General features: G+C 37.3%; 3 protein-coding genes across 3 annotated transcripts; 2 read left to right on the top strand and 1 right to left on the bottom strand.

The window, feature by feature from the left end:
• The first annotated feature begins 43,858 nt into the window (after positions 1-43,858).
• Positions 43,859-106,709, top strand: ccny (cyclin Y). The gene is given in 12 exon segments (XM_051881971.1): positions 43,859-44,444; positions 81,158-81,232; positions 81,728-81,748; positions 87,458-87,492; positions 88,202-88,305; positions 92,200-92,235; positions 93,819-93,876; positions 93,962-94,057; positions 94,059-94,082; positions 97,380-97,546; positions 98,939-99,101; positions 101,843-106,709. Coding segments are annotated over 12 exon segments (1,050 nt in total). The 5' UTR covers positions 43,859-44,290; the 3' UTR covers positions 101,960-106,709.
• A 5,998-nt stretch (positions 106,710-112,707) lies between these two features.
• On the top strand, positions 112,708-115,680 carry LOC127506200 (gap junction delta-4 protein). Its single transcript, XM_051882415.1, has 2 exons — positions 112,708-112,771; positions 114,479-115,680. The coding sequence occupies exons 1-2, from the start codon at positions 112,708-112,710 to the stop codon at positions 115,678-115,680; spliced, it is 1,266 nt and encodes a 421-aa protein (XP_051738375.1).
• Positions 115,681-120,163: 4,483 nt separating this feature from the next.
• fzd8a (frizzled class receptor 8a) lies at positions 120,164-122,782 on the bottom strand. The gene has a single exon (XM_051882492.1). The coding sequence runs from the start codon at positions 122,428-122,430 to the stop codon at positions 120,691-120,693; it is 1,740 nt and encodes a 579-aa protein (XP_051738452.1). The 5' UTR covers positions 122,431-122,782; the 3' UTR covers positions 120,164-120,690.
• Positions 122,783-144,179: the final 21,397 nt, after the last annotated feature.

Genomic DNA, 144,179 nt, shown 5'->3' with positions numbered 1-144,179 from the left:
TTTTCAACTCTATTCCCATAGTGGCCGCAGGATGTGCCAAAACAGTTTAAAAAGGAAATCTTCGTTCCATTTTTATCCCATTTTTCAAATGTCAGCCAGAACCACACATTCCACAAATCAACAATGCACTTTCTGTTTCATGACTACTCGTGACAAACAAAAACACTTTCTATAGCTGCAATAAACACCACAAACAACAACTCCACAAATAACTTTTTTTTTTCTGTTTAGAGCTTAAATTGTTTAAACAGAATCTGCTGGAAACATCTACATTTTTTGTAGTTCCCCTGATTTGGCTTTGTATGTTAACACTTTTATATGTCAGCTTGGTCAATGTGCGAGAAAAGCGGAAGGAAAAACTCTCTTATGTTAACAGTTTAGTGATTTGCATGTAAACCCTTTCCTTTGCAATTTCCATGTTTGTGTGGTTATTTATTTGTTAACACATTAGTTTAGGGTCCAACTCTCACTATTAACTAGTTGTTTATTAGCATGCATATTACTACACACTAAAAAATGCTGGGTTAGTTGGGTTGAAAATGGACAAACCCAGAGATCGGGTTGTTTTAACCCAGCGGTTGGGTTAAATGTTTGATTTAACCATCCTCTATTGTTTAAAAATTACTATATGGCTGTCTTAAAATGAACCCAAAATAGGTTGGGAATTAGAAATCCGACACATAATTACTAGAGGCAACAATAATAATCAGAAGGTGAACATTTATTAATAAGTAATTTATTAAATGTTGTTTAATTATTATTCATTTTAATTTATTAAATATATTAATAAATGTTAATTTCCAACATACTTTGGGTTCATTTTAAGCAAGCAATACAGTCATTTTTAAACAATAGTTGAGTTAAAGGAACACTCCACTTATTTTGAAAATAGGCTCATTTTCCAACTCCCCTAGAGTTAAACAGTTGAGATTTACCGTTTTCGAATCCATTCAGCCGATCTCCGGGTCTGGCGGTACCACTTTTAGCATAGCTTAGCATAGTTCATTGAATCTGATTAGACAAATGTCTCCATGGTTGCAAGGCACGCTCCCTGTGCAAGCAGGGGGTCACAGGCGCTGCGTAATATCATTGCGCCTGCTGCAGCCATGGTACGGCAGCAAAGTTCCTTGATTATTACGCCGGAATGAGAGTATAGTTCCTAGCCATATCGGCCTAGAAAATCACAACTTTTCATTTTCCGTCGGTCTTAGTACACGATGTAACTACAGAAGAGTCAAGGTTTAAATAGGAAAAATATTGAAACTCTTTGGTCATTTTTTAACGAGATACTAACGGTCTAATCAGATTCAATGAACTATGCTAAGCTATGCTAAAAGTGGTACCGCCAGACCTGGAGATCGGCTGAATGGATTCGAAAACGGTAAAACTCAACTGTTTAACTCTAGGGGAGTTGGAAAATGAGCCTATTTTCAAAAAAAGTGGAGTGTTCCTTTAAATAAAAATATCCAGCAGGTTGGGCAAACATTTAACCCAACTGCTGGGTTAAAACAACCCAGTCACTGGGTTTATCCATTTTCAACCCAACTTGGGTTGTTTTTAGCCCAGCATTTTTTTAGTGTAGGATATTAGCTGCTTATTAGTACTTATAAAACACATATTAATGCCTTATTCTGCATGGCCATATTCTACATCCCTTAATCCTACCCAATACCTAAACTTAAAAAATTAGTTCACTTTCAAATAAAATTAGCCCAAGCTTTACTCTTTTTTTTTTTTTTTTTTTTATCTCTGCCAGAACCACACATTCTGTAAAACAATAATATAAAAAAAAGGTGATTTGCAAAAAGCTCAACTATCTGAAAACTCCACCAACAATAATCCTGCGCCAGGCTTTGCTTCTTCTTTTATTCAGAATTTTAGAAAAAGTGAATAATTCCACACTACCATTTTGCGCTGCATTATGAATGTGTTGTCTTAGCTGCGGTAATTTCAGGAAAGCAAAGCGAGTGGAAACCCCGGTGTTTCACTTTAAAGCACCGATCTGGTGCTCACAGCTGGAAACCACTACCATAACAAATAATACATGAGCGGCTAGCAAGAGGGAGTGCAGTCTACGCCATACAAACAGGAATAAATCATTACAGAGCTGATTCAGTGCGAATGGAGGGAACCTGCAAAACTCTCTCGTACATCTGCCTCTAGACTCGTCACCTCTGAACCTCCTGAAATGAAGCAGTTTTCCCTGCTCTGCCATCTAACCAGGCGCTAAACAAAAGCATAATTTTCCATCATCATAATTACACTCTGCCTAACGTGAACTATTTTCAGCGCTTATTTTTTTACCAACCAGTCTCTCCGTAGGTGCCGCCTCAGAGACAGTCTTCGCCTTTGCTGTCATTCAGATTTCCCTCATTGGCCAAATGCTGATTGCGGAGTCTCGTTTTTCAGAGCACATCAATCATTCTTTAGCATTAGCGTTCAAAGGGCCAATTAGCAAAGCTCTGAGGCACTTAGAGTCACCGAGTGCAAGTCTTCGATTAGAGCCTGACCTCGCTGCAATTTGCATGGACAGCTAAGCATCAAATAAAAGATACAGGATCTTTCACATAATTACATCTAAATGGATATTAGGGTGGAACCTTTGAGCCTTCATCTGTGGATATGAGCAGCAACGAATGGAAATATATCAGTCTATAACAGTGACTGAAAACAACAATGGAATGGAAAGTTAAAGTGTATCATTAGATCAATGGCACCTAAAATTCTGCCATAGTTGATAAATTAGTGAGTGTGTAAATTTTACGGTGTGTCAGAAAATTCTACAAATCCACTGATTTCGATCAATCACATCACAAGGACATGGATGAAAATGCAAGGGTTATCTCCTTAAAACTGACATTTAAAAAAAAAAGTTACAGTTTTAATCATTGGTGCAATCCACTGAAAAATGATCATTTCAGAGGTGGTTTATTACTCGTTTGGGAAATTCTATTCACTGAATTTCTGCTTGATTGCAAACTGATGTATTTGGGTCAATGACATGACATAGGTCATTTTTTTTTTTTTTTTTTTTTTTTGTCCAAAGGCCTTAATAATAATAAAAAATAAAGACATCCAAAGTATGTAACAACTAGATCTCTTCTATTGAATCCAAAAGGTTTTAATTATATTTTGCTACATATAAAAGTATTTTAAAGATTTTGAAGTGTCAAAAGGTCATTCGGTTTAACCGTCCAAAGGCCAATACAGCCATTTCATTTGTGATTAAAATATCTTAAAATGTAATAAATGTATATATATATTTATTCTGGCATGATTTTATAACATCATATATCAACATAGTGCAAAATGGTACTGAAATTATGTGTAGAAGTCGTTGCTTTGTTATGAGAAAGAATGTCCGGAAAAATGAATTTTATTGATGTCATTCGGGGTAACAAATTGGGAAAAGGGACCATTTTGGATCAAGTCATGCGGTCAATATCATGTGACAGGATGTGACATCATTCAGACACCTGCAAAGGACCACATGGTCGTGAAGCAAAGTAACTAATTATCTTTTAACTATTTAAAAAATTCATGTTTTCACGTGCTCATACGCATGACCCGAAACATCAGGTCATTCGGTACAACCACTATAAAACGGAAAATGTTATAATATTTAATATAGCTAGCTAGATATCAGCCTGTTAGCATTGTTTTAAAAAAGATCGTCATTTGGTATAACCAAAATTGTCATTTGGTAAAACCAAAATTTTGGTTAAACCAAATGACTTTTTTGGTGACAAATTTTGTCCGTCTTGTAAAAAATGATGAAAACAGTGTTAATTGATTATAAAAACCACATAATTCCATTGTTAACACTTAATAAAACTTCAAAATTAATTATATCTCCATTATGTTTTTTTTTTTTTTACAATTTTAAAAACCTTATTTGTTAATGATCCATTTTTACCCGTCAAATGCTACATCATTGATTTAACCACAGGTAAACTCTGTTGTTACTGCATTAAAATTGTTTAGCATAGTAAAATCACTGTCATTAATATTATTATTAATAATCAAAATACACAATTCTAGTAACAGTTGCTGTTTTTCGGGTTTCCTGTGGTCACAGGATTGTACATATTGGCGTTTTACAACTTTAAAAGCAGCTCACCCAATCAAAATTTAAAATGCTTTATAATGAGCTGATTTTTAAAATCCTTTTAAGTTACATTATAATACAGGATAAATTTGCAGTGTCTCTCAATATAAAAGTCCAGACATTTGACTCTTTTTATGGTCAAATGAGTCTGGTCCCTTTCTCACACATGGCCTGATTTCACCATAAGAAAGAGGGTTGTTTAATGAGGCAGTGCTAATCACGCAAGGTCACCTCGGCGGCTAACTGCCTCTCCACGTCTACAGGTGCGAACACCGGTGTCCAGTCCTTTCTATAATATAGCTTCTTTTTTTCTGGATAAACTCTATTAAGTTCCACATAATTGTGTGTGTTCTCCATGGTGAATATTTGATACCCTGTTTGCCCTCTGACGCTGAGCAGACCAAAGTAATCAGTGCTGGGCTTGTCCGTGGATAGACATTGGTGTGTACTCAACGGATGGCCACTCACTGGACCAATTACTTTATTAATTATTAATTTATCACAAAGGTCAACTTCCCTTGATTGTTCCCGCAGAGCTGGTCAGGACAATGTGACTTTTGTCTCTTTGAGTAGCGGTTAATACTCACATCGAGAATTAAGGTGTCTAATGAAGAAAAAAAAAATCACACGTGTATCAAAAACTAGCAAGCGGCCTATATAGACACTTTAAGGAATCATAGGCTAAGATGCCTCATTTTCACTAAATTTAAAGACAGCATTGCATTTGTCCTTCAAAGAGACATTAAAGGGTTAGTTCACTCAAAAATTCAAATTCTGTCATTAATTACCTCATGTCGTTCCACACCCATAACACAAATGAAGATATTTTTGATAAAATCCGATGGCCCAGTGAGGCCTTCATTGACAGCAAGATAATTAACACTTTCAAAAGTCCAGAAAGCTACTAAAGACATATTTAAAACATTTCATGTGAGTACAGTGGTTCAACCTTAATGTTATGAAGTGAAGAGAATACTTTTGTGCGCCAAAAAAACAAAATAATGACTTTATTCAACAATATCTAGTGGTGGGCGATTTCAAAACACTGCTTCATGAAGCTTCGAAGCTTTATGAATCTTTTGTTTCGAATCAGCAGTTCAGAGCATTAATCAAACTGCCAAAGTCACATGATTTCGGTAAACAAGGCTTTGTTACATCATAAGTGTTTTGAAACGTTTCGAAATTTCAATGGTTCACGTGACTTTGGCAGTTTGATACGCGCTCCGATTCAAAACAAAAGATTCGTAAAGCTTCGAAGCTTCATGAAGCAGTGTTTTGAAATCGCCCATCACTAGATATTGTTAAATGAAGTCGTTATTTTGTTTTTTTTGGCGCACAAAAAGTATTCTCGTCACTTCATAACATTAAGGTTGAACCACTGTAGTCACATTAACTGTTTTAAAAATGTCTTTAGTAGCTTTCTGGGCATCTGAAAGTGTTAATTATCTTGCTGTCAATTGAGGCCTCATCGGATTTTATTAAAAATATCTTAATTTGTGATCTGAAGATGAACGAAGGTCTTACAGGTGTAGAACGACATGAGGGTGAGTAATTAATGACAGAATTTTCATTTTTGGGTGAACTAACCCTTTAAGATGGACCATTTCACCCAACATTTGTTTTTGTTATGCATTTTTATTAGTGAAGCACCAAAATTTCGGCAACTGAAAATTATTCGGTTTCGGCAGAAATAATTTTGGAGGGCTAAAAACATTGACTGAAACAGTGACATTTAATTAGAGCTTCTCTGATGACACAATTTGACTGTGTCAGTATCTATTTCATAAGCTACAACAGGTAAACATGTAGGCGGTGTGGACGCATTTCACCATAACAGTTTGTTCGGCGTCTTGTTGCCGAAAAACTTTATTATGACTGGTTTAATGTACATTTTGAAGGAAGCTACCTATGTAGGCAGCAAGGCAGCTCTTTATTTTTCGGTACAGAGCCATAGTATCTGTCTAAAACATGAAGTTTCAAATGAACAAGATCATTGTACACATTCGTTCAGTGTTGATAATTAAGGCTTAATGTCTTGTACCTCCTAAGAAGGCCCAGCTGGTGTCTCGTGTGGTTCTGTTTAATTTGAAAGTCCGGTGGTTTGTAATGTTTAATGTGTCATTTATACTGACCTTTAGTTAATGGTTCTGCCATACCACTGAAAAGGTCATATCTCTATTTCCTATTTATTGCCAAAATGAGATGCAGAGTGACCCTCTGCCCTCGTTGGTGCGGCCAGCTCACAATTACAGTGGTGACTGATTAAATTACCACCTCTGCACACCATTCATTCTAAGAATACCTCATTCCTTTCAAATGATCACAGACCCTCCACAAAATCTGACCTGGTTTGTTCCACCGAGATAAAAGAGACCACCTACACTTGAAACACTTCCTAAAGTGTACTGCGTGAGATGGAAGAGGCGGGAGCTTCGTGACTCACATGGATTTAATTAATGTTAATTCGTTTTTTGTTATATTTAAACAAATGCATGTTAATCTGGCCCGGTAAATTATGAATTGTCAAGCTTGTCTTCATTTACATTATATTAATAGTCATATTAGCATTAAGTGCATAATTAAATTTGATTACGAATAATTATTCACATAAATTAGATTTAGGCTCAAATTATTGCTGTTAAACTCTGTGGAAAGCTATTTAGCAATAAGAAAAAGTATTCTGCAAATGCTTTTAGTATTCGCGTCATCTGCGCATACACAGACACACAAGATCCATTCCCTTAAAATAATTACAGCCGCATTGATATTGAAATTTGCATAATTTAATGCCTTAGTCCTCCAAACTTAGAGGATTTGTCCTTCTCAGTTTACGCAATAAGCTTTACTGCACTCTGTTAAACAGGAATACACCAGTCACAAATCTGTAGTGTTGTAGTCAAGACCGCCTAAACCAAGACCAAGTCGAGACCAAGACCAGTGTGTGTCGAGACCAAGAGAAGACCAAGACCAAGGCAAATCGAGACTGAGTCAAGACCAGACTAGCACTCCTCAATTTCATCTGAAAGATCCACATTTACTGCCTGAGAAATGTCTTATTTTTAATCAATAATAACAATTAGAATAATAAGACTCTATATAGAGCTGTTGCCAATCAATTGAATTTACTAACAAAGTTCATCTTTACACTGCAGAGGTGGAACAGAAGTTGCATCTGAATTGGTTACAATTACAAATGCATAAATAATGTTGAGATTAATGGTTTAAAAATAAAATTTTGTTTATTGAACATTTGTAAAAAAAAAAAAAAAAAAACTATCACGTTTACAATTGTGCTCATATTTGTGAAAACAGCCCTCTTTCTTGTGATATTACTTAATTGCTAATTATATCATATGTTATAATATAAATATCAGGATCTTATGCAATTACTTTTATGCAATCATATCTTGAATTTTGTGGGCATTTTTATTAATTTTGGTGACATTTCTGACACAATCCCTTGTTGATTTCTGACCCGACACAACAGTAACAAAATAAATTAAATTAGAAATAAGTTATTGATTGCATTTGAAGCAGGAAGTTTTACATCCAATCAAATGAATGATGTTAAAGAAATCAGACAATGCAATGGCAATTTAGCAATATCCCTGCAGTCTGAGACCAAGACAAGACCGAGACCAAATGCGGCCGAGACCAAGACAAGACCAAGACCTTCAAAAAATGGTCTTAAGACCGGTCTCGAGTATAAAACACTACAAATCTGGGCACTTGTATTCATGTTACTCATGTTAAGTTGTTTACATAGTCAAATATAAATTGTGCTTATCACAATTCATTTTAAGCATTGGTTTATGCATTTATTTTTACAAAATTAAAAGCTATTGAAAACCATTTTGGGGAAACTGACTTGCCCTATTTGTGAGGAAAAAGAATGTGGCATGAGGTTTTTGAGGCATTAGGCCCGAGCTAAAATATTCTGTCAAAGTACAGCAGAATCATCTCGGTTTCTGTTCTAACCTCTGTTCCCTGATGGAGGGAATGAGACATTGTGTTGAGACTGACACTAGGGGTCGCTCTTGGAAGCCCCAAACACCTCTGACGTATTCAGAAAAGGCCAATGAGAATTAGTGAGTTTATTTTGCATGCCAGCCACTTCCCCGGACATGCGGGTATAAAAGGAGGCTGGTGTGCTCCACTCATTCAGGTTGGTGCTGAGGAGCCAAGACAGCATCTTGACCACTTCAGCATCAGGGTTGTGGCATGAGGGACACAACGACTCGTTCCCTCCTTCAGGGAATGGAGGTCACAACAGTAACCAAGACATTTTCTATATGTCAGTCACTTTGACGTTGTCGAGACTGACACTAGGGGTCCCTATACTAAACGCCACAACCAGTTGAACTATGTTGAGTTTTTGTGGTGCAAGTATCAAGTGAGCTCACACCATCTCGCAACCTTCCAACGGCCAGGGGACTTATCCTTTTTTATCAGTTGTGAAGTACGTTCTTATTATAAAAACTTATTACCTTCTCAAGAAAGTATGCGATTTCGGACACAGCCTTTATTTCTTGATGGATGGATGGATGGATGGATGGATGGAAGAACAGATCAACCATTTGAAAACATGGTTTAGTGTGAGAATGCTGACTGTAAGATGCATCTGTCTGTAGTTTGGTCTACAGATGGTGTAACATGAAACATACTCTGTCTGAATCACTACAAAAGCACATGCAGAGTTTCCCAGATATGGATTAGCGCTATATAGATAAAGACCATTTTAGAAAAGATAAGCATTGCATTGGAATAAACTCACACAGTCTGACTGTTGACGACATTGATTCCGGTTATATCCGGGATAAAGATAAGGTTCTGAGATTTACGACAACATTGGAGTCCTTCCACCACGTTGATGCTTCAAAGAATTTATGGGAAAAAAAACATTCTACATTATAAGATCATATTTGTCTTATCATCTATCACCAGATTTGATTGGACCACACATGTAAATATGATGGATATAGACATCCACAGTTAGTCTTTGGCTCGACAACATATTGTCTTCCAAATGTGTTCTCAGCCCCCACAAAACCATATGGGCTCTGTATATCAGAAATCTGCAGTTTTCTCCTTGTTTAGACTGTTTATTTTTCCTTCTAAATGCAGCTTTCATGGTTTCACAAAAGGGATTTGTCAAAAATTAAATAAATATAAGGAAAAGTATTCACAGAACAGGGCAAATCGACAGAAACAACATAATAGACCCTCCAGAGCGTTTGTTATGTCCTCTATTACTGAACCTCAAACGACATTATAAAACAACTTTCTTCCTCTTTGTGCTTTATAGAACGTAATCATTCATAATAATGAACACACTCGAACTCAGAGTGTGTTAGTGAGATTTGACGCAAAAAAGGTATAATGGTAAGAAGCCAGAGGCATAAACAGATATCAGTCTGAAAACTCACAGCCGAAACAGTCACATTAGAGCTCTTATCGCTTGAGAAACTCTGTTGTATTAATTAAATTAGAGTGACTGTATTGATTGTGATATTTTTTTCTGGCTTCCCCGTATTCTAGTGTGGGTCCTGGAGGGCTGTAATCTTGCTGTTTTTTTTCACAGCATTCTGCAGATTTGCCCTGGGGTTGAAAGTTTACCGCTGACACACAAACACACCAGTGCGCCACTAAGGGCCCCTGGGAGATTAACTGAATGAAGGGGGAGTGGAAGCGTGTGGGGTGAACGAAAGGTTGCGTCAACTGAGGGCAACACTCACTGCCAAGGTGTAGCCAGACAAAAAGACTAGAAATTTACATTTTACATTCATGTGATTGCACTAAGGCATCGTATCGCCTGCAGCGATGTTCCATTGTAGTTTTTAGCTGCTGACATATTTTGTTTATTATTTATTTCGCTCTTTTATTGTGGAAAGTGTATAATTATAGCTGTCACAGGCCTGTGATTTGGGGGGCCGTGTTGTGAGACTGGCCCAGGTGTTGATATGGCTGCACATGCTGATAGTGCCAGTCGCCACCCTGACAATTACAGACAGGGTGATTGCTTGATTGGCAGGGTTATATCTGGGCAATTATTTTGATTTTTATGTCAGTCAATCCTACAGTCGGCAGACCTTGCTTTTTTTACCCTCTCTAGTTGTGTTTCTTAAAGGCTTTGTTAACCTGAAAATCTAAATTCTCACATAATTTCAAAAGAAGCTATTTAGCAGAATGTCAAAGCTGCTTTTGTTTACAATTAAAGTGAATGGGAGAGATAGCTCAAAACAGACAAAAATAAATACCAAATATAGCTGTAAGCAGCCATTATGGGGTCAAGCCAAATAAGGACATAAAAGGAAATATTTGTGAACATCTGTGATCATGAGGTTAGGATAAAGCTGTTTAAATTACATCAGTTAAAGCACTTATTAACATGGTTTAAAACTTTTGAGCAGTAGGTGGCGCTATGACGAAACTCTGCATGCAGAGTCACCCCTCAAGTCATGCCTGTGATAGCATGTACCAAGTTTTGTGTCAATACACAAAACTTTTGCAAATCCTTTTTGGCGTGCTCGCAGTCAAATATGTTGACGCAGTATAAAACAACGCTTGGGTCTATCAAAAAAATTTTAATAACTTTTTGTCATGAGTGTCTGTAGATGCTACACCAAATTTCGGACAAATTTTGTAGGAGGAGTTTGAAAAAGTAGGTTTTCAATAAAATTCAATATGGTGCAGAGTAAGTATGGTGGAATATGGCAAATTTGGTATCGTAGGACTCAGCAAATTTAATTATGTAAGTTAAATGACAATATGTTGAATTTTTCATATGTTATAAGCATTTTCATAAATTTCATTATATCTCTTGACCACTAGGGTGCACCTAAAACTTTACGGGTTATCTCAGAACATGGCCTTGATGAATCATACCACGTTTCGTAATATGTTCATGCATTCATAAAACACAGCATTTTATGACAAAATTCAAAATGGCTGATGCCCAAAATGGCCGACCAAAGAAAATTGGATGTTGTTTAACTCTAAGAAGATTCTTCATGATTTTAGGACAAGGCATTCAAAAGTTATAAGCAAAAATAGCCATTTTTCCTATCTCGGCACCAGTAGGTGGCGCTGTGACGATACTGTGCATGTATCCTCAAGTCATGCCTGTAATGACACATACCAAGTTTGGTGTCAATACACTAAATCATTGCAAAGATACAGCATCAAATCCATTTTTTTCGTGCTCGCCGTCAAATACGAGAACGGACTGGCTGATCAAAAATCTTTTAATAACTTTTTGCCTGAAGTGTGAGTAGATACCTACATACCAAATTTCATGCAAATTGGACAAATGCTCTAGGAGGAGTTTGAAAAAGTAGGTTTTTCATGACGGAATAGGCAGTGTTGCCAAGTCCGCGGTTTTCCTGCGGAATTGGGTTACTTTTACACTGTTGCCACGGGTTGTTTTTAATGTCCGCGGGTTGAAGTGACCCCAAATAACATGATATTTAGCCTCTGGAATGCAAATTTTACCAGGGGAACCCAGCCAAAAATGCAGATTTTACCCCAGGAACACGATTTTTACCCCCGAAACACGACTGGGCTAGTTTTGGGCTATTGAGTAGCAATTGGGCGGTTTTGTTGTGAAAACCTGGCAACCCTGGTCATAGGGTGCATTCGAATCAGCATGAGGAAAGAATTTTGTTTCTAGGACTTACGCGTCCAAAGTTATAAGCATAAACATGAGTGAATCTTTGAACTGTTGGTGGGTTTGCGGTAGAGACTCCAAATTTGCTATGGTAACAATTTAGACCGTCCTCTATCTGTGTGCCAAATTTCATAACTTTTTACCATACAGTTCTATGGGCTGCCATAAACTCAAAAGTGGAAGAAAAATAATAATAAGAAAACTAATGATTTCAATAGGGGTCCCCTAATAAAGTAGTTTGTATGACCATAAGTCTTCTGAATTCATATGATATCTTTTTGTGAGGAAAAAATCAATTTTAATTAGTTTAAAATCACTGAAAAGTTGTATACACTAAAATAACGTCTTGAATCCTAGAAGAACATATTCCGAATAATGTCTATTGTATGGCTTGAAAAACTTAAACTAAAATGAAATATAAAAATAACAGCTAATTCAAAATATGAATAAAAAATAGAACAGTCTATAAAATAACACTACTCCAAAAAAGCACCATAAAAATAACATTAAAGTAGTTCATACGACTCATGAAATATATATTCCGATTCTTGTGTAGCCATCTATTGTTTCTCGGAAAAAAGGGGAATTGAGCTTGTTGAAAATGTCATACATTGAAAATCTGTGTTATTTTATAAATAACACCTTAAATCCCAGTTTGTACTCCTCACAAACCTACATCTTCAGAAGACTTTTATTATAGCACATGATTCATATGCTTGACAGCAAGTTGAATTACAGGTTTGGAACAAGATGAGGGGGAATAAATTTTGAACATTTTTTCATTTTGGGTGAATGATTCTTTTAAGCTTCAATGGTCCTTGATTCATCTGTTTGTGTTAGTCATTCATGGAATCACAGCTGCAGCATCTCCTGTTATTACACTCTATAATCTTACAGTTTCTCCATCTCATGTTTTTGCACCTGAAGCAATCTCTACCTAGACCACCACAGCAGCCAAGACCATTATCACTAAAGCACTGTTCCTCCGGCTGCAAATGCTGTTGATAAGGAACAGAAACCTACTTTGTGCCTTAATGAAAATGTCAGAAGACAAAAGGTCATTAGTGAATGCTGTATGTATGTGTGTGTGGCCCCTTTGCACCTCGGTCTTTCTCATGGAACATTTCCCTCGGCTTTCCAAAAGCCGACCTTACTTTTCATGTTACTTCAAGGACAACACCGCACATGCTCTTTCAGACTAAATAGAATATCCATGGCAACTAGGATGTGTTGCTGCAAGGTGCTTTGTGTGTGTGTATTTAGTGATAATTCATTTAATGAAAATCAATGAAGGTATTGCACAGAACAGTGTAGGCCGCACTAATACGGGTCGCGTTCTCAGATTAGGAGCGGCAGCCTCTAAACAAACTATTAGTTCTAATGAAATCTCATCAGTACATCAAAAGACAAGGTTTTGCTCCACGTCGTCTCAAATGAGCTCAATTAAATCAGGGCTTTTAGGTCTATTACAAACAGTGTCAGCAGACGCTACCTAAATAGCTTTCGGGCTGCAGTAAAGAATTACGCTCAGCATAACAGATTTTATAGAAACGCTAAGGAGACTTACCGCTGTCTACAAATTGCCAGTAATCTGTCTTTTGGAACTGTGGGAACCAAAAATAGAGTCTAAGATCAGAGTATCGCAGCAAAAATGAATTGACGTTGACACATCAACCACAACTATGAAGAAACTGCATGAAAAAGCAGTTATTTGGCTTGGACGCCTGAGTAATGCATTTCCTTCTGATGATCAACGATTTTTCCCCTCGCTTCTTTCTTTTAATGTCTGGGTGGTAATCGTTCCTACTTGTGAGGGGGGCATCCATGTCAGATATAGGCTTTTGCTTCTTAAAAGCTTGCAGTGCTTTAAGTGCAAGGGCCGAAACGCCTGAGTCAGCATCCGTGCAGCCAGTTCAGCGAGTGCGACGAGAGGCTGGAAAACACATCAGCACCTCCCCCTGTTCGATGAGACACGCTATACACACACATTTCTCCCCTGTGTTCATGAATTTACATGAGGTCAGTCATCTCCCTGACAATTTTCAGGGGCAGCAAGGAAATCCGGTTGTGGGGCAGAAATTTGATGTGATGTAAATTGCTCTAAATGCACGGCTGAGACTGACTGAGTTGTTACCAGAGCCGAAATTTTTCACTCTTCTGTAATGACGTTTGGCTCCGTGAGATCTACGGTGGAGGATGCTGTAAATAATGTACTTAACATAATTCTGTGTAGCTCTGAGGGTTTTGGGGCGAATTCGCTCGCCGTGGGATAATTTCATGCAAACAAGCCAAAGAAGCCACTTACATGCCTCAGCGGCAGTTCATTGGCCATCTCCAAAGCAAACCAATTAGCCAGCGACTCAACATCTGTCAGGCTAGGAGAAAAGTCTGTAAAGAATGCCTGTGGATTGGTGGGTGGTATTGTACGAGACCTCTGTATGGACCGAAACGACGAAGGCGTGTGTTTAGAAACCGTATCGCTGACATGAAGGGCTTCCAAGAGCTGCTACGCATCAAGAATCCAATGCGCTAAGCTGCTTGAGCTTTCAAAGCCAATTCAATGTCAAATCTTCCAAAATAAGCTTCAAATTCACAAATGAGTTCCGATGTGAATTTCTACTGTGGGGTTACTTAGCAGGGGTTCACTAGAAAGACTTGGGTTGGTTGATCTGGAAAGGGCAGAGGGATTTGGCCTAAAAGTGTTTAGGTGTCAAACTCACTGCCCGCACCCTCCCCAGGGAGTCAACATTGTGCGGAATTACATTGGCCACACAAAAGGAATTCTTAATTGGATGCTAATTAGGGGCACTGAACTGATAAATACCTTAGTGAGGCAGCTTTTATCCAAAGATGAGAAGATGAGAGTCAGGCACCCCTCTTCCAATTCCATTAATGAAAAGGCAGTTTTTGGTGGGAAAAATGGCTCGGCACTGGTCCCTCGAACACGCTGGTCTTGAACAAGGAATTGCTAACGTCAGTCGCCAAGGAAAGGGATAATGTCCACTTCAAAGGATGCAGTACGTACATAAAAATTAGTTATCAAAAATACGAGGCCTAATCATTCTAATTCTATGAGAATAGTGAAGATCACACAACAACTATAATGATATTTTTTCAGTCAATCAGAATTTACTTATCTTTAAAGAGCATGAGCATTTAAAGTGGCAGACCTCATAACTGCAGCACACTCATAATACACAGAATGTTATCGTCCGATATATATATATATATATATATATATATATATATATATATATATATATATATATATATATATATATATATATATATATATATGAAGAGTTTGTTTCCAAACGCTATAACTCCATTTTGATTAATTTGAGTAAAAAGGTGTTTTCTTTACCAAGAAAGTGGCAAGATGAAAACCACTGTTTCAAACTTTCACATAGCATCTTTTGGTTATAAAAACACTAAAAATTCAAATCTACATTTTGATTTTAAAAGGTTTATTATAAAAACTGATTATTTTTTCCTCAAAATGCAATAAATCCATGACACGTATTTATTTATTTTTTTTTCAAAATGCAATTAATCCATCAATATAAAAGTTATTTTTCATATTGAAAATACACAACAAAGTAAGTTGATTCACATATATGACAGCCTCTGAACTTTGCCAATACTAATCCTTATATACAGGCATTTTCCTAAAAATAATTTCAGTCATCGCTCCCAAAATGAATTCAACGAGTCATCTTGTTAATGTTATAAATGAATTATGTCTCCATTTGTCATTACCGATTAAAGAGTATCTGGTGCCACTGCACGGTTAAAATAAACATATTTACAGATTGGTATTAAAAACGGCTATTAAAAACTGTCCATGATTCAGTTTTGGGGACCGTGACAGAACTTTGATGCTGTCGTGGAACAAGCAACAGCCGGCATTTTTCCTCCTCCCGAATTGAGTGCCTCATCTTCTTAATCTCCTCGCGTAAATGATTACATTTCGATGACTTGCGTTTCTTCCCCACCGCAGAAACCACCACAGGTTCATCAATGCCGTCAAAATTATTCACTTTTCTGTTTTTGTTGATCACAAAGTACAAAGCAGATAAAAAAATTAGGATGCCAGGTGTATTCAGAGCGCCGCCATTACTGTTTACAGTACGTGGAATGGTGCACTGTGATTGGTTGAGTGGATATATCGCATTCTGCAGAGAAGGGAGACTGGCTTTTGTCACGTTTTGGAAAGAAAGGGAGAAAACATGACAGAATAACACAAAGGAAATCACATTTTGTGCAAAATTAATAAATGACTTTTCAATACCGACCAGATACAATACTGTACTGACCAGATACTGACCAGATACAATACAATACTTTTTTGAAAATGGCATTTATCGCGTTTTGGAACCAAACTCTTCATATATATATATATATATATATATATATATATTTTAGGGGTGTAACGGTACATGTATTCATCCCGAACTGTACGGTATGGATGACATGCAGTTCATGCAGTTAGACAACGGATACAGTTATTCACAGGCGATCCACACTCCAATCCAGAAGGGGGCGCATGCGGTAATGCAACGCTGTTTTGTTAATCGTCACAACAGGAAAAAGCGCAGAAGAAGAGACAAGCAATCGATATGTTTGCGGAAAGACATCAATAAAACAGCTTGAGAATAATATCTCACGTAGCATTACATTTACCTCAGGCAAGTCATTTAGTGTCCACAGCATGTTAGTTCACTAGAGAAATGAACTCTAGAGGGAACATTTCTCTAAATATATGCATATATAAGGTTATATTCATTATATTCACCTGTTAGTAATGTCTTATTATTTAATGTTTTATAAATTTGTCATGGAAACAAGTTATGACAGTAACTATGTAAATGATTATATTTAAAAAATGAACTGGAGTAATAATTTTATAATTCAATTTAGAGGTTGATGCAAAACCTGCCTTATGTGCAATTCACGATTTTTATTTATTTATTTATTTTGTTGTTGTTTTATTATTATTATTATTTGAGTGTTGATTATTATATCTAAAAAATAAATAACTGAATTTAGTAGTTTGGACTTGTTGTTAATTGTAACCTTTAATATTATAGTAATGTGCAAGAAAGAGCACCTTGTATATAGTTTACAGCATCAGCTGAGATAGTTTTTTTTTTTTTTAAAGCACCTCAAGCCAGAATTGGAACTGAAGTCGTCAGAAGTCCATATATCTGAGCACTTGTCCACACAGCTATTGCTCCGACTAATATCTTTATAGTTATCATTCTTGGTGTGAAGACTAAGATATGGCTGTGATATGTCTTGTTGGTTTTGGGCAGATTATGTCCTTCGTCACTTATGTTGTTGTTTGGCTCTCAAGAAACTAGTAGGTAATCGGAAGGAATTAGATAATATCTGCATGATGTCATATAAACAATGAGTCAGTAACTACACTAATTTACACCAGCTTTGAGTACAACATAACAGTTCTTGGCTCATGGAGGCGGTCATGACAAAATTAATGTGAGTGAAATTAATTGTGAAAATGAACACTGAAAGTATTCTTGAAAATACTATGAGCTCAGTTATCAAACTCCACTGGTCACACTGTATGCTTCTGATTCACTAAAAAGAACCAGCCAGGAATCAATAGCTTGGGAATCAGGCTTCAGTGGTTGCACTGTGTGTTACTGAAACATAGAAAAGAACCAGCTAGGAAGAGTCATTAGCTTGAGAACTGCACTGATTGCAATGTTTCATGCTGAACAGTAATGCAGAGAACATTTAGGGTGCTCTTGCAAGTGCAAGAAAATCAGCTTCATTTTCAACCCAGGCTTATTGGGAAAAAACATGCCTGTGACGGAATTTTTGCAAAAATTATATAATGTTGCTTCTTGTACATTTTGCAACACTTTCAAAGAGAAATGTCCAGTTAGTGGCGCTAAAAGCACATTTAATTTTCACTGAAACTGTGAAAGTAATGTATCACTTACACTAAACTCTACCCTAAACCTGATAGTATTAAAGAACACCTATAATGCCCCTTTTCACGAGATGTAATATAAGTCTCTGGTGTCCCCAGAATGTGTCTGTGAAGTTTCAGCTCAAAATACCCCACAGGTCATTTATTATAGCTTGTCAAATTTGACCCTATTTGGGTGTGAGCAAAAACACGCTGTTTTTGTGTGTGTCACTTTAAATGGAAATGAGCTGCTGCTCCCGGCTCCTTTTCCAGAAGAGGGTGGAGCTTTAACAGCTCGCGCTTCGGATGCACAACAGCAACAACAAAGCTGGAGAATCTCACGCAGCCAAAATGAGGATTGTCAGTAACCGTGTTCAGCCTTACATTATTCAAACCGGAGTCGACACTGATGGAGAGACTCAGGAAGAAGTTAAAACATTTAGAATGAAACTGGATGTTTCTGAATGGTTAGTGGATAAATGCCTTTGCAAATAAACATTGCATTTTCAATGTCTTGTCTTTACAGAAAACGTACACAGTTTTTCAAGACAATCAACTTTTACACTATTCTACAAACGTGTGGTTATACAGTATATAAACAAGGTTTAAAATAGACGACAGACATCTGTTCTCTAAAACAACAATAGCTTTAGCCACATTTGTTGTGGAACTGGCTAACAGGCACATCGACTGAAATGGTGATTTGCTCAAAAATTATAAAAAATAAACAGCGTGACACTTACTTCTTCTGGAGGTGAAGCTGGATCACGAACACTCTGTACAGATCCATCCTTGAGTAACAACTTTTTAGCAAAGCCTGCCTTGTATTGCCCCTCATTCACAAAGCAGTCTGGAGTGAAATGATTTGTGCAGACATAAACGAATTTAGGTCGATTTTGGGGTGCATTGCCTTAAAAAAAAGAGTGGGTGGTTGTGTTCATACACTGCCAACACACATTTATGTCCAAACTTCATGTAAAAGTGGATTTTGCATAATAGGTGCCTTTTAAGAGAAGTAAACGTGAGATAAAACGCAAAGAAATGTAGGCCTAAGTATAGGTACTTTTTGGAGTTTTACAAAAAGCTAGGTACAGGCATGTTTCTCCAATGTTGTTTCCATTTTATTGGAAAACAGGTGATTGTAAGATACCTCATCCTGCACTGTAATACCACAAAACTGCAAGACCCTCCCCAAAAAACCCCTAGTACATGCATGCATCTCTGCTGCCTCATCGTCGCATTGTTGCCATGGAAACCTGAGGATGAAAAGAGTTACTTGTAGATTAAATGAGATATTTGAAGTACAGACATCCTTCAAAAACACATGGCTAAAAAAGTATAAGCTCTTTGGATAATATTCCTCAAATTCATGTAGATAGAAACATTTTCACCCAGTCAGCCTTTGATGGGCTTTAGGCACATTGATCAAACACTTCAATGTGTATCAGTGTACTAACAAAGTCGCTGAATGCAGCATTTTTCACCTCTGGTTATGATAAAGCTTTCAGTAACATATTTATGAAACTGTGAAATAAGAACATGAAATATGATTTTCCTCAGCGACGACTCTGAGTAATGGAAGAGATCCAGTCGAGTCATCTGTCACATCTGCGTGTGCGTGTTTGTGTCTTCGCCAGACTACTTTGAAACATTTCTAAAGACTGCTACATTTCCTCAGGCTTCAACAGATGAGTACACCGATGACGGGATGACATCCGAAAACGGTTGAGCCTATCACATGCTTGCTGCCGGTCGGTGCGTTTGTGTGTGTATGTGTGTGCGGGCTCATGTTTGTGTGAATGTCTCCTTTACAGATGGCCGCTCTCTGAAGGAGATTAGACTGGCTAGCCTTCCCTATGACGGACACGGACAGAACATCCCAATTCCCTGAAGGAACGAGCAACTAAGATAACAGGCATCCAAACCGAGGAGGCAGCAGACACATAAACTGTTTCCCAGTCTGTCTCAATCAGAGTCCACTGAGCAGCCAATATAGAGTGTAATTTATTGTGCACCTTGTCCACTGAATGAGGCCTAATGAATCAAGGAATTAGAGTGTTTATGGGTGGCAACAATCTCTGTCCCACTGCTTCATTATAGCGCACTGAATTGCATGTTCTGGTAATGGACAGGCTTGGGGAACGGCAGTGCGGAATAAAGTAGCCTTCCAAACTACAGGCTACTTGGAAATTTAATACAGTTAAGCTAAAAATACATTGTAAGCTACCATCAAAAAAGCTTTACATGCACTGTTCAATTGAACCAATTAACCAAAGTGAATCGGTCTTCCTACAGACATTTAAGAAGAGCATGTTTGGTTTCTGCCTCAGTTTGCCTTAGCTGAAAAGCTAACACGGTGTCCTAACCAAACGCCAGGGTTGCCAGGTTCAAAACCTGCCCAATTGCTACTCAAAACTAGCCCAAAACCAGCCCAATTGCGTTTCGGGGTGGGGTACCCCGGTAAAAAACGCTTCCAGGGGGTAAAATCCACATTTTTGGCAGAGTTCCCCTGGTAAAATTCGCATTCCATGGGCTAAATATCATGTTATTTGAAGTCGCTTCAACCCGCAAACATTAAAAACAACCCACGGCAACACTGTTAATATAGCCCAATTCCGTGGGAAAACCGTGGACTTGGTAACACTGCCAAAATTCTAGCAACAAGCAGTTTGTCTGTCCACACCAGAAAGGACGCGACTATGAGACGCGACAAAATCGATCAAAAACCACAGCCAATCAGAAGAGCGTGAGGGTGGGCTCTCTTGGGAAGCGCACAGCAGTCACACTGAAATGGATGAGTAGGCCTACATAATCAAATAAATATTACACAATTTAAGCATTATTTAAAGTACATCCTGAGTGCCTGAAACAATCTTTGTTTGTTCACAATGAGTTGACAGTTTGAACGTTCTTGTGCCCATCTATTTATTTTCATGATCTGAGGTGAATTATCCACGGTTACTTTAAGGACAGCAGAAAGAACAGAAAATGATATTCAAACAGGACATTAGACGCTTTTAACAATAAATAAAGCTAATAAACAGTACTTATGATTATCATTGCCATACTCTGTGTTCTTGTTCCAGCTGCGGCGTCGCAGAAAAATAGAAACCGTTTCTAAAATAGAATCGTTGCGTATCGCCGTCGCAACTAGTTAGGACAAAAACTCTGATTAATATGGAAAAGATACCTTTTATTGCACGTCACTTCTGGTTAGGACACGGTGTAAGAGTGCAATAAGACACAAAAACCAGGAAAATGTAGCTTGTAACTGGAAAAGCTACATTATTATGATAACAGCGGCTACCAAGAAATGTCCAGTCATTATTACTACATATTCTACCTACAGCTACTTTCAGTTAGTTATTCCTTATAGAATACTTGGAACAGCATTTCATAACCCGAATATAAAATGTTTCCTGGTACAGCTGTAAAAATGGATCACATCTTGTAAAAAAGGGAATTACTACACAATTTCTAATGTTACTAGCAGCCACTCACACAGAACACATTTTTGCACTTAAGAAAGAAATAAACTATATTTTTATGTTGTTAGCTTACAAACATGTTAACAAGAAACATTTGAAAATATGCCTGTCATGTCTCCTGTGTGCTTCTTGTGAGGAATGCTATTTGTCATTGAATTAGTTTTTATTAAGTGATTAAATCATTTGTGAAGGAATATATTTTTTAGGTAACCCTCCAATTCTGTTAATGGATAACTCAACGGGGGTAAAGAGAAGAAAATGCTTGTCATATTTCAAGATTTATCAGCTGATCTCCCACCGGACTAAAGATTAACCAGAGCTCCATTGTGTTGGTCTGTATACCTATTAACCTTCTTTTCTCAAGATCCCATGGGTAAACACACAACCACACATGCACAACACGCTTCATGGTATCAACCCTTGTGGTGATTAGACATAATTCAGCCAACAGGCCCAAACTACGGAGCTGTCGGGATGGAGGTCAACGTGTGTAAATATCTCCACACTTATTAATGTGTCAACGTTCTAATGTGGCCACAAACAGCCCACCGGGGACCTGTGGTGAAATAAAAATGGGTGGCTGAAACAAGGTTCGCCGCGCCATTATTTTTACACGTCTTTACGACTCAATTTAGACCGTGAGGAAGTAAAAGAAGCCCATGTCAAAGACAAGGGTGCAGATGATTTACCGGGCCTGGATGTGTGTGCGTGACTGCAATAGCTCTCTCGGCTGGCGTGGGTGTCAGCGAGGGAAGTCTGCTAATGAATAGGGCTTATTTTGATGAGTCTCTTTAACCTTGGTTAAGAGGCCTGGATGCACAGGTTCCGCCGGGGATCAGGTACGCTGTCATGGAACACTCAGTTTCCTGGCAGAAGCTTCTGTCTCACATGAGCGCAAAAAATGCCATTTTTCCCTTCCTAATTACCCAAACAGTCTCAATTAAAACTCGCATTTTAAATGCAAATGAATGAGCTTTTATCAAAATAAGTCTCTTTTTTTCCCACTACCCAGACTTCATATTCCAGATGGACGCCATGGTTAGGAATTGATTAGTTTTTTTTATACCTCAGTTGTTGTTGTTTTTTACCAAGGTGGTATAATGGTAGCTTGGCTGCCGGGTTTTAATTGTGTTGCAGCTTTTAGAAGAGAGCCGGTAGTGTCTGTAATGACGGTGACTTGCCTCGCATCGGGTTATTTTGCAGTTGTTTCGGAGCTGCTGGGGCGTACTAACACTGGAGGAGAGCGACAGTCAGTAATTAAAATTCTGTTCAGCATGACAACGCTGTTTCATGCCTCATTTTTCACACACAGGAGGAATACACAATCCACACCATGAACACAATAAGTAAATAACAGACGAACACTTACTGTCATAAGAGACATGCAAATGAGCAGAGGGAAATGAAATCACAGCCTGCCATGTTTATGGTTTACATAAACGTATAGTTTTACATGTAACACTGTGCAGTTTACACTGTTGCAGTTTGGTGTACCTGACATAAGTTGATATGTTGTATTAATGGTGATATATGGAATATTCATGATAAGTTTGTGATGATTTGCTGGTGATTAAAAAATATCAACATTGTCCTTATCATAATGGCTTTAATGCACGTTTTACTCTGCCATTAAGATTCCTGAAGAGTCTGTCATTAGACTAGTTTCATGGTGCTTCCTTGCAAATTGCGAATGTAAGAGTTAAAGTCATCACAAAACATTATTCACAACACAATTAATTTCCATAATCTGATGTATTTCCAATTAAACAATATATTTTGACAAACTTTTTTTTTGGAATAATGTACACTGATGAATCATAACTCTTATTTTGATATTCTGTTTTGTTTCCTTTAGTTCTTATTTCCCTGCTGTTTAGTTTCAGTTTTCATGGGTTACTGATTATGTCCTTGTTTGATTCTATGGTTACTTAGGATTTGCAATTGTGTGTGTGCATTATGTTTACCTCGTATTTCAAATCTCTGTTATGTTCAGACCCTTGTCGGTTCTCCTTTATTATTTACATAGGTAGCATTTCTCTTATGTTGTTACTGTGATCCCCCGAGTATTTTGCAATATTAATAAAGACTGTCTATTTGTATCTTCTTCGCCTTCGAGCGTGTTCACTATGCGTTAGAGAAGAACCGGCCCCCTCAAACTAAATAAAAGAAAAGTGATGGACTTATCAGCAGTATACCTCCTCCAAGAGGTATCCAAGAGGAGCATTCCCTCGAGGACCACAGGAGAGATTTTCTCAACCTGGCGTGCCTGACATACTATCCGGACTACTCCCTCTGTGTGTTTTATAATACCAGCCTCAACGAGCTGTCGAAGGCATGGTCCTTGAGGGACTTTTGTGGATTATTCGTAGACAGTGCTCCTGCACTGCGGTTCCCGACACTGTGAGGCAAAGGAGAAGCCCTGCACCTGCCACGTACCTAGAAACAGAGCCCAAGTCCGCCACTGACCAAGCGTTAGAGCCGAGTCTGACCACGGAATAAAAGGCAGCCACCGCGTCCATCCATCCTGGAGTCAGAGTTAGCCACCATGTCAGCTTCGGAGTGAGAGCCTGACTCCTAGATCATCTCGGAGTTTATGCTGCCCAGTCCATCCTAGAGCCAGGAGCGAATCATTGCCTGATAGACCTGTGGTCTGTGGATTGAGTTCCCTCCCTACTCCCCACCCTTGAAACCCACTACTTATCTGCCAATCCCGTCTTGGCTGTTTCAATGCTCCAGGCCCGTCCGGAGACCTTCCTCCTCTAGTGTTCCTGCCCAGTTCCCTGGTCCCATCCCATGGATCTACTGTCTTTGCTGGTGTCGTTCAGCCTCTCGGATCTGCCCCTAACGCTAGCTCTATGCAACTCTCCGGCTCCATCACAGGCCTCCTGATCCTCAGATCGTCATGGTATTATGGATTCCCCAGCTTCACCTCAGGCCTCCAGGCCCATGTCTCCGTCTCGGCCTGTCAGCCCATCGGCTTCACCCAAGCTCAGCGCTTCCCATGGCTCCACCATGGCCTAGGACTCCTCCGGCTCCCTCGTCCATCCAGCTCTGCCTTGGTCAGTCATCGCTCTGCCTCTGCCACGGACTCCTCCAACTGCTCCTCGATCCTTCACTGCTTGGGCTTCACCTGGCTCCTCCTTTCTTCCGGCTTCCCCATCGTCTCCCCTGTCTGCTGAGCCCCCATGAGCCAGTGGCTCCACCTTGGTCTTCCAGGCCATGAATGTCACCCTGGTCCGTTGGCTTCTCAGCTCCGCCTGGGTCTCTCAATCACTTTTGGCTCTGTCAGTCAGGCCCAGCTTCCACCCGGACCTTCAGCCAAAGGTCCACCCTGGCTCCTCCTGCAGTCGGCTCCGCCGTGGTGTCTTCCTCTACAGACTCCTCCTGTCCCCTGTCCATCACCAGCTCTGTGCCCTCCACCAAAGCACCTCCCTCCCTCCCTCCACAGTTGGAATGTAGTCTGGGAGGGGGGACTACTGTAACAGTTATGGACTCTTATTTTGATAGTATGTTTTGTTTCCTTTCCTGTTTCCCTGCTCTGTTTAGTTTAAATTTCCTGGGATACTGATTATGTCCTCGTTTGTTTCTATAGTTACTTAGGATTTGCATCTGTCTTTCATTATGTTCACCATGTTATTTTTAGCTGTCCAAAATCACTTGTTACGCTGCTTGATACTGCAAACTTGTATTTTTTACTTTTAATCTATTGTCTTAATTATAAACACGCTGGTTTGTAGAGCAAACAGTTTTACAGTTTACTGCACTTTGATATTCTTCTTGTTATTTTCCTATAGAGGCTAATAAATTTGAAGTCTCACACATTCATGGAAAACACCTTACTTCTGCGTTAAAAAATAAGGTGGATACTCCCTGTTATGTTTATTCGCTTGTTGGTTGTCATTTATTATTTACGTAGTTAGCATTTCTCCTACTGTATGTTGTTCCTGCGATCCCCTGAGTATTTTGAATCGTTAATAAAGACAGTGTATTTGTATCTTCTTCACCTTCGTGTTTGCTGAATGTGTGTTACATCATGCACAATAAGACTAGAAACATGTGTTAATAAAGAAAATAGCAAATGGTTAATTCTGATTTCATGATTCATTTTTGTCTTCACTTGAAAATGTTCATAAAAGTCCCAGCATCACATTTTTTTATGTATTACAAATTAAAAATATATGTAGGCAAATATTTATTGTTATATTTAAATGAAAATAAATATTTTTTACTGTTTTATTTAATTTTACACAAATAAATTTTGAGATTGAAATTATATACTGAATGTCACTGAAAGGCTTAAACATTTTTGCTGTATCACCTAGTACTGAGACGTATCTACAAACTCAAATACCCCTAATCAGATCAGATCTCTAGGTGTGATTTGTAATAACGGACACGTTTGGGCATTTATCACAAGCACACGGCTGTGAATTCAGTGACTAGTTAGTATGACTGAAGGCAGACGCGTGTGGGTCTCCAGGGATGGTGTCCATGGGGCTCGTCAATTATTGCCAGTCAGTTATCAGCGTTTCTCCCGGTATGTGAAGGTCTCCACGGCTCCTCAGCATTTAACCTGGGCCTCCACACTCTTGGCTCTTTCATCAAAAGCATCCAGCCTATTTTGTTTCCCAGCACCGCTGAGAGTTATTGCTCATGACAACAACTGCAGTTTTCTTTTTTCTGTTGCTCACTCTCTCTCCACTTGCTGGGATTGTATTACCCTGTGATATTCTAGCACTCTCTATTAAATATGCATGAACCCTAGAGATGAAATTAATTTTGGGAATGCTCACTTTTGAATGTTCAAATATGCCTTCATCTGCCTTTGTATCAAACCTTGAATGTGTAATTTCATTTAGGATAGAGGCAGTAGATTAAAGCAGCACCATTTTGGCCAGTGATCAATGCAACGCTGAAAACGAAACGCACCAAAAAAAAATGATATCAGGGGGTAATTTGGATGAAAACTGGGGTTCAGTTGAAAGATATTTCAGTAAAGACATGTCTGGAATAAATAAATTAAAGTAAATGTTCACCAAAAAAAAATGAAAATTATGTTAACATTTAATCACCCTCATGCCATACCAAAACTCTTTTAAATCTGCATACATTCAAATGTTGGAACATTAAGATATCAATTGCCCTGTCTTGTGATGGTGTGATGGTGTTATTTTAGTAATATTAAGATACTATTATATTTTGCATTAATATTTTATTTTATATTTTCTGTTTTCATTTTAATTTTATAGTAATTTAGTTGTGTGTTTTTGCCATTTTTATTTAGAGTTTAGGCTGCTGACTTATTGCCTTGCTGCCCTGGCAGCATTTATGCACAAATATTCTTCATGAAACTGATTTCAGACAGACATCTGAGGCAGCATAATGGTTTAGGATACGTCTACGCTGCCTTCAAAAATCAATTAGATGAAGGTAATCTCGGGAGACAGGAAGTAAAACTAAACATTGGATTCGGGCATGTCCTGATGCCTTCCTACCTTAAAAAATGCATCCTCTGTAAGCAGCATTTTTAAGATTCGGATACAGCCAATGTTTTAAATGGGATGACTATGAACACAGTGTTTTAGGCCAAACAGAGGGGTAAAAACTGAAAGAAACTGCCATTCAGTCAGTTCCGCACAACCCCCCGAAGCAAAACGCCGTTTTTATAGTTTTACCATGATGCTGTTTAAAAAGTAGACAAAGTACAATACAATTTTCAGTGATAAACCTACTCTTACAATAACTGTTCTTTTAATAACCTTCTGTCGATCCGACTGTCCGTAGACGGGGATGCAAAAATACGGAAGTATAATCTGTAGTTTTCACGAAAGTCCTGGAGCTGTCAAAAGTCGGACTTTTGCCGATAAATAAATGGGAATTTCCTGGTCCAGGTAAGATGAAGAATGAGTAAACATTGTTTATTTACATATACTACCGACATTGTAACCAGGGTTTTGAGTTTTTTTGCTCACCAGCCACTGTGGCCAGTGGTTTTCCAAAGTTACTAGTCACTCAACATTTCCACTGGCAACAATTTTGACATCGATACCATGGGGGAAAACTGTTGTATAGATATTTTTAATATTATCTCATAATTTGGCAGCAGGTGTATTAGGCTGCTGTCACTTTAAGACCTGACGCACAGATCCATTATACTGTTACATATGCGTTTTCTTTCTCAACTGTTTACGTTCACTTAAAACATAACTGACTGTGTTTACATGAACACTCGCCAAGACCGACATTTTGACATTATTGTGTGTATTTGACTGTTTATATGCAAATAACACTTTATGTCTGCACACTTAAGCACAAAATCTGTGCAATCCCACGCCAAAATGCAAGCCCTGTAACACCAACAATATTCATCCACAGCAAATGAAACAAATGAGTGAGGGAAGGCGAGTTTGTGTGTTTTTATACTTTTCTAATTTTAGAGCTCATCCACATTCATGGCTTTTCACTTCCACTGTATGGAAAAGAGCAGCTTGAGCATTCATCAAAATATTTCCTATTGTGTTCCACAGAGAAAAAGTCATACAGGCTTGGAAAAACATGAAGGTGAGTCAATGATGACAGAACTTTAAATTCTGGGTAAACCAAGCCTTAGATCATCCCCACAATCTGTCATCACCGTGTCGTTGTTGTCATAGGCTCCAGCTGTGAAGCTTCCCGTAAGTCCCACACTCACCAGAGTTGAGTTCCAGCATAAAAGCAAAGTGTGTGATTGGTTCCACACACACATTCACTCTAACTACATCTGCATAATTACATTCTGCAGCAGGGAAGTCTCTCTGGAGCCATATTGTTTGGAGACCAGTCAAATCCCCTCTCAGGCAGATAACCCAAAGGCTAACCACAGCTGATTCGAGAAAGGCATTTTTACTCTTTTCCCCTCAGAGTTATAATTGGAAATCCAGTTTACCATCTTTTTATCGATGGCGAGACTATGAGCCTAACTGCTACCTTGATTGGGGTGCGTCAATAACAGTTGGGGTTAGATGTGGTGGGTCGCTAGTAGGCGACCCCTCGGTTCTTATCAAGTAAAGTGGTTTTTGATTAGTGTTAATGGGGATTGGTAATGGCCTTTGGCTGTTACATGGACGGTCATGCTTCAAGTCATGGCGCACTGTGGGAGTTGTTTGTTGTTGTGAATGCACACGCATAATTGCTTTTCTCAAGGGCACATAAGCCATGCGTCGCTCTCCTATATTGTGTGTGCGCAGAGAAAATCATAAATCCATTCGCAGTGTTTTGCAGCCAAGTTTTTCAAGTAATGCTTTAATGTTTTGTGCTCGCATGCACCTGGGTGGTACAAACAAGACAGGTTAAACTGCATCGGTGCATGCGCTTTCTTTTCGCCTGCCACACTGAATGCCTGCCATTTGTGTCGAGCTTCGCCCTTGCATGATAATGCATGCTTAATATTATTCTTATGAACTGCCAGTGACTTCATATGTTAGCCAGCACTCTGTCAAATTAATGTCAATTCCATTAATGGCGCTGTCCATTTTCTCGCTCTCTCCCTTTCGCCGCTCGAAGTTTCTTTCCCCGGTGTGGTCGCAGTGGGCCGCCGCCGCTCTGCAAAGATGAAAGACGGAGAGGAGAGAATTAACGTCCAGGGTCATTTATCAAGAACGGGACCCAAAAGTACAGATAAAACTCTGCCGATGAAAATCTGTCCTGAGAAATGTCACTGAGATATTAGGTTTAATATATCAAATCATGGGTCTTCCCAACAGTGCTGAGCCAACACCAGTTCACCGCCTCATGCTGTGCATAAACACAGTGCTGTACGATCAGCTTTATAATCTACAGGAAACGGTCAGCATGCGGGAAACGGCGAAGGCAGCAAAGTGTCGCTAAAGGTGTCGTGATTGATGTCTGGTTTTGCGAGCTATCATTTGTCCTACAATAAAATTTGAGAATCTAAGCAAACTATCAGTTTGCTATCTGCCACATGAGGGATGAGCTCTTTTCTAACTCTGCGTCTCTGTAGTCGTGATCGATGTTTCGTTTTAGAAACCAATGTGGAGAACAGCAGCTGTGATTGTTCAGAAGACAACGCAAGTTTTGATGAATGCTGCTCACCTGCATTCTGTGCAAACTCAAAGTTCTTAATGAATTTGAAACTAAACCTGATAAACAAAGTGTGAGAGAGTTAGCCACCACTTACCAAACTGGGCCCAAGAGATCAAAGTTTGGCTGGTTAGCACGGTCCAGTTAATCATCTTCGGTTATTTTTTCTACCCAAGTCCTGGGTTGAGCCTTTTGGGTCATTTTATGGGGTTATTTTTCCAGTATTTAGGTAGTTTTTTCGTTACCCAGCTCCTGGGTCAGACGTAACAACCCAGTGTTTGGGTAGTTTTTGTTTTACCCAGATCCTGGGTCAGACGTAACAACCCAGTGTTTGGGTAGTTTTTGTGTGACCCAGCTCCTGGGTCAGACATAACAATTCAGGTGTTGAGTTATTTATCGCGGGGTTTTTGCGCCCACTTCAGGAAAGAACACTGCAGCTCCGTCAAACTGGTGCATGTCTTCAGTAAAATACAGGTTTGTGTACATTTTATTTTATCTAAAAATTCATTATTGTTCTGTATATCATTTAATTTTATGCAAAGCAACATACAGGGGTGTGATGTGAGTCACCTAAACAAGTGTCGCGACGGTCTTTTCGCATGATGAAAACGCCTGATGCCTTGCATAAAATCTTACGATTTTATTCGAAAAGATACAGAATATAAATACTTAGGATGTTAAAATATGTTCTCAGAATTGTACACTGATTATTTATGGACAGGTTATGGAGTCAGCATTTGAAACGCTTTTTTCGGCTACGAGTGAAACGCAGGGCAGCGATCTAAAGTTAGCAGTTCCCCCACCGAACGCGAGCCATCTCCGGCACGAGATCCAGCGCCGTTACGGTGGAAACAGAACAACAAAGACTGGTCCATTACACTTGAATTACTTCTAAATGTTTATTTTTTACGTCCAATATTTGTTAAATGAGCTTAAATGTAGGCAAAATGTATTAAAACTATATAAAATATGCTATACTATAAAATATGATCAAAAATAAAGGAATTATCATGCAAGCCAGTGGTTCTGTGAAGAAAAAAAAAAAAAAAAAAGATTGTACTGGTAGTTTTTTTTTTGTTTGTTTGTTTTAGTTTTAATAAAAATCAACCTTTGGAAGTGCTTGTAATTAAAGAAATATCTATAAAGGATAAGGGCCAGGAGTTAATTTCTTTCTTCTGCTGAACATAAAAGAAGATATTTTGAAGAATGTCGGTAACCAAACAGTTAAATGGCCCCATTGACTTCCATAGTTTTTTTTTAGTTTTTTTTTTTTTTTTTTTTCATACTATGGAAGTCAATAAGTGCCCATCAACTGTTTGGTTACCGACATTCTTCAAAATATCTTCTTTTATGTTCACCAGAAGAAATAAATTCATGCAGGTTTGGAACAACTTGAGGGTGAGTAAATGAATTTTCATTTTTGGGTGAACTATCCATTTAACTGATTTTATATTTGTTGCCATTTAAAGAAATCTTGCTACTATCTAATCTAATTCTTGCTTAGTAAAATAGCAAAATATTTCATTTTGGCCAGTAAAAATGATGCCAAGGTGCATAAAAGTCTGAACTACTGGCTCTCCTTAGCCAGCAGAAAAAAATAAAAAAATAAAAAATCTTTAAAGTTGAGACCAGTTGATGAATATGAAAAGCATTGTTCCTTTTCTTCTCTGTTTAAGCAAGTGCTGAAAAGCAAATCAGTAATAAGGCTCTTGATACCATCTCCAATAACAGACGAGAAAGCAGTGAAGCGTACAGCCCTTAATCAATGTAACATCCAGCGTCAGATACTGTACAATGTACAGTACAGCACAACAGAGATTTGTTCAATCTGCCTGCAAAAAAAAGCATCAAAAGTCGCACATTCATCATTCACATTTTATCGAGCCGCAAAAGCTGGAACATTACGCCAGTTTATTTCTTCATGGATTTATTCATTCATAAATATTCATCCTCCACATATGTCACACACACACACACATGATTTATCTGAAAGAGAAATATTGCTTTTCTAATATTACACACCGAGATTTATTGTCTCTCATTACCATTGTTATCGCAGTAGCTTTCAAGTAATCTATTTTTACCACTATGGGCGTTCACTATTTACTGCACAGGAATATCATTCGGAATCATACATCTTTCTCCAGAAATCCATATAAGTGTGAAATCAAAGGCAGAAATCTGCAGCACAAAGCATTCTGGGACCCCACAGTGCCTGAATTAAGTGTCTCTTTAATGGAAATGGTCTATTTTCCAGGGCATTAGAATGATCCAGGCCTGGAGTTTAATTGGAGCGCTGTGTTTAAGAGGAGTGATGTATGAAAAGAAGTTAAAGTCAGGCAAGTCTACACATCTGGGCTTGATACGGACCCTGAAACGGGCCAAGGCTTAATCAGTCAGATGAGATCAGATTGTGATTTAAGACGGAAGGAAATAACAAGGGAGAAATGAAATGGTAATTACTATTGATTACCTATGTGCATATGACCCCACAGGCCTTGCTTTGCATACTTAAATCAACTTAAATAATTGGATTTGCTAATTTTTGTATGTGTAAGCGAGAGTGTGTATGGCTAGGACTATGAAATACGTCCATGCTCACTGATAGAATAAAAAAATGAATGAAGAAATTATGCAACTTGACTCTTGTGATGAATTACCTCACCTTTACCTTGTGTTTTGAACGTGCACTGGATTTATTGGTGAAGTTTGGTACATCGGTCACTGCATTGCACTCGATTTAACTTCAGCAGACAGTAGATTATGATGTCAGGGGAATCATTTATTATGTGATCCTTCTTTACAAATAAATACTGCATATATACCACGAGCACACAGTATGATCGCGATCAGGAGGTAAGAAGTAGTTGTGGTGTGCGTCTGACAGAAGCATGAGTGACCATGCTGCAGAACACGTGCTCAAGGCTCTGTTAGTGTGATGATGCACTGCTGCCCCCTACTGGATCACTAGAGCATTAGTACTAGCAAACGATAATTATCATACAGACTTTACCTACGTTCTGCACGAAGTTAAGAGCTTTCCTAGGTCAACATATTTTGTTGACCCTGGAACAACATGCCTGTCCGAAATTGTAATCCTAACCATATCCCAACCCTTAAATCTAACCCTACCCATAACTTATCCACAAAATCAGAGGGAAATGATAGGTGAATAACACTGATGTAGAAGCATTTAACCCTGGATGTAAGCCTAAACTTATCTCTCAAATCTGATTGGTTGATTGGAATGTTGTTCCAGGATCAACAAAGATGTTGATCCAGGAACATGTTGCACTTGGTGAAATCAGGTTCTGCAATATGTTCTACATAATCTAAACACACTCATTACTATACATACTGTAAACATTACATGTTACAATAGCGTTTCAAATTTCTCAGTAAAAATAAAGGGTATATTAGAAGTTGCCACACAGTCATTTGGGCACAGAACTAGCGTTGAGGAAACTACAGCAACAAACCTTCGCTGGCTCGAACTGGGCTGTGTTTTCCAAAAGCAAGTTGATCATAGAGATCATTGGTGGCAATAGTTCTACAATCAAACTAGGCTCAGGCTACGATTCTTTTGGGAAACGCAGCCCTGGTCAGTTCTGCTGTGCTGTAGGCTAGCTATATTTTATGTTGCATTCATGTGTTAATAAAATTGATAAAATAATTGCTGCAGGTTTGATTCTTATAGGCTGTATTTGCACATAATTGTTCACTTAAACAGATCATCCCGATATCTTAAAACAGTCTTATTATTGATGCATGAGTCATTCCACGAAACCGGTACGATTTGGACTTACGCATTTTTAGATTTTTTACCAAAATATAATACTTTTCTGAATACCCCACAACATGAATGACATATTTAACTTCCAGAAAAACATATTTTCCCATCTCAGGCATCAAATCCCGATTATTATTGGTCATTATTTTAAGTTATGGACACTATGGGATCTCTCGGAATAAAATTATAAAATGTATTTGTGATAAAATCAACATTTTCCTATTAATCAGATGTCCATCACACTAATTCAGTAATTGCAAATATAAAAGTTACATAAAATCTCACACTTTTGCTATACTAAAGCCTGAAATGGGCACTTTTTGTGACAGCAACCTCATCATTTTTGATCAAAGGCTTAACTTCAGAATTTAAACTAAAATCAATATTCTTGCTCTGAACATTTCAGACAGAGTTCAACAAACCTTAAATTAGTTTTTCATAAAGTTAAAAAATAAATAAATAAAAATGTAGGTGTGACGGGGTTGTGATTTTTTGCCCAAATTGGCCACTGCTCTAAATCTAGTGAATAAATGGAGAGCACATGGCATGCATGAAATCATGAATAATGTTGAAATAACAAAGATAATTTTCACAAGTAATAGTTTTCTATCATTAATTGATGTAATGGGGTTGAGTCATTAAGCTTGACAAACACAATTTCACAACATTTTTTTAGTTATAATTATTAAAGAAGGTGGTAACTTGCCTGTGTCTGCTCACAATGTTGTTCAGAAGATTTCTATGATATCACTTCCTGTTAATGGTGTCACATAAGTATCGGTTCATTATTTTTATAGGGGGAGAATGGTTTGTGTAACGGGGTTGAGGGGTTACTGAGGTACGGAACTAAATAATGTGATTTTAATGAATAATCATGAATTTACTTAGAAAAAAAAAAACATTACCAGCAAAAAAGCACAGATGGATATTTATGGGAATGGCAAAATGTATGGACTTTTTTCTCATTTTATTATTCATATCCCAAGTACACTTTCATAGAAGGCCTTGAGGGACATGACAAAATAGGTGGTGTCAACTGAAAAAAACAAAATAATTGCTAATATAAAGATAAAATGTATGTCATATTTTTAAACAATATTAAAGGAGACATTTCAATTAATACAAAAAGCTTTTAAAATATATATTTTGGTGACCCAATAGATAAAATACACTGAAAAAGGTCAGAGGGACTCAAATCGTACCGGTTTCGTGGAATGACTCGCATAATGTATTCAATCACAATAAACATTACATACATTTCTAATGAGCCCCGTTCCATCTAACATGTACTGACCTGTGCGCAGATTAACTCCATCCTCCACTCCTTTAAGACAAATGTATGGCCTTGTCATTTGAAACTTCAATAATTTGGATTTAATCTACATTTTAGCTAAATGTAGTTTCTCTTCACTTTTTGTCCACAAGCAAGTTTAATGAAGCTTTTAAGTTATACTGAATGCGGATTGGTTTGAATGGTAACCTCTAACAATGATTGAAATCCACAGACTTGGCAACACTTTAGCCTCTGTTGTGCCACAAGCCACCTGGATGCAAATATTAATGTTGCATCATTTGAATATAAATTGTGATTGGTCAGTTTGGTAAGCAGAGAGGAAAGTTTATTGTTTGTTTGTTTGTATCAGCCAGTGTCAGAAATTAACAGATTTGATTTAGGCTTTTATGCACATTTACAGTAAATGCTGATCTGCGAACATAAACATAAGCTCAACCGTATATGTGCTTTGATGTGCGAGAACAAACCTCATTGGTTCTTGCGGAAGCTCAAATGTGATGCATAACACACAGAATGGACCTCATTGGTTCTCACATGTCAAGCAAACATGCTTGAGCTTCTGTTTACCATAACTAATGTGTGCTTGATAGATGTTTATATGTGAATAAAAGCTTTAAATCTGTTCACCATATAAAGCGACCGGGCCTCTTCAGAAAATTTGGACTAAACCGCTCGATTCATATGGATTAGTTTTATGATCTCTTTATGAACTTTTTGAAATGTCAAAGTGGTAGTTGCTTAGACTGTCAGTGGAGAGACAGAAATCGCTCAGATTTCATTAAAAAGATCTTCATTTGTGTTTCGAAGATGAATGAAAGTCTTGCGGGTGTGGAACAACATGAGGGTGAGGAATTAATGACAGAATTTGAATTTTTGGGTGAGCTAACCCTTTAATCATCTGTATATTGTAATTTGTGAACAGTGTTATCATCTGAATCTGTAAGAAAGTGATAATCATTTGTCCTGTAAAGATATTAAATGTGTTAAAAAGTGGAAGTGAAGACACTTCTACTGCTAGAGGAAAGAAATAATATAATAAAACATAAATCAAAATGAGTAAATTATCAGCCTTTGAGTACAAATGCATTGTCTTCACATGATGTCATGATTATTAAGGGAGGGTTTTGTCTGTCAAAACATCATAATGACCCTTTTACTGCTAATGAAAGGGAAACGTTATCTGATATTAATCCGCTAATTAAAGGTTCATTTTAAATGACTTGGTCCAAAGCCATGAGCACAACCCAGCATGTCTGGACTGTTAAAAAGCTCGTGGACTGTGATAGGGACATTATTTCAGTTAGAAAACATTAATCATTTTTTATTATTCACATATGAGGTTGACAGCATTAATTTTTAGCATCCATTAATAAACTGGAGTATCTCTGGCATTGTGATAGAAACTATGATGAGTATTTGATGTTTATTTTTTAAGAATTAAAGGTTTTACATTTTTAAATGTTTTAAATTAATATTGATAATATTAAGAAATGTTTCTTGGGCAGAAAATCATCATATTAGAATGATTTCTGAAGGATCATGTGACACTGAAGACTGGAGTAATGATGCTGAAAATTCAGCTTTGATCACAGGGATAAATTACATTTTAAAATATATTTAAAATAGAAAACAGCTATTTTAAATTGTAATAATATTTCACAGTATTACTGTTTTTACTGTATTTTGATCAAATAAATGCATAAGAGACATAGCATAAGAGACTTTCAAAAACCTATGCAACAAGTCCGTTCGTGAAATTTCCTCACTACTAAATATTCACGGTCAACTGTTAGTGGTATCATAACAAAGATGAAGCAATTGGGAACAACAGCGACTCAGCCACAAAGTGGTAGGCCACGTAAAATCACAGAGCGGGGTCAGCACATGCTGAGGTGCACAGTGCACAGAAGTCGCCAACTTTCTGCAGAGTCAATAGCTACAGACCTCCAAACTTCGTGTGGCCTTCAGATTAGCTCAAGAACAGTGTGTAGAGAGCTTCATGGAATGGGTTTCCATGGCCGAGCAGCTGCATCCAAGCCTTACATCACCAAGTGCAATGCAAAGCGTCGGATGCAGTGGTGTAAAGCACGCCGTCACTGGACTCTAGAGCAGTGGAGACGTGTTCTCTGGAGTGACGAATCACGCTTCTCTGTCTGGCAATCCGATGGACGAGTCTGGGTTTGGTGGTTGCCAGGAGAACGGTACTTGCCTGACTGCATTGTTCCAAGTGTAAAGTTTGGTGGAGGGGGGATTATGGTGTGGGGTTGTTTTTCAGGGGTTGGGCTTGGCCCCTTAGTTCCAGTGAAAGGAACTCTTAATGCTTCAGCATGCCAAGACATTTTGGACAATTTCATGCTCCCAAATTTATGGGAACAGTTTGGGGATGGCCCCTTCCTGTTCCAACATGACTGCGCACCAGTGCACAAAGCAAGGTCCATAAAGACATGATGAGTGAGTTTGGTGTGGAGGAACTTGACTGGCCTGCACAGAGTCCTGACCTCAACCCAATAGAACACCTTTGGGATGAATTAGAGCGGAGACTGTGAGCCAGGCCTTCTCGCCAACATCACTGCCTGACCTCACAAATACACTTCTAGAAGAATGGTCAAACATTCCAATAAACACACTCCTAAACCTTGTGGAAAGCCTTCCCAGAAGAGTTGAGGCTGTTATAGCTGCAAAGGGTGGGCCAACTCCATATTAAACCCTACGGATTAAGAATGGGATGTCATTAAAGTTCATGTGCACGTAAAGGCGGGCGTCCCAAAACTTTTGGCAATATAGTGTATTTCTACCAGAAAGACTCGGGAGGCAAGATAACGAAACAATGATATTTATTACATATAAACAAAATATAAAAGATAACGTTCTTTGGCGTAGGCCCCGTCCGTAGCTCACGTCCTGAGGGTTGCGGACTTTGCGTTTCCTGCCTGAAGCTGAAGGCAGGGGCGTAGCCGACCCCCCGGGAGGTATGGACAGGGATCATCCTGGTGGTGGTGGGGAGGATGGAGGTGGAGGTTGGCGTCAGCATCTGCGAACTCAGACATGTGTAAGTACCGATCTTTTATACTCTAAGTGTTAGATAATGATTGGTTAGATCTGAAGTAATGGGTGACGTAACATTTGAGTCTTCCCGCAGGACTTTCATTTTAAGTATAAAACAATTAAGAGATAAGAAAGTATTTCTTATATTCTATGAAAGTGTATATCTCTTATTTCTTTTTATTTCATTCCTGTGAAAAAAACAAAAACAAAACTGAACAGTAGCAACAGAAAGTAATCAAATGTAAAACCACTGCTTAGTTTGTCTTTTGTTGTTTGATTAAAGTTGAAACAGACAGCAGCAGGTTTATTAGGCTGCTGTCCCTTTAAGACTGAATGCACAGATCCAATATACTGTTACACATGTGACTTATTTCCCAACTGGGGGGTGTGGCCTGATTCGCAACCAACTTTTGTCCAAAAAATCCTCAACTGTGTAGCGTCATTACGATTATTTTACTGCTCCTGATCTCAAGTAACGTTTGATCTCGCAAGTCTCTGTGAGATCTTGTCTCACTGTGAAAATAGTCTTGTTTGAGATCTCCGCAGAACCGATCAGCGGTGATCACTGAGAGATGCATGCCGGTTAGAAATGTGTCCGAGTGTGGTTCGACTTGCTTTGATGTCAGGCTGACGTATGTCAAAAACTCTTGTGACAGCGAGGCGGCCGTGTCGGACTCTGCAGTCAGGCGCAGTGTCTCCACCGACTGCACTGATCAAAAACACGCTGGGAAACAACTTGCTCACGACACAGCAGTTAGTTCACCCAAAAATAAAATTTCTGTTATTAATTACTCACCCTCATGTCATCCCTCATCTGTAAGACCTTCATTCATCTTCGGAACAAATATTTTTGATGAAATCCAAGAGGTTTTTTTATCCCCCCATAGAAAGCAACGTAATTACCACATTCAAGGTCCAGAAAAGTAGTAAAAATATCATTATAATAGTCCATGTGACTACAGTCTAATAATGAGCTGGTGTTCTGACGTAGAACACGGAAGCGCTGCACTGTGTTTACAACGTAGAGTGTAGCAGAATTGACAGGGGAGAGAAGAAATTGATGAATAAAGTCGTTATTTTTGTTTTGTTTTGTGTTTGCCCACAAAAAGTATTCTCGTTGCTTCATAACATTAAGGTTGAACCACTATAGTCACGTTGACTATTTTAACGATGTCTTTACTACTTTTTGGACCTTGAATGTGGTAATTACGTTGCTTTCTATGGGGGATAAAAAACCTCTTGGATTTCATTAAAAATATCTTTATTTGTGTTCTGAAGATGAACGAAGGTGTGGAACGACTTGAGGGTGAGTAATTAATGACAGAATTTTAATTTTTGGGTGGACTAACCCTTAAATGCTTAAACAACCATTATGTATTGTTCTCTTTTGATTTTGATCTTGAAATGTTTGATTTTAAAACTCTGATATCATGTTTTTATGTGTATAAATTATAGGCTATTCACAAACTCTCTGACTTATGTGATTGTTGTCATATTTCTATATTTCTTTCGAATGGAATTAAATAACGAGTACTTTGGTTGTCTTGTTCATCATATTTATTTTCATATAAAAGCAACAGAACTTAAATTACATCCAGTTTATAGCAACACAGTGCATGAGTGTGAATCCTGCGAGGAAAAAAATGTGCCAAAATTAAAACATCTTTGGAAGATATCACTGAACATTTATTTAACCATAGCAAAAGTACATTTCTTACTTAAGGTAATTTTCCATCTCTGTTTTTTGTGTTTATTTAAAATTAGACAATTATGATATTATCCTTATCTTATATCTGTTATTTAACAGTTGATGTAGTTCTTTAATGCTGATCTAACCAGCAGAAGACACGAGCCGGGTTTAAATCCCAGTTGCGCAGGTACAATGTGGCCCTATTAGAACTATTGTATTCTATTCTATTCTATTCTATTCTATTCTTTTATAAATTCTATTGAGATATGAGAAGAAGATGACTAAAGACTGAGAGTCAATGTTCAGAAATTATTAATTATAATTATGTTTTGATCTATGCTGTATAGTTGTTTTGTGGTGTGTTTGTTGTCAAACTCAAAAAATAGTTTATTTTTAATTATTTAAAAATGCCATTATTTTATATGAAAAAGTTAATAATTGTATTTTATTGACAAAATATTTTAGTCTGTCTTGTGTGTGTGTGTGTATATATATATATATATATATGTATATATATATGTATATATGTGTATATATATATATATATATATACATTTGTTTTGATTACATCAGATCACATTTTAAGCTGTCATATGATCATGTTACAATGTATGGGGCATGTTGTCACATTTCACTTCCAAAAAGTATACACTGTATTAGTGAAACAAAACCACATCATTGTACTAGACTTGTGTGAAATTAATGTGGGAAAACATAAATACTCTTAATAACATAAATATATATTTTTTTTTTTTACATTTTTTTTTTTTTTTTTTTTTAATTAACATTCATTCATCTGGTGTAAACGTTTTGTTTTAATAACATATATTTCCACCAGGTGGAAGCAGCATGCAATGAATGAAGTATATGGCTTCTTTTTCATTATATTGACTTTATTATTATGTTATTACTTGTCTTATTATGTTATTACTAATGTCATTAACCTAATTTAATTTGATGGGTTTTTTTATTAAATAAGTAAATTTATTTGGTTGATAATATTATTTAGCTTCTCACTTTATTGCAAACATATTGAAATAAAGTGGTCTGATTGCTCAATAGCGCCTCCTATCAGTGAAGGCGGAACAGCGTCATCGCAGCGTGCTGAATGTTTGATCTTCTGAGGTTGGACAGGAGCCGCGGCACATCATTTGCACATGCAAATTACTCGTGTTCTCTGACCTTCCTGATGTTACATGGAAACCATTCTTTGACTCTATCTATCTATCTATCTATCTATCTATCTATCTATCTATCTATCTATCTATCTATCTATCTAGTGAAAAAAATCACGTTGCACCACTAGAGGGCGCTGCTGTATTGTATTGACTAATAATGTGCTGCGCTTCTCACTTTTCACGGCGTTTATACAGCTGTATTGAGACTTTGTTCATTCCTGGTTCACTGTTATTTCTTTCCTCATTCATTTCTCATGTATTGTTATTCCATTCTAAATATAGAATACGGGACTGTATATGTCTGTTTACTATTTTATCATGCTCATGTAAATCAGCCTATGAGTTACTGGTAACACTTTACAATAGGGTTCATTAGTTATCATTAGTTAATGTATTAAATAACATGAACTAACCATGAACAATACATTTGTTACTGTATTTGTTAATCTTTGTTAATGTTAGTTAATACAAATCCAACTGTTTATAGTTTGTTTATGTTCACAGTGCATTAACTAATGTTAACAAATACAACTCTTGATTTTAATAATGTATTGGAAAATGTGGAAATTAACATTAACAAAGATGCTGTAGAAGTGCAGTTCATTATTAGTTTATGTTAACTAATGTTGTTAATTATTACCATTAGGTATTAATTTGCATTACCTTACAGTACAATAAACTTTATATTAAACTTGCCTTTCTTTACAGTCTTGAAAGATATAAGTACTTAATAATGGTTGACTAGACAATAAAGCTCCATTACAGATTATCCGGAAGATTAAATCTGTCAATCATTTATGATGCAGTCTTGTTAAATTTGATGACTTGCATTCATGAAAGCACAGCAGATTCTTCTTTTTATTACTATATTGTTTTTTACACAGTATAGACCACATTTTCTCAGACCATATATATATATATATATATATATATATAGTTTTGAATTTTTAACTGGAACACAATGATTTGAATCTGTGATGTGTTGATGTGTCTGTGACGTCAGTGACATTAAATCACACCAGTCTCTGATAACAGTGCAGCCACATGAACCTATTATTAGTGAGGCCTTTTGTGTGAAGCTTCAATAAAGCCTGTTTTAGCCGATAAATGTCACAAAACCTGTAATCTTAATTATATTTTAAATGGACACATCTCGTTTACAGAGATATGTTGGTGTAGATTTTTTAAAGATTTTTTATCAGTGCCATTTTTGCCACTCATACTCACTTTTATATTGTTAGTAATATTTCAAAATGAACATTTATTGGACAGAAGCAATTTAGATTTACTTGATTATCCATGCATCATTTTTTAAAAAATCATGTTAAAATGTGAGTATCGAATATGATCCATCAGGCTAATTTGTTCATCTCTCAGTCATCACTGTATTGCATTATATGTTTTGCCCTCACAATAAAAACTATCATAACTATCATAAAACGAAGCATTTAATATCATCTTACTTTTTAAGAAACCAAGAATGATAACTATATTTGTGTCCACACCAACGAACAATAACGGTCTGTTTATTCTAAGATCACATGCTGCGGTTTCAAAGTGTGTACGACTTTTTTTTTTCTTTTGCTCTTCTTGTTGCATTTACACAGCTTTAACCCAGTAGCCCCTCACTGCAGAACACACGAGATCCAGGGGGCGGAGACAGTAGGTTTAGATCCAGGGGGGTGGAGACGGGTAGGTTTAGGGGCGGAGACAGGTAGGTTTAAATCCAGGGGGCGGAGACGGGTAGGTTTAGATCCAGGGGGCGGAGACGGGTAGGTTTAGATCCAGGGGGTGGAGATTGGGTAGGTTTAGATCCAGGGGGTGGAGACGGGTAGGTTTAGGGGCGGAGACGGTAGGTTTAGATCCAGGGGGTGGAGATGGGTAGGTTTAGATCCAGGGGCGGAGACGGGTAGGTTTAGATCCAGGGAGCGGAGATGGGTAGGTTTAGATCCAGGGGGCGGAGATTGTATGTTTAGGGGCAGAGACGGGTAGGTTTAAATCCAGGGGGCGGAGACAGGTAGGTTTAGATCCAGGGGGTGGAGACAGTAGGTTTAGATCCAGGGGGTGGAGATGGGTAGGTTTAGATCCAGGGAGCGGAGATGGGTAGGTTTAGATCCAGGGGGCAGAGATGGTATGTTTAGGGGCGGATACGGGTAGGTTTAGATCCAGGGGGCGGAGATGGTATGTTTAGGGGCGGATACGGGTAGGTTTAGATCCAGGGGGTGGAGACGGATAGGTTTAGATCCAGGGGGCGGACACAGTAGGTTTGGATCCAGGGGGTGAAGACAGGTAGGTTTAGATCCATTGGGCGGAGACGGGTAGGTTTAGATCCAGGGGGCGGAGATGGCGGAGACGGGTAGGTTTAGATCCAGGGGGCGAAGACGGGTAGGTTTAGGGATATGTAAAGTGGGAGGAGTTGGATGGTGTTCTGCAGTGTGGACCATCTCCTTTAACCAGCATGTTATGTCCTCAGCATGCTATGTTTTGAGTGAATAGGTAGGCTGCATCCGAAAACCTAGGCAGCTGACTTGTTGCCTCGATGCCTTATCAGGCGACTTGTACTTCTTAACATTTATTCCGAGGGTATGACAGATTGTTTTCCATATATTCATTTTTTTTAAGTATCCTTGAAAAGGGGGTTTGATTTGTCAAGCAGTGATGGCTTTTTCTGGACCTCTGCGATTAACTTGTCTGCAATGTCGTCCGCCATTTTAGAATGGATTCTGATCGGCAGTCAGTGTTTATCGTTAAACAGCTGGGAAAAAAATAAAAAATCATTCTGAATGTGATTGTTCCTCTATATCGTTATCGTTATAGCTGTGGTTTGGACAGTGCTATACTTTTATATTTAGAGGATTTAGAAGATTTTTATAACTATATCTTTATTGTTATCTTTATAGTTAAAGTTCTTGGTGTGAACGGGCCTAAGACATAATATTGGCAGATAGCGAGTACTAATATGCATTTTATGTAATTCTGTTATAGTGTTGATCTCATTGATTTACATTACAAACATCAGAATTTTATCTTTTTGTTCATATAATATCAGCAACTGCATGAAATTGAGTCTTTTTGCTCAGTTTGAATAAAACTGAGCTGTTTTTTTCTCCTCGAGTGTGAGCTCCACATTCTCACTATATAATTCTATATCAGCCTGATGTATCAAATATGATACAAAACATGAAAGTATTTTGTCTAAAGGTTTAATAACTGTTTTTTTTTTTTTACTAGGCTATTATTTAATAGGTTTTACAGGGTAAAGCAAATATATTGTAGATTGCAAATATATATATATATAGAGCAAATATATTGTATATTTCTATAAAAGTATATAAACCTACAAAAATATAAACATAATTTATAATATGTAAATATTCAACCCCAAATGATGCTCTTTTTACATAATACCGCATATATTATTGTACATTAAAAACAGTTTTTTGTTTTGTTTTAAGTAAAATGTGAATGATTAACAGCACAAACAGAAATATATTTCATCCATTGAGGAGTGTGTAACCAGATTAACATGGTTTAATGCAACCGATAAAAAAAGACAAACATTCCAGAGATCAATCAATATCGTCTTTACATTACAATCTCTTGCAAGCAGATACAAAATGTATCGTCCTGAGTGACGTCAGGCGCTGAACCGGAAGCTGTTCCGTGTGCTCTCTGTGTGTGTATATGTGTGTGTGATCGTGGGCACGGCGAAACACTGACAGCTGAACGATGCGATGTAACTGCGACGGGTGAGAATGGAATAACCCACCGATACCGGCGCATACGCACACATAAACCTCCTCTAGAGCAGCTCGCGTGGATTATGTGTTGATTTAATGAGGACAGTCGTGATTGTAATACGCTGATGTCTTTACACGACCGTTTGGCACGGGAGTGATCTCGAAGATCGCAGAGCCCGTGTTTCATCCCGTCATCCGCAGCTGTTACGCCCATCATCTGCGGCGGGGCTCCGTCGATCCGTGGCTGTTTGTTTACCTGCACGCATCGGGACTCATGGGGAACAGCACATCATGCTGCGTGTCGTCCAGCCCGAAGCTCCGGCGGAACGCGCACTCGAGGCTGGAGCCGTACCGGCCCGAACCGGAGCTGAGCCGAGAGGACACGGGCTGCAACCTGCAGCACATCAGCGACAGAGAGAACATAGACGGTAGGTGTCATCCAGCATCATCCACACGCTCAACTAACGTCTGATTTATGGCCGTTGGCCAGAATAACGGCTCACTGAAGAGAAACTCCCTCGTGTGAGGGTTCTGTATTCAAAAAGTACGGTGCTATTTGGACACTTTACCATGGTAAATACCACGGTGTATGCTTTTGACAGTCATTCGGTAGCATCAGTTATATAGTAGGTAGAAGTACCATAGTTTTACCTCACTGTACCATGGTAACGCCCTTACTTTATTGTAAAATAATCACACATCGTATGTTAATAGCACTTTAGTGTTTTGTTGTCAGTAGTCTTGTCACTATATTACAAAAAAAAAACATATTTTTTTAAACAAAACAGCATAGTTACGGCAGTAAAACAAAATATGATATAGAAAATACTGTATATACATATAAAAGTAAGGACTTTACCATAGTATTTTTTTTTATGATGCACCATGGTATAACCACTATGTATATAATATTGGAAATGTACTTTATAATAATATTGCTATTCATATACTTCAGAATTTATGTTGGACTCCAAGGTACTTTGAAGAATACTCATATTTCCATACTGCGGTATTACCATAGTAGAATACTGTAGTGCTTTTTTGTAGTTAGTTTTACTCGCTAACAAAATGTGACCCTGCACCACAAAACCGGTCAATTTTTTGAAATTGAGATTTATACATCATCTGGAAGCTTAATAATAAGCTTTTCATTGATAAATGGTTTGTTAGGATAGGACTAAATTTCCCGAGATACAACTATTTGAAAATCTGGAATCTGAGGGTGCAAAAAAAATCAAAATATTGAGAAAATCGCCTTTAAAGTTGTCCAAATGAAGTCCTTAGCAATGCATATCCACTCACAAAAATAATTTTTTGATATATTTACGGTAGGAAATTTACAAAATATCTTCATGGAACATGATCTTTATTTAATATCCTAATGATTTTTGGCATAAAAGAAAAATCGATAATTTTGACCAATACAGTGTATTGTTGGCTATTGCTACAAATATACCCGTGCGACTTATGACTGGTTTTGTGGTCCAGGGTCACGAATAGTACCATAATAATTACATTTTTGGACATGCGTTGTTGATAAAATACCATAGTGCTTGTACCATGTTATTGTCATGTCACTTGAATATGGTAATCATTCTGTTTCATGGTGTTACCATGGTATAATGGTACCATCGTAGTTATAATTTGCAAGGATGTCATATGGTTTTTGTGCGTGATCAGAGGTATCTTGCATCAGCTTAAGTTCACAGTGTTTGTAGATGTGATCAGTTACTGCAGCCGGTGCGCTGGGCATCTGTTGAAGTGGAGATGAGATCCAGATATGTTCTAATGTAATTTAACATCTAAAAGGAGATGAAGGCTGATGAGAGTGTCATGTGACAGCAGGCAGAGCTCAAATATATGAGATATAGCTGATCCAGGACAGAGTTACTGATTCACATGATCATATTTATGTAGTTCTGCAGCATGAAAAATCAATATCATTATACTGTAGGTTAGCGCTGCGAAATGTTGGTTCATTTAAATTGTTTGATAAAGGGCTTATTAATGCTTAATTCATGCAATTTGATGGATCTGCTGCTGTTATTATCTTTTGACTTAGAAATTGGTCTTTATGAGGACAATCAAAATAAAACTTTAAGTTCTTGACCAATGCTTATAAATGACTGGAAATGGCATGGAAAATAATAAGGTTAATTTTCTATAATGAATATTATTATTTTTTTTCTACTTTTGTTTATTGTAGTATTATTGAGATACTATTTTATTAATATTTTGAATTAGTTTTTATTTTTATGTCTTAGTAATTTTGTGTTTTTATTAGTTTTTTTTTTTTTTATATTTTATACATTTTTATTTCAGTTTTACATTATTATTTTAGTATAAGTTAAACTAAATGAAAATAATGAATGTTATTTATAACTGAAATAAATTAAGTTTAAGCTTTTTTTTAATATTTTATTTCAGTTAATGTTTATTTAATGTCAAGTAACAAAGCCTAGTTTTTATGGTTTAATTTCGGTTAACTGTAAATAACCCTGTTTAGCTCTAAAATATCTTTTTTTGTGAGTGATTATATAACATAATTAAAAAAAAGCTTTACAGTAATTACAAATGTTGGCATATTTATATTATTTATTAAATAAGCTGTATGCCAAAGGTCACACAAACAGGAAAACAGGTCTCATTGCATCGACTTGTGTAATGATGGTGATATCTATGGACTCAGCTAACATACCTAGTTATTTTTATTGTTGCCATTTTATTCGATTTAAATATTTAAATGTTAGTGACAAAAAACAAACAAACAAAACTTTTAGATATCAATCTGCATATGCGATGGACACTGGTTATGCTCATCTTTGCTTGCTCCTTTGAAGGTATCTTGAGTAAAATGGCTCTATATTTAACGAATCACATACAAAAGACCTGAACCGGAAGCGATGCGACCTGTTTTGTTTTTGCGCATAACCACACTTCTGAGGATGGCAATTTTAAGTGTATTGAAAGAATCCTATCAATCCCAAAGTGCATTTACACACACATACATTTTATCGCACACTCCTATGATGCACTGCAAATTGAGGAAGTCCCGTATTTCATCATATCTAGCCCACCCATGGCAGAGATGAGAACTGTGTTGGGTGAAGATACTCTTCCGCGGTCGGGGTCAGTCTGTGCCAGTCTCCTGTGATGGGAGAGGAGCTGTACTGTGATTAACACTGTCCACTGTGATTCAGACAGCTGCTGTGTGAATCAGCCTTATCCCACAGAATAAACCAGTGTCAGAGCTCTAGTTATCATTTTTTTCATTCATGAAAAGCTTCTTCATGTTATTGTAACTGCAAGATAATGTAATGATTTTACAACGTTATCACGTTGCTTGTATATCTTTGCATCAAACATTAAAGGGCTCATGACATAGATTTTATTATTTTAATATGTTCCTTGAGGTTCACTTATAATGTTAATAAAGTTTTTTTTTTTTTTTTTTGCACAAAACAAACATAGATGCGAAAAAAAAAAAAAAAAAAAAAAAAAAAAAAAAATTCAACCTGCATTCTGAGCCTCTGTCTGAAATGACCCGTTTTTAAGGGGCGGCTCTTTTAAGGCTTGTCAGTAAACGCCCACTGTTATGATTGGCTAACGTCATTGCGTAAACAGTATCAACAGCCACTCGCTACTGTATGTAAGTGTTTTGAAAACATTATCCATTTAAAAAATGTAATTTACGGACAGAGCATTATGAAATCACTTATGGTTTGTGATGCAGCTGCTGTCATATCCAGTACAGTTTGCTGCTTCATCTGTCAGCAAAAGTTTCTTTGCGATCTCTCCATTACACTGTGCCTTGATTATGAAGCAAAATGCTCCGAACAAACATATAGTCCTCCAACGCAATCCGGGATGCCATTAAAATAAACAATTCACTTGTTTTCGACGCTGGGTTCCTTCTAGGGGTGCAACGGTTCAAATTGCTCAAGGTTCGGTTTGTATCACGGTTTTAGGCTCACAGTTTCGGTACGGTTCGGTATGTGCTATGTTCAGGGAAAAAAGGACTACTGTCAAATTAAAATAAGAACAAATAATCAAACTACAAGCAACAGCACAAATCAATACAATAGAGCAAAGAATCAAATAAAATAGTGCTTTTCAGGTATCTAACAGTAGTTTTCAGGTACAGAAAATGAATAAAATAATCAAATATAAAATAACACTGCATGTTATCTTTACTGTATAAATTAAATAAAGATTAATCATTATTTAGTTACAAAAGCTATTCAGTCAAGAGCAGTGAGTGATTTCTTTGTCATTTGTTGTTTAATTAACATTAAAAACACAGGCAGCAGGAATAGGCTTCTTTCCCTTTAAGACATAATGCACGATTTTTTCGACTGTTATACGTTCACTCAAGACATAACCGACTATGTTTGTTAGGATACTTGCCAAGACGGGCATATTGACATAATTTTTGTGTGAATTCGTCCGTTCAAACGCATGACTTGAAAGAGAACTCCATATTTGCGCGCTGTCTGAGATAAAGGGCGTGCGCGCTTCGGATGAGCGCATACACAAATCTTCTCACAGTGCGCGCAAGTTCTCTTTCGCGTCTTCCTCTTGAATGTTTAAATTAGCAAGGCTTAAATGAGTTTAGTTTAAACGGATAGCAACGTGCGCTATTCAGGTCTCACCTGCGCTCGTGCGCCATCAACACCCGGGGGATGACGCCGTAAATGACTGCTCATATTCGAGCATACGGCACTCGCAGTGAAGCAAGTTTACAGAGAGTGACAGTTTTGTCCACACTTTTTCACCATCGCTGTTGTAACGTTTCGGGAAGCCAGAATGCGTATTCATAGACTGAAACATACATTATCCAAACTTTGTCTGTTTTACACGTTGCTATTGTCAACAAACCTTATAGATGTGTCGTCATTCGAAATGAACCGCGGGGCAAGTGCGTGCCGAACCGTAAGTGGAGAACGGTACGGTTCGATTTTTTTTGTTTTTACCGAGAACCGTTGCACCCCTAGTTCCTTCTGAAGTCTGTACAGACGCAAACCAGCTGTTTAAACTGGACGTGTCAAAGCAAATGTTCTTTCACTCTTCCATTTGTCCTGTTGTTGACAGACGCAAGTGCGTGGAGTACATCAGAAACTGAACGCGCATCTGTGTACTGTGTCAGTGTAGACAGCGTCAGTGATTATAATGGCTTCTATTTGCTTTTGATGCGACACTCACATCCAGTGTAGGCAAATGTCAGCCATTAAGTGACTGAATGCCAGTGGGCGGAGCCTGAGGTGCAATGATGTATAACTATTCGTCGACGTCTTGCTCTGGAGGCAGTCATATGCAAATGTAAATTTGCATATGCAAATTTAACTAGTTGCCTATAAGCTTGCATAGGATAATGGCTGTTTATTAGTTACTTATAAAGCACATTTTAATGCCTTATTCTGCTTGACCTTATTCTACATCCCATAATCCTACAATACTTAAACTTAAATGCTACAAAAACTACCTTACTAACTATTAATAAGGAGACAAATTAGGAGTTTGAGGCAAAAGTTGTAGTTAATAGTGAATATGTGTTCCCCATACTGAAGTGTTAAAACCTGTCCACTCTATCTCCCTAAAACTGAGTGGCAGCTCGCCATCAGATTAGAGCTTGCAATTTTGAGATTTTACCATGTTTTTGTGCAACAGACAGTCTGTGAGGTCTAAACCACTGAATATTTCTTCTTAAAGAATAGACAGCTTGTAACAGGAGAGTGTAAAGAGCGAGAAACTAAGGCACGCGTCTTAAGAGCTAACAGGATTATGTGTTGTTTGCCATATGGTCTGCTAGTTTGTTTCTTAGCTATTCTTGATATTGTTTGAATTTTGACTGGAACAATAAAATCCCCCCAGTAAGAGTTCCAGACACTTGGTTTGATTTATGTTCTTAACTGCTAGATATCTGTTTATACCAGGGATACTCGAAGTCTGGCCTATGGGCCAAATCATTGCCCCACCATGTCTATGCAGTATATGCAGATTTATGAATATGCTAATTAGCCACGCCTCCACTCACTCGCACGAGCTCAGAGAGCCGCTCGGTCAACTTACAGAGGTAAACGCAGCACAATGGTATCACTTTTTACAATTTTTTTTTTAACATCTTTGACATACAAGTGCCAAAATAATCTCTTTTTCACGGTTTATTAATGGTGAAATACACTCAGAAACAATGTCACAATGCCCATATTGGTGAGTATTAACGTAAAACAGTTCAGGAAGAATGTGCCCGTGCGTTCATCATGTCTTAAAGGGACAGTAGCCGAATAAACGTGCCGCTCTCTGTGATGTTAATGTTAATCAAACAACAAAAAACAAAGAAAAAAAATCACTTATTGCTCTTGACTGATAAACTTCTGTAACTTTAATTGATTAATCTGTATTTAATTTTTACAATGAAGATTATCTAATGTTATTTTACATTTGATTACTTTGTTTCTTTATTCAGTTTCTTACCTGTTCACTACTGTTAGACCTACCTGAAAAAAAGAAAGCAGTCTATTTAATTTCTATCTTTATCCTAATTGTATTTATTTGTGCTATTGTTAGTAATTTTGTTCATTTGTTCTTATTTTATTACGGTTTACTTGTCTTTTTTAAATTCAATTTACCATTTGAAATGAAGCTTCCTTGTGCTGTGTGTAAGATATTGCAACAAAATTACCCCATTGTAAAAACAAATACATTGAGTTAGCAAATATTTGTGAGATAATTCTAATGGTAACTGATCAACGTTTATATATGAAAAAAGCTTAAAAGCTTTATCATATAAAGTGATCTCTTCAGAAGAAATTTTTGATTGCCTAGACTTTTAATTGACGGACAAAAAAAGAAAAAATATTAAAAATATCTATATGACAGTATATACATTGTCCCCCCCCCCCCATGGTATCAAATGGTATCGAATATCGGTACTTTTCAAGGTATTGTATCGAAGTTAGAAATTCCGGTAACACTTTATTTTAGGGTCTTTTAACTAGTTGCTTATTAGCATGCATATAACTAAAATATTGGCTATTTATAAGTACTTATTATGCACATATTGGTGCCTTATTCTGCATGAGCTTATTCTACCTTCATAATCCTACCCAATACCTAAACTTAACAACTACCTTACTAACTATTAATAAGCAGTAAATTAGAAGTTTATTGAGGGAAAAGTCATAGTTAATAGTTAATAGTTCCCTATACTGAAGTGTTACCGAAATTCCAGTATCGTGACAACACCACAGCCTATATATTTACTCCACGAACTAACTCTACAAACATGGAAAAGAGTGATAGATGGACCTCTCAACCTTACGCTAAGGAGAAAATCCAGCGCGACTTTGAGCAGACCAAGCAAAAAATGATTATTGCTTCAAACAATTATGATTTTTGTCATAATCGTGCAGCCCTAACACAGTAATTAATATGATTAGACTTTTGCTTGACTGTTATCAAACAGCTAATAATGTGTTGCTAATGTTACACAAACCATGTTCCCGAGTAAGACAGCTGTTTTCTAAAAATCGGTATCCTTAAAAATGCTTTGAACACCTTAGAACATCAGTGGAGAAAGGCATATTCATCATAACATCGTAATATATATATCATACACCCGCTACATTGCTAAATCTACCCGATTTTTCATATCAGCAGAAAAATATACCGGGATAACCTTTTCTTGAGACTCCACTGCTTCATTGCGGTCATAGTTAATGATATGCTAAAGCCCGCCCCCATGTTGACGTGATTGGTTACAAGGTAGTTTGACACGTAAGAAACACCAGCGATTTCAAACCGCGTTTTTGAAACTGTCTTTAGATCACTGCAGTTTTAAAGAGAAAATACTCAGCAGTGGTGCTGACTTTTGAATTTGCACATGGTTTGTCTTAAATTATATTAAAAACCCCACATAGACATATAGCTAAACAACATTAAAAACTTGATTTCCTCAGGGGGACTTTAAATTCAAATTTGAATTGCAATTCTGCATCCTGTTTGTGTCCTCAGTTGAAATTCGGAAAAGAAACAGCTTCTTTAGCTGGCAGATTGCTTGAACTGATTTGCCGACATTTCAACATCAGGTTCTGTTCGCACAAGGCCTTTACATAAATAAAATGGCATTAAATTTACAAAAAAAGTTGTATGTGTGAAAGCACCTATTAACTACTGGGAAATGAAAGTCCTTTTGTAGACTTGAGACTGTTTTGATAAATGAGTTGATAAAAATGTGAGGCGACAACACAGCCGTCGTTGTTAGATGTGGATGTGGAAATGAAAGTATTATTACTATTACCAGGTCATTTAATTCATTGGCCCCTGATCGCCCCGCATGGTTCATGAGCTGCACAGTTTAAGCGTCCCTGGTTTACACCTTTCCACGTTCATATGATTCCCTACAACATCTATTCTGTTGACACGCCAGTCCTGCAATGCAATGTGACTCTAGCATGATGGAGAGTGCAGTACAGTAGGGCATTTGTTTGCGAGTGCACTGCCTTAGGCTTGTGTTTAGAGCTGTGACCCTCCAAAAGTGTGACTCGAAGTCAGACATTAGAACTGCTGACTTTCAACCCCGAAGCGTCTATCCAGAAAATTCCACGTTTCACTTTCCCCAAGTCACCCCCGATGTGAAACATTACTCTTGTTGCCTGCCTCACATTTTTCTCTTCATTAGTCTTGTTCTCTTGAAGCAGTGTCTAAATACTCCAGGCGTTCTCCTCTGTTCAGTAGCTGTGGCACATACTCCTAAGTAGGGCTGGGCGATATTGGGCTGGCCAAAAACATTATCACAATAAATTGTCATATCAGTCGATATCTATAATTATTTCTTTCAAGTTTTAAGGCAGATTTTTGCTCCTGAGCTCAGAATCGCTTTGAGAGAGAATTGTGATGTATTTGGAAAATCTCAGAATCAATCCACAATCATTTCTCGATTTATTGCAATGATTTATTGTCCCAGGCCTACTCACTACCATGCAGATCTGCACAATTAATCATTAAAAGCGATTGACAAATGACACCTGTTACTATTAAACTTTTAACAAAATCACACCAGAATGTTCAGTAGCTGTGTCGGCGCTGCTGCTGAGCCAGAGAGAGCTGTTGTCATGTTTAGGTATGAACAGTCTTTTCAACCACAGAGTATCATTATTTCTGTTACAAATATTCATATTATCAAAGAAGAACTGGGATAAAAGTTTATAGCTTGGATATAAACACTGATGTCCACCGAAGCGAGTAAATCACCTTTTGAAAGTATCTTGACTCTTCAAATAAAGATTGTCAATTAAATAATTACACTAGTAGGTGGCGACAAGTGACAAGTGAGTATTTGTCATTGAATCATTCGAGATTCGTCCAAAAAACACTGATTCGCCCAGTAATGAAGTATTTATAAGTCCCTGAATCATTCATTCAAACTGATTTTTTTTTTTTTAAATAATTAATTCAGATTCATTGAACATTTTAATTAAATAATCTGCAGCAATTAACATTTGTCAGAACCTCTAGTTATTTTGTGATATAGTTGTCTGTTCAGAATCATTGGAGAATTGTGATCTCTGTTTGAAACCAAAAAATTGTGCAGCTCTATGATAAAGTATGTTTACAAGCTGTTTAATTCATTGAATATAATTAGCTTAAAATGAATTAAATAAAATTAATTAACTTACTAAATCCATAAAACGATCTCATGAAGGGAACCCCCAAAAGTTGTATATGTGAAGCGCCTGACCGAACCCTTTAAGGCTCTATATAAGAACCTTTTCTTCTCAGAGTTCGTCTTATACTGCTACTGATGGAAAAAATCACTGAAAAGAAACCAACACAAAGAAATCTGGAAGGTGAAAATAAAGAAATGACAAACATATTCTATTTGAAGATTCCGTTCTAAATCATCTGATGTCACATGAGGGGGAGTGAGCTCAAACAAGGCTAATTTTAGCCAACATTCAGGGCTCATATTTTCTCTGGCAGAAATGATAGGGAGATTTGTGTTAATTCCTGCTATTGCAGCAGAGCACAGGTCGGGAGATTAGCAGTGTTTTAAAATCCCTCTGGATTAGCACAGAGACACAGACAGTACGGGATGCACCGTACAGGAAGTGAATGGACACATGAGAAGTTTTAAACCCAAAGAATACAGCTTTAAGAACTCTTAGCATATGCGTCACATGGCCATTCAAAGTATAGTTCATTTGACCTTTGAACACAGGTGCTCGACACATGCACACTACAGAGTTTCATCCTTGCCCAATGTCTGTGCTATTTCTCTCCAGATGTTATGAGTAATAGAAATGTTTTTGTATCCTTTGTAACTAGAGTTGCATGTATCTCTTAACCCTTTCACACAAGCATTCATCTGTTGTTGTTGCATCCTGTAATAAAATAAATAAATAAAAATAAATTGTAAATAAAACAAAGGTCACTGCAGTAGGTTTTACAAGAAAATAGTATTTCAGTTTTTCTACTTCAAAACTTCATGCTTAATTGTGTTACATGCTATTTCTTTGTAATTGTCTGTTAAGTTTACTAGCATTTGTGCCACTAATGAGATCAAGGAAATGTTTTATATTATATTATAAATAATATTGTATTATAAAATGCTACGCATGCATGTTTCTGAGTGATAGCGGAAACGTATCTAGTTCATTGAAAATTGACTATTTAAAGTGGCTGATTCAGAATCTTGTCAGCATTTTTACTACTGAGGTTTGAATCAGAGAATGTCTCTGAAGCAATAGTGTTGAATTGAGTGGAGGAAAGTGTGAGTATGCCAAAGCTAGATAAGAGAGTAAATATGAGACGGGCTGTGAATGTGGAAAGACTGCTGACCTGCACTGCTGACTGCGTTAGCTGATGACGAATCTCAGCAGAAATTAAAGTGCTTCAACAAAAAAACGCTCTCTAATCGTTCTTAATCACTTTCACTCTTAGTCATGGACCCGACTCCCGTTTGACATTTTGCGGGGTCCTGTGGTGGTTTACTCATTGTGATTTTTGTCCTCTGAAGGAAATGACATACAGGAAGTGCATTGTTTTTCCTCCCTCAGCCGTGTCCGTGTGTTGTGTTGTGTTGTGTGGTGGATTTTTTCATTTTGCTGCAGAAATGTGCGGGTTTGATGGGTTTTTGTGAAATAGTACTCAAAAGTCTTCCATGGGACTGGGTGATATAGCTAATAAAATATTGCTTTTATATGTTAGCAATTTTATGACATTCAGAATCTCAATATTTGTTCAGAAGTTGCTTAAGTTTTTTTTTTTTTTTTTTCCTTCTTCTTTTTTTTTTATCAAAATAATGTGATTTTAGTAAATTGTAAAATACAATAGAAATCTAGTATAAATAAATAATGAAGATAGGTTTTTATGTTTAATTATATTTTTTTTATTTGTATCATTAATTCGATATTTACTTACACACTACTATTAAAATGTTTGGGAAATATATATATATATATATATATATATATATATATATATATATATATATATATATATATATATATATATATATATATAAATTTTAATTTTTTTTAATAGTCTCTTATTCTCACCATGGCTGCATTTATTTGATCAAAACTACACTGTAAAAATGATTTTCCAAAGTTATAAATAAAACAAATATTATGTTTTACAATAATGTTATATTTTACAAAATTTCATGATTAATTCAATGTGTTACTTGCTATTTATTTGTAATTTGTAAATCTGTGAAATTTACTAGCAATTTCTGAGTAAAAATAGTTTTAAAGTATACCAATTTACTAGTGTACAAGTGTAGTGTACAAAAATAAAATATATTGTGAAATATTATACAATTTCTATTTGAATATATTTTAAAATGTTATTCATACCTGTAATGGCAAAGCTGAATTTTCAAGCAGCCATTATTTTAAACTTTTTTCACAATATGAGTTCAAGGAATAATGTTATTGTCACATGATTCTTCAGAAATCATTCCAATATGCTGATATGCTGCTCAAGAAACATTTCATACTATTATCAATGTCAAAAATAGGAAACCATAATAAAAAAGGTCACTTTAGATTAGGGTACAATTCTCACTATTAACTACGACTTTTACCTCAATAAACTCCTAATTACTAAATATTAATATTTATTCAGGTAGTTGTTAAGTTTAGGTATTGGGTAGGATTAAGGGATGTAGAATATGACCATGCAGAATAAGGCATTAATATGTGCTTTATAAGTACTAATAAACAGCCAATATTCTACTATGCATGCTAATAAGTAACTAGTTAATAGTGAGAATTGGACCCTAAACGAAAGTGTTACCTTAAAAAAAAATGTCAGAATTATTTGATGTATTGAAAGTTTGTTTGAAGTAGAAATCTTTTGTAACATCATAAAAAGTGTCTTTACTGTCACTTTTAATCAATTTAATGCATCCTATTAATAAAACCGTACTCGCCTCAAACTTCTGAACAGTAATGCATATTTTATTAAATCTTTTTAATAATATAACATACCACACCGTGACTATCATTAACATTTTCAAGTAAAGATGCTACTGAATCATTGAATTTATGTTTTGCACTCTTTAACCAAATCAAATCCGTATACATTTTGGCTACTGAGAGGTGTTTCTGATTCTGAGACATTAAAATATGTTTGTCTTGGTGTTCATCATATTTATGAGTGACCGGAGGAGTGAGTGCAATCTTTAAATTTTAAAATTGGAATTTTAATAGCCAAATAAAAAGCAAATTAAAATGATTGCTGTATTCATGATGTAGGTTAATGTTGTAATAATTAAATAATATTGTGTGTCATAAATATTCAGTTTATCACCCAGCACTACTTCCCCCAGTAGCTTCGTAGCTTTGTATCTCTTTGCTGGTTGATGCTTTTTAATAATTCAGTGTTCTTGTGTTTCATTTGTTTCAAAAGCGGTTCTGTCCACATCTATGGTTATATCTCTTTCCCTACTTTTCTAAGTAGGTCTGTAGACGGTCTGGGCTGAACTTATCTGCATACACATGGACAGCTGACCTCTTTGTAAAACACTTTTCACAGATTCACTCTTGTAGGTCAGCGGATGCCCCTCTTTCTTCAGGGGTGGGTGATATGACCAAAATCTTACATCACAATATGAGAAATTTTATTTTATTTCATGATAACAATATATATCACAATATAGTTTTTTTGTTTGTTTGTTTGTTATAAATAAGGTTATGTCATCAATTTTTGATACCATTAAAGTTTCATAATTCTTGTCAATAATTTCAATATCACACAAAAAAAAAAAATACTAATAAAAAATCTCTCAAGCTTACTGAAGACAAGTAAACAGTCAGTGATAAAATAAGAACAAACAAGCTAATTACAAGCAAATACGACAACAAACTACAATTAAACAAAGAAATATACCTACCTGAAAAACTTCAAGCACTAGAAATAAGAAATACTAGCCTACATAAATAGTATAATCAAATGTGTATGTGTGTGTGTATATATATATATATATATAACACTGCATATCATCACTGTGTAAATCAAATATACATTTAGTCTCATTAAAGTGAGACAAAAGTAAATCCGTGAAGAGATTTTATTTATTTATTTATTATTGCCGTTTGATTAATATTAATGACAGACAGCAGCAGGTTTATTAGGCTGCTGTCACTTTAAGACCGAATGCACAGATCCAATATACTGTTACACATGCGTTTTCTTTCTCAACTTAAGACAAAAATGACTGTGTTTATGAGGATACTTGCAAAGACAGACACATGCGTATGTGTATTTAACTGTTGAAGTCCAAATAGGTGGCAAAAAGAACTCCGTTCAGTACTCACACGCTCTATGAGCAGCAGCTTCATGTGCGCACATCTCTCAGACAGTGCGCGTATATAGCGAAATAAGTTCTCTTTTGCTGCTTATTACGTTTTAAAGGGGTGGTTGATTATAGTTAGTGTGTAATGTTGCTGTTTGAGCATAAACAATGTCTGCAAAGTTACAAAGTTACATTTTGCTGCAGGAAAGCATCTTAAAACTGATTTACTACTCTTGGAATATCAAAGATGATCATAACTGATTCTTCAATGGAGATGTGTGACAGATTATTGACATTATAAATGTCTTTACTGTCACTTTTGATCAGTTTAATTAATTACTTGATTAAGATAAGTATTACTTTCTTAAAAAATACTAACAGACCCCAAACTTTTATATATGTTTGTGTTTATGTGGGTAAATTACATTCACAATAAATGTCGTATTCATATTTAACCATGATCTGCTTACACATGTGGAACTCAGTGACTAGGTTTCAGAGGGTGAATGTTGGGAAAAGATTAAAAGTGTGCCCTTTACAGGAAACACATAAAAGTTGGGCTTTTGAAAAGGATTGTGGGAATGGATATGACTCGTAAAAGCAGCAGCAGCAGGAGGAGGAGGAGGGAACCCTGGGGCGCTGGGTGGCTCTGCTTAAAGTCTCGTCATTGCACTGCATTTTCAAAGGATGGGTTTTGTGAGATCCTCCTGTAAAGCAGTCGTGGGAAGATCAGTGAATGTGGGAGAGGGTGCCTGTTCTTTCAGCATCAGTCTGTACACGTGATATATTTTTCACACATAAGACAAGGCCTTCAGGCTAAACTGCAGCCTTATTTGAGGAATTTGACTTTTGACATACTAACAAATAATCAAACCATTTGAAATTTGAGACAGTGTGTTTGATCTTTTGTGGGAAGCCTTTTGGTCAGAGCAGAGGGATTAATAATATCAGTTGTTAGAAAGCTGCAGCACTTTTTTTTTTTTTTTGTAATGCTATAAATACACCATACATCATTTAGAAAGTTAAATTAAACAATAACCCACAAAAGTGTAGTTGTGATTTTGCCATGCTTAAAGATCTCATTAAATGATTTAATAATTTGATATAAAACATAAATATATACACCACTGTTCAAAAGTTTGGGGTCAGTGTTTGTTTTTTTTTTTCAGTAAATTAATACTTTTATTCAGCAAGAATGCATTAAATTGATCAAAAGTGACAGTAAAGACTTGTACATTGTTACAAAAAGTCTGTTTCAAAGAAATGCTGTTCTTTTGAACTTTCTATTCATCAAAGAATCCTGAAAAAAATGTTTCCACAAAAATATTAATCAGCAAAAACATCAACATGATAATTTTCAGCATGACAATAATAATGCGTCTTGAGCAGCAAATCATCATTATAGAATGATTTCTGAAGGATCATGTGACACTGAAGACTGGAGTAATGATGTAATGAAGTCAGCTTTATCATCATAGGAATAAATTATATTTTAAAATATATTACAATAGAAAATAGTTATTTTAAATTGTAATAATAGTTCACAATATAATGTTTTTATTGTATTTTTAATGAAACAGTCACAGCCTTTGTGAGCAGAAGAGATATATTATATTGTATTATATTATATTTTATATTAGTAATATCAAAAAGAGCAACATAAAATGTGTTAATAATAATCACAATATTTCACAAAGTAATATAGTTCATTAGCCCAACTGCAGTGATTTTGTAGATATTTAGACTAGGTGCACTAATATATAGCAATTATGTTTACACATATTTGTTAAAATATGTTTCAGAGTTGAAATTATCTGTTTTATTTCAGCACATCAACCGCTGCATCTTTTTATTATGTTTTCTCCCCAGAGAGAGAGACTCATTTATTTCATTAGGCAAAAGGCCCAGCATTGAGGGCCAAATGAATCAGAAATGAATCAGAATCAGGCTGTTTGTATGCATAGTCATTATGCTAATGGTATCCACTTCCAAAGGTCCATGTGCTATAACCAAATAAACCCTCTCAAACCTCTCTCTTGTTTTTGTGAAGCCAAATGACCGTGAGCTGAATGTTCAGAGACAGCTCTTCTGATCTCCACAGTAAACATTAGGCATATAGGTTATTTGCACTGGTCTGCAAAATTCTTTAGTAGTTAAAGGGATAGTTGGCCCAAAATGAAAAATATGTCATTAATTACTCAAACCTGTATGATAATAAAAATATTCGGCCGTTCTTCACACTAAGCTATTGTATTAGTGGTCGACCGATATTGCAAGACTGATATAACAGCCGATATTTGACTTTTTTCAATCATCGGCATCAGCCGATAGGTTTCACTCTTTGGCCGATGTGTCGGGAGCGAGACTTTATTTTGAAAGTGCTGAGAACGCCAACGCATGAGCATCTGAGCACCCATCCTAATACAGAGCTGATAAAGAAAGTGAATGGCATATGAAATGTTCACACTTGGCAGGTTTGGTTCAAATAAAATGAGCCCTGGTGCGATTGCTCTGTTAGTGCGGTTCATTTGAATAAGTGTGAACGCTGCCATCCGAACCATGGTGCGCACCAAACAAGCTGATTGAGACCCACCTTTTCAAGGGGATTTGGTCCGCTTTCAAATGAACTTTGGCATGGTTCGACTGAAATATGATCGCAACACAGACCAAAGACATCTAAACAAATCAAAAACAGGATGTGATGTCACAAGATGCGACCCTAAAGCCCAAAGTATACTTCACTTTTTACGACCATTGCAAGGGTCAGCGTACAGTGCGCGTGACGTGAATTTCATCATCAGAAGAGGATGCACACCGCCGGATTTTTGTGATTTTGTTTGTCTGTTTGTTTTGTCTTTAGGCTCAGTGTTAAAAATGACCGTGTGAATGCTAAGCGAACCAGGACAAAATGTATAATTTTCTTCTTTGGTCCGGATCAAAAGAACAAAGAGAACTGATCTACAAGTGTGAACACACCCTCAGATATCGCCATCGGCCATCAAACGATCAATATCGGTCGCCCACTAATGCATGAGTTCTCTGCACTTTTATTTTGAAACTTGGAGTTTGAATAAATGATGTTGATTTGAACTACTCCTTTAAAGGGGACCTTGATTATGATTTCACTTTTTAAACTTTAGTTAGTGTGTAATGTTGCTATTTGAGCTTAAACAACATCTGCAAAGTTACAACGCTCAAAGTTCAACTACAACAAACCGGGTTGGTGACATCACAAAACCCAAAATTTACATAAACCCCGCCCCCGAGAACATGCAACAAAGGGGGTGAGGCCATGTTGGGCTGCTTTAGAGAAGAGGAAGAGTTGTAGTAGAGTGTTGTTGACATGCTGTAATTTTACGCCGGACTGCTTCACAAACGAGGGTCAATTCAACGCTGGATTTACACAAAAGATGAACATGACGACACATTCCACACTCCACAGCAACTACATAAATTTATCCACTAACCATTCAGAAAAGTCCAGTTTCATTCTAATAGTTGTAACTTCTTCCTGAGTCTCTCCATCAGTGTCGACTCCGGTTCGAACAATGTAAGGCTGAACACCGTTACTGACAATCTTCATTTTGGCTGCGTGAGATTCTCCAGCTTTGTTGTTGTTGAGCAACCGAAGCGTGAGCTGTTAAAGCTCTGCCCTCTTCTGGAAAGGGGGCCGGGAGCAGCAGCTCATTTGCATTTAAAGGGACACACACAAAAACGCCGTGTTTTTGCTCACACCCAAATATGGGCAAATTTGACAAGCTATAATAAATGATTTGTGGGGTATTTTGAGCTGAAACTTCACAGACACATTCTGGGGACACCAGAGACTTATTTTACATTTTGAAAAGGAGTATAATAGGTCCTCTTTAACACAGAGTTTGTATGTTTTGTTTGTGCGATGAAAAGCAGGCGGCTGCATCAAATGCGCAGCGGGCGAATCCACGGGGGCCATTGTTCAGTGGGTGTAGGAGTCATAGACCAGCTTCAGAGACGTGCATAAATATCACACAGCCCTTTCATTAAATCACACAGACAACAGCCAGCTGGTAAAATCCCCCCTGCTTCAGAGCTCAGCTATTTTCTTCCTGTCTAGCCTCTCTTCCCTTGAGTATCCTCTTTCTCTCTGTAACATCGCTACAGTAAGGCGTCTCCCCTCCTCCATTTACAGCGCTATGGAAACACATCCCGTCTCTCAAGCATCTCATGGGGAGGCGGAGCTTGCATTCTAGTAATTATGCATGGCACTTTGGGCTGACGCTAATCAGTGTAGGATATGTGCCCAGAATTTCCTCCCTCAGAGCGTTTTTTGCGTCAATATTTGCTCTTATTGTTTGCATATGTTTTCTGACTCTAAACTCTGCAGCCTGTTTAGCTGAAGTCTAATATTCTCAAGTGACTCACAAAGGTTATCCGTCAAGTGTTTAAATTCACTTAAATATCAAGAGTGAAGAGGTTCAGAAGTGAGACATTAAAGAAATGGAATACATTTTTCTGAGTCTGTGCCACACAGGAGCGAAAACGGTATTCTCAAATGATTATTGTTTTTAGGAGAGCAGGATTTATTCCCATGACATCAGTGCAGCTGCTTGGTGTTGTTGGGTGAGGAGATGGCACATGAAAGGGAAGCCCTCATTAATATGCATAAAGGGGGTGTGGCTACTAAACATGTTTGGAGCACCTCTGATGACCTGAATTGAGATCAGCATTAAATATAATTATATTTAATTAGAAAAAGAATAATTGGTTCAAATAAACAGGAAAGAGCAATTTGAAAAGATAAAACTAAGCATAATATGAGCAACAATAAGTATGCTAGAAAGGTTTTATATTAATACACTTCTGCTCATAAGTTTGTGGTCAGTAAGATGTATATTTAAGAAATTGGTTTATTTTATTCAACAATGATGCATTAAATGGATTAAAAGAGACCGTAAAGACATTTATAAGGTTTCAAAAGATTTCTATTTGAAATAAATGCTGTCTACTAACTTTCGTTTCCACAAAAATGTGAAGCAACACAACTGTTTTCAACATTGATAATAGTAATAAATGTTTAATGAGCAGCAAATCATCATATTAGAATGATTTCTGAAGGATCATGTGACACTGAAGACTGGAGTAATGATGCTGAAAATTCAGCTTTGATCACAGGAATAAATTGGATTAGATTAAATATTCAAAGAGAAAACAATTCTTTTAAATTGCAATAATATTTCACAATATTGCTATTTTTCTTGCATTTATGATCAAATAGCTCCAGTCTTGGTGATCATAAAAAAAAAAAAAAAAAAAATCTTAACCAATTTTTGAATGGTACACACACAGTGTTGGGAATAATGCATTAAGTAGTGCGAGTTAGGTAATCAGATTTTATATATATATATATATATATATATATATATATATATAATATAGATAGATAGATAGATGGATAGAGATAGATATAGATATAATTTATTAATTACATTGCAGCTATTTTGTCACTTTGTCATATGTCATCTTCCACTGTGGCAATTGTAATTCTGATTTTGTTCATTCTGTTGACATATCGTGCTATTAACACAGCTCTACTCTTGAATGTGTTAGTGTGTAATGTGTATAGTGTGCGTATTGTGTTGCCGAGTTTAAATGTCAGGAAGACAGGGTGGCGCTGGCACAGATGGCATCACAGTAAGAACTGCTTCCTTAACAGCATGACACGCACGCACACACGCACGCACACACACACACACACACACACACACACACATACACACACACACACACACTGCAATAGGAAAACAATTCCTCAAGTTACTGAAAATAAAGCCTCCAGGATTCAGTCAAGATCTCACAGATTACACATGGTTACTGTCAGCTGATACTTCACTAAAATTACATAGTAACCTTATCAGTACAATCAGTGCAAGTTTCTTAACGCCTGATTGCATAATGCAACGTGTTTTTTACTGTCTAGTCAGCCATTAGGAAATGTGCTATATTCTAGTTATCTAATTTTCAGTCAGATCACTTGGATGTAAAACTGTTTTTAGTGTTGAAGATGTGGTGCAGCTGTTAGCGAACACAATGTAGACAATGGTGGTCAAGTGGGAATAAGCCGTAGAGACTTGAAACTTTGAGGGCTGGTAGTACTCACACCGTCTACAACGTCTCCAAGGCTTGCCCCTGATCAGCCTGGCGAAATTTTCGGGTATTTTGATTTTTTTGAAAGAACCTACTTTTGCGAACTAGTCCTAGGTTTTTGGTCCGATCGGAACCAAACCAGTGCAGCAAGATTCTGAACAAAAAAATTCAAATTTCGATTCACGGTCCCTAAGGGCCTGCCAAAACATTCGAAGTGGGTTGAGCCACTTTTACTAAAATGGCTATAACTCGTGAATGGAATGAGATATTTTCATCAAACTCAGCACAGCTACGTAAGAGCTCATTTTGTGGTTGAGTAAAAAAGGACACAGCAACTGGCCACTTGGTGGTGCTATAGCATTAAAAAAAACCTGAAAACGGCTATAACTACTTTATCGTTAGTCCGATTGACTTGAAAATTGGCGTGCAGTGTCATTGTCCGAGGTGCCATGACTGTCTATGAGGATATTGATGTTCAAAAAACATGAATTTGAGCAGCTATCAGACAAGGTTAACGGAGGCTGATCGGAACGAAACTCGCTGGGCCTGTGAGAAATTCAAAAGAAATTGTGCCTTTGCGTTTTTCATGTGCGTAAAGGATCATGTATCACTCAATTTTTGGCACACGCCCACGACATTCATACCACATGGTAGAGCTCCTCATTCTGAGCGACTTTGCCTCTAGGACCACCTCTATCCATCGAATTGTTTGTTAAATATTGGAGATTATTTCAAAAACTAGTCCTAGGTTTTTGGCTCAACCTCGATAACTGTTAAAAGGCTTTAAAAACCATATATTTCTTATGGACATTTGCCTGTATTTGCTGTAAATGGTCTTTTCCATCTATGATCGAGTTACAGGCTTGCTAAATAAAACATAATACCTTTTTTACGCATGTGCTTAAATGCCTTAAAAGCGCTTGAACCATGATAATTGCTGCGAGTATAATATTTTATTTCAAATGATTCATTTGTTGATATTAATTATACTTTATTATGCTGAGCTTTCTACTGCTTATTTAATATTTCAAAATGGTCTTATTACAGTTATGAAATGTGTCCTACTCTCCCTTTTTCATTGACGCACACACACACACACACACACACACACACACACACACACACACACACACAGACAGACACACACACACAGACAGACACACACACACAGACAGACACACACACACAGACAGACACACACACAGACATTCACACACACACTCAGCATATGTGTGAAGCTCGATTGAGCTTGTGTTGTGATCAGGCACCTGTTAACACTTCAGCACTGCACAGATTCTGATCTGGGCTCTAATGCCCTCAGCAGGTGCCGCTGGCCTGTTTTCTGCCCACACATTAACACGACTCACAGCTGCCTCACTGCACTGGCACACGCGGACAGTGTTTGGACAGCTTACTTACATCACGCACAGGAAGCTCTCTGATATGAGCTGTGCTTTTTTATGAGTGCCTTTTTCATAGTGTTAGTTGGAAGTCTGTGAGACTGTATTGATTTCTGTTCTTTGACGGCTAAGTTACTCTGATCTTCAGCTAATTTTAGCTGAGAATGGTCGTTGAGCTTGTAGAGCAGCTAGCATAGATTTTCAGAATCTGTTTAAACAACCCTTAGGCCTACATTTCCAAGCACATGAGTAGTATTGATATTTCAGAGAGGTAAATTATGCTTTTAAGGGTGAACTGATTAGGTTTAGTCATTTCTTGTGGATTTGTTTATTTATTTAAAGAATTGTTGTCATGTTTAGGAGTCCATTTCAAATACTTTTATTTATCTATTTAGGTGCAGTTTGAATTAAAAGCATTGTCCTATCTCTCATTCATTCATTCATTCATTCATTCATTCATTCAATGATTTTTTTTCAGTAATATTTTATAAAAAGGAAACTACTTTCTGCATCTGAAGTGACTTTTCTGCTCATATAATCATATTACAATACAATACCTAATAATTTTGCTCCCCGCCTATTTGTATTTCATGATAAAATCAAATCTCCCCTGATAATGGTAGCCGATTATTTAGAATGATATGCTGATACAGATAGTTTGATTTTCTTAAGGGAAAAAAAATCTCCCGCAGCTAATGCTATTAACTATACAGGGAACCCTCTCATTTGGTACATTACTATAATATTAGAGGTTAATCTTAACAACAGAGCTATTCAGCTGCTGTTTATTTTCAGATATAATAATTACACTCAAATAAAAACTGAAATGCGTACACAACTCATAAGGTAACAAACACTTCATGTCTTCATTGACAACGCTGACAATGAAATATTGACAGCAAATATTTTTGTTTTCAAATAGTCGTTGGCCTGCAATACTGTGGTTTGACCAGTGGGAGCGCTGTATCACAACTAATGCAGCCCTCCCGGATGCAATACAATAGAAGAAGACACTGCGCTTCGGAGTGCAAACGAAGGTGAACCAGTAGAGTTGGAAAGTTTAACATAACTACAAAAAAAAAAAAAAAAAAAAAATCTGTCATATTTAGGGCTGCTAACTCTCACGCATTTAGACTCACACAATTGACATTGTTCTCACATCACACTTTCTCCATCTCCATTTTCTCACACAGTGAAAAATACATCACAGTGCAAAGAGAACGGCCGACAGAAAAGTCGGTCAGTTTTACTAAAAAATCCAAGCAATAAATGTGGTTTTGCCGCTCTTTAATGTGGCGTGACCAATCCCTGTAGCGCCTCAGTCCAAGCCACATGTGAACCGATCATCTTTCTCTTTACTGCTAGTTACAGCATGAAATAAACATGAATGAACATCAGAAGGTATGTTGAAAGATACAGTACAACTTACTGAAATGAATTATGTCTCATGTAATCGCTCAATCAGTGTTTCAACCGTGGAAAGACGTCAATAAAACAGCTTGCAAACAGTTACATAACATCACATTTATCACAGGAAAGCCATTTAATGTCCATAAACTTGAATGTTAGCTACAAAAATCAGCTCTAGAGAGGAGCATTTTTCCAGTCAAACAAACAAAAGTAATGTACTAGCTGACTGGGTTCCTAGTATAGTTTATATCATTAACTAGGAGATTTTTTTCCTTGATACAAAATGTATATGTACTGTACCTGATATATATCCAAATGAATCAATATTGAATCTATATTGGAATCGAATCGTGAAATTTGTTAATTCCCAGGCCAGCCTTAATAAAAACACAGGATCAGTCATTGTAGCAGTTGGACTATTGATGACAGTTGGCTAAAATGTATTAGACATTTTCAAAAACTTGATATTTGAACTAATTGCAAAAGCTGAATAATTGATCATAGCCTACTTTAATTGACAAAATAATCAACGATTAGCCAAATATTCGCTCTAACAATCATTAGAATAATCGCTTATCAAAATAATCATTTGTTGCAGCCCTATCTTCATGACAAATTTATTCAAACATATATAATTGTAGTTAACAAACAAATGATGAACATTGGATAACTTTCCTGAGGCAAATGCAATGTTAAGTGACCATATTGTTCACAAGATTTTTTTTTTTTATTGAATAGAGACACTACAGCGATCTGTCACATCACATTTAAGAGTGTAAAACCGCCATTTATTGATTGAATTTTGTGATAAAATGGACAGATCCGAAACCTGAGACTCTGTTTATTATCAGAAGCAACAAAGCACAAAGCTCTTTGCGATTATTGGATGGGATGCACGCTACAAATAATGTTTGATGTAGGGGGAAAAATGTGAACCTGACAACCCTGGCTTGAAATATGGGTGATACATAGGGTCAAATATTTCTATTATAATGACTTAGAAATAGTGTAGAATCTTAAATGTTGTACACATTTATGTGGTCAAGCGTAAATCGAATGTTAATGGGATCAGACGGCAATCCAATCAGTCAAGATGCACAAAATGACCAAGTACAGTACGTGTGTTCTCATAGAGATGTACATAGAGGCAGTGCTGCTGGCTGATCCATAGAGAAAGAGTCCACTGTCCTTTATCCGCCGTTTCCATGGTGCTGCTGCCCCGGCGACGAGCGAGGATGCAATGACAAGACAGAACAAAGTATTAACACAGGCTAATTACTGCTCTCCACCCTGCCAAACACTCAAAACACACACACTGCTATTTCATCATCCATATGCCTACTGTCAGGATGCACCACATATTTACTTGATGAGGTTGTTATCCATGTTATGTTATAGCTCATGAAAATCTCATTTCAAAAGAATGGTGATAACTTCAGATTTCCAATAAATGTTTCAATGGACTGTTTGTGAGAGAATCTTGTGAATTATAGACTATAAAGTATGTAGAAGAGTCATTTGAATGAAGCAGAGTCTCTCTCTCTCTCTGGTGTTGGAAACACAATTGACTTTCCTTCCTCGCTAATGACTGCGGTGCGTCAGCACGTTCACAGTGTGATCCTTTGATGTATTTAACCCTTTTTGAAAAGCATACAGGAGATGAAGAGGGTGTTGGCCATTCTGCAGGGAACTGAGAATGTGTGTGCGGTTTGTATCCTGATGCAACCACATGCTCCCCTGCTCTCTTCTTTATTTTTATTCAAGGAGTCGTTGACCAGAACGGCAATTCTGTCATCATTTTCTTTCCCTCAGGTTCCAAACCTGTATGATTGTTCTTTCTTCTGTGGAACACAAAATATGTTCATCAGAATGTCCAAGCTGCTCTTTTCCATACAATGAAAACATACAATTAATTTTAGAATTATTTATATATTATTATAGTATTTAGGGCTTGACATTAACTCACCAGCCACTTGTGGTTTTCCAAAGTTACTAGTCACTCAGTATTTTCACTGGCCACAATTTTGACATCGATACCACTGCGAGAAACTGCCATATAGATATTTTTAATATTATCTCATAATTTGGCAGCATGTTTATTAGGCTGCTGTCACTTTAAGACCTGACGCACAGATCAATTATACTGTTACACATGCATTTTCTTTCTCAACTGTTTACATTCACTTAAAACATAACTGACTGTTTACGCGAATACTCACCAAGATCTGCATTTTGATAGAATTTTGTGTGTATTTGACTTTTTATGTGCAATAAGCAGTGAAAAAGAACTCAATTTAGTACTAAGAGGTGGATTTATGTGTGCACACTTTGGGTCTGTGTGAATTAGTAAAACATTTACTGTTGTTCTGCGAATTTTCACAGGCGAAATCCAGTACTTTTAATAGGAATCCATGTGAATGGTAATTTCATGTGAGGGCGAAAGATTTCCCACACAGATTTCGCAGCTGGTTCAAATTTGAATGTGAATTTGCCATGTTGAACTACAGAAAACGGCATGGTTACTTAGAAAGTAACTTCTGTTTTAGCTGTGCTTCACTACACTATTGCTAATCTGACAACCATAAGTCATTTGGACTATTTTGGTTATGGTGAACAAAACTTCTCCTTTTGTGTTACGAGAACAAAGACTGTCATTCAGTTTGCAACAACATAAGGGTAAAAAAAAAAAAAATGACAGAACTTCTTTTTGGGATGAAATAACTTTTTAATGATAATCTGACTATTAAATCCCTCTTTCCTTGCCATCTGCAAAGCTAGAATGGATGGATTTTGGTCCCAGTCTGTTGTACTGCCTTCCTTCAATTTAAGAGTTCCCAAATAATCCATTGTGCACACAATTGAGCCATGTTTTTTTTTTTTTTTTTTTTTTTTATAATTGTTTACACAACAACAGCTTTCAGCGACCACTGAAACATTATGTCCAAAGAGAGGATATGATGTCGTCTCCTGACAGGAATTGGGTTCACAGGAAGCGTGATTGGGGCATGTGGCAGGTCGCAGATGGCTCATTTGCACCAGATAATGACTCAAACAGAAATACCATCACCATCCAACTGTCTGTCCCATTAGACTTAGGGCACATGGGTTGATTGATGATACAGACACAATCTAACATATTTGTTATCGCTTTTGATTTATTGATGTTTGCGGTCCTTGCAGACATACACTGAAAGAACTGTTTGTGTTGAGGTTCAGTGCAGGGTTACAGTGGGAAACAGCAGTCGGTCTCGGCTCTTATGTCACTTCCTGTCATCTGAGGATGTTGTTGCTCTGTTGTGCTGAGTGACCACCCTGTGTGTTTGTGTGTGTCCATTTCAGCCTGTTGAGGACCATTGTTGTTAACTAAAACATATTAAAAAGGAATGTCTCTCTCCAAATCCATGCCATTTGTGCCAGTGTTGTCAATTTCAAGCTCAATCAGGCCATTCAAATGAACAGATTGCAATTTTCATTCTGTGCCTCTAGTGGTGTAGAAATACACACTTCACCTTGAACTGTGATGATGGAGATGATTCGGTTTGTTGATATTATGATGGGCTTCATTTAGTCTATGCTGTGTTTCAGGCACATCTCATTTAGTTTCATTAACTGCCCTCGTCGTTTCAGGGGCTGGGAAGCAAATCACATTTTTTTTTTTTTTTTTTTTCTCTGAGTTTCAGCCAGGAGAAAAAGAGGGCAAGAAAAAAAGTTAAATTTGAAGTTGTGGAGTGCAACAGTCGGGTTCCAGAAGTAAAAACTCCATAGGGAAATAGATTTTTAACAATAACTTATAAACCTTCAAAGCAGCCTTACTGTGAGCTATGAGGTTGTTAATCAACAGTATTTGCTTCTATTGAAGCCGTCAGCCTGCATTATTTCAACTTAGTTTTAAAATAATAGTGTTTAACAGCGGAATTTGTGGTGGAAACTACATTACCAATGATGCTGTACAGAAAATTCCACCAATCAGAGAGTCATAACAAGCAAAATGCTCTCGTTAGCTCCGCCCACTCCCATGAAGCACTGTGAATGTAATGGAGTCGGTCTCCCTACACTAGGTAATGAAAAAGTACTGCTTGCAAATAATAAATATAATAATAAATGTATTAAGCAGTAGTATTCTACATGACCTAATTCAATGAGTGGAGTCCAGTTATCATATTTCATGCGGTATAATACATCAGCTATTTATTTTTTTACCATTTTATCATGTGCCAGCTGCAAGTTATTGCAAAGTCTGTTTAGAAAAATAAGTCTCTAGTGTCCTCAGAATGTGTCTGTGAAGTTTCAGCTTAAAATACCCCACAAACCATTTATTATAGCTTGTCAAATTTGACCCTATTTGGGCATGAGCAAAAACACACCGTTTTTGTGTGTGTCCCATTAAATGCAAATGAGCTGCTGCTCCCGGCCCCCTTTCCAGAAGAGGGCGGAGCTTTAACAGCTCGTGCTTCGGTTGCTCAACAATTAAAAATGAAGCCTCGGCAATTAACTGAAATAAGTTGAAGTACATTAAAGTGACTAAAACTACAATTGAAGTAAATATATATTAAAGCTAAATGGACATATTAAAAAAGAAAAGTAAATAAAAATCACAAAAGCATGTAAGAAAATTACTTTTCTTAAACTGAAAATATAAAAAAGCTTATTCAAAATATTAATAAATACTATAATAGAAGCCTACATAAATAATACTAAAATAACATTGGCACAAATGATGAGCATAGTAATAGTGATGCTTGCCTTAGCAATCCCACTAAAATGGAGTTCATCATCTCTGTTTATGTTGAGCTGAGAGAGGAATAGTCTGGCTGGCACAGCTCTTTCAGGCTCTATTAGTGAACATCAAGATTTGCATCCTCCCAGTGTGATGAAAGAAAAGCAGGCTGGTGTCTTGTGAGAGTTCAGTGAGTTCAGTGTTCAGTCTCTCAGCATCAGCACAGAGCTCACTGAAGCCTGAACACCTCCATTATGCTGCATGTGCTCTCAGATGCTGTCTGCTCAGAAATCTCACACCCTTGAGACTTTAAAGTGCAGCTAACTGGATGTCAAAAAAGGACTCAATTTTAAAAACAAATCAAAATTGTTTGCAAAAATGTACATACTGTGCATTTTGTGTTTTAAAGTACTAATATTAATTAATAATGTATGTTAATATTAAATATTTGCATTTATTAAATAATATTATTTAAAATAGGATTATTAATATGTAAGGAATAATTAATTACAGGCTGTTGAATTATTAGTAAAGAACGCACACCATACATGGTAATGCGGTCGCGATTATTTCAATGCACCAGAGTCAGTTATTCGCTTAAACTGTTACCACACCTCAAGACACTGTTCAGATGTTGTATTTTAAGACATTTGTCAGGTTTTTGTCCTTAAAACACTCTTGTGTGTAGGACTAATTTCTTACACTTCTTATCCCACGCCTAATTCTTCATGAAAAAAGGAAGTACATGTTTCAAAACTTCCTTGAGTAGCTCGTGACTAATGGACTTTTTTAGTCTTGTCATGTGGCTCTGGGTCAGTGTTTGGTAATTGCATATGATACCCAGGTGGCACTTTCCACTGAGGGGCTTTGTGTGTGTATATGTTTGTATGTTTTTGTGTGTGTTTGTGTTTACGTACTGTAGGCATGATGCCCAGAAACTGTCCTGTTATCTCGCCTCTGACACCAGCTGTACACACTCACACACTCACTCACTCACTCACTCACTCACTCACTCACTCACTCACACTAGAGGATTCATTGTCCCATCGTCTTGATCTTTTATTACTATATTTTCCTCTTGTTGTTGTATTGATTGTGGAAGTATATCCACATTTTAAATGCCTTTTGATTGTATATTGCCTTTGAAAATTAATTGATTTGTCTCAATACTTTGATAAATGTTGAGTTAAAATTATTGCCTCTTTACATTTTAAAATGAGATGCCCCTTTTCAAAGTCTTGATATTTTTTTTTGGGCTCTACTAGAATAGGTAGTGCCTTCCCACTCTGTCAGTAACGCTCTGTTTAGTTCCTGTCTCTATGAAGCCCCTTTTTCGGAAAAGCACAGTGTGCTCTGATTGGTCGGCTGGAACAGTGTGTTGTGATTCGTCAACTGCTTCAAGCGTGTTTGAGAAATGTCACTGCCAGTTTTAACACACTACTAACTAACTCAACCAGGCCCCGTCCCTTTATTTTGTGTGCGTCTTGGCCGGGAATTATTTAAATGAGGAATATTGTGACGTGTTCGTTCCTGAAAAAAAACTCAAGACTACAATGGAGGCGTCTCAGGGAGTCTAGAAACAGTCACACTGATATAGAGAATAGCTTCCTTTGGAGTGACTTTGTGCTTTGTAACAAGAACTTTTAGAGTTGTTTAAATTATTCCATTTCCCTCCTGGTGAAAATGCCCCCCCTTCCCCCCCAAATGAGAGAAAAGACAGTCAGTCGACTTGTACAGATCAGATAGGATTTGTAGAGCTGATCCTTTTGTTTCATTGTGTTGTAATGCACTGCATAAATCTGGATTAACTCCATGTCATTCATACATCCGCATGGATTTCTTTCACAGTGCAGCACCAGGAGAAGATCCTGATATCAGTTCCTTAGGATGTGAGAAATGAAGCTGACTTAGATTCACCATAACTGCAGCATGCCAGTTAAAGTGGATTTTAATTGGCTGTCAATGTTTTTATCGTTCATCGGCTGAAAATAGCTCTGAAAGTGTTTCCAATCTTATCATTACTCTGTTGTTATCATTGTATGGTGTGGCTATTCTCTTAGAATTAGAGTCTGTCTCTTTCTTTTAAACTTTATGGTTATCATTCTTGCTGTGAATGAGCCTTTAAGCTTTGGTTTTGGCCATGATTTTGCTGTCTGAGACCAATTTTGGAAAGATTTCAATCATTAATATAGCTGCGAGCAGCAATTATCGGGGTTCAAGTGCTTTAAGCACATGCGTTAAAAGTTATCTCTATCATAGATGGAAAAGACCATTTACAGCCAATACAGGAAGTTAACCATAGGAAATATATGTTTTTTAAAGCTTTGGTGGTGTTGTAGGCGATGTGAGTACCAGCCCTCAAAGTTTCAAGTCTCTACAACTTTTAGCGCTACGCCCTTCAACCCCTAATAATGCAAAATCATCAGTCTTGGTTTGCATGATTGCATCAATAATGAATCAATAACCTTTGCAATGAATCTTAGAAAGTTCTAGGCATTGAGCAAAAGCATTTTAAAAGGGTTGTAACAAACAATCATTCTTTTATGATTCAGTTTCCATTAAAATGGATGAATTCCTTTTTTCGTTACTTAAAGTGGATTTTGGGCATGAACAGGTGAAATCTCCACCGCAACGCTATTGCTCACACTGAGCTGAACAGATTTGGCTTCTACATGCTCTGCAGAGGTTCTGAATTAATTCAGAAAACTTTTTCTCATCTTTTGAGCTTCACATCAGCCATGAAAGCCCAGGTCTTCCCATCCAGGGATTTAAAGCGGCCTTTCGACCTGTCTGGGTGACAGGAATGAACTTGGCAAGGCTAATGAGATTGAGAGCTGACAGCAGGCCTAAAGCATGAGTGGAGGAGAAAAAGAGCATTTCTAACTTCTATATTAAATGTCTGTTAAGTAATATATAATTTATAAGTGCATCAAAATAAAGTCATTTATATATCCATACATCCAGTATATCAAGCAACATCCAAAATGTAAAATTTGTGATGGAGTGGTGGGAAATGCTTAGGAAAAAAATATATACATTTATTTAAAGGGTTAGTTTACCCAAAAAATGAAATTTTCTGTCATTAATTACTCACCCTCATGTCCTTCCACACCTGTAAGACCTTTGTTCATCTTCAGAACACAAAGTAGGATATTTTTGATGAAATCCGAGAGCTTTCTGACTCCTCCAAAGACAGCAATTTAATTACCACTTTCAGGGTCCAGAAAGGTATTAAAAACTATGTTAAAATAGTCCATGTGACTGCAGTGACTTCAACTTTAATGTTATGAAGTGACGATAATAATTTGTGCCCAAAAACAAAACAAAAAATAATGACTGCACATTGTTTCCAAAAAGCTTGTTTTGGCATCAGGTTCTCATTTAGTTTGGAGTTCAGGAAGCTCTTTTACAAGGAAACCAAAGCAGCTTGCTTGATTCTGCAACAAATCATCTTAGTAGAACAGTAGAATGATTAAAAAATATGTGGAAAAAGTGAGTGGCCATTGGCATCCTCTTCATGTGGCTTTGTTTTTCTTGAGTGTGTACATGCACATTTGTCAGTCACTACAGGGGAAATGTTGACAGCTGTGGGCATTGATGCCAGGCAGACCGCAGGGCATCATGCCAGCCTGTGCTGGGGTCTGACTGGCCAATGAGCCGTGCCCAAGACAGGCCACAGCTGGTACTGTTAACTGGGGTAGAGCCGTAATTCAGGTCAGAAACATTCATTGACCTAATTGATAAATAATTTACAGTACTGACTAAGAATAATTATGAGTAATGGGCTCAGATCCTTTATATCCTAAATGTCTTAGATAAAACATTTACAGAATGTAAAATACCACATAGGGCCTCTGTAAACATTGTTACATTGAATCACTATTTTGAACCAATTAATTGAAAATGACAGTTTGAAAAAAAACTGAAATTGACTTTTTGAGATTTAAAGGCACAATATGTAATTTTTGCCGCTAGAGGGCACTTATTCAAAACAAAGGCATAGCTTGATGATGCTGTGAATGCGTGTGGAATCATGGGAGTTGTCGTCTTCACCTCCACAGCCGATGGAAAGCAATCCCATGGACCCCAGAAATCATGCTATTATTAACAGTAAATGCTTTGTAAAAACAGAAAACAGCAGCAGCTTTCAGCCTGTCACCATCATGCAAACATGAAATATCAAACAGGTTTACAGGTTTTTGTATTCCATTGCGCTATTTGTCTTATTGTTTATATGTTTGGCGGACACGTTTAGGTGCGTCTTTTGCAGCGTCTCACCCATGAAACGGCATTCTAAAAACACGGCGGTCAAGTTAAAAAAAAACTCGCGTTTAATAACTTAGCCTTTATTTTCTCATTCCACTGCCTGTGTCTCATTTTTATAATGCAATAACGCATTTCTGAATGAACAGCCGCTTAAGAATAGTGATGTGTTCTACGTTCATAGAGCGCCATGTGAGAGCGGTTAATCAGGCGCGCCAGCGCCATCATGTGGTCGGATCATTTTCTTCTCCTTATACGGTTATCATTGATGTATTGTCAACATGTCTAATTGTAACGCTTGCTAACATATTTATTCAAAATCGCTATTTCTAGATTTAAAAAAATAATAAAATCGAGGCAAATCATTAAATTCGAATTAATCGAAAAAATCTGAAAAATCGGCCAGTCCTATTTGAGTGTGCTGAAAGTTATGTTATAATGTTATTCTGTGCGTTCGCTTGGTGGCTGGTATAAGAGACTTGTTGCACTTGCAGTAATATAGATTGATATTAGAATGTCATATTAATAAAAACTGGCTTGACCTGTAATGCTAAATGACATGCAATTAAAGGGGACCTATAATGCCCCTTTTACAAGATGTAATATAAGTCTCTGGTGTCCCCAGAATGTGTCTGTGAAGTTTCAGCTCAAAATACCCCACAGATCATTTATTATAGCTTGTCAAATTTGCCCCTATTTGGGTGTGAGCAAAAACACGCTGTTTTTGTGTGTGTCCCTTTAAATGCAAATGAGCTGCTGCTCCCGGCCCCCTTTCCAGAAGAGGGCGGAGCTTTAACAGCTCACGCTTCGGTTGCTCAACAAAAACAAAGCTGGAGAATCTCACGCAGCCAAAATGAGGATCGTCAGTAACGGTGTTCAGCCTTACATTGTTCAAACCGGAGTTGAACACTGATTCAGGAAGTAGTTACGTTTAGAATGAAACTGGACATTTCTGGATGGTTAGTAGATAAATTTATGTAGTTGCTGTGGAGTTGATTCAACTCATCGACTAGCATGTGCCGTCATGTTAATCTTTTGTGCAAATCCAGTGTTGAATTGACCCTCGTTTGTAAAGCAGTCCGACGTAAAATGACGGCATGTCAACAACACTCTACTACAACAACTCTTCCTCTTCTCTAAAGCAGCCCAACATGGCCTCACCCCCTTTGTTGTGTGTTCTCAGGGGCGGGGTTTATGTAAATTTTGGGGTTTGTGATGTCACCAATCCGGGAAGAAGCTCGTTGTAGTCCCTACCAGCCGTTCGTTTCGATTTCTGTAAAAAAAAGATATCTCCCTTTGCATTGAACTTTGAGCGTCGTAACTTTGCAGATGTTGTTTATGCTCAAACAGCAACATTACACACTAACTAAAGTTAAAAAAGTGAAATCATAATCAAGGATCCCTTTAATTTAAAAATATATTGTATGATGGAAAAAGCTCTCTCTGATTAAACAGCTGCTCACCTGTCTAATAAAACAAAATGGAAATTGGAAAAATAAATAAATAAAACCCATTTTATAGGGCCCTAAACATGTAATTGTGCACATGCTTGAAAGATGTTCTACATACAGATTTGTAAATGTTCTAGTGTGCTTCGTAAGTGTGTGTTAGAAGCTCTTTCCTGAGTGTGAGGAAGTCATGGGGTGTTCAGACCAGACCCCCTCCGAATGCTCCAGCCCCTCTTCACAATATACAGAGGGTGGGTCACAGGAAAAGAGGAAATGACTCAATCCCATTGAAAAATGTTCTGTTACCACACGTTCTGCCATAAGTATGCACATTTTTGTTTCAATAAAACACTTTAATATGAGGGTGTTTGTGTCCAGCTACCCATAAACCTCTCTGAGACCGGCAACGCATTCACAGTTCTCTGGTCTCCTCTCCTCTTTTTCATTCATATCCATCTTTCTCTCCCATCTTTTATTAATCAGTCTTTCCTCTGCACCACAGAGTGCTTCATACGTCTCGCGGTCGAGGCTCCTTTGAGATTCAAGTGGCTCTTCCGCATAAAAAAACACTGCTTCAAAAGACTTAAAACACAAAACAGCGGACCGCTCACGTGGCTATCGCTGAAATGGGTTATTTCACTCTCACGATTTTGTTCAGTTTCACAAATCTCAGCACGCATGTTGCAACTGTAACGCAAACGCTGCTGTAGGTGATGATGGTGATGTCTTTATTGTCAGCTGGTTTGGTTTTAGGCTATGAACTCTGATTTCCTTGTTTCCTGGTCGGGGTGTGCCACAGCACTTTCCTCTGATGACATCATGTGTGTGTTAGTCGCTGCTGAACAGTGTGTGTGTGTGTCTGTGTGTGTGTGTGTGTGTGTGTGTGTGCATCCTTCTGAAAGTCAGGGTGGGAATCTGTGAGGGGGAAAAAAAAAGAGCAGAAAGGAAGGTTCTTAAAATTATTCACATAATTAAAAACAAAATTAAATGCATTATAATTAATATAATTAAATAAAAAGAAAATTAAATTATAGTATTAATATAAAGTATAATAAAAAATAAAAATAAATGTTATAATAGTTTCATGTCTCGGTGATGCCTTGAATTGATGGCAGACAACATTAAAATGAAATATAACAAAATATATTTTATAATACATTTCATAAATATTATTATAATATTTATGTAAAAATAAATATAGTATGTATATTGTAGTATATGTTATAGTAAAATTAAATAAAAATGATTAAAGGTTGTAGTCCCTCATTCACTTATGGTGCACAAATGGTCCATGGTTCCCATAATCAAAGGTCTGCCCCCTAGTGTTGGCATAATGGCATAGCAGTGTGAAGACATACATACTGCTGTACATTGTTGACATTTTTGTCAAGAAATTACCTATTAAAATTGCCAAAATATGCAGTTTACAAGCAGAGCATATAGAGGATATTGTATCCCATAATTCCGTGCACTCAACTTTCCATTTCAAACTTGACAAATGAACAAGATGTGTCAAACATAATATCCTTTTCCTACAAAGTACATAGTGGTATTATGGTACAGTGACAGTATCAAGTTTCACTATATATTATATATTATTTGTATAGTAATTGTATAATATTGTATTTCATGGTACTGAATGATAACCATATTCATAAACCATGTTTATATACAGTGGGTACGGAAAGTATTCAGACCCCCTTACATTTTTCACTCTTTGTTATATTGCAGCCATTTGCTAAAATCATTTAAGTTCATTTTTTTTCCTCATTAATGTACACACAGCACCCCATATTGACAGAAAAACACAGAATTGTTGACATTTTTGCAGATTTATTAAAAAAGAAAAACTGAAATATCACATGGTCCTAAGTATTCAGACCCTTTGCTCAGTATTCAGTAGAAGCACCCTTTTGATCTAATACAGCCATGAGTCTTTTTGGAAAAGATGCAACAAGTTTTTCACACCTGGATTTGGGGATCCTCTGCCATTCCTCCTTGCAGATCCTCTCCAGTTCTGTCAGGTTGGATGGTAAACGTTGGTGGACAGCCATTTTTAGGTCTCTCCAGAGATGCTCAATTGGGTTTAAGTCAGGGCTCTGGCTGGGCCATTCAAGAACAGTCACGGAGTTGTTGTGAAGCCACTCCTTCGTTATTTTAGCTGTGTGCTTAGGGTCATTGTCTTGTTGGAAGGTAAACCTTCGGCCCAGTCTGAGGTCCTGAGCACTCTGGAGAAGGTTTTCGTCCAGGATATCCCTGTACTTGGCCCCATTCATCTTTCCCTCGATTGCAACCAGTCGTCCTGTCCCTGCAGCTGAAAAACACCCCCACAGCATGATGCTGCCACCACCATGCTTCACTGTTGGGACTGTATTGGACAGGTGATGAGCAGTGCCTGGTTTTCTCCACACATACTGCTGAGAATTAAGGCCAAAAAGTTCTATCTTGGTCTCATCAGACCAGAGAATCTTATTTCTCACCATCTTGGAGTCCTCCATGTGAGCTTTCATGTGTCTTGCACTGAGGAGAGGCTTCCGTCGGGCCACTCTGCCATAAAGCCCCGACTGGTGTAGGGCTGCAGTGATGGTTGACTTTCTACAACCTTCTCCCATCTCCCGACAGCATCTCTGGAGCTCAGCCACAGTGATCTTTGGGTTCTTCTTTACCTCTCTCACCAAGGCTCTTCTCCCCCGATAGCTCAGTTTGGCCAGACGGCCAGCTCTAGGAAGGGTTCTGGTCGTCCCAAATGTCTTCCATTTAAGGATTATGGAGGCCACTGTGCTCTTAGGAACCTTAAGTGCAGTAGAAATTTTTTTGTAACCTTGGCCAGATCTGTGCCTTGCCACAATTCTGTCTCTGAGCTCTTCAGGCAGTTCCTTTGACCTCATGATTCTCATTTGCTCTGACATGCACTGTGAGCTGTAAGGTCTTATATAGACAGGTGTGTGGCTTTCCTAATCAAGTCCAATCAGTATAATCAAACACAGCTGGACTCAAATGAAGGTGTAGAACCATCTCAAGGATGATCAGAAGAAATGGACAGCACCTGAGTTAAATATATGAGTGTCACAGCAAAGGGTCTGAATACTTAGGACCATGTGATATTTCAGTGTTTCTTTTTTAATAAATCTGCAAAAATGTCAACAATTCTGTGTTTTTCTGTCAATATGGGATGCTGTGTGTACATTAATGAGGAAAAAAAATGAACTTATATTGCAGCCATTTGCTAAAATCATTTAACAAAGAGTGAAAAATTTAAGGGGGTCTGAATACTTTCCGTACCCACTGTATATATATATATATATATACTTTGAAGCAGTTTGAGGCTATATAACATGATATTGTCTTGAAATATGCATTAAAAAATCATTTTGTTCCTGTTTTTTGTTAAATATTCTGAAATAACTGATTTAAAAATATAAGCAAATTGGGTGTCAGGCCAACACATAGTATATAATGTATACCATTACATAATAAAAGTCTGTAGAATGCTAGTATTCCATTCTGAACAAGTGTGGTTATTGTTGTTAAGTAAAACTATTAAAATCGTCTTGGTTAATTGAAAAAAGTTGTGAAGTATAATATAAATATTAGATGAAAAACTAACGAAAGTTAGAAACATTGCCTTGGCTACTAACTGAAATAAAATAAGTTGGAAGTACTAAAATTACTAAAATTTAAAACTGAAATAAAAATATTTACAAAAATAAAGCAAAAAATCGCTACAAATGAAAACTGAAAAAAAAATAAGATAACTCAGATTATTAATAAATACTATAATAGTATATAAATAAGTATTTTGCTACATCTCTAATTCTTTTATATCTCGACATTTTCAAGACTGTGTGTACACGTAATATTGTGGCTTGCTTGACTATATGTTTTTTTTTTTTTTTTTTTGAGTTATTCTAGTAATACTCAAACAATAACTCAAGCCTCACTCTTGAATGACAATCATCTTTCTCTTTTCTCTCTTCAGAGCTCAACATGGAGTACAATCCTTCGGACCACCCGCGCGCCAGCACCATCTTCCTCAGCAAGTCTCAAACAGACGGTAAGAGAGACTCCACGTTTTCTGACTCACAGGATGAGTGGGACAGTCTCCCCTTAAGACTGGATGCTGGAAGGGAACATTAATTAAAACGAAACTACGGTCAGGATTGCTTCAGTCTGATCCAAACGAATCAGGAGGCGAGCGCACAGATGGCCCTGACTTAGTCAGACCAAACATTCCCTCCTCAGAGAAAACTTTCAATAATAGTTTGATTTAACACAGTACCCCTGGGTGATGATGCTTTGTTAACTGTCAGCTCTTCCCAGTGGGCGATATTTCTACCCAGGCTAATGTTATGATATTCTCCTTGTTTCTCAGGGAATTGTTAGTGAGATGTTTTGTGACTCCGGTCTATCAGACATCTCGTGGTTCCAGTGACATTATAAAGGGAAACAAACACAATTAGTGGCGTATGGACTGTAAAGTCAAGGACAAGTAAATGCCAGCCTTGTTATCCATGCTCAGATTTAATTTAGAAACCTTCTTGTTTTTCAGTTCTTTTACCCAACAAGAAAGGTACGTTTGATCTCAGCGTGTTTGTTAGTCTGCTGCTGTGTTGTGCTGAAGCTTTATAGATTCCGAATGTCTGTAGTTTTATGCTGTAAGCTGTTTTTTGTTCAGGAATCTACTTTGATAAGCTACAAGCTACTCGATTTAACTGCAGTGAAGCTACGCTTTGTAGTTAGCTACACTACAAGCTAACAAAACGTAGCTAACTACATTGAAGCTGCTGAATAGAGCAACAGTTTTTTCAGAGTAATGTCATTTTAAAAGTATTTTCTGACAGCATTAAACTTGAACGCTTTCATGTACACACAATTTTGTGCCATTAAGGGGTTATGCATGTTAACAGTGTCGCTGAATCTGTCCCATTTGTCTGGCTGTGCAGCTGTCTGTGTAGATTTGTGTATGCTGTGCTGTCACTAGGTCTCTAGTGCTGTTGTTAAGTCATAATATGGATGAAAATATAGTCAAACTGCTAATGTGAGTCATTAGTCATACGGTAGCTTTAATATTTGAGTTTGTGTGCGTGAGGGATCTCTAGGGATTTCTAAAGTCAGTTTATCTCACATTAACACACACATTTCGTTAAAAACTGGCTCTTTATTTTCACCTGCAGTCTCACTAAAACATATGGGTCAGGCTTTTAACACATTGCCTTTCAGTCAAAATAACTGGCCTCGCCCACAAATACAATAGTGGTCGTTAAATATGAAATCATTACGATTTCACAGTGTCAAGTTATCTTGAAGAGAATCATCTGGGTGCTAAAGGAAAATCTTATGGTTAATGTCTTTCGTTATTGCATTTAAAGGGGTCATGAACTGCATTATTTTGTTTTATAATGTTTCATGGCGTGCACTTATAATATTAGAATAATTTTTACATCAAAAATGGTCATAATTTAGAAATAAAAGGCATTTTCCTACCCTGATTTTAGCCCTCTGATTTGAACGCTCTGTTTTAAGTGCCGTGTCTGCTGTGAGACTTCAGTGTAAACGCCCACTGCTGTGATTGGCTGACATCTTTGCAAATGAAATAGCAAAGTATTATTTGAAAACTTTTAGCACATTTTTACTATTACAGCTCTCAAGGTTAACTAATAGTGAAAAGTGTTGATTATAGCATTACATTTAAATCTATGGCATTATATTTAGATTGTGTCATGAAAGGTTGCCGTGATGAACATTGTAGCCGATCATAGACATGTTGAGCGCATGAAATCAGTGATCTCGTCATTGCAACTCGATTTCTACACACTAACGAATGCTTTTATCATAACTAACAGTGCAAACACAATGTAAATAAGAGATTCATTAATTTTTAACAGTTTTGGCGCGAGTCGAGAGCTCAGTCACTGATAAACTCATGCTGTTTGATTGACAGATCCAGCGATTGTAAAGGGAGCGTTCTTTGATTGCTTTCTATATATAATTTAAGCACATGTTATTAACTTATTAGAAATAACATATTATTTTCATCCTACTAAGAGAAACAGTGTGATGTTGACCGTTTAGTCGCTGGTTTGATTTACTGACACATAGACAAAGAACATCTGACTGTATATGAATCAATATCCAAAATCACTGGTCACAGATCAGGCATTAGAATTAACAGTTACTCACATTAGGGCTGCACAATTAATCGCAATTAAATTGCACACGATTTGGCAAAGGCTGTGATTATTTCATGTAAAGCATGTCAGAGCTGTACGGCTCTGTGATCAGTAGTAAATGCATCTCCATCTGAAAGCCAGAGGGCGCTCTCGCGCAGAAACTGCAAACACGCGTCTTTCCAGGAAATCCCTATGGGCATCATACTATCGCTGTAGCTGAATAAACAGAAGATTGAAACACTTTGATTGATTAAACATGACTAATAAACACACAACTGCCTTGTCTGTGTAAGAAGCCACATCATCTTACAGAAAGACGCTAAACTGTCGTTATGAAGTGAGTTTGTAGTAAAAACGTTATTAAATGTTGTGTTTTGTTGGACAAGATGTTAATAAATGCTTCTCATGTCTGGAAAGATGTTTGACGCGTGTTGCTTTTTTTCAAATGTACATTATAAGTGACTCAAACTCGCAGTGCTTTCAGATTTAGAGCCATACTTCATTGACAAGCCGCACATAAAAAAATAATCGTAGCCTTTGCGATTTCATAATCGCACTAAGCCGTATTGTTCAAGCGCGATTTCAATGTTATTTTTCTAATCGTCCGATTAGTCGTGCAGCCCTAACTCACGTTGTCGCATTACTGACAAGTCCATATCGTAAAAGTCTGTTTGCAAATTGACCAAATAATCCACAGTGAAATGTACCGAAATACAAATAAATAATGCTCAACTTAGACATTCACATCTTGCCTTCCCTGAAACAATCTTTATTGCTTGCTAGCTCTAGTAACCTAATGTTAGCGTCTCTCTATTACCTACTACATGGTATGCGTGATTCGGAGGGCGGGGCTAAACAGGCAGTGATGTAGAAGCGGGCGTTGATCTTCTTCTGTGGAGGTGGTGTTTAGCCACACTATTACATAATAAAGTGGCACATTCCACAACCTGTCGTTTTGGCAGATTGGCTTCAATATAAGCCGTTTATAGACTAACAAGTAAATTTTGAGTTCTAAAACTTACTGGATGTTTTTATAGTAAAATGACCTCAAACGATCAAGAGAATCTTGATTTCTCAGTTCATGACCCCCTTTAAGCAATTAAACAAACTACTCTACCAGACACACCAAACCGACATCAAAGAACTAGCAGTGATTGTGATGAATGTGGTGTTGCCTCATGTCACCTGTGTCTGGGCTAAAATGTTGAGCTTGAACACACAGCAAAGACTACAGCCAATGACCAACTATCATGTACAGGGGTTGGACAATAAAACTGAAACACCTGGTTTTAGACCACAGTAATTTATTAGTATGGTGCAGGGCCTCCTTTTGCGGCCAATACAGCATCAATTTGTCTTGAGAATGACAGATACAAGTCCTTCACTCTGGCCAAAGGGATTTTGAGCCATTCCTCTTCCAGAACAGTGGTCAGGTCACTACGTGATGCTGGTGGACGAAAACATTGTCTGACTTGCTCCTCCAAAATACCCCTAAAAAATATTTAGATATGGTGACTGACTGTGCAGGCCATGGGAGATGTTCAACTTCACTTTCATGTTCATCAAACCATTCTGTCACAAGTCTTGCTGTATTGGTGCATTATCGTGCTGATACATGGCACCCCCTTCAGGGTACAATGTTTGAACTATTTAGGTGCATATGGTCCTCCAGAATGGTTTGGTATTCCTTGGCAGTGACACACCCATCAAGTACAGTAGAGAATGCCATGATATTACAGCCCAAACCATTACTGATCCACCCCTGTTCTTCAGTCTTGGCAGCAACAGTCCAGGTGTTGAGCCTCTTTGGGGCTTCTCCACACCGTAACTCAGTGAAGGTGGACTATTGGAGAACAATACATGTTTCACATTGTCAACAGCCCAAGATTTGCACTGATGGCACCAATGAAACCAACATTTGGCATTGGCACAAGTGTTCAAGGTTTGGCTATAGCAGCCCGACCATGAATATTGACCATGTGGAGCTCCCGGTGAACAGTTTTGGTGGAAACAGGAGTTGAGGTGCACATTTATTTCATGCAGTGAGTTGGGCAGCTGTTGTTTTATGTTTGTTGGATACAATCTGGGTTAGGACCCCGACACCCCTTTCAGACAGCGCTGATGTTGGATGTGGTTCATCCTACGTGGTGGTATGTCGACATTACCCTGGATAACACAGCGTTCAATACTACTCTCATACCAGCAGGTGGCAGTAGTCTGTATTCATCATTCAGAAAAGGAAAACAAAAGAGCTAGGACCAAAGCTGCGCTTACCATTTTCACTCATCACTTGCTTTCATCACTTCTGTTTTTCTTCTCATGCTCTGGTTGGCTAATCTGTACAGCCAATCAAAGTGATCTCTCTCACTGAGGGGCTCAGTTACAAATTCAACATGCTCAAGCATCCAAAATTCCATTGACGGTAGTCCAACTAGGGTCAGTGGTGCAAAACATGCTGCATAAAGCCTGACATTGTCCGACCATCGTCTTGTGTCCCGGCCTTTTACATGTAAATGCTCTTTGTTATGATTGGTTAACCTCTGTTCATCATCATAGCTCCGTCAAGGCATACATTGGTCTGTAAATGTAGGTGATTGTAAGTGTGTTAACATTAATACTGTAACAATTTCTAAACAACACTTTTTAAATAAGCTTTGTATGAATGTTAGAATATATTTACATAGTAGTACATATGTCTAAACCAAACTTCATTCAACACAAACCAACAATGGCAAATAAATAGAGGTTTATGAAGCTTTGACTGTGAGGAAACAACATTTGAAGGTCTAAACCCTCAGCAAATATCACAGCACTGCTTAATAGGTTGTGTAACTGCTGCATGATAATTTGTATGCGCTTTTGTGATGTCATCAATAGATTTTCTCATTCCTAAATGGCACAATGAAACAAAAAGCATTGGTTGCTTTACGGTCAGTGTACTTCAGTTTTTACGCGTACGCTAGGGTATGTGTACAGTGTGCGTGATGTAAATGTCATTATCAGAATAGTACATTACATACTGTACACGCACAGCTCAGCTCACACATGTGCCTGGAATTTTTTTCACACTAATTAGTTTGTCCACAAGGTGGAGTTTACTTTCAAATAGGGTTGTCAAAAGAACCTACTTCAGTACCAAGTCGGCATTGAAATTTTATAAATGTGACGATATCAGCATTTCCCCCTCGCATTTTGAGCGCTGTTCAGTGGATTCTTAAACACCTCTGATTGGCCATTGTGTTCACGCGCTCAATAGATATGTCTGTGATTGGCTACGATGATCAACACTTCAAAAACATGTTGTAAATAGACATCTTTGACGCTCTTCACCGAGCCCTTACAGACATACACACGGGAATGTTTGAAAGCAAGCATTGGATCCCTAATACATCCGCTGATAGACGGATCCGCTGATAGACGCCGGCTTTCAAACGTTCCCGTGTATATATGTGTAAGAGCTTGGTGAAGAGCATCAAAGATGTCTATTTACAACATGTTCGCTTTCAAATGCCTGCTTTTAAACGTTCCCGTGCGTTGATCATTGTAGCCAATCACAGACATATCTGTTGAGCGCATGAACACAGTGGCCAATCAGAGGTGTTAAAGAATCCGCTCAACAGCGCTCAAAATGCAATGAGGAAATGCTGGTATAATCACATTTTTAAAATTTCAATGCCAACTTGGTACCGAAGTCAGTTCTTTTTGCAACCCTACTTTCAAAGGCTACGTGTTCAGCTGTACACACATACTAAGCGTTCACGTCAAAACTGAAGTGTACTTAGAGCTTAATTTGGCAGTTCTTGGCTAGAATAAGCTCCAAAGTGGACCAGACTTCATGCTGATAGTCAAAAGTAAGTCTATGCAAAACTAACCAGCTTTTCTGAAAGACCTTTTTCAGAGAAGTTTAATTACAACACATTTCATCTCTCTGCCCCTTGAACTGTTGATAATGAAATACCGACCAACAGTTCAAGACCTCAGATTGTTAGATACATCCTTCTTGATGTTACTGACATCACTGTAATTGTGGCCCTTGTCTTTTTGTCTGTCTCTAATTAACTGTATCGACTGTTGTGCTAGTGTTGCTAATTATGCGTTTCTCTTTACAGTTCGGGAAAAACGGAAAAGCCTGTACGTCAACCATGTAAGTAGCAGCAGCAGCAGTGATGGTGACATCAGTGGTTATGTGTCTTTGGTAGTGCGATTCTCATAATGCTTGTGTCTGCTATGAAAACATCTCCCCAAGTGTCACAACACTCACAAAACTAATCAAACCCAACTGTCATCCACCACATGAGAATGCACAAACCAGTACTGCATGAGTCTCTGGGCTTGTGTTGCATCAGTAACTGCATGTCTTTTCTGTTCAACACTTTAATTCTATATAAATGATTTAATATGCATGGCTTGATTTTCTTCATTTCATCACCGCATGCTCTTAATACTAAATTTGCAATTAATCGCTTCTGCTTTGTTCCTATTTTAATGTCTTTTATTACTTTGCAAGTTAACACACATTGCGGAGTCAAAGGTAAATATTTGCTCATTGCTCTATTTATTTTTCTTAAACTGTTTGTATTACATTGTACTGATTTATTTGCATTATTAATGTTGCTTATCCTGTTATACATTTTCTAGTAAGTTGCATAAAACATTACTGTTTGTCTTGTATTGGAGTGGGATTCTTACCCACACTAATGCACATATTAAGCGAGAATCACGCAGGTAAAAATGAGATGATAATGGCTTCTTTGGGGCTGCAGGTGGCATAATTTGCAGCCTGTTTGCTGAAAGTGTGTGTGTGTGAGAATAACTGATGTTTAGTTTGCGCTCTGTGTGTCCTTGTCTTTCAGCAACATCCGTCTGGTCCAATAAGACGCAAGTACAGCTCCTGTTCGACGATCTTCCTGGATGATAGCACCGTCAGCCAACCCAACCTCAAATACACCATCAAATGGTACTCGAATCCTCTGTGTAACACCGTTATTGAGCTGTGTATGATTGGTATATCTAAGGCCCCGTTTACACCTGGTATTAAGATGCGTTTTGGTCGATAGGATTACAAGTAGATGAGGGAGACATTCCCGTTTACACCTGGTGTTTTAATCCATCTCTTTTGTCCACTTTCCACTAGAGATCGACCGATATGGGTTTTTCTATAACCGATGCCGATGTTTAGAGGTCAGGGTCAGCCGATGGCCGATATGTGCTGCCGATTTTTAGGGACGATATCTTGAAGTTTTCCCCTTCATTTGCATGCTAAAATGTCACACTAATAATAAGTGGATACACAACATTTCTAAACTTAACATCAATTATTGAACACTGACTTGATTTACATAAGTTTTAGAGCATTTATCAAGCTGAATTTTTCAAGTTTGTTGGAACATAAATGTAAACTTAAATATACATTTAAATAAAATAAATACAACTTTATAAATAAAAATCAATTAAAAACTTTGTCATGTTGCACAGCCTTGTATGAAAGGACAGTGCTAAACTCTTAGTGATTTCTGACATTCTTGACGGTTAACGTTAGACAGGTTTAATGAGGATAATAACTGTGCGACATTTTATATATTTTATATCAAACCATGCTTCTGAACAAATGTCATACACTTCTGCGCAGTGGCGTAGCGCAAATCCGCGGGGCCCCCCCGCGAGCCGAAAGTCCGAGGCCCCCCGAATTAAGGTTCAACCAAGAAGAGGAGCCAATGGATATCACACAAGAAACAACGCGCAAACTTAGCGGAAAAGTTATGCCGGTAAAAGCTTAACCTCGCTCAGTGTTCAAAGTGAAAGTAAAAGTGACGGAGCTGCCTGACGCTGCATTAACAGAGCATTTTTTTACAGGGAAAATAAAACAGAACTTATAACATTGGGGCTAATATGTTAGCAAGCAAGCTGCTGGTAGTTTTGGACTACAGTCCTTAAAGTTAACTACAAGTAAGTGAACCTTCAACCAGCTGTAGCATTATGCCAGTTCCCAACGGTTCTATGCTATCCGTTGTTTCTTTCACTAAGTGAAGCAACACTTCATAGTTTACTAGTAATATATAGTACATATATGGCCATAGGACTTTGAAATATCAGAATTTAAGCCTTAGGCTACCTTTATCTCCCAGGACTGTTGTTGAATCTTCCAAAAGTTTCAATTCACATGCGGTGGCAGCAGCACATTCCACTGCACCAATAACACAGGGCTGCCCGCGGACGTGCCTGGCTTTAAATCGGCGCTACTAAACACGGATATCGGCCGATGCCGATATATTAAAAAAAGACAAATATCGGCCCGATATATCGGCCAACCGATATATCAGTCGACCTCTACTTTCCACCACTTCTGTCCTGATTTCTTCGAGGAGAGGGTCTATAGGCGGGTAAATGTATGTTTTTTTTTTTTTTCCAGATCTTTTGATCTAATCTACGAAATAAGCTCGCACAATTTGCATATGAACACCACCAGAGACGACGGAAAAACATACGGAGAGCATCAGTGGTCAAGAGGCTATTCGTTTCTGCCCTGATAGCCTCTTGACCACGCCAAACGTCAAAGTTAACTAAACTTGGATCTTCAGCCGACTAAGTGTAAATCCCATCTGGCTAGCACGCTTCCCATAATGTTTACGTGTTAGGTCAGTAGGCGGAGAGTAGGCGGTCTTTAGTGGCTGTTCGAACACATTCGACCACAGAAGTGTTTACACTATAAAAGCAATCCAGTCAAATGTGTTTTCGACTACCTCTGGAAGTGGTCGAAAGTGGATAAGCTCAAAATGTTTTACACCCCGTTTACACCTGTATTTAGTAGGGCTGGGTATTGACACACGTTTCAAAATTCAATTCGATTTCAATTCACAAGCTTGCAATTCGATTCGATTTCGATTAAATTCAATTCGAATCAATATCGATTATTTTGGATGTATTTAAGGAACAGTACATGGCAAATTTTCTCAAGGAAAAAAAAAATCTCTCAACTAATGCTGTAAACAATACATCAGGTCTACATTACTGTAATATTGAAGGTTAAAATTAACTGATTTGTATACAAACACTTAAATTAGTGGAAGTTAAGGAAGTTTTTATAATAATAAAGTTAAATACTAACTTTACAATTATGTAATTATATTTCTACTCCAATTCGTTTTTTGAAATACATTATTTAAATGGTGGCTGTTATAAGAAAAACTTAACGGATTTATTCAAACATGCATTAAATATTGAAGAACATTATAAATTATAACGAATGTGTAATATGGTGCATATTTAGCAAAATGCTATTTTCTAGAGTTCAGTTTTATAGCTGACTAATGAGTTATGGTCACTAAATATGGTTTCTGAGGTAAATGTGACGTTACGTGACATTGCTTAAGCTGTTTTATTGACGTCTTTCGCGTTTGAAACACTGATTGAGCTATTCCATGAGACAGGATACGGATTTCGGTAAGATGTACTGTATCTTTGAACATACCTTTGGGTATTCATTAATGTTTATTTCGCGCTGTAACTGGTATTAAAGTGGAGGAGATGATCAGGTTCACGTGCGCTTCGTGTTGCCGCCTCTCTTGATCTGAGGCTACAGCCATCTGTCACGCCACATCAAACAGCGCCAAAACGGTTATTTTTTTGAATTTCGTAATAAAATGGACAGAATTTGAAATCTGAGACTTTGTTTCATATCAGAAGTAACAAAGCACAAAGCTTATTGCCATTTATTAGATGGGAGGCGCGCTACAATGTTCTATTCATTCATCAACTGAAAACAGACTAGACTAATTGATTCTTGGGATTTAAGAATCGATATCGGTTCGTAAAAATCGATTAAAATCGAGAAATCGATATATATATATTTTTTTTTTACCCAGCCCTAGTGTTTAGCGTCATCCACTTGTGATCCGATCGACCAAAACGCATCTTAATTCCAGGTGTAAATGAGGCCTAAATGAGTGAATTAATTGAAGCTGAAACGCTTTGAAAATTCCTTTTGAGGATGTGGAAAGAGAATTGGATTTCCATAAGAAAAACCTTTGGAAATTAACTTCTTAGGTTGTATTTTTGTTAAATAATAACCATTGGAATAATGAGTTCAACATCTGAGCTGATTCAATGAGAAAGTGAGCTTTCTGACTGATTAAATCCATGATTCAAACCTCTTTATATAATTTACCAGTCAGTTCTACCGATCACATTCAATATGTCTCTTTATGGATTTAATAGGATTAGGTATGCACCACTATTAAAGTTCTGATCAATAATAAGCCAATAATTAATTAAATACGTGTATATTAATAAAACAAAAATCTATCAATGAACATTATAATGTACAGTATCAAAAAATTGCTAAAGATTACATTTAACAGTGTTATTAAATTAGTGCTTTTAAAGATTAACTAAGTGAGCGATGGATGGCAGCAAAGTTCATTTTTAATTTAAATGTAAAAATAGCAGAAATGAACATGCACAATTACATATCCAATATCAGACAATCTATATACGAAATTAACAAAAAATAGTGTGATAATTGATATGGGATGATATATGAATTCACTAAGAAATTTGTTCTTCATATATGAGGCATTAAATTCAAGAATAGTTTTATGAGCGATTTACACAAATCATACATACTGTAGAGTTTTCGATCATGTATAATTCACCAGTCAGTTCTGCTGAATATCATATTCTTTTATGTGCACATTGTGCAGCTAGCGAGGGCCACGTAATAGCAGCACAATTCACAGCTAACGCTAAATAGAGCTTCACATAAATGCCGCAGGTCCCCTTTAGATTGAATTTAATGTTGCATCATCATTACTACATTATATCAACTTCTCTCTATTGTTTCTTCTGTTTGCAGTGTCTCCCTCGCAATATACTACCATATAAAGAACAGGTATGTTTTTCATTGCTCTCATCAGATCATGTGCTGTTACTACGAGAGCTCAGGGAAATATGTGTGTGTTTGAGTGACTTCACATGACAGTATGAATGGCACTGCAGGAAAACTGTTTTTCATAAATGGAGTGGTGAAGTCCAGCAGTGTGTGTCGTGCTTCACAAAGACAGGCTGAAGTGTCTTAAATGAGTCTGGACTCAGGGATCCAAATGCACTCAACCACATGTGTTGCAGTGCACTGTGGGTGAGGGAAAGATTGATTGCCCTCCCTTCTGGAAGTTCACAGATAGAGACCTATTAATGACAATGTGACTTTTTTTTAATGGACCATTTGAATGACTTTTATTTGATTGGCTCACATCAGCAATGTTCAGGCTACTGAATATAATATAATATAATATAATATAATTAATATAATATAATATAATATAATATCAATCCATCCGTCTGTCGTCTATCTATCTATCTATCTATCTATTGTCTTTTTATCTGTCTGTCTGTCATCTTTTTATCCATCCATCCATCCATCATCCATCAATCATCATCTTTTTATCTATCTGTCTGTCTGTCTGTCATCTTTTTATCTATCTATCTATCTATCTATCTATCTATCTATCTATCGTCTTTTTATCTGTCTGTCTGTCATCTTTTTATCCATCATCCATCCATCAATCATCTATCTATCTATCTATCTATCTATCTATCTATCTATCTATCTATCTATCTATCTATCTATCGTCTTTTTATCTGTCTTTTTATCCATCCATCATCCATCAATCATCATCTTTTTATCTATCTATCTATCTATCTATCTATCTATCTATCTATTGTCTTTTTATCTGTCTGTCTGTCATCTTTTTATCCATCCATCCATCCATCATCCATCAATCATCATCTTTTTATCTATCTGTCTGTCTGTCTGTCATCTTTTTATCTATCTATCTATCTATCTATCTATCTATCTATCTATCTATCTATCGTCTTTTTATCTGTCTGTCTGTCATCTTTTTATCCATCATCCATCCATCAATCATCTATCTATCTATCTATCTATCTATCTATCTATCTATCTATCTATCGTCTTTTTATCTGTCTATTTATCCATCCATCATCATCTTTTTATCTATCTATCTATCTATCTATCTATCTATCTATCTATCTATCTATCTATGTCTGTGTCTGTCTGTCATATTTTTATCCATCCATCCATCTATCCATCTGTCTGTCTGTCTGTCTATCTATCTATCTATCTGTCTGTCTGTCTGTCTGTCTGATCTTTTTATCCATCCATCCATCTATACCTGACAATATACTTTAAATCTGTCTTTTCTCATTTCTCTGACTTTGTGCCTATCTTTCTCTCAAATCCTTAATACCATATAAACCCTTAATGCTTTATAACCTTCAAACTTCAAGGCTTCAGAGCTGTTATATTATAACTTTCAGACAAGGTTTTGGTAACATTGACAATTTACCATGACATACTTTCCTTTCGAGTTCTTTAATGCATTATATGAATACATCTTAGACAATAAGGACCAGTCTTCCCTAATCTAATTCCATTAACCCTTCTCGTTTCAGGAATGTGGACGGGCGAATGCTGTTAGACATTTTCGATGAAAAACTTCATCCACTTTCAGTAAGTGTTTCACTTCTGCAGCTCATTTATAAGCTGAATAAATGACATCCTGCACAGAATGTCCTAAAACTTTCTCTTCCCACAGAAATCGGAGTTGCCGTCAGACTATGACAAGCACGACCCGGAACAGAAACAGATCTACCGATTTGTCCGTACGCTCTTCAGTGCCGCCCAGCTCACAGGCTGAGTGTGCCATAGTTACTCTGGTGAGTGACAGGTCATGTGACTTGATGCTGGCCCAATGAAAGTTCCGCTTTGTCATTTTTGGATTGGCTGGTAGCACAAGTTAAAATAGGGTTTACCATCAGTGAAGTGGATTTACCATCACTCAGATGAAAATGGTTGTCATATTTACTGCTCTATTAGCTGGTGCTAAGCCCAGCAGCTGTCTGTGTGTGACTGTTCCTCCTCTATGATGAAATCCTTCTTTTGAAGGCTCATCCCTTCTCACTTTCCCAACCAAATACCGTTGAGGTGTCATTAAACAAGTTCTAGACATACAAGAGGCTGTGAATGGTTGCGATGGGCTTAAGAGGATGTATAGAGGCTGTAGTGTGTTTAATAGGGTTATAATCTATGCTGATGGTCCAATGGAAGTGTAGTCTCAGATGGTTCCCATCGACTGTTCCTAGACTGTCTGATATATATTACACACAAAAATGGCAAGCGTGTTCTTAAACTTGTAAGCTGCAATCTGAGTTGCTAGCTTGATGCGATTTAATCAGTTTTTTACCTCCTAGATGGCTGAAAAAAAAAAAAAAAAAAAAAAATTGAATACATGTCCCTGTGCTTATTTCGGTATTATTCTCATAGACTGTTTTCATTATTATTGTAGTACCAATGATTTCAGATACTCGCCCCTAAACATCTCATTAAAAAGCTAACTGTGGTTAATCACTTTCCATATCACTCAGACAGTCTCTTCCTAGTTAGAATCAAAAGTCTGAGACTAATAAAAGTGCTGTTTTTATGAGTGTAGCTTCAGCGTAGCTATTTTGTGTAAGATTGGGATTTGCGTCTGAGTTAGACTCAGTATCTGTGAAATGATAGGCTTCTCAGATGGACAGATTGTGTGCGACTTTGTTGCTAAATGTAGATTGAGACAGATTGAGCCTGTTCCTTGACCTGTAGGGGCCAACAGGTGCAGAGATGCTGGTGAAATCTGATTGGTTGTTGCTGGTGCTTCAGTTATTGAAAGGAAATTATGAGTCACTGCATTCAGTGATCTTCATGGGAGGCTGGACTTGAAATATGCACTATCAAAGCATTTTCATTCATATGCCAAATAATAATTTAGTTTGTCAAAAATTGTTATCTAAGACAGATCTCATTGTTCCAAAATCCAGTTTCACGCTCAGTGTGAACAAACACATGACCTGTTCAGTATATATATGTATATAGGAATATATAGGAATATATGTAGTTATATGTATCCCTATTAATTATGACAACAAAACAAAAATAATACTTGCAAAAAACCCTTTAGCTTTATGGTAATTTTATAGTAATTGCCAGCTTTATGGTAATTCACCTTCTTAATGTTTATGACTCAACTGAATAAAAACTGAGTTATGTTTTAATAGCTGTACCCAGGTTAGTGTTTTCTGGAAGGTGCTGACCATCTCCAGAGTGATGTTGATGATTATGAATTAATCAATTATGAATGAAGTTGTTGATTTATGAATGGTATTTGGTGTGTATTTTGTGCATTTGCTGGCACTCTTTAAAGTTCCTCTTGAGTTGCTATATGCACAAACATGTTCTCATCAGCACATATTTAACACACAACTGCCCACGGGTGAGCTGGAGCCCCGCAATGCAGTGGAACTAATTAAATGTGCAATTTCTGTCTGACACTTTCTACAAACAAAACTGGCCTCTTATTAGATTTCTTTCCCACTGTGGGCAAACTAATATTATTTGACGTTGTTGTGCCCCATTGAGTGCGCATGTGTGCGTTTGCGCTGCTTCTACGTCTCTTTTTCTAATTGCATACATCATGCGCTTTTCATTTCATAAGAACGTCTTTGTTCGCCTACATCCGTCAGCAGTGTTTATGAATGCTAAAGACGCCCATGGCTACAGCATACTGTCATACCCCACGTCAACAAAACACAGACTTACAGTTCAACCACTCAATAAGCAATGTTTATAACTTTCTTTTAGAAGTACATAAAGAAAAAAATATTGATGTTAATAAGGCAACCATCACTATTGCTAGTGCTTTTATTTGCCCCCTAAACATAGCAGTAGACTTTGACGTGTAACTTATCCTACAGACATGAACACATACCTCAAATCATGTGACATGTAAAGAATAGGTGTGCTTTTTTTTTTTTTTTTTTTTTTAAGTGGTCAGACCTTTTAGCATAGCAACATGTTTAAAATGACCCAAAATATGCTAGCATTGTGGCTGTGACTTCTGCACTCACATTTGTATTTATAAGTAAATAAAAAAAAAATTGTTTTATACTTTAGATTGATCTATTTTCATAATGTCTAGTTGCTTTCAATAGCCTACCAGGCTCAGTATAATCCACTTGTCTAGTTCTTTTCACAGTACATATTTACAAAAAAAAAAAAAATAATAAAATACATGTTTCAATGATACAGTGTCATTTGGCCTTCTGATCCCCCGTGAGCAGTCACAGGTGACCATGTCAAGGAAAAAACTTCATCAGTGGTGAGGTGTTGGAGGAAAAAAAAAAAAAAAAAAAGCATGTTTTCTAACAATATTTAAGAGGGGCAGGATGTATAATTAAAACAGCAGGGGGCCTGACACAGAACCTTGTGGCACTCCATACTTTACCAGTGTCAGAACTGCTAGTAAACAAACAATTTGGTAATGCTCAGATAAGAAGGATCTAAACCAGTTTAATGCCTGTCCTTGAATACCAATGTAATTTTCTAATCTATATAAGAATATCCCATGATCTATAGTGTCAAAAGCAGCACTAAGATCTACAACTACTAGGAGTGAAATGCAGCCTTAGTCATATGCTAGAAGCAAGTCATTTTTAATTCTAAATGCGGTATCTGTGCTATGATGGGGCCTGAGACATGACTGAAGTTCTTCATAATCATTATATTTACATGGTACATGCTAGTGCCATTAAAACTGAATGGTATTCGGTTTGCAGCTTGCTACCAGTGAGGCATCAGGTGTTTGTGTTGGTCGGCTGAGATATATGTTTTTGTTTGTCTTTCGATATGCGTGCTCCCTGACCTGCGTGTCAGTCTTGCAGTAATCGCATATTTGCAGTGACACTGCAATAACCTTGCTCCAAAAACAGAAACGCGAGGGTCAGACACCAGAATCTAAAAACAAACATTGGTTTCTTTACAGCTGACTTGATTGCCAAGCTGCTTTATTTTGATATTGAATAATGCCCATTAAATAATGAATAATGCCCATTAATGTCTAATCAACTTAATCATGATAATGTTGTTGAAATAAACTTTATGAAGCACTTCCTCTCTCATTTTTTTTTTTTTTTTCTCAGGTTTATCTGGAGAGATTATTAACATATGCAGAGATCGACATCTGTCCTGCTAACTGGAAGAGGATCGTTTTGGGTGCCATCCTGTTGGCGTCAAAGGTGTGGGATGATCAGGCCGTATGGAATGTCGACTACTGCCAGATCCTCAAAGACATCACCGTGGAAGACATGTGAGTGTGTGGGTTTTTTTTCTTTCAAAATAGCAGACTTTCAGTACCAGAATAAATCAAATGTTATGTTAATATTCAATTATTGTGGAACAACAATTACATACTACATTAGCAATGTGTCCATCCACTTATTTGTATGCAAAATTTGGCATATCGCATAACAACTCTGAATGAAATGGTGAGATGTGCATAAAATCTTAAAATTTCACATAAAGTATGCACTGAATTGAGGTGGATCCTTTTTTATCTGGTAAGAAGATGTGCATAAACCATGATAGGAACACATTTACTGAATAAATTCCTATATGGGCAACAAAAACTCATGTGACTTTGTCTTAACGGATCATATGATTGGATAACCAAACTCAAATTTCACACCATCTCAAATGTTGTTTTAGTTATTCTGAAATGGTTGAGCCAAAGTCTGTCATCAAAATGATTTAGTATGATTTAGTATGATTTGGCTCCCAGAACAGTCAAACATGATTGCATTCACACACATCAGGCATCCGCTTACAAATGCAAGATAACACAATAGAGTTTGTCATTTTTACCTGCATGCTCTGAGGTGCAAGTAGTTTATTATGTAGGAAACAAAGCTCCAATGGCTTCCCCGGTTGCAGCAACTTCTATTTTCATCATTGATAATTTTTAGCAGTTTCCCAGGAAGCAATGATTTTGTTCTCTTGAACACGAGATGGTAACAGTGCTTTATTCACAAATGTTTTTTTGTGATATTCCAATTTTTCAAGTTAAATTTGCATCTTTTGATGAAAACATAGCTACTGGTGCTTAGTCTTACAAAGTTATGACTTTGTAGCATCTGTAGAAATTAAGGTACCATATATAATATACCTGAAAGCAAAGTAACAAGAAACTGACCTGACAAATAAAAATAAATGCTTGACATTTTCAGCATGTTGTCACATCTGTCCTTTCAACTCCTGCTGAGTACATAGTTATGTGGCGGTGGCTGTCATATTGTCCTCAAAGCATACCACACACAGCAGAGGACCAGAGAGTGTGGGTTTGTGGGTGTTTGTTGTCTTTTTTTTTTTTTTTTTGTCAGAAGCTTCACTTTTGGCTATATTTAGCTGGTCGGTTGGAATAATTGTGTGGTTGGTAGAAAGAAGTTTTGTTAGTGCTGAGAAATTTGGGGATGTATAAAGGAAGATTTTTAATATGAATGCATGATCACGACTTGTCGTTTCTTGACAGAATTGTGTTTTTTAAAATGAAAAGACATTGATTTCCATTGAAAGATGCTAAATCGGAATTTTCTTCAATAGCTAAACTGTCAAGATTTTTTTTCCGCTTTTTTCCGCCCACTGAAAAATGTCAAAAGGAACATGCACAAAGCTAATTATCTTTGCTTTCTTTCTCTCCCACCAGGAATGAGTTGGAGCGGCAGTTCCTGGAGCTGCTGCAGTTCAATATTAACGTTCCATCAAGCGTCTACGCCAAGTACTATTTTGACTTGCGTTCACTCTCCGAGGCGAACAACCTCAGCTTTCCCCTGGAGCCTCTCAGCAGAGACAAAGCCCAGAAACTGGAGGTGAGGGGTCAATACCACTCCAGATCATTAACACACATTATATAGCTCATGATATTTATCTAAGATTGTCACTCAAGAGCTCATCACATCCCAGTGTGCTATGGTTTCTAGGTTTTCAAGAAAAGCTCAGTATCTTGGCAGATTGTTATATTGACTCTATTCCAGCAAGTTATAAGGAATATGGCAGTGAAACTTAAAAACTTGCTTTGTTACAACTCTCAAAAAGAAGGAATATTGTGACATGTTGTATTGGTCCATTGGTTCAGTAGCAGCAGGGCTGAGTAATTACCTCGGCTGAATTCCCATGTGTGTCTTTTGCCAGCGTTCAGCCTCAATGCTGCCCAATTACAGTCTTGACAAGACCAGGCCTATAATGATGTTAGTTTCAGTGTGTGTGTGTGTGTGTGTGTGTGTGTGTGTGTGTGTGTGTGGTGCTCTTTGGTGGTGCAGTAGCCCACTAGCCCATCTAGAGTCAGTGGTCTGTGGGTGGACAGCTCAATCAGTCAGTCAGTGGTTTGTGATCCAGTTCTTTCATGAGGACCAGCCCCATGCTTCCATACTGCTCTGACCATCTTTATACACTCCCACACACAATCAGCTGTCATATCAAAATAACGGACACAAGATGTATCTTGTCTCAAGATTGAAACTTTTTCATACTTGTTCATGGAGGTGTTTGTACTTGGAAATGTAGTTCTTGCATCAGAAAGTACAGGTTTGGCCAATACTTCTGTGACACCCTTACTTGTATAAAATGTGAATCTAGCTAATTCTGTATCTGGGTCAATGACGCGATGGGTCATTTTTTTTGTTTTTTTGTCTAGAGGCCTTAATAATAATAAAAAACAAAGATATGATATACCAAAGTATGTAAGGTACACAGCAAAATCCCCAGAGTTAAATCAACTCCGCTTATAGTACATATGGTCCCTCTCTAAATAGTGTTAAAATAACACTGAAACAGAGTTAAAGTCAGTTGTAGTTTTTGTGTTTCTCTTTTCTTCAGTGATTCTGCTTGTTAACAGCAGGTGTTCATCACTAATGCCCAATCATCACTTACTTGATCGCTTAATTATCTCATTAACGTTAACTCTGCTTCAGTGTTACTTTAACACTATTTAGAGAGGGACCATATGTACTCTGTGCAGAGTTGATTTAACTCTGGGGTTTTTGCTGTGTAGTACAACTAGATCTCTGTTATTGAATCCAAAAGGTTTTAATTATATTTTGCACATATAAAGGTATTTTAAAGATTTTGAAGTGTCAAAACGTCATTCGGTTTAACCGCCCAAAAGCCAATACAGCCATTTCATTTGTGATTAAAATATCTTAAAATGTAATAAATGTATGTTTTTTTTATTCTGGCATGATTTTATAACATCATATATCAACATAGTGCAAAATGGTATTAATATGTGTAGAAGTCGTTGCTTTGTTATAAGAAAGAATGTATGGAAAAAATAAATTCTATTGATGTCATTCGGAGTAACCAATATAAAGGGACCATTTTGGATCAAGTCATGCGGTCAATATCATGTGACAGGATGTGACATCATTCAGACACCTGCAAAGGACCACATGGTCATGAAGCAAAGTAACTAACTCTCTTTTAACTATTTGAAAAATTCATGTTTTCACTTGTTCATACGCATGACATCAGGTCATTCGGTACAACCGCTATAAAACATGGAAAATGCTGTAATATTTTAAAAACTTGTACTAAATATAAAAGGTTTGATTGTCATTTTGATATCAGCCTGTTAGCATTGTTTGACAATATCGTCATTCGGTATAACCAAAAGTGTCATTCAGTAAAACCGAAATTTTGGTTAAACCGAATGACAAATTTTGTCCATCTTGTAAAAAGTGACAAAAACAGTGTTAAATGATTATGAAAATCACATAATCTCATTGTTAACACTGAATTAAAAGTTCAAAATTAATTATATCTCCATTATGTTTTTTTTGTTTTTGTTTTTTTTTTACACTTATAAAAACCTTATCCGTCAATGACCCATCTACTCAATGACATTGTCATCTCTAATAAGTCAGCAAATAATAATGTAGATAATTTAGAAAAAGAAAAGGGCCAAGAACAGAACCCTGGGGAACTCCTTGAGTAAGGGCAGCATTGGGTGGTTTGTACTTCAGAATAGAAATACTACTAATATACAGAAATATACACTATAGTTAGACTTTTAAACTGTCTAAACTAAATTGGATAAAGTGACAGTAAAGATGTTTTAAATGTGTTTTTTAAACATTTAAAATGTATTAAAAAAAAAAAAAAAAGAATCTTGAAAAATGTATCACGGTTTCCTCGAAAATATGAAGCAGCACAAATGTTTTCAACATTGATAATAATATTAAATCTTGAGCACCAAATGAGCATATTAGAATGATTTCTGTAGAATCTGAATACAAACTCTTGCGAGGGGAAAAAAGTCTGAATTGCGAGAAATAAAGTCAATCCTGACCTTTTTTTTTATTATTATTTCTCGCAATTGTATAACTGAATTAGATTTTTTTTTTTTTTTTTTTTTTCGGAATTGCGAGATATAAACTTGCACTGAAGACTGGAGCAATGATGCTGAAAATTCAGCTTTGCATCACAGGAAAAAAAATTAACGTCTAAGCATAAGAGACCTCTTTCAAGAATATTTTAAAAATCTTACCAATCCCAAACCTTTGAACAGTATTTTAAAATCTTTATCTGTCTCCCCTTCTCGTGTTTCTCACAGGCGATCTCCAGGCTTTGTGATGACAAATATAAAGACTTGAGAAAAGGAGCCAAGAAGCGCTCAGTGAGTGCAGATAACCTGACAGTGGTCAGATGGTCCCCGGCCATCATATCCTAATATCGGTGGACGTTGGGGACTTTCACGAGAGACTGAGAAAAAGAGACTGTCAGAAGAAGCGTTCTCTAAGAGGACACATACATGCTTAGTACCTCCACAAGACTCTTGAGCCAGAGGTTTTTGTTCTGAAGAGTGTCCTTGCTGGTCGTACGGCTGCTGTATATACAAGACACCCACACAAAGATCACTTTCCAACCTGTGGCTTAGAGGAGAGAGAGGAGGACACTGCTACTGCAGTTCAGAAAAACTGGAGGATGAAAGGATATAAACGAGGGAGAAACTCCAAAAGACGCCCAATGACTGGAACAGCATTCCAACAGCTCTGTGTCATACGTGTTTGCCATTCTAGGTGAGGAAGTATTCGCACATGATCTTGTATGGTTAGAAAAGTTTCACTTGGACGCTTAAGGATGTCGCTTCAAGATGGCCAAAATCAACCACTTCTCAAGATATCATTCCTAAAAGTATTTCTCTGTGAGCTGATCACACTATGAAATCACCACTGTAGTTATACATACTGTTATTTAACATTTTGTTTTAAGATTTATTTTAATTAAATTTAAAACATCCTTAATGACGGTTTATTAATCTAAAATTAGTCTTTAATAATGCACATTATAGGATTAGTTCACTTCAGAATTCAAATTTCCTGATAATTTACTCACCCCCGTGTCATCCAAGATGTTCATGTCTTTCTTTCTTCAGTCGAAAAGAAATGAAGGTTTTTGAGGAAAACATTCCAGGATTTTTCTCCATATAGTGGACTTCACTGGGGTTCAACGGGTTGAAGGTCCAAATGTCAGTTTCAGTGCAGCTTCAAAGAGCTCTACACGATCCCAGACGAGGAATAAGAGTCATATCTAGAGAAACGATTAGCCATTTCCTTAAAAAAAAAAATATATATATATATATACTATACACCACAAATGCTCGTTTTGCACTAGCTCTGTGATGCGCCATGCATTATGTAATCACGTTGGATCCGGCATCGTTGTTTTACTTTTTTTTTTTTTTTTTTTTGTTAACGGAGTTTGACTTAGTCTTTGCATCTTTGCATGTTATGCATGACCTTTCCAACGCGATTATGTAATGTGTGGCGCATCGCAGGGCAGTGCAAGATGAGCATTTGTGGTTAAAAAGTATATTATTGTTGTTATTATTATTATTATTATTTTTTTTTTTTTTTTTTTTTTTTTTTTTTTTTTTCTCGATCGTTTTGCTCATCTGGGATCGTGTAGAGCTCTTTGAAGCTGCACTGAAACTGACATTTGGACCTTCAACCCGTTTAACCCCAGTGAAGTATTCAGTGGAGAATAATCCTGGAATGTTTTCCTCAAAAACCTTCATTTCGTTTCGACTGAAGAAAGAATGACATGAACATCTTGGATGACATGGGGGTGAGTAAATTATCAGGACATTTGAATTCTGAAGTGAACAAATCCTTTAATGGGAAAATATACAATTTGGACATCTTTTTAGTCTGATTATTTTATTTAATTTTTTCATTTCATTTTTTTTTTTTTTTTTTTTTTTACCCTTTTTTTTTTTCCAATTTGTAATACTTGATCAAGGCAGTTTGTGTCATTTAGTCTTATCTTAGAATAATGGAAGTTGGATTTGTATTTACACAAGGAGAGTGTTGTGGGGCGTTTCCATCGTTCCATTAAGTTTCAACTGAAAATGTACAATGTCGAAATAGACTAAAATTGGAAGTTTTAATACTGAAATCAAAGATTTTCTTTCTACAGAGCCAACAATTACATTCCATTCTCAATGACCATGAACTTTTATAACCTTCACATTCTTGTCTCTATTATTTTTATACCTGTATCAACCTTCGCTTCAACAAATGACAGATATACACATGATGTGTCACTCATTTCCAAATTTTCAAAGCAATACATGTACTGTGCTCTATTGCGTTTGGAGCTAATATTTGAAAGGTTCCTGGGGTACTTGGAGATGACATTTAATGAGTCAAAATTTTTGGTTACAATTGGCATCTTGGAAAAAAAAAAAAAAAAAATGCTATTAAAGGTGAGACTAATAGTGCCACTGCGATACAAATGGTTGGACGGATTGCAGTGTTTTATTTGACAATTACAATGCGTCGAACCAGAGACTGAATTGAATTGGTGAGGGAGAGGAATTCCTGCTGTATCCACTGCCATCACCTGTGGTGCCTGCGTTTAGCGGGAATATGGCCTTAGATATAGAATATGACAATTAATCATGTTATCTTTCATTCTCATTCGGACATCAAAATGAGTTTTTGGCAAAAGAAGTTAGCTTGTTTTAAAATCAGTTCTTCCCAGCAGGTGTTAAATTATGCCATCAGATATGTGTAATAATGATTCGTTATTTTATGTGATTCGTCTGCTAAGAGAGACATATTCATCTGTGAGACTTATTGAGAATTAGAACTTCCAAAAATATCTTTTGTATATTGTACATAATTAAACATACTTAAAGAAATTTACTTATGATCTTGAGATATTTATATGTGACCAGTATTTACTTTTCTTAATTCTAAATTCTGGACAATGATAGATACAAATTTGAAAAATATATGTTGGTTGTTTTGTCAGGAATAAGTCAATCTTCTGACACAGTTTCTAAGCGCTGTCATTGAGGTGTTTTTCTTTTGTCATATTATTCTGTCCTTAATTGAATTTCCAGTCAAGTTAAACCTTTTTTTCTGCACCACAAAAGTGGTAAAGCAATTTCACAAGGTTATATTGACATGAATGTAACTCTGAAATTATTTTCATTTTAGCAGCAATGATTTTTAAAAAAGCAATTTTCTGTACTTCTTGCTACAGATGACATCAAAATGACCGTTATTTTCAAGCAGTGTGTAATGTTTATTCTTACATAGATTATAATCTAGATTTTTTTTTTTGTTGTTGTTGTTGTTGTTTTGTATTTTCTCAAATGCCCAAAAAAGTCTTTATATACAATAGAGTAAGTCGGCAATGTGATTTTAATGCATCCAACTGGACATACAAAGGTTACACATTGTTTGCAAACTGAAAAGAAAAAAAAATAGGAAATTATATTTTGCATAAAGAAAATTATGCCTATTTCAGGACAATAAGATTGTTGTTAGGTATGTATGGAAGCTTGTTTTCACCATGGAATATATATATATATATATATATAATATAACATAAAATATTGCAAGTTTAAAGCTCACAATTTGGATCGAGTTTATATCTTTATCTCACAATTCTGAGAAAAAGTCTGAATTCTGAGATACAAACTCAGAATTGCGAGAAATAAAGTCTGAATTGAAAGATATTAACTTGCAATTGCAAGAAAAAAAGTCAGAATTGCGAGACAAACTCTGAATTGCGAGAAATTGTCAATTCTGACCTTTTTTTCACACAAATGTAAGTTTATATCTCCCAATTCTTACTTTATTTCTTGCAATTGCGAGTTTATAACTGAATTTGAACTTTTTTTCCCCGGATTTGTGAGATATAAACTTGCAATTGCAAGAAAAAGTCAGAATTGTGAGTTTGTCTCATGATTCTTTTTCACAGTTGCAATTATGTCTCACAATTCAGACTTTATTTTTCACAGTTGCGAGTTTATGTCTGGCAATTGCGAGGGGAAAAAAAGTCAAAATTGTGAGAAGTTGCAATTACTTTTTTTATTCTGTGGCAGAAACAAGCTTCTATATGAATGAACACTTTTGGGGGGGAAATGTGGTTAATAGGCTTAATTATCTTATTTATACAATATATAATTTTTAATTTCTTGTGATTTTGGGGTGAAATATAACCCAGACATGTTCTTAACAGATTCACTCCCTGAGCAAAGCACTCGTGTACTTTTGCGCATCTTGTGACAGACATGAAACTGGACAAACGTGAAACTAAGACAGTGAACACATATGTTAGTTTTGGTTCTTTTCCTGAAGATAAAGGTGGTTTTACCAAAGTTCTTCTCAAGGAAGATCTGTTCTTTACAAATGGTGGCACTCCCTCTGCTCATTTGGAAACCGTTTGAAATCAGGGAAAACGTGCAAGGAAATTGTCTTTGGTGAGAAAAATGGAATCGTAAATCGAAAGACTGAAAAAAAGCATTTGAAGATTGTATTATTCTATTTATTTTCTGTGAGCATGTGAGGATGCAGCCCAGCATTGGATCTGAAGGTGTTGTAAACTCGAGGCAGTAGGCAGGCGAGTGGCGTGTTTTAGCCGTGTGCACTGAACTCTACCTCTGCATAGAGTTTTGTTTCTTATTTAATACCTCTCTCTTGATGTTATTTCCATCTGTCTCTCTGTAATCCTTCTCATTTTCATTGCAATTTCTAGGAAATTACAAATTCAAATCTTTCAGAACCTTTATACTATAAATGGTTTCCTGTGAAAAAAGAAAAAAAGAAATCTGCTGTAGTTGTGAGTTTTAATTTTATATTCAGTCACTGGTTGTATGCCTGTTATCATGAATAATACATTGTTGTTGTCATTTGTTTCTGTTCCAAAGGTCAAACCCATCCTCAGTATCTGTTTTCATTGTGCCAAAGGCTGAATCCTATCTCCTATGTATGATCTTAGTTCATTCTACTTTCTGTTTAACTAAGTGAACCCAGATGCCTGCGGTCAACCGCCCAGGAGCTGGAGGCTACAATGGTCGCATGCAGTTTCTTTTGTTCTCGGACTATGATTTTAACTGATGCTCCCAGTTCAGAAGCAATGTTTAGAAACCGCCACAAGAATAAACTTTTAAAGTTGCAATAAAACTGATTTGATGTGTTTTCATTGAGCCTGATCGCATTATGCAGGATTAGGGGCTACATTATATTGTCACATATACTTGTCACAATTTTTGTCCAGTGAATATTTATGTACATTTTTGCATAAACACAAACCATAAATCTTGGCTAAAAGTCATTAAACATTTCCACATTGTCAAAGAAAAAAAAAAAGGAACATGTTGACTTTTGGTGGCATAATAATAGTCTATTTTTATTGTAGATTAGAGGACAGAATTCACCATAATTTTTAGAACGGTTTCAACTAAAAACCACTCCTACAGTAAACAAACATTGTGTAATTGTGACAACTAGTCTTGGTCACCTCATAAGTATTATTAAAGAGGCCATATAATGCTATTTTACATCCTCCCACCATTGGCGGAATTTTCCAGAAATCCATGTTTTCACTGTTATACGGTAGGGGGCGCTATAGGCTTGGTCAAACGTCACATGAACAAACAGGAAAACTGGTCTCATTGCATCCGCTCATTGTAGAAAGTGTTAACACCGTAAAACTGACGGCGATATCTATGGACTCAGCTAACATATCTAGTTATTTTTATTGTTAGTGTTTTATTCTATTTAAATATCTAAATGTCGCATATGTTGGTTATCCTCATCTTTGCTCGCTCCTTTGAAGGGATCTTTAGTAAAACATCTCTACATTTAATGAAGAACATACAAAAGACCTGAATCGGAAGCGATGCAACCTGTTTTACAGAATACAGAAGTTTACGCAACCATTACGCATCTTCTGAAAGAGTACAGAATCTCTGGATCAAAACACAGGCGAAGAAGAAGCAAAAACAAGCGATAGGAGCATTGCTTACGCACACTGTAATCTAACGTGATCATCAAACATTAAACAACATATAAATCAAAATTGCCTAACGTTACCGAATGAAATGTGGAACCCATGAAGAGGTAAAGGACTGTGAAGCTTTGGGGTGTTGATGGATGCGATCTACTCAGTCTATATTTTGATTATTGTTTTGAATCCGATCCGGATTAAAATTACGCATATACAAGTGTTGATAAAAATAGAATGCATACAGCTAGAAAAAAATGTTTTTATTTTGTTTAAAAGCAGATAGTTCTTTATTTTGATGTGTTGTATGTTCAGATATTCATACAACAAAATTTTCTGGGGGCCATAAAAGTTCGGTGAAATGATCGAAAATGCTAGTGCTGGGAAAGAGTTAAAAGATCATTATTTGGTTATTGGGTGTACTAGAATAGGTTAACATGTTTTAATGTTCAAAAAACATTATTTTTCAAATACTGGACATTATTACAGCACCTCTATTCACAATCTGTCTGAAACGATCTGATTACTACAAAGTAGAGCTGCACGATTAATCGTGAAAAGATCGCGATCTCGATTCAAGCACTCACGCGATCCTACTTTATTAGACAACGATTCTCCCGCGTCTATTAAACATTTGACAAAATCATACCGGAACGTTCAAATCTGTGTTCGTGCTGCAAGAGCCAGAAAGAGCCGTTTTGAATCACACTTTAGTTATTTCTGTGTTACAAATATTCACATTATCACAGAAGTACTGAGATATAAGTTTTAATTTAGTATTTAAACAACGATGTCTACGATAGCGATCAAAATAGCTGCTGCAAACTACCTTTTGAAACGAACTTGGCACGTCAAATAAAGGTTGTATCAATTACATCTAATTCCACTAGGTGGCGACAACTGACTGTTAAAATATGTATTTGTCATTGAATCGTTCATTCAAAAGATTCGTTCAAAAACACTGATTCATCCAGCAATGAAGCAAGTATTTATTAATGAGTCATTGAATTCATTCAAAACCATTTTTTAAATAATTAATTCAAACATTTTCCAGTCAGCAATTCATATTTTGTCAGAACCTCTAGTAAATTACATGTTATTTTGTTTGGTTGTATATTCAGAATCGTGGGAGAATCGTGATCTCTATTTGAAACCAAAAAATCGTGATCCTCATTTTAACCAGAATCGTGCAGCTCTAAGCTCCTCCTTCCGAAAAGCCCAGAGTGCTCTGATTGGCCAGCTGACCCAGTGCATGGTGATTGGCCAAACACCTCAAGCGTGTGTCGGAAATAACGTCCCTCACCATAATCGCGAGGCTTTAGCTTCCAAGGCTTCTAAAGCAATTGTAAACACAAAGAGTTAATAATGGCATCAGTTTTACCGTATCATTCCAGGCAGTGTTAGATTCTGAAAATGCAGATCGATCGGAACCAACTATGCAATTCCTAATTTCACCCATTTTTGGAAGGCTAAACAAATGGGTTTTGCTTTCGCATCGAAGCCTTGTCTTCTTTCTTTGCTTATGCCTTTTGGTGGGCATTATGCTAATATCTGAATAGTAATAGGCATTATGAAGTAATATCTGAACTTCAATCAAGACATTTTAGGCAGGTCTGGATCAGTGTTCTCTGTTAAAACAAATCCCTTTTGTGGGACACTATGAGCTTTTTAACTTTGCATATCTTATACATGCACAAAAAGAAAACAAAGCATCATATTGAGCACCATATTGAAATTGACATTTACAGTTAATTACAGTTCATTTTGTTTAACAAATACAGCCATATATTGCATTTCGCTTAATTTTATGAAACAAATAGTTCAATGACATACAGTGGGTACGGAAAGTATTCAGACCCCCTTAAATTTTTCACTCTTTGTTATATTGCAGCCATTTGCTAAAATCATTTAAGTTCATTTTTTTCCTCATTAATGTACACACAGCACCCCATATTGACAGAAAAACACAGAATTGTTGACATTTTTGCAGATTTATTAAAAAAGAAAAACTGAAATATCACACGGTCCTAAGTATTCAGACCCTTTGCTGTGGCACTCATATATTTAACTCAGGTGCTGTCCATTTCTTCTGATCATCCTTGAGATGGTTCTACACCTTCATTTGAGTCCAGCTGTGTTTGATTATACTGATTGGACTTGATTAGGAAAGCCACACACCTGTCTATATTAGACCTTACAGCTCACAGTGCATGTCAGAGCAAATGAGAATCATGAGGTCAAAGGAACTGCCTGAAGAGCTCAGAGACAGAATTGTGGCAAGGCACAGATCTGGCCAAGGTTACAAAAAATTTCTACTGCACTTAAGGTTCCTAAGAGCACAGTGGCCTCCATAATCCTTAAATGGAAGTGTTTGGGACGACCAGAACCCTTCCTAGAGCTAGCCGTCCGGCCAAACTGAGCTATCGGGGGAGAAGAGCCTTGGTGAGAGAGGTAAAGAAGAACCCAAAGATCACTGTGGCTGAGCTCCAGAGATGCAGTCGGGAGATGGGAGAAAGTTGTAGAAAGTCAACCATCACTGCAGCCCTCCACCAGTCGGGGCTTTATGGCAGAGTGGCCCGACGGAAGCCTCTCCTCAGTGCAAGACAAATGAAAGCCCGCATGGATTACTCCAAGATGGTGAGAAATAAGATTCTCTTGTCTGATGAGACCAAGATAGAACTTTTTGGCCTTAATTCTAAGCGGTATGTGTGGAGAAAACCAGGCACTGCTCATCACCTGTCCAATACAGTCCCAACAGTGAAGCATGGTGGTGGCAGCATCATGCTGTGGGGGTGTTTTTCAGCTGCAGGGACAGGACGACTGGTTGCAATCGAGGGAAAGATGAATGCGGCCAAGTACAGGGATATCCTGGACGAAAACCTTCTCCAGAGTGCTCAGGACCTCAGACTGGACCGAAGGTTTACCTTCCAACAAGACAATGACCCTAAGCACACAGCTAAAATAACGAAGGAGTGGCTTCACAACAACTCCATGACTGTTCTTGAATGGCCCAGCCAGAGCCCTGACATAAACCCAATTGAGCATCTCTGGAGAGACCTAAAAATGGCTGTCCACCAACGTTTACCATCCAACCTGACAGAACTGGAGAGGATCTGCAAGGAGGAATGGCAGAGGATCCCTAAATCCAGGTGTGAAAAACTTGTTGCATCTTTCCCAAAAAGACTCATTGCTGTATTAGATCAAAAGGGTGCTTCTACTAAATACTGAGCAAAGGGTCTGAATACTTAGGACCATGTGATATTTCAGTTTTTCTTTTTTAATAAATCTGCAAAAATGTCAACAATTCTGTGTTTTTCTGTCAATATGGGGTGCTGTGTGTACATTAATGAGGAAAAAAAATGAACTTAAATGATTTTAGCAAATGGATGCAATATAGCAAAGAGTGAAAAATTTAAGGGGGTCTGAATACTTTCCGTACCCACTGTATGTCCAAAAATAATGCATTAGCTGTACTTAGCATATGGTCTATGCATTTCCATCCTAAGTCCTCAGCTTTGCACCTCTAAATGTGTCCCTGGTGAACTAAACCATTGCTAAATGCCTTAAAATGGACCTTTATCCAGCTAATCCAATTACAGAGATAAGGAGGTGAGAAAGAAGAAATGATTAAACGATTTATGGCTGTCATCTGGGATATATCATGTGTTCTGAATTGTCAATCACCACAAATGTACAAAATGTATTTCTGTTGAAAAGAACATATTTGGTTAGACTTGCAAATCCTGTATGATTTGCATTGTCTTTTCCACGCAGGCATAAAATTAAACTGTTGTTTGCCTACTCACTTTTAAAAACAGGATGCAATTTGCTGTGCTCCTAGTATAATTAATCTCATAAACACATTCCAAAAAAAGAAATAATCTCCCTACTTGACTTCCCAAGACAGATTAATAGTAATACTCAAGCAGAACCCAAGAAAGTCAGATGCAAAACCTTTAATAAACTTGTTAATGAATAACATCACTTATAAACTTACAGACTTAAGGTCCGTTCACACAGAATACATTTTTTCCATTCCAATGCACTACTTTTCCATTGTTTTTCTATGTAAACACTTGCTAGATGGAAGTGTATAACAGTTGCGCTTGCGACTTTTAAAAAACGCGCCTCGAGACCTTGCCTTTTTTCCCCATTCCACTTCCTGTGACTTGCGTTTTTGCTTTAAACAGGCCCTTAGGTCCACTACAACTTCCTTAATGCCCTCAATATATCAACAAAAGGTTTCACTGTAGGTGTTCACTAGCAGCTGCCAATATAGCTATAATTTGTGTACCCATAAGTCTCCATTCATTAGAACGCAAGTCCTTCAAACGCTCTGTCCAGATGTCCCTCATTCAGAGGTCATTTAGACAGGGCTAAAAGCTTCTAGAGATTCCATCATGATCTACTCTGATCCCATGGCATCCAGTCATGTCAAACACCTCAAGGACAGAGCTAAAGAGGGGATTCTTTTTTAATAACGTAATAATAACAACCTAGCGCATCGCTAACAGAAGCCAACCAAAAGGGACCGTATAGCTTTCAGATCAAAAGTTTTCAAATTAAATTCGCTGCATGATCTCAACACCCAACAAAACACTTATGTAAATGTCTTTAATATCTTAATATCAAAAAATGCACCATAGTGAAATTCATGGCAACACAAAAAGTCTTTCCTATAAGGATTCTGCCATCCAAGACCTTAGGCACAGACTGGCATTAAAATGCTTTCCATCATACATGAGAATTTAATACGGGTTATTTGATGCTTGATCCAGCTAGTTATTCTCCTGTAAGGACAAACAGAGACCAAATATCACAGCAAGGCCTGCGTGCCGACATGCCTTTGGTGGGTAAGAATAGCCCCACAATGGAGCTCAACATCTCTCGTCTTCTGTTGTCTGAGAACAGTTGTTGTCAGGACAGAGGAAGAGGTAAGATCGGAAGCCAAGCTGGTGGCGAGTCTTGCCATTGCCGATTACTCCCGACATGGTATCTAGGACCTGACTAGGATTTTGAGTGCTTGTAAATGGGGTTTATTTGTAATGCCTGCTTGGACTGAGTCTAATACAGACTGTAAAACTCTTTTCTTATGTGGAATCAAGTGGGCTGTGTTTTGACCAGCAAGATATTCTGTGCAGTCCTCTCGGGGTTTGGAGGCCTAAATCTGCTGTCATGGCTAAACTGGCTGCATCAGGCAAGATCTTCATAACACTGAACCACAACATCACCCTCACAGGTATGTGTACGCTTTTAATATTTTAAAACGCATTTATCCAGTGGCTCCAGAAAGTATTTGGGCACTTAAACCACACCTACAATGTCTGAATGTTAGTGTATTTGATTTCAAAAACCAATTACCAATTTATTTTAAAGATAGCACATTTTTACATGCAAAACTTTGTACAAAAAGAAGTTTGTTGCAAATTTGTTGGCAGATGTCCATTTATTTATTTTGGATCTCATGGAATGATGTTCATACATTCTGAACTAATACTTTTGGGGGGCGTTGTATCATTGTTTAATATTTTGACAGTTAATGCATAATGCAAAATTATAATTCAAGATGATTTACGAGGAACAATTCTCACTTTTCGCTGTCTATTAGTACTTATAAAGCACATATTAATGCCTTATTCTGCATGACCTTATTCTACCTCCCTTAATCTTACCCCATACCTAAACTTAAACGCTACAACAGCTACCTTACTATTAATAAACAGTGAATTAGGAGTTTATTGAGGCAAAAGTCATAGTTATTAGTGCGTGTTCCCAATACTAAAGTGTTACCAATTTACTTGTATAAAGCTTCTAAATGTCTGTAAAGTGATGAAATGGCTTTAACAGAGAAGTAATATTGTAAAAAGTCTTTAGGCAATGCCATAACATAAAAAACAAAATCCATTGAATATCAAGCACAAAATTGATATGATCCTGCCAGTGTTCTGCTAAAGATACTCTAAAACAATTGAGGCAAATTGTATATATTGTCCTTAAAGGGGACCTATTATGCCCCTTTTACAAGATGTAATACATGTCTCTGGTGTCCCCAGAATGTGTCTGTGAAGTTTCAGCTCAAAATACCCCACAGATCATTTATTACAGCTTGTCAAATTTGCCCCAATTTGGGTGTGAGCAAAAACACGCCGTTTTTGTGTCCGTTTAAATGCAAATGAGCTGCTGCTCCCGGCCCCCTTTAACAGCTCGCGCTTAGGTTGCTCAACAACAACAAAGCTGGAGAATCTCTCGCAGCCAAAATGAGGATTGTCAGTAACGGTGTTCAGCCTTACATTGTTCAAACCGGAGTCGACACTGATGGAGAGACTCAGGAAGAAGTTACAACTTTTAGAATGAAACTGGACGTTTCTGAACGGTTAGTGGATAAATTTATGTAGTTGCTGTGGAGTTGATTCAACTCATCGACTAGCATGTGTCGTCATGTTAATCTTTTGTGCAAATCCAGCGTTGAATTGACTCTCGTTTGTGAATCAGTCCGGTGTAAAATGATGGTAACAACACTCTACTACAACAACTCTTCCTCTTCTCTAAAGCAGCCCAACATGGCCTCACCCCCTTTGTTGTGTGTTCTCAGGGGCGGGGCTTATGTAAATTTTAGGGTTTGTGATGTCACTAACCTGGAAAAAAGCTTGTTGTAGTCCCTGCCAGCCGTTTGTTGTAGTCCTTAAACAGAGAATTCTTTAAAAGAAAATATCTTCCTTTGCATTGAACTTTGAGCGTCGCAACTTTGCAGATGTTGTTTATGCTCAAACAGCAACATTACACACTAACTAAAGTTAAAAAAGTGAAATCATAATCAACCACCTCTTTAAAACAATACTGACGTTTCATTTGTCAAAAGAATACCTGGCTAGTTTATTCAATTTAACAATTTCCAGACCAATTTGAAAAGGTCTTTATCAACCGAATGCTCTCTTTCTTTCCTTAGGGAAAGCATGGCTCATCTTGGTGGTATTCCTAAGGATCCTGGTCTTGCTGTTTGCTGGTTATCCCCTCTACCAGGATGAGCAGGAGCGATTTGTGTGTAACACCATTCAGCCTGGTTGTGCCAATGTGTGCTATGACATGTTTGCCCCTCTTTCCCTTTTCCGATTCTGGTTAGTGCAGCTCACCACCCTGTGCCTTCCCTACATGATGTTTGTCATCTATGTGATCCACAAAGTGTGTTCTGGCATAGCTGCTGATAGCGGAACGTCTGAATCCATAAAAGCAGACTCCATCTATAAGATCCATCAAGAATCATTCAGGAAAGCATCTCTTTGTAAGACCGTTGTGAAGGCTGAGAAGGGGCGGGTGCAGTACTTCACAGGAGCCTACATCTTGCAGCTATTGCTCCGGATACTTGTAGAAGCTGGATTTGGAGCTGCCCATTATTACTTGTTTGGCTTCCACATCCCCAGACGCGTCATGTGTCAGCAGCCACCCTGCACGACCATGGTGGACTGCTACATCTCTAGACCCACTGAGAAAACCATCATGCTGAACTTCATGTTGGGGGCGGCCGCTTTGTCCTTGCTGCTAAACATGTGCGACTTAATCTGTGCCATCAAGCGCTCCGTGAGGCAAAAAAGCAAAAGAAAGATGCTGGTGGAGAAGATGTACGCAGAGGAGCAGTACTACCTGTCCGGGAACGGGAATCAAGGTGTGGATGTCAGCATCCCACCAACTGAAGACGTGAAAGGATCGGGAGGGTTCCGCAAAAGAGGAGCCAGAAACTCATCTGGTGATGAAGCTGCTTCTGTGCTTTTGGACGACGACCCTCCACCACCCTTACCTCTTGGAGGAATGTCTACAATTTCTGGAATGCCTGGTTCCAACAACGATGATAGCAGCAGCTACCAACCCACCCAAGAAGAGGGGATGGTAAGAGAGGGCAGTGAAGTGGCACTGTACCCCACTGAGCCTTTGGGGACTCCTCGATCCATCAGAGTTAGCAAGCGAGGTCGTCTCAAACCTCCGCCACCTCCACGAAGAGACAAACTAGCTGCTCAAGGTGCAATTGATGTCTCGGGAGCAACAGCGGTGTGTACCCGAAGAGTAGGGCAATATACTCTAGTAGAAATGTCCACTGGTGAAGACATGGCGAGTTGCAGTGGAGATGCCCAAGAGAAGAGGTCAGAGTGGGTTTGACTGTTACTCCCAAAAGACTATCCATTTGAATTTGGCTACTGGCATTTTTAGCATGTATTCTCATACGTTGTAAGTTCTGAAGTGACATTTCAAATGCATGTAAAGCCCGGGACACACCAAGCCGACGTCAAAGAACTAGTGCCAACGAAAGCCGACTGTGTTTTCGCCTCTTGTCTGCATTTGAATTCTCGTGTAAGATGATTTAAAATGATAACAGCCATCTGTCTGTACCGTCTTGACTACTTTCCTCGCATTCATCACTTTGCTTTTATTCACTGACTCGTTCGTTCGCTCGTTCCACATGCTGAATCGGCCCAAAAAACCCAGACAGCGTCAGACTAGAGCCAAAGGTGCAGATCACACCGAAAAAACTAAGCCGACCAACGCTCAAAAACTGTCCGACATTGCCTGACAGCTGACCGTCTGCTTGGTTTGTCCCGGCCTTATGTTGCAAAGAAAACTCAATTGGATTAGACTGCTTGTAGAAGCATGGTGAAATGTGAGGTATTATTAGAAGATGTCAACATCATGGATACATGCCAACCCTCAGATCAACTATGTCCATCCGCATCCACCTGCCTCTCGTGTTTGTTTTAGCTTTCTTTCACCAACCAGATGGGCCTTGACCTGCCTTGAACCTGCTACAATCAGGGGACACCGAAGGCCATTCTAAAAACAGGCCAGTTGCAACCACCCAAGATCAGCTAGGACGAAAAACTAAGACTGACATACTTTCTGCTTCAACTGGAGAATCCACCAAACAAGAACAACCCTGAGGGTACGAAGGTGCTACCTGCTTTAAAAGTCCTCCAAAATCCTCTAGCCTGCAAAATCTCAGGGACTGTCAAGTCTCAGTCAGCAGCACCCCATCATAAAGCAATTACTGCCCAGACTGCTTTTGTATTTATGGAGGGAGCTTGTAACACTATTTCAAGGACCCGCTGGGCTTTGGTTTGGAGCTTTAGAACAAACACTTAAAATAGAGCTCCACAATCTGCTGTAACACGAGAGCAAGACAATGCGCGCATTTCAGATTCTCAGAAGCTAGCCGCAACATGCAAACGACTGGATGTGTGTTAGCCTTGGACAGTCACCTAGGCTGCAGCCCTTCTGTCCTCACAATGTTAGTCGTGTCTAATTAAACACACCAGAGACCTCTAGGATTGCCTAATTATGATGTTTCCTTATACATCACTGATGCTGCTAGGTGTAATTGACTGCTATAAAAGTGCATATTGTCTTTGAAATTTCTCCAGGAGACTCAGGGAATAAATCAAATGTATAAATGAAGTGCTTGCATGTATCCATATGCCTATTGTAATATGCTACTAAAACTATATTGTAACATTATAAACAATAAAAATATAAAAAAATATTACATTACCAGCAAGGAAAGCTAAAGGTGTTAATAAGGACTACAACGATTCTGTGATTTGTCAACCATGTGAACTTGCAACCTTGAGGATTTTTGTAAACAGTTTTTTTTTCCTTCAATTTGCCAATTCTCATGCCAATTCTCCGCATTTTTGACTGATGTGTGAGAATTGCCCTCTAATGGCTGTTATCATATTGTCACCGCATTAATGCATTGTAGTGCGCAAAGAGTTTTTTTAAAGAGAAAGATTAAGGTTTTGGAGTTTGTTCTTCATATTACATATTAATGGTGAAATCTTACCCTAAAATGGTTTGAAAACAAGGAACCTCATTGAAACTTGCCTGTCGCCCATGTGCAGCTTCCCCTGTTACTGCTCTCACTGAGACTCAATGCCCTCTGCTGGCAGGAGTTGATAATGCACTCCTCTGGTTTCAAATCTTTTTTTCTTTTTTAAGGGTACAGTAAGTAGCATTGGTCGCAGGTGTCTAAAATCTAGCGCCCCGGAAGTTGTCTTTACTTGGTCAGGTAAGGCTGGGTTAAATAATACTTTTATTATTTTAACTCGTCCATGTGTATATTATCAATTAAATCTCTATTAAAAGTATCTCAGACTCATTATTCAGGTATAATTGATTGTTAAGACCTCTGCCAGAGCTGTTACTTTTCTCAGTAGACCTCTGATATCTGTTACTTTTCTCAGCGCTATTGAATAAAGACAAATCACGGTGGTTTTCGATTAGCTACTCGATGAGGCTTTATTGATTGATTTTATAGAACTTGATGGGTAGAAATGTCATTTGTATGTGAGATAACAATCTTCACATTAACTACATTTTAAGATGTCATATTTAGTTAATAAAAATGTCACCAATAAGGTATAATAAAGCGTCCTGAGACTGAATTGCTGAGGGTTTGAGGATCACAACTTCTCGTAGGCAAAAGTTAGTAACATTTCCCGCTCAATGGTTTTATTCTGTGAAGTGAATTAACATATTGTACAACAAATTGAAAGTTTTGTGGCTTTACAGTCATAATATTTATGAATTCGCCACAGTAGCTACCTAAATAAAATTAAATAATGATTGGAACGAAGAAATATTGCAAAATATCATTAATATACCTTAACTTTTATGTTCTGTCAACGACACATTTACATTTGAATAATGGGTGATCTACAGAATATTTTATTTATTCTATAAAAAAAAAAAATCACCAGCCTCCCTCAAACTGACGTTTATCTATAAAAATTAACACTTTTAATAAACATTTCAAAACTTTCACACACAATGCACTTAATGTTCGTGTATTGCTCTCGGATGTATAGAAATTTACATATCTGTAGCTACTGAATTACAGCCTCGAAGTAACTGATAGTGTAAACAACCTAAGAAATCAACTGATAATGTGTAGTTAGGATATTTTATTTAAGAAGACAAAATCTTGCAAATTAAGCTTGGCAAATAATTGTGTAGTTCTACATATTGTCCGCTAGATGGAGACACAGTACATCAAAATAAGTAGTTATTGTTGTCAGAAGATTCATAGGAATGCACTCTGAAAATTGTTTCAAATATTGTTCTTCACTTTCTAAACATGTCTTATTTTTATGAAGGACAACTTTACACCGGTTTTCATTATTTCTTACTTTCTCTTTTTAAAGTATCACAAATCCACCCAAATGTTTGTGTGTGTATAAAGGTAAAGATGGAAATACCACATTAAGTTTTTTAATGAAGTGCTAACAAAAATGGGAAAATGTCTTTTAACTCTTATGAAACGTTTAAACTAACCTGACTAAACACTCCTTGAAAAGTACCACTATTTACTGACTTTCATAAAAGGCCAGAATTTTACATAGATAGTTGTATTAAGAGTCTAATTGAGTAAAAGATTGGAGTAAATGATTTCTCAACAGCACTCTGGTTTCCTTGGAGTTAGAAACACTAAAGAATGCTGGGTTAAAAATGGACAAACTCAGTGATTGGGTTGTTTTAACCCAGCGGTTGTTAAATGTTTGCCCAACTATTGTTTAAAAATGACTATATGGCTGGCTTAAAATGAACCCAAAATAGGTTGGAAACTAAAAATCAGACACATAATTACTAGAAGCAACAATAATAATTATTATTTTATTTATATATATATATAAATATTTGTTTAATTATCATTCATTAAACTTATTAATAAATGTTAATTTATTAAACATTAATTTCCAACATATTTTGGGATCATTTTAAGCAAGCAATACAGTAATTTTTAAACAAAACTGCCCAGCATGTTGGGCAAACATCTAACCAGACTGCTGGGTCAAAACAACCCAATCACTTAACTTGGGTTGTTTTTAACCCAGCATTGTTTAGAGTGAACGGGTTAGAGAGGTTGATTAAACTCTGGCTGTGGTTTAGTTGTATGCAGACCAACCATTTTACGTTTGCTAAAAACATTTCAGGTTACATTATATGTATATATAAAATGATCTGCAACAGGACTCAAACCTAACCGTTTCATTTTGCAACAATTTCTGTGTCATTCTTTGTCTAAGAAACTCCACTGGAGCAAAAAAGAAGGATGACGTAAGGGACCACCTGTAGGTTTCCATTCACTGTCCCTGTGAGTGTACCATTAATACCACCGCTGAAATTCAAAAAGGACGTTTTGATAGTGTTAAAAAAAATTAAACTGTCACAGGTTCTCTCTAACAAAACATGGCTGGGGCCCCGGGCTTCAAAAAATTTCTATAACGTCGATCAAAGGACAACGGTCTCAAATTAAACATAAAAAAACTTGGCGCATCAGTCTAAAGGTTCTATCTACATGGCACCTTTATTCTAGACTTTAAAAGAAAGATCAAAGTTTCCCCAGATGAAAAGGACCCGTTTCCTGCATTTAAACCCCATTCCCCGGCCCTCTTTTAGTAAATTAAGTAGCAAGCACGTGAAGGGTTCAACAATTACGGAGATTCTCCAGCACAAGGCCCTCGTCTCTAATTAGGCCTAGAAAGAGTTTCTCTCAACAGAACCCACAAAAGCATCTTTGCAAAGCATCTTCAATGGGAATGACCACAAAGAGCCGCAAAGATGCGGAGCACTCATTACCAGAAGCTTCAGATTCCTCAAAAAAGTTTTTATTGTCAAAATAAAAGTCATATTTGCTTTTCATGTGGCATCTACACTATATACAAATGTACAATAATTTTATAAATCTTCTTTTATACACCATTTACAAGTTTGTATAAATACATTTCGCAATTTAAAAAAACAAAAAAAAACAAACAACAACCCGTATATATAATAATAACAATAACAACAATTGGGCACTAAGACATTAAGGCTTATTTAAACCATCTTTGATTGTTCAGACAATTCAAAACTTGTCTTACAACAACGCGTAAAAGTAAAGGAGACAAAATGCTGCAAGTTGGGGGACATGATTTACTCCACTTGAACAATGTAATGCCCAAATTCTCCTTAAGAATGACTGATTGCATGTCATGTCCATATCAATAGAATGGAATTAGCGAAACGTAATTGTTTCAAGCAGTTCTCCGGCTAATAGAAACCATCAACAAGTTCATTTGTATGCAAATGACTGAAAGACAAAGAAACCCCCCAAACAATTAATAGGGTTTTCTTGTTTCAGACCTGGGACAAAGGCATCTGCTTGGGGCACGACACTGAGCTGGCGGTACCGGACCTCCACGTTAATCCCGTGCTCACGTCACTGTACATGGAGCCACCGGAGCCCTTGCTGCCCCAACAGCAGCGCGTGCAGAAACTCCTCCAGGACTCCAGGGTCTTCCCGGACCAGGTCCAAACTCCAGAGGTGATGCCCACCAGAAGGCACATGAAGTATTTGAGCATAAAGACGGCATAGTCCGGCCTCTTGATCTCCTGCTCCAATAAACACGAACAGTTATGCGTGATTTCCCAACTTTGTCTGTTATGCTGCTCGTAGAAGTAACACGCCACGATGATGGTGGCGGGAACCGTGTAGAGCACCGTGAAGATCCCGATTCGGATCATCAGCTTCTCCAGTTTGTCAGTTTTAGTGCCACCCTGCTTAATGACACTCCTGATCCTAAACAGCGACACAAATCCAGCCAAAAGAAACATGGTGCCTATGAATAAGTAGATAACGAGCGGCGCCAACACGAAGCCCCGCAGGTTGTCCAAGTTCTGGTTGCCCACATAGCAGATCCCGGCGACCGGGTCGCCGTCCACCGAGCTCAACGCGAGCACCGCGATGGACTTCATGGACGGGATGAGCCAAGCGGCCAGGTGGAAGTATTGAGAGTACCCCGCGATGGCCTCGTTGCCCCACTTCATGCCCGCCGCGAGGAACCAGGTGAGCGAGAGGATGACCCACCATATCGAGCTGGCCATCCCGAAGAAATAGATCAACAAAAACACCACGGTGCACAGCGCGGGGCCGGTGGTCTCGTAGTGAATGTGCTCCACGTCATACTCCCGGTTACAGGCCACTTTTTCGTGCCCGGCGATCAATCGCACAATATACCCAATCGACACAAACATATAACACGCCGAGAGGAAAATAATCGGGCGCTCGGGGTATTTAAACCGCTCCATGTCGATTAGAAAGGTAGCGACCGTGGCGAAGGTGGATATGAAGCATAACACCGACCAAAGTCCGATCCAGAAGGCCGTGAAAGTCCGCTCGTCCTGGGTGAAATACGGGTTGTGACACGGCATGGCGCAGTTGGGGATCTGACCCGTCTTGACGCGGTTATACAGCGGGTGTCGGTCGCTGTTCACCGCCACCATCGGCGCGCGACACTGGCAGCCCGGCTCGCAGGGTTTAGTCGCTTTTGCTCCAACACCAACTCGCCCGCTCTTCTTTTTGTGTGGGTTAAAGGCTTTGCTTGGGTAGTTGGTGGGTTTGGACAGCACCGGCGACACTGTGGTGGAGTCGGTTCGGTTGTAGTCCATGCACAGCGTGTCTGGAGCTCCCTGCACGGGCAGCAGATCGCACCTCATCCGATCCGGCCAAGGGAAGCCGTACTGCCGCATGAGCGGGGCGCAGCCCGCCTTGGCTCGCTCGCATACGCTCCGGCACGGCGGCAGGGGTTTCTTATAGTCCTCCAGGCATATGGGGGTGTACATGCTGCACAGGAAGAACTTGAGATCCGGGGAGCACTGGATCTCCACCAGAGGCCAGAACTGGTGCACCTCCAAGCCGGCTTCATCCTGCGTGTCGTGGTTGAACTGGTTGGGCATGTAGGTGTAGTTGTAGCCGATGCCCTTGCACAGAGGGACGGCTATCTCCTGACAGGTGATCTCCTTGGCCGTGGTGCCGCTCGACCGGGGCAGCAGGGCAAGCGCGAGGAACAGGTAAATCCCCAACAGGTAGCACTCCATCCTTTTCCCCCCCTGTCAACACAAGCAATGCAGCTCTGGAAACAGTTCAGTTCAGATCTCGCAGAGCAGACCCATCTCCGCTTCACTTGTTTGGCACGGAGTTGCGGTTGGGTTGCATACCGAGAATAAATAGCCCTCGGGCGGGCGCAGGCAAAATGGCTGAGGGAATAAATGCTAGCGTTTCGTATTTCCTCTCCTTATTCCTGCTCCGGCGTTTTGTTAAAAAATAAAGCCGCGTTTCAGTATTCAAAACTTCTCTGTTAACAAGAAAACTCCCGGTGTAAACGCGTTTTCTTCATTCGTGGTGTTCACGAGAGCCTTTCTCATACAAATCAGTGCTGTAGAGTAGGACGCACCGAGTATAAAAGACAGCCGGACAGACACGCCCCCCATGCGCGACTCGCCAATCACAAAGCAGCGGGGGCGGGTCGCCGAGACGTGTCAATCATGTTTGCTCAAGGTGTACAATTGCAGAAAAGGGAACACAAATTAGATCAAAGATACAAGTTTATGCCTGAAGAAGACAGACCTAAATCAAATTAACTCTAAAGCAGTAAATACAATTAGCATTTGTATTGAATCTCTAATGGTTTTATGCTATTTGATGTCTTTGTTTATTAGCCTTGTGTTGGATTGGATCATTTCTAAAAGATATCAGACTATTATTCAATTGTTATTATTATATGTTTAATATTGTATAATATAGATTTTAGAAAAAAAAAAAAAAGTATATCATATATATATATATATATGATATGATATATGACCCTGGACCACAAAACCAGTCATAAGTCGCACAGGTATATTTGTAGCAATAGCCAACAATACATTGTATGTGTCAAAATTATCGATTTTTCTTTTATGGCAAAAATCATTAGGATATTAATTAAAGATCCATGAAGATATTTTGTAAATTTCCTACTGTATATATATCACAAATTTATTTTTCTGAGTGGAAATACATTGCTCAGGACTTCATCTGGACAACTTTAAAGGCGATTTTCTCAATATTTTGATTATTTTGCACCCTCAGATTCCAGATTTTCAAATAGTTGTATCTCGACCAAATATTGTCCTATCCTAACAAACCATACATCAATGGAAAACTTATTTATTCAACTTTCAGATGATGTATGAATCTCAATTTCAAAAAATTGACCCTTATGACTGATTTTGTGGTGCAGGGTCATATATACACTCTATATACATCTTTTTAAGGATTTTATACAGTAGTCAACATTTGAAGTGGATCAGAACCTTTCATCAAAGTTGTCCTAAAACCTTCTTCTTAGGACAACTTTAATGAACTTTTTTGATCCACTTCAAATGTTGACTACTGTATGTATGTATGTATGTATATATATATATATATATATATATATATATATACACTTTAAAAAAATCTTTTTATTTAGGTTTTTGCATTTCACTTAAATAGAACAGTGAACTGTGGTGTGACAAATTACTTTTTAGAAGTACAGCACATAGTATTTAAAAAAAATCTGCTTGTTAACTAGCCATATTCATTTTAAAATTCAACTGTTTGAGTTTGTGTCTTTGGATCCAGCTGCAATTTCATCAGGAAATGTTTACTGTTCATGACTCATTATTTCAGCCTATTATTTTACGAAACTCTGCATAGATAAAAAAATATAAAATACAGCAACAGTCCATCTCATTGGACCCCCTAATGTATCGGGGTTAATTTGTGAATGATAGGGCCTGGTGGGGGGTTGTCCCGCTGGCAGAGCGGGGAGTTGATGTTTTAATGGAGGTGTGGATGCGTGGAGCTCCTGCGGAGGATGTAATTACTGCAAACTCAAGAACAAGCAAAGCAGTTTGTTAAACAGTGGCAGCGGACAAGCAACCCCTTCCCCCAACTCATTATCACGGCCGTCTTAAAGGAAATGCAATGTCATAGTAAAATTAGAGAGCGTAAAACAAATGATTAAAGCGCTCCCTCACAAATATGTTCACGTTCAATAGCTACAGAAGGAGTTTTTTAACAGATTTTTGTGTGTGATCTCTTTGAACTATTGTTCGGTGCCTTAAAAGGCCCATACGTCCATCAGAAGTAATTACATTTACCTAAATATAATATGTATAAAGCTGTTTCCTCTGCTACGACTGTTTAACGATTTCCATTACAAAGCTGCAATGACGTTATGGGACATCACAAACTCCAAACCTGTTGTGCTGGTTTGTTTTTCTTCGCTTTGAGCTCCGATATCTCGATAATTATTTTTTCTCCTTTCTTTGGTAGGGATTTAGGAACAGGTGTGCCCTCTGAGGCTTGTGGCAAATGCGGGCAGATGAAAAGTAGAATCACTTTCACTGATTATGTCCATTATTCCCCGAGCCATATTGATTAACAGGAAGATAGAGCACACTCTAGTCTCCAGCAGTTGGAGCGTAACCTTTTACCCTGGCTCTATCCCAGCTCCGGCCGGGCTTGGGTTACATAGTGCCCGGGCATTCCAGAGTACAAATGGAATTAGTGCATCTGTTCGAAAGTTAATTTTCAAATCACCATTGAATGAGTCTTTAGAAAGAGCTGAAATGGTGGCCGGTGGCTATCAGCCAAAATAACACGCCTTCTTGTGTAGCAGTAACACAGGCCTGCGGATTCTTTGTGTGCTTATTATTATTATTTCTAAAGCGTGGATTATGAAGCTTCAGATGGGAGTTCATTTGTAGAAGCAAGAGACTCTTTCCCAATTCCAATAACGCAGTGTTGGAGCTCTACATGAATTTCTTTTGTAGTTTTTATGCAGTCCGTTCAAATTGTTTTCGGACTGTATTTACTAAATCTAAATGTAATTAAAGAAATTAAGATCTGCTTACAGTGTTTGTGGCAAAATGTTGATTACCACATAAAATAATTAGCATAAACTCTCTCAGCATTTATTTTTAAGTAAAAATTAAAAATCATAATTACAGTGGACACTTACAATACGTAAACAGGGCCATGTGCTCCACTTAAAAAGCATAGTCATTTTGTTAAACTGTTTACATTTTCCTTAAAAAAAAAGATCTATTATTTGAGCTGTAAATAGTCTAAATATTTATTAATTTACTTATTTATGCTTATAATCTGAGCCTAAACATACTACAGTAAATTGTTGTCTTTTTTTACGAGTATTATTCCTTGTTTTGCTTCTATCTATCTATCTATCTATCTATCTATCTATCTATCTATCTATCTATCTATCTATCTATCTATCTATCTATCTATCTATCTATCCATCCATCCATCCATCCATCCATCCATCCATCCATCCATCCATCCACTCACCTACCCATCCATCCATCCATCATCTTTAACTTTATCTCATTAGTCTCCAGCTACAAAAATTGCTCATTTTAACATTTATTATACTGTCCTGTTTACTTGCTTTGTAAGTACCTTACTGTAACTCTAAAAATGCTGGGTTAAAAACAACCCAAGTTGGGTTAAAAATGGACAAACCCAACAATTGAGTTGTTTTGACCCAGCAACTGGGTTAAATATTTGCCCAAACTGTTGGGTATTTTTATTTAACTCAACTATTGTTTAAAAATTACTGTATTTCTAGCTTAAAATGAACCTTAAAGTATGCCGGAAATTAACATTAATTAATATGTTTAATAAATTAACATTTATTAATAAGTTTAATGAACGATAATTAAACAATACACATTTATTAAATTGCTTATTAATAAATGTTCACCTTTTGATTATTATTGTTGCCTCTACACTCCAAAAAATGTTGCATTGTTTCAACCCAAAATTGGGTCAAATATAGACATACCCAACTGTTGGGTTAAAATTTTAATTTAAAAATGTAACCCAACAGTTGGGTTTGTCCATTTTTGACCCAAATTTGGGTTGAAACAACACAGCATTTTTAGAGTGTAGTAATTATGTGTCTGATTTTAAGTCAGCCATATAGTAATTTTTAAACAATAGTTGGGTTAAATAAAACTGCCCAGGATGTTGGGCAAACATTTAACCCAACTGCTGGGTTTGTCCATTTTCAACCCTCTTTTTTAGAGTCTATAAGCTAAATCCAAATTATGTTCTGTAGTAATCAGCATTATGCTTGTGGATATGGCTTAATTTGTATTGAACCTGTAACATTCCTTTAAGGTGTAATTATTACAGTTTTGTAATTTTCATTTAACAATAACAGCTTAAGTAATCTTGTTTCCAGTAATCACCTCTCAATATAGTAATCCTAATGACATTGAACATGTTAATGAAACACTGTCTGTGTGTGTAATCCATTAGCATAGTATGTATTGATTGGGTTCAGTGTGATTACATCTGCAGGAATCTTATCAGGGATGTTTACGTTTCATTAAGGCTTTCAGCCAGACTAATAGAGCGGAATGTGTATTTGCCTAGAACCAGGCACTTTAGTACACTTTAGACAAGAGAAAACATCTATCCTGGGTATAAAGAGTGAGAAGGAGTAAGATATGAGAGAAAGTCAGCCATTAATGCGGGCCGCTCAGTGGACAGGTAATGATTCACTGTGAACTGCTGCGAAACTCAGATTTATGGCTCTTGCTGCTGTTATTGAGTGACAGAAAGCATGTGAAAATGGTTCTTCAGGGCTAGTTGTCTTATACCTGATTTACCTGAGGTCAAGAGGAGACATTATTGAGACAATTAAGCTGTCTGTTAGTGCGTCAGAGAACATTTTCTTCATATCCTGCTTCTCACCTAGAAAGCAAGTAGCTCTGTTCCAAAATGTAGTGAGCTTAGCAACATTAGACCTTCTTTTGGCCAAATTCTGTGAACGCAAGGGCCATTCACACGAGAATTGTTACTTTCATGCATTTCAAAACAGCTAGATGTGTCCCAGAATGCATTGTAACAAGCTCAGTGGAAAAAAAAATAAAAATCCAAGACTGCAGACTAACTGATATATACAGATTATAAATACTCTTTAGAAAATATTTCACAATATTTGTGAAGGCTATGTTTTTAATGCTTTTTAGAATATAACATGCATCTGAAAGCTGAAAAAAGCTGCCTCAGCAATGATCCCACAATCCTGTGCGTTCGATTCCGTGATAACTGAGCTAAAAAATAAAAATAATGGTGTGTGAGAGTTGCAGTTGATGGTCCGTTTGTGTGTAAATACGTTTTTGACTAACTTTTTCCACTTTCAATGTCATTTCTGGTGAGAAATTACTATTGTTGTTGGCTAATTAAATAGAGGGTATTCATCGACGTCACTTTCCCGCCAGAACACGCTCCCTCAGCCGGACTGAGTGGCAAAAGAGCTGCTGCATGACTGGATTTAATAGGGTAAACTGCAAAAACACAAGTAAAACAAACAATTAAACTAAAGGTTGGGCTCGATAGTGTTCCTGTTACAACTTACCAAAGATCCAGTAATCCATGGATATTGACATGCAGCCAAGAATTGTGTTTCCAGACATTTATATGTGCCTGATTTTGACGCTGAGGAAATACATAAAGCAAATTTGCCTGTGAATTCTATACATAAATACAAAATAGGTAGGTCTAAATCCGGGTGATCACTTATATCAATGTTATATATATCATCCAGTCCTAAAACTTGTATAGTTTTTGTCAGTGTTTATTTAAAAACACCCAATTATGCAGAATATAAGATGGTAAATATTTAATTGATGATTTGTCAATAACAATACAATAAATAGGGCCAAAATTCAACATATTGACAAAATAATAACTGCAAATCCACATTTCGCTGCCCGGGTAGCTTTCGGCAGGCTGTAAAAAAAAAAACGACCTCAGATGTTTTGTTAAATCTATCTGTACAGTCAATCACAAAGCTTTTTTCCCATTTTGAATGTGTTTTACGTGTTTTTCACGCTGAGAACCAATGCTGCTACTTTTCTTCCATTCAGTGGGCATAACCGCAGTCACTCCGGCTGACGGTGGCGTCACGTGGATACTCTCTACATTAGTTATCACCAAAGCTTTCTCTGTTTTGTTGTGGATCATTAAACTGTTATGCTGCCTCAGAAACCTGTCTGAAAACTGTTTTGTGAGGTACCTTCATGCATGTGAAATCATTGCCTGATAGGGCTACGAGGCAACAAGTCGGCTGCCTAAGCTTTCAGACGCAGCCATTGTTAGCTTAGCAACATGCTAACAACGAGCTCTGAAATCAGCTGAGCCGAGTCTAATGTATGCTTTGCATAAAGTTAGCTGTCTGTTTTTTAAATTTTTACAGAAAAAGATTGTTAAAATGCTTTAGTAATTGGTTAATTGTAAGTTATTTAACATTTAGAGTGAAAATCTGTAAATGATTTAACAGCATTATATATAAACAATGTAATTTCATTGTAGTCCTTCCAAAGAAAAACTATGAATTATCATGTTATTTACAGTGAAAAACAGTAAAAGGACATTCCAAGAAGTCTCTTTGTGACACATCACAAATATATTGTATAAATAATATAGCTTCTTCTAATTTGTGTTATCAGTAATGCACATTATGGTGTTTGTGTTACATTTTCTGTTATTTAGTTGTTGTTTATTGCATTATTTTAGTGTTGTGTGTGCTAGTCTGATGGTGTTTTGTCTTGTGAACCGTTTATATACAAGTATTGGTCATGTTTATGGACAGGCCACTTACAATGAACTCTGACTCATGTGGTTTTGGTAGTTCAAGTAGATTTGTATATTAACATTATATCAATCAATGAAATATACAGGCATCAATATGCCATCCTGTAATACCGGAAACATTGTTACAGTATTTTATTTTTTTTATTATTACAATGAATTTAACAGGATATTTTAAGGCAGCTCACTGGATCTTTAAACAGAGTTACGATGTTGTTTGACCGCCGCTAAATCAATTAACAGCCTTGTTTTAAGGAACGAGGGTGTGTTTAGGAATTGTTTTGCTATGTTTGTTCTTTGACTTTGCCCAGGCCCCTACATTTCTCTATAGAGAGATTGAGGTGGGGGAGGGCGGCCCAGCCCCCCATCCTCATCAGCACGTGTTTTCTTTGGGCTTGGCAGCTAATCAGTTGCAGGTGGGGCTGGAGCCCCTCTTCGGTCCCCTGAGGTGGTGCAGCGCGCTCCCTGGGTGTCCCCTCACCTTCACCTCATTACCTTGACAAACAGGGGCCGGCCCTGCTAATCAATCCACCGCTGAGAGCACACAAGACACGACATCCTTCTCATAGATCCGCTCGCTGTGTCTGTGTACCTCAAATCAGCAGGTTATTACATACCATAGAGCGCGCATCAGTAAAAAACATGGAGCGTGGAGCGCCGATTGACAGTGTTTTGACATAAAGTTAAGAATGTATGTAACTTCTTGTTGCAGTTGATAGAGTAATGTTAATTCAAATTATGCAGTGATTAATGCTCCTGAATACAGTTATTATTGCATTGAGTGATATTCAGTTTCTGCTGCTGTGACTGTACTGAGGTGTGGGAGTATATATATATATATATATATATATATATATATATATATATATAGCATGCAGGGGTTATTTGTCAGGTGTTACTAGCTTCTAATATAACCTACTTTTTACAATTTCTGAGCCAGGGTTGCATATCATGGCTGCGATTCAGAAAGTATAAACAATAACCTATAAAACCCCTTAATTCATACATGATATAGCCTAATCCTCACTATAAGTATATAAAATTGCAATATCTTATGTAGCCTTGATTAACCCTGCAGGTTACATAACATAACAATTAACCATGACCCAGTAATCCTTACTTTAAAGATTTTTTAAAGACGTTTTACTCTATATCATGTATATTAATTTACTCTCTGTAAAACATTGTTTTGCAGTTGCTTTACAAGTCTGACTCAGTTCACTCAGTATCTGTTTATCTGGAGTATGCTGTATGAGGTTACGACACTTTGGGTTCAAAGGTTGACTCCTCTCACCAACCATTAAAGAAATATATATTCAATAATGTTAGACTAAACTCATAAATATGACTTTTATCTTTACCTTTGAAATATGTTTGATTATTGTGCTTTTAAAAAAGAGAAAATGCCTTTTTATTTAAATATATTTTCTATTCTCAGAACATTTAGGTGTTCTGACAGAGCTGATAGAGTCAAACAGGAGTTAAACAGGATATTTAATGAGTTTGTATGGGACTTGATTTTATCCATTGGGAACACACTGGCTCTTGCAGAGTATGGCTGCATCTGAAATCACATACTCTGAGTATGTACTTCTTTTGAATAACTATTTACTTTGCTCCCTTTAAAAAAAGTATGTTCTACATAGTATGTATGAAATCCTGTACTACATCCATAATGTTGTCATTGTCACGTAACCTTCCAGTGTCAGTTGCGTCACTTCACTGCAGTTCACTGCCAACTCCTCTCCCATGGCCTTATGGGATAGTAAAGTGTCCATTAGATACACACTTCAGAATCTCACCGGAGATACTTTTCGCCTACTGTTTAATGAATACTGTGAATTTAGACATACTACTCTTTTTACATACTTTTTTTTTCTTTTTTTCACCAAGGAAGCATGTGATTTTACATGCAGCCTTTGTGTTTAACTCCAGAATGGAAAAAGATCTGAATGTAAGTGTGCTATTAGTGTACATTATCTTGTAGCCTAGGTGAAAAACCCAAGCCTATGGAAGCTTGTTTCCGCCACTAAATAAAAAATAAAAAAGGTAATTGCGACTATTTATCTTGCAATTCTGACTTTATAACTCACAATTGTGAGTTTTTATCTCGCAATTCTGAGAAAAAAGTCAGAATTGTGAGATTTAAACTCGCAATTGCGAGAAAAAAGTGAGAATCGTGAGATAAAAGTCACAATTCCCTTTTTTATTTTTTATTTCATGGCAGAAACAAGCTTCCATTCAAACCCGCCTCCCCTCACTCGTTTCATTTGCTCCAGATGAATATTGTTGGTGTTACAGGGCTTGAATTTTGGCGTGGGATTGCGCATATTGTGCATAATTATACTCATTCCCACATATTTTGTTCTCACATGCAAAGTGTGCGCACATACATCCACCTCTTAGTACTAAATTGAGTTATTATTGCTTATTGCGCATAAATAGTCAAATACACACAAAATAATGCCAAAATGCCAGTCTTGGTGAGTATTCACGTAAACACAGTCAGTTATGATTTAAGTGAACGTAAACAGTTGAGAAAGAAAACATGTGTAACAGTATAATGGATCCGTGCGTCAAGTCTTAAAGTGACAGCAGCCTAATAAACCTGCTGCCAAATTATGAGATAATATAAAAAATATCTATATGGCAGTTTTTTTCCCCATGTTATCAATGTCGAAATTGTGGCCAGTGAAAATGCTGAGTGGCTAGTAACTTTGGAAAACCACAAGCCACAGAGGCTGGTGAGCAAAAAAGTTAAAGTCAAGCCCTGAACTTCACTACTATAACCAGATGGTTGGTGGATGACTAATGAACCATCCTGACCCAACCCTACTCTCAACTTACTCTTTTTGTCTGTCTTCATTTCAGGAGAGTTGAACAGCTGACGAAAGGCCACACTGATTTGAGGAAAGACAAAGAGAGACACGTGGAGAGACAGAAAGGAAGGGAGAAGAGTGAGAAGGTAAGGAAGAAACTTGAGGTAGCAGCAGCACAAGAAACGTCCGGAAGGCTGGAAGCAGACGTATAATAAGACGGCCTCGCGGAGTGTAGCTTATGCGGGTGTATTTGTTTTCTTGCTTCATTCTGTCAAACCTTTCCTGCTCCGTGGGCAAGAACCTCCAGCAAATCCACCCCGGGCCCCCTCTAATGCTCATTAGCAAGAAGATTAAGACATGTTTATTTACACGCTAAAAGAGTGAGTGGGTAAACAGGAGGGCTTATTTATTAATTTACCCTTAACGTTGAGTGCACTTGACAGGCTGGATAAGAGGGAATTGATGCGAGTATGCAGGCTGTGTTTGAAGTCTGCATGGGGATATCTGCCGAGGGTTGAGGTGCCGCACGACTGCAAGGTGATGGAAGCAAAGTAACGTTTCCGGCAGGGGGGTCAAGATAGGCCCATCCCTAGGAGACCCGTAATCGCCCACGATCGTGTACCGTTTCACTCAGGAGATGAAGCCACCTCTGGATTTCTGTTGCGTTTTCTACGCCCACATCGTCTCAAGTGGAAGAGCTTGTTGATGGATCTGGCATCTTTTGAATAATACATGCCCTGGATAATGACTAGCACAAAGACCTGTTCAACTATTGTTGATATGACTGTCTCGCTCTCATCTTTTGCTAATTGCCAGTAGTTGCGTCTTACAGTACGGATGAGATAAGAAAAGAAACGTTATAGATTTACTCTACGTTATCGTTGGGTGAGCGAGGGTTACTGAGTAAAGGTGTGAAAGGAGGAATAAAAGTTGCCAGAGCAGAGAAAGTTTACAACTTCAGGTGTATTTTTCGACCTTTGAACAGTAAGAACAGTAAAGATTACTGACCTTCAGGTTCAGTAAGCGTGACAGTCATGCACTGCTAAGCTTTGGATGATTGCTTCAAAACCAGTTTCCAACAAAACAGATTGCTTTATATTTACGAATTCGTTTAGCATATTAACTAGAACAAATGAGGAATACTACAATGGATAAGTCTTTGTGTGTATCCCTGTAGTGAGGATTGTGTCCGAACTAATTCAACCCTGAACCTGATGATCTGTTAAGCTTTCCAAAAGAGGTTTTTGCCATTATGCCTTTTCATAACAGTTAAGCATTTTCATTTTCTTGTGAACTATTCCTTAAAGAATCTAAAACTCCATATTGACCCATATGTGAATATTGGAGGTTGCTTCCCCGCTCGATATCCAGGGTGGTTATGCCCCTGAATTTGACCCGATGAACGCACCACAGGGAAACTAATGGGATAGCTCTTTTTTACTCTAAAAAATGCTACATTTCAGTATCAGCGTGATCATGCAAAATTAATGAAACACACCCCAACTCTGCACTGCCTTCATGAGAAAGTACAAAACACACACACACACAGACAAGAACATTCCAGATTAAAGCAGACTGCTTCAATTTCACCCTATATTGTAATTTGGCAGATGATAATTAGGCCGTTTCAATTTGCATAACGACAGGAGGTGTTTACGTTTTGTGTGGTGTTGGCTAAATTAGGTTAGCAAATGACAGTGGCTTCCTTTGAGTGTTTTAACATGGTGTGATTTCATCAAACGAGAGGAGAGAGAGTACTAAATGACTCGTTTAAGACAATAGATCTTATCTTTTAGAGATATGATGTGGAGTCACACGTCATATCTTTGTGTATTTATTGACTTGAACTAAGGACAAGATTGTCTGTTTGAAGCAATGCTAACGACTGTTAGCATTAACAGTGGCTGTGGTTGCGGTGAGGGGAAAAAAAATCTAATTAAACTCTCAAATTGACTTTTGCCTCATGAAAGATATTTCATACAGAATTCTAAGCCTATATAACAGCAGAGTGTTATATATACCACAATATATACACTGTTCAGATAGTGTTTCAGACTAAAACAGCCATAAAAAACACATTTGTCTTCTCAATCTGATCAAATCTCCATATATATGTCCAGAACAAATAAAAATGACACTAGTTAAACAACCCTCTCTTTTCATGTAGTGCTGCACCTATGATTAAATCATATATATACATACATACATATAATGCGTATTTTGCTTCGCCATGATCAACACTGGGCAGTATATGGCAGACATAAACCTCAATCCTGACCATGGAACAGGAAAGTGATGTATTTTTTGTGTTTTTACAATAAGTAATGAAAGAGAAGGGTAAATGTCTCAACCTCAAATCAATAATGCTAATAGGTAATAATGAATTTGATTTTACTACTACTTTACTTCACTTAACCACTGGAAAAGTGGCAGTATGCATTCGGTTTGGTACTGAGCCCATGCTAAATTTGAATACCACAAAAAAGTGACCAGTCTAAATGGTTGAGGATTTTTCTTCTAAATATGATTTTTGTCAGGTAACCTAAACAATAGCTTGATGTGGTAACATCTAAATCAACTTTTTTTTTTTTTTGGACATTTTTGACCATTCATGGTGGTTCTTATATAGATGGCACACTGTATTAAAATAAGTAAAATACACTGCAATGCTACTAAATCTGTTGAACAGAAATGAGCACTTGCAATATGAAATGAATGTGAGAGAGAAACATAAATAAACAAAAATAAACACAGACCTCATTCAAATTTTAAGTTTAAACTGCTATTTTAAAGGGATAGTTCACCCAAAAATGAAAATTTGATGTTTATCTGCTTACCCCCAGGGCATCCAAGATGTAGATGACTTTGTTTCTTCAGTAGAACACAAATGATGATTTTTAACTCCAACTGTTGCGGTCTGTCAGTCGTATAATGCATGTCAATGGGAACACCATCTATAAGAGTCAAAAAAAAAACATGCACAGACAAATCCAAATTAAACCCTGCGGCTCGTGACGACACATTGATGTCCTAAGACACAAAATGATCGGTTTGTGCGAGAAACCGAACAGTATTTATATCATTTTTTACCTCTAATACACCACTATGTCCAACTGCCTTGAGAATCCGGTGTGAGGTCTGAATGCACTCTGATGCCGGAAGTGAAGTCTCGCACTCATTGACATATACACGCGAGAGATCACTTCCAGCATTAGAGCGCGTTTTTAGACCTCACCAACTGGATGCTCAAGGCATGGACGGTTGGAGTTAAAAATCATCATTTGTGTTCTACTAAAGAAACTAAGTCACCTACATCTTGGATGCCCTGGGGGTAAGCAAATAAACATCAAATTTTCATTTTTGGGTGAACTATCCCTTTAAAGGTTCATAATTTTGTTTTGAAGGTCTCCTACAATAGGTTTACATCCACCCATTGTCAAAAACACTTTAATTTTCTCATAATATACACATCACCCCATTTTTCAAAGAGTCTCAAAACAGTTTATTTGAAGATTCAATCTCTCTAAACCCCTCCTTTCCGCGAGCCTCCTCTGCTCTGATTGGTCAGACGGCCCAGTCTGTTGCAATTGGTCGACCGCTTACAGCGCATGTTGGAAATAAAATACATATAACCATATCTGGATTTCAGCTCCAGAAGTTTCCTCAGCATTTGATACACAGCGATATGAATGATAGCGTCTGTTTTTCTGTATCAATTCCAGCGCGAGTCCTCATCCTTTTGAAGACTTTATTTGTCGTGCACTTTGATCTTTTAAATTTTACAGACCTTTTTGTACCTTCACAAACAACTTTATTACACACTGCATGAAAGGTAATATTCAAAGGGGCACTTTAAATCTGTTTTGGCTCACTCATTGAATCAGTCAGAGTGATTATTTGCTTATTAACTAAACCAAAAGTTTACGGATTCGGAACGAGAATCATTACTCATTAAGAATCAACTTACAATTCCCAGTCATATTTCTGCCATTATCTGTTGAACTAGGCCCTCTAGCTAAGTGTCACTGGTAAATTTCGGATGTTGTGTTCCAATTGACAGGGTCCCTATGCAGTGCTCACTGCTCCCTATGGGATATATCGAGTAGGGAGAATTCAGAACACCAATGTCATCAAACACAAAAATGACGTTCGGCTTAGGAAAATTGACATCTTCACCCTTTATTCAAATATTATGAATAATTTGTTAAAGATTTTGTAAGCATATTGAGTACTTGGAGTATTTTTCATGATGACGCAGTGAAACATGCCAAATTGTGCAGACATAATGTTTGGCCAGGCTGGCATAAAAATAAATTATGAAGACATGCAAAAACAAGAGACAACCAATTAAATATTAATAACTGATTATGCTGTAGTCAATTTTTATGGAAGCTTATTTCTGCCAAGAAATAAAAAAAAATAAAAAAAAAGGAAATTGCAACTTTTTATCTCACAATTCTGACTTTTTTTTTCTTTCGCAATTGCGAGTTTATATTTCACAATTCAGACGTTTTTCTTAGAATTGTGAGTTATAAAGTCAGAATTACGAGTTATAAACTTTATAAGACTATATCACACAATTGCAAGTTTATATTACACAGTTCTGACTTTATGACTCGCAATTCTGACTTTATAACTCACAATTCTGACTTTATAACTTGCAATTTTGACTTTATAACTCGCAATTTTGACTTTATAACTCACATTTCTGACTTTATAACTCGCAATTCTGACTTTATAACTCGCAATTCTGACTTTATAACTCGCAATTCTGACTTTAAAACTTGCAATTCTGACTTTATAACTTGCAATTTTGACTTTATAACTCGCAATTCTGACTTTATAACTCACAATTTTGACTTTATAACTTGCAATTTTGACTTTATAACTCGCAATTCTGACTTTAAAACTTGCAATTCTGACTTTATAACTCGCAATTCTGACTTTATAACTTGCAATTCTGACTTTATAACTCGCAATTTTGACTTTATAACTCACAATTGCGAGTTTAAATCCCTGCAATTCTGAGAAAAAGTCAGAATTGTGAGATTAAAAGTCGCAATTACCTTTTTTATTTATTTATTTATTTATTTTTATTTAGTGGTGGAAACAAGCTTCCATAAATTTTCATGTGAGCTTTTTGTTTTTCTATGCAATTATTATTATTATTATTTTTTTTTTTGCATAAAAAATAAAACCTGTAGCTGTAGTTTGCCTTTTTTTTTTTTTTTTTTTGCCATATAATTTTGTCCGATAAATACCTTAACCAAGTTTAATGTTTTGTTCTTCCCTGATATTTAAAATATTTTAAAAATATAAAATATTTTATTCATATTTTGATGGTTTAATTGAACTTGTAGGGTCATTAAAAACAAACATCCTCTCCGAACATCACTTTTGGCCACTACTGTACTTCTGTAAATAAATTAAATTACCATACATTCGTGTTATATGTGTATTTATATAAATATAAAATATTATTTGTTTAAATATACATTGTCATATTTGAAAGCACTAAACTGAGTGATAAAGGCCTGTTGTGATCCTTAATATAAAAATAAAGGTAATTATTTATATAATAAACAAAATTAGTTACATTAGATGTGTCTTTATGATATTTACATTGTAACTTTCATATCTCACACACTTTATACCTGCAAACAACCGTGTACAAAACACACCTGTGATTAATTAAACTAATTAAAATGTTTCATTGCATTGCTTTTTACAGTTAAAATTACAATTATTTACTATTTTGAGGAATAGTATGCAGTATATACTGCACATCATTCAGTACATGGCAAGCCAGTATTCCATTTAACTTTGGCTTTAATGAGATTTGCTCCACACTTCCATCCAGACAGGAAAAAGTGTGATCCCAAAATGAAAAGTGTTCCAATCACAAAGCAATGTACACTCGCTGCACTCAGGCTACAAGTGAGGTTCAAAACCGCAGGCCCGCGAGCCATCAGCACAGCAATAGAAACTTGATTGACGCCGAACACGGCGGATCCACTCGGGGGCCCCTGACCCGCTCTATGTGTGAGAGCCTGAAACCTGATGATGGCCAAATCCAGTTTGGAATGGCTGCAGGCAGTGACCTGCACTAGAGGGGGTCACAGAGAAACAAAGAGCATTCAGGTACAGAGCGAGACGCTCTCCCGGCCTGATAAGAAGGGCGAAGAGGCTAATGTACAAGAGTTTGCATTGTTAGCATTGAGGACAAAGATGAATGGAGCAGAGGGGCTTTTTTTTCTTTCGGCTCTGGAAAAAGGGTGACGGAGGTGATTGACAGGTGCGTAAACACTCCAAATCCGAATAGACATTCCAGAAATTGCTAACAGTATTGAAAATATGCCATACACAGCAGCAATAATCCTCTTTTGTGTCTACGAAGCTAACGCTAATTCACTTCTCATTCACAACACACAACAATTCACCCTTTCACCAAGTAGGATTGCAGAAGGTTTTTTAGAACAACACACACACACACACACACACACACACACACACACACACACGTTGAGTTTCCACACTCTAAAAAATGCAAGTTGGGTTGAAAATGGAGCGATTAGGTTGTTTTAACCCAGTGGTTGGGTTAAATCCTGCAGGGTAGTTTTATTTAACCCAACTATTGTTTAAAAATGACTATATGGCTGGCTTAAAATGAACCTAAATAGGTTGGAAATTAAAAAATCAGACACATAATTACTAGAGGCAACAATAATAATCAAAGGTGAACATTTATTACCAAGCAATTTAATAAATGTTAATTTTTAATTATTATTCATTAAACTTATTAATAAATGTTCATTTATTAAACATATTAATAAATGTTAATTTCCAAAATACTTTGGGTTCATTTTAAGCAAGCAATACAGTAATTTTTAAACAATAGTTGAGTTAAATAAAACTACCCAGCAGGTTGGGCAAACATTTAACCCAACCACTGGGTCAAAACAACCCATTCGCTGGGGTAAAACAACCCAGCTGCTGGGTTTGTTCATTTTCAACCCTACTTGGGTTGTTTTTAACCCAGCATTTTTAGAGTACATGTTTTATGGGTACTTTCCATAGACACAATGATTGTTATACTGTACAAACTGCACATTCTATCCCCTAACCCTAACTCTACCCCTAAACCTCCACTCAAAAAAAAAAAAAAAAAAAAAAAATGCTGGGTTAAAAATAACCCAAGTTGGGTTAAATATGGGCAAACCCAGCAAGTAGGTTGTTTTGACCCAGCGGTTGGATTATATGTTTAACCCAACCTGCTGGGTAGTTTTATTTAGCTCAACTATTGTTTAAAAATTACTACTGCTCACCTAAAATGAACCCAACATATAGGCTTGAAATTAACATTTATTAATAAGTTTAATAAATAATAAACATTTATTACATTGTTATTAACATTAATAAATGTTCACCATTTGATTATTATTGTTGCCTCTAGTAATTATGTGTCAGATTTTTAATTTCCAACCTATTTTGGGGTCATTTTAGCAATACAGTAATTTTTTAAACAGTAGTTAGGTTAAAGGGATAGTTCACCCAGAAATGACAATTTGATGTTTATCTGCTTACCCCCAGGGCATCCAAGATGTAAGTGACTTTGTTTCTTCAGTAGAACACAAATGATGATTTTTAACTCCAACCGTTGTGGTCTGTCAGTCGTATAATGCTTGTCAATGGTAACTCCATCTATAAGAATTAAAAAAACATGCACAGACAAATCCAGACTAAACACTCTAACAAAGGAAATGATGTCTCGCACTAATTGAAGTATAAGCGCGAGACATCACTTCTGTCATCAGAACGCGTTCAGACCTCACCAACTCGATGCTGAAGGCAGTTGAACATAGTGCTGTTTTAGTGGTAAAATGATATAAATACTGTTTGGTTTCTCGCACAAACCGATCGTTTCATGTCTTAGGACATCGATGTGTCGTCACGAGCCACAGGGTTTAATTTGGATTTGTCTGTGCATGTTTTTTTGACTCTTTATAGATGGTGTTCCCATTGACATGCATTATACGACTGACAGACCGCAACGGTTGGAGTTAAAAATCATCATTTGTGTTCTGCTGAAAAAAACAAAGTCATCTACATCTTGGATGCCCTGGGGGTAAGCAGATAAACATCAAATTTTAATTTTTGGATGAACTATCCCTTTAAATTAAACTATCCAGCACGTTGGGCAAACATTTAAGTGGGTCAAAACAACCCAGTCACTGGGTTTGTCCATTTGTCCCCCCCCCCCCAACACACACACACACACACTCTCTCTCTCTCTCTCTCTCTCTCTCTCTCTCTCTCTCTCTCTCTCTCACACACACCTCTCCCTCAACAACATCATTCTGCACCCTAACTTGATGTTTACAGAGTTAGCACAGAGTGACAGGAACTGCGGTGAGCATTTTTAAATGCACAGATGAGGCAGGATTTGCGTGTAGTAGTTTGTTTTGTACTCAGAGTGTAGTCAGAGAAACCCCGGATTACTCTGTACATATCCAGTTACAAAAGAAACAGATTAGCTTTTGAGTTTGAGCCCGTGAGTCATACGGTTCCCGGGGAACCTTTCTCTAACTTACATTGAGAAATGAGTTTTTGACTGCTGTACAGGTGAGTACAGGTGGAATACTGTCGGCTGTCGTTCCAGACGGCAGCCAGCAACACCCGCAGGAAAACATCACTCATCAAACTTCACTGAAGCGGGGAAGCGGTCACGTGCTGTGCTGCTAGCCAAGCTTGGCGATTTAATGAGGGTCAGACTGATAAAGTTCACGCTGCTGTTTTGGAGTGATAATGTTTTCGACTGTGGTTAAGGAAGTGTTTTTTATATATAAACAAGGTGTTTATAATGAATAACTGATCTGACAGTGAAGCTATTTCTGTGTTCGCAGTGAATCAGATATTGAGGATGAGGCATATGGCTTTAGTTCTTTCAGTTCTTTGCTATGAGTTTATACTTCCCGATTGGCATGGCCTATAACATACATCCCAATTTGCATATTATCAGTCCTAAATTGTATTCAAAATTAGAATGTGTGTCCCAAATCATAATATGTTGAAATGAATATCTAAAGATACCCGGATGGTCTACTATTTCCGGTTAGAATCCGAAATGCAGATCCGTGAACACTCTAACGGCTAATATTGCCCAAATCCCAGTGCGCCTTGGATGAGGATTTGATTAGAACTACAAACACAAATAAAAAGTGTTAAAAACTACAAACATGCAAGTCCGATGGTTAAGGGGTTTGACTTGTGATTATTAGTCAGTATCTAATCTGACAAAAAAATATTTATTCAGTGTTATTCACATATTTCTTCTGTAACAATATATATACTGTATGTGTGTGTGTGTGTGTGTGTGTGTGTGTGGTAACATTATGTCTTTACTGTGATTTTTGTTTCATTGTGGTATGCTTTTTAAACCATATTAAAGGGGTTCTCATGTATGCTGAGCACTTGTTTGCTGTTTCTCAGGCTCTCTTTTGGCTTCAAACCAAATTTCTAACAATTAAGCAGAAGCCTTTAAATCAAAGGTTCAAAACAAGTCTGCATGCAAGTCCAAATTTTTGACTGGTAAATGCATGTTACGTTTTCAAAAAGCCCTTCTAGTATCATGGTGCTGTTTGGCCTAGTTCTCGTTTCCTGTTTCATCAGAAATGTAATTTCTTCTTTACTCTGTTTCTTTTACTATAGAATACTATTCCATATCTCCTCTTGTGCTTCGCTTTCTTCAATCTCTGTCAGCCCATCACTCACTCTAGGGCCTAATTATGAGCTAGCTTGAAATAAATACATTTATTTTACGAAACAACCCTGCTGAGTACTGTTTTTTTTTTTTCTTCTTCTTTTTTTCTACCTCCATGTGATGAGGCACAGCTCTATAGTCTCCAGTGCGCTCAGGCTGGGATGAGGGGGGCTCTTTGGGATTGACTGGCCGGAGATTTGCTGGGTGCAGTAATTGTGTCTCATTAATTCTTACAGTAATGCAGGGGAGCTATACAGGCTATGCAATTAGCAGGCTGAGCCCTGAATAGAGCAGTTAATCAAGGGACAAAGGCAAGAGCTCAGCAGCCATTAGGCACAGAGGATGTCGGCCCATTGTCAGGGACATAAGGAATGCATGCAGACGTGCCTTCATTTAGGACAACTCAGGCAGGGGAGAATCCAAACCCTCTCCAGAGCTTTTCACCTCCGTACTTAAGCAAACTTCCTGCTTTTTCATGCATTTCAGAAATAATGCTATGACAAAACAAAAACAAAAAAAAAAAAGAAAGGAAACTTCTTCCTAAACTGACATGTCAGGACAGAGATCATTTCAGAAATAATACTATAAAAAAAAACCAAAAAAAAAAAAAAAAAAAAACATATAGCTTATGGCGATTAAGTTATGCTTTTATTTCATTTTTATTTTAAAATGAGACCAAAAGTAAAATTAAAAAGAAAATATTTTACAAATATTAAATATTTATTTCATTAAATATTTTATTAACATCAGTTTATTTTAATATTGGTTTCTCAACACTTACAACCTCTCCAGAGCTTTTCTCCTCCATACTTAAGCAAACTTCCTGCTTTTTCATGCATTTCAGAAATCATGCTATGATAAAAAAAAAAAATAATAATAATAATAATAATAAAAAACTTTATTATAATATTAGTCTGTGTGCCTCAAATATCCACATAACTGCAGCTTTCATTATTTTATCATTTTATTTAATTTTATATATATTTTTTTTATTTTATTATATTTTAATATTTTATCTTATTGTATTTTTTTATTATTTTTTAAATTTTATTTTATCATCCATTTCTTACAGAGTTATTTTATTTTATTTTTTAAATAACATTGAAATCTAAAATATTAAAAAAATAAAATAACATAAAATGAAAAAAAAAACAAAAAAACAAACAAAAAACAAAAAAACAAAAACAAACAAAAAAAAAACATATAGCTTATGGTGATTACCTTATGCTTTTATTTAATTTTTATTTTAAAATGAGACCAACAGTTAAATTAAAAAGAAAATATTTTATATTATTAATTATTTTATTTTATTTTATTAATATCAGTTTCTTTAATATTGGTTTCTTTTTTATTTATTTTTTAACACTTACAGTGGTATTTTATTTACTTTTATTTTAAAATATCATTTAAATATAAAAGATAGAAAAACAATAAATAAAAGGTTATTAATTAATATTAATTAAAGATAAATTGGCTTTATATATGTGGTATGTCCTCATATAGATGCTAGGTAAACACAATAGCCCCTCACTGCAGAACACACAAGATCCAGGGGGCGGAGATGGGTAGGTTAAGGGATATGTAAAGTGGGAGGAGTTGGATCTCATGTTCTGCAGAGAGGACCATCTCGGTAAACACCTGAATGTGTATTTGTGTTTAAGTGTGTGTGTGTTTGTGTGTGTGTGCGTGTTTTTGTGACATATCAGGACACAAATTTGTATAATGACTTGGGTATGACATAGGTATTACAAGGAGAGGGTGTCAAAAGGCTTATAAATTATACAGAATGAGTTTTTTTGAGAAAGTAAAAATGTGCACAGTTTTTTGTGATGGGTAGGTTTAGGGGTAGGGTTGGTGTAGGGCGATAGAAAATACGGTTTGTACAGTATAACCATTACGCCTATGGAATGTCCCCACAATTCACAAAAACAAACTTGTGTGTGTGTGTGTGTGTGTGTGTGTGTGCTCACTCCAGTCCACAGTTCCAGGGCTACTGCAGTCATATCTGTCGAGTCAGGAGTTTGTGAGACCTTTTACCACCTCGGAAGAGCGAGGGAGACGGAAGAGAAATCACCAGAATACTCTACCTTATCTTCCCTTTCCTGTCTCTCCCAGTACTGTAGTCCCTTTATCTCCCACCGCAGATAATCACTCACTCCGCAGTGGAGAGTAAACCAACCTCTCCCGGTCATTAAAATTAAGCATTGAATTATTGACATGTAATTAACGTGTCTTTCTTTCCAAGAGCCACTGCAAAGTTTCCCCCTGCAGTTTCAGTGAAAGGATGTGTCTTTCTCTCATTGTAGCTCAGATATAATAGTTTAGCTATGTTAAAAGAAAGAAAAAAAAAACTGTATGATGAAAAGTGCCTTAAACCACAGACTCGGAAAATCCTATTTATCAAATAATACAGCTGCTAAAACTTTATCAGCATTTATTCTCACAAGTAATGCTGTCTTCCGCTTGTTATCTTAGTCGTTACGGAGGAGACGGCGCAGCGTTCGGATTAGGTTTTGGATTATGCAAACATGTCAAAATATATGTGCGTAATGAGCTGCAA

The sequence above is a fragment of the Ctenopharyngodon idella genome, chromosome 23 (assembly GCF_019924925.1).
Source record: "Ctenopharyngodon idella isolate HZGC_01 chromosome 23, HZGC01, whole genome shotgun sequence".
Lineage (NCBI taxonomy): Eukaryota > Metazoa > Chordata > Actinopteri > Cypriniformes > Xenocyprididae > Ctenopharyngodon > Ctenopharyngodon idella.
The sequence above is the reverse complement of the archived record's forward strand: the minus strand, read 5'-3'. Positions and strand labels throughout refer to the sequence as shown.

What these genes read in the sequence shown, in the direction of transcription:
- LOC127506200 (XM_051882415.1), top strand. Translation starts at nt 112,708, where the DNA reads ATGGCTAAACTGGCTGCATCAGGCAAGATCTTCATAACACTGAACCAC. An exon ending in CCACAACATCACCCTCACAG is followed by an intron (nt 112,772 to 114,478) that starts GTATGTGTACGC and finishes TTCTTTCCTTAG; the next exon opens with GGAAAGCATGGCTCATCTTG.
- fzd8a (XM_051882492.1), bottom strand. Translation starts at nt 122,430, where the DNA reads ATGGAGTGCTACCTGTTGGGGATTTACCTGTTCCTCGCGCTTGCCCTG.